This window comes from Phalacrocorax carbo, chromosome 7 (genome assembly GCF_963921805.1).
Source record: "Phalacrocorax carbo chromosome 7, bPhaCar2.1, whole genome shotgun sequence".
NCBI classification, from domain to species: domain Eukaryota; kingdom Metazoa; phylum Chordata; class Aves; order Suliformes; family Phalacrocoracidae; genus Phalacrocorax; species Phalacrocorax carbo.
Genome location: NC_087519.1, coordinates 16,069,384 through 16,191,279, shown reverse-complemented (window position 1 = coordinate 16,191,279; position 121,896 = coordinate 16,069,384). Strand labels below are relative to the sequence as shown.

At 38.1% G+C, this 121,896-nt stretch overlaps 2 protein-coding genes across 19 annotated transcripts in view; both read right to left on the bottom strand.

The window, feature by feature from the left end:
• Positions 1 to 203: 203 nt before the first annotated feature.
• Positions 204 to 65,553, bottom strand: CGNL1 (cingulin like 1). Of its 8 annotated transcripts, none has more exons than XM_064456473.1 (19): positions 65,422 to 65,553; positions 47,274 to 48,876; positions 46,652 to 46,746; positions 45,638 to 45,731; positions 44,531 to 44,632; positions 43,654 to 43,802; positions 43,053 to 43,188; positions 40,849 to 41,061; positions 25,876 to 26,082; positions 22,425 to 22,529; positions 15,830 to 15,982; positions 14,986 to 15,156; positions 12,376 to 12,537; positions 11,463 to 11,552; positions 5,878 to 5,961; positions 3,968 to 4,092; positions 3,280 to 3,388; positions 2,198 to 2,361; positions 204 to 1,559 (listed from the first exon to the last, which is right to left on the bottom strand). In XM_064456473.1, the coding sequence occupies exons 2-19, from the start codon at positions 48,855 to 48,857 to the stop codon at positions 1,421 to 1,423; spliced, it is 3,882 nt and encodes a 1,293-aa protein (XP_064312543.1). In that variant the 5' UTR covers positions 48,858 to 48,876; positions 65,422 to 65,553; the 3' UTR covers positions 204 to 1,420. The 8 variants fall into 8 exon arrangements, with proteins under 8 accessions (XP_064312543.1, XP_064312547.1, XP_064312548.1 ...); XM_064456477.1 differs by having other exon boundaries at positions 204 to 1,556; XM_064456478.1 differs by having other exon boundaries at positions 45,638 to 45,728.
• A 42,807-nt stretch (positions 65,554 to 108,360) lies between these two features.
• The window catches only part of TCF12 (transcription factor 12), a 218,303-nt gene continuing 204,767 nt past the window's right edge, over positions 108,361 to 121,896 (bottom strand). For 8 of the 11 annotated variants that reach the window (XM_064456502.1, XM_064456495.1, XM_064456494.1 and 5 more), the window contains 5 exons: positions 118,093 to 118,207; positions 117,102 to 117,273; positions 115,648 to 115,880; positions 112,275 to 112,428; positions 108,361 to 110,628 (listed from right to left, as the gene is read on the bottom strand). In XM_064456502.1, coding sequence (XP_064312572.1) covers positions 112,286 to 112,428; positions 115,648 to 115,880; positions 117,102 to 117,273; positions 118,093 to 118,207 — 663 coding nt within the window. In that variant the 3' untranslated portion in view covers positions 108,361 to 110,628; positions 112,275 to 112,285. The remainder of the gene's footprint in view (positions 110,629 to 112,274; positions 112,429 to 115,647; positions 115,881 to 117,101; positions 117,274 to 118,092; positions 118,208 to 121,896) is intronic. The other 3 variants (XM_064456499.1, XM_064456501.1, XM_064456505.1) reach the window with 1 other exon arrangement.

The following is a 121,896-nucleotide window of genomic DNA, read 5'->3' as shown; positions in this document are numbered from 1 at the left end:
CACTATTATTTGGTCCATTCAGTGAAGAAGTGCTTACTAACCTGAAGCTGGGGATGAATACTAATAATCAGACAGGACTTAGTTGTGCTTAATAAAAAAATTAGGTAATAGTGCCCTTTCTTTAGAATTCTAGATTTGCAAGGGAACAAAAATGGTCTGGTGTAATATAAATGGAAAAAAAATTTTAGCAACAAAATGGAAAATGCTTTCAGAACAAAATCTGTGAATTTTTATTTAAATTTCACACAAAGTTTGTTGAACAGAAGGATCACCCAAAACACAAATACTTCTGTAAGCTGAAATACTAATATATATCTGCATATACGAGCACAATGCAATATACCACAAATAGATGTTCTAAAACAGCTTAGAAAAAAAAAATTAGATCACATGTTTTGTGTTTCCTTGATGTAATTTCCTGTCAGGTGCATAAAATTTTGGGATCAATTAACAAACAGATTTAAGCAGGTACTTAAAGGCCACAAGTAATTTTACTGAACAAGTGGGACTCATTAGAGACTTTAAGATAAGCCTGTCCCAATGCCCTCAAGTCAGCAGGCCTAGAATGTTCTGCCTCTGGCAGTAGAGAGTCCATTTCAGGAAATGAAAGATGCCAAATAATAACTGACCTCATTCTCACCTTTTACTAAGAACAGAAAGCTCCCAAACAAAGTTTATAAGAAAGCTGTAGGCAAGCCTCACTCATCATGCAGATGTGATCCTTTTGAAGTCAACAGGCAGGATTAACATTTGATCTCTAATATACAGAATACATACAATAAAACTTGCACTGGTTTTACGATGGGAATGTAATTCCTGGCTCAGGAACTGCAAATCTGCTCTGTAAGCACAAAATGTATTTATTTTAATTCTTCTTCTTCTTCAATAAAACCCAAATATAGCATTCAGTATAAATTTAAGTACTTTATATATGAAACTGATTTATATAATATTTGAAACTTTACAGAACAGTACTAAAGTAGTCAATAAAAAGACTAGGTTTAAAATATTTACATTTTATACATAATTTCCCCCTAATTACAATTATTAAATGATCTTCTATGGTTTCCTTATTTTTAGGGAAAAGCTTTTAATAACTAAAACCTAATTTTGTATTACTTTCAAATGGCTTTGTATTTAAAGAGAATTTTATCAAAATCACATTTCCAATGCAAAACATTATCCCTGTGTTTAGTAGCAGTTTTTAATATATATATATGTTTTATAGCTGTTTTATAATGCAATCCTGTTTTCTATAATAAACAGTGGAGACCTAAATAAGAAAATGGCACAGTATGAATGGAAACATTATATTCCCAACTCTTAAATCCCTTTATGTCGTTTGGCTTCTACAGTATCCAGTTTCTTCATAATTTATGTTATTCTTCCAGTATTTTCAAGGAATCACAGACTCAATGCTTTAGATTTTTGTGTCATCATCTTTTGAGAAGTTATTTCCTGAAGGTAATTCACAGAGACTATCACCATCTGTGCTGAAATCATCATCGTCATCATCATCAGAATCAGCCAACACTTTACTTGGTGACTTCTTCAGTCTACTAAAACAAAAATACAAGTCTTTGCTATTAAAACTGCACATCTACTTGTCAGTGTTTTAAGCTTTGCATAAGTGTTCTGCATGTAGGATTTACATTTTTAAAGTATGTCAGAGAAACTTGTGCTCCAATAGGGGTAATTTAGCATGGACTACATCTTACATGAAAAAAACATGTAAGAGAATGAAGATCAATCAATCTTATTTTCAAGCATCTCTAACTAAAGTCACAGAGAGGGGAAACTGTAAACTTTGCACACGAAGATGGCTGAGGAAAATTAACACAGGATAGCTGTACCTCAGTCATCAGCAGGAAATTTTTATCGCTACAAATTATAAGAGTGCCAACTCCCACTACCTTTTCCCATGTTTTTTTTATTCCCTGCCTCAATGACTTTATTCAGTGGGCAGATCTTGGAAAGAAGGTTTGGTCACCTAGAGCACCTTGGAAAGAGTGGGAGAACATCTGTAGAGAAAAGAAATGCAGAAGAGTTTCACAGGTCTGTCTCTTGAACTCTGTCTGCTTATGACAAACTTGAAGTTTGTTAGAGGAAGCTCTCAGTTTATGGACTAAAGGGGCAGGAGATCAATCTTGTGAGTGGTGGTGTGATACATAATTGTAAATCTGACAAATCACCCTACCTTAATTCCTTCTTTAGACCATTAAGCTGTCCTTGCAATTGTTCATTCACATCTAGTTGCTCTTCCAGTTCTCTCTGGAGTTTCTTTTTAGCACTTTCCAGTCTGTCTACTTCTTCTTCAGCTTCTTCAACCTGACGTTTCATTGCTTTTAAACGCAAACTCAACTGAAATATTTACATGTCAGCTGATTAGAAGACTATTTTAATAAAGGAATTTTATTCTTCCAGCATCTATGAGAGGGAGAATAAAGACACAACTTTGCCAGTGTAGTGACACTGTAATCCTATGCTTCAGAAATATTTGAAATTCAGTATTAGACTTCAAGAAAAGTGATGGGATACAATTTTTTAAGAAGAAAAAACAGCAGCAAGCAAACACAGTTTTGGTAGAGTAAGACAGTATTATGTGATAGCAAGAGCTGGTTTTCAATAAGGAAAGACTGGAGCTATAGTGTGTCTAAGGTAAGCAACCTTTCCAGACAGTTACTATATAAAACATTTTAAAAACTCAAGAGGATTTTACAAGATTGTTCCCTTAACAGATGTCTGCCATTTGAGACATGCTGTTCATTCTCTAGGCAGAATATTAACTATTTGACTCACATACTGAAACAAACCATATTTTAAGCAAGGAATCAACAAAGACCACAGGAATGGTAGAGCACATTGCTATTAGAATATCAACATATGCTTAATACTTACAGCCTATGTTTAACAATAAATAACTTTTCTTTAAACAAAATTTTATAGTGGCAAAACAGAATATATTATTTGTTGGTGTATGTATTTATAGGACCATATGTTGGTGGATATATTTATAGGATCATATACTGTCTGTTATTGGCTTTATTTCTTAAAATAATTATTGCATTGTTTCTGCAAGTGCTTTCTTTTCATAATTTTAGAAATTAGTAACAGTAATAGACAAAAGAACATTATGACAATGGGAACTGCAAATCTCACTAAATGAGAGATGATAAACAGAGTAATCAGTATCTACCTATATTTTTCTCATATTTTTTATATATGATTTATGTTAGTAGGATTAATATCAGACATTTGTGTGTTAGTCTTTCCCTCTACCTGGTCCTTCTGATCAGTCAATGAGAGGTGTTCATCATCTACTTGCAACATTAACTCCTTCACTTTTCTCTCAAGTCTGCGGTTACTTAGTTGGAAATTTGCTCTATCCCTAGGAAAAAACCAAAACAAACATAAGATTGGCTTGTAAAAAAAGGAACTCAAATAATTCCAATCCTGCTGACATAATTCCTTAGCAATTGTCTAAGAATCAAATAAACACTAATGGCCCCTGCTTTGATTTACTGATTTTCCATGCTACATATTAAGAAATTTTTTCAAAAGCATGAACCACTAGGGGGAATTTCTTCTTTCTCCAGAGGAACATTTAGGAAAACAAAAACAAAAAACCAACATTCTACCAAGATTAAACAATGAAGTGAACATGAAAATGGAAGTGTTAAACTATAGTTAATATTTCTAAGCCTGTTACTGATATTAGACACTGACAAAATAATCAGGTACGGAACCATGTTAGCACGGTGCCTGGTTTTAAATTTGTAAGGCAGCTTCTAGTGTGCTTTCTGTCAAAAAGAAAAGTCACAATACTTGTATGAAACAGTAACTATTTTAACTTTGTGCTTGTGAGAGAGAAAAGAAATCCAGTTAATTGTATTAGAGCCAATATTAGTAAGAGGCCATATTAACAACCATAAACATGCATGTTTTGGTCTTAAACAACTAGTTTCACCTCTCTTCATTTTCAAGTCGTTCTTCCAGCTCTGTGATCCTTGCTTCCATTTGAGCAACAAGTCCCTCTTTACTGTATCGGTAAGAACCCTCCAGGTGAAGGATTCGGCTCTTCAGGTCTTTGTTCTATAGTTGGAACATAGTTGATTACTATAAACATGCTCAAATTAACAAATATCACCTTAACACAAAATAAATTCTCCAGGCAAATATAAGGTGATCACTGTATTTTAAATTTAGTAAATACTGAAAGAGAGAGTCAGTGAGATTTTACTGTTTACTACAAACAAATCTTCTATTACTGTGCTTTATTAAAAAGAATTTAGTGTTAAGCTCGAGTCAAGTTTTAGGCTTAAATGGACCCTAGAAGTTCACATGGTTGCAAGTCCCTTCCAACAGCATTTTTTAATATGCCAAAGTTTTTCAAATAGCATTAGATCTGTCTCATTCTCCACACAATTCTTTCGTCAAATTCTGTATTCTTCCCCTGTAACTCACTGGTGTACAGCTACAACAAGCAGACAAAGAAATTACTTGCATCCAGTATCTCTTTGCTCTATTACAGCTGTTACTGTGGTTTTTTTTTCCTTTCTTCACTATCCAATGCTACTCCTACTACATAAATAGTTTGAAAAACTTTGCAAGCTTCATGATTTGTAAAAGCAGACTTTTTTGCTCAGATTTACACTTTAATTTTTATGAGGCTAGGTAATTTAGTTTTTCAATGGGGACCCAATGATAAAGTTGCCAGAAAAATAACCAGAAGAGGTACATGAGGAACAGAAAACAAAGCTCTGTTACAGAACTTCAAACCATGATCTCAGATCTCAAACAGTAAAAAATCTACGATAGGAAAGTCAGAACTAAGGTATAAGGATGTACATGGGATTCTTTTTTCTCAAACATTTAAATGGGATCAGTGTCACATAATTTAAGGCACCAAATCAGGTGTTTGGTATAAACGTTCTAAATTCCCATTACAATATGTTTTATGTTCTTTAGACTGTCAATAACACAAAGATTGCTAAAATAGCTTTCCTCTGGATCTCAACTAGGGGATTTGATAGTAACCTTACTTTCAAAGACCACTGAGCTGCAGAATAAACTGTTGCAAAAAGCTAGAAAGTATTTTTAATGCCCTTTCTATCACAGATATTGAAACTGAAACATGAGTCATATTCCTTCCTAGACAACAGGCAGTGGCAGTTTTCTACCAAATCAGTATCGTTTTTTCAGAGGCATGCCATTTTTTCACTTGTTTGCACCTACAGAAGAAAATACTCCACTGAAGTCACAATTGCTTGAAATTATCTTCAACAGTGTTCCTGAAGTGCTTAACTTTGAAGAACAGCTCCTCCAAAAGTAGTCAAAGGCTTTACAGCTAAACTGGATAACAGTGTCTTTGATATTCTACAATCTTTTCTGTATAAGTTCTTTCTAAAAGTTTCTATATTGATATCTCAGTTTTATTCTAAAACAAGTATAGCATATCAACTGTCACATTTCTTATTTTCAATGTCTTTGATCCTCAAATGTATAGACAGAATCCTGCACTCACTACAACAAAAGTGTCATATTATATAAAACACATGTATGCGCAGTATGAGTGTTTAACATATGAAATATATAAACTGTGACAAACCTCAAGCTAAACGGGGTACAGAAAGAAACAAATACTGAGAGAAGACCAAATTCAGGATCATAATATTTTCTTTTGAGTATCAGTATTAAGATACTCATAGTTTTTTATCTGTTCTTACTAACACATACTTCCAGCAGCACACTATGGTGGGATACCATAGTGCCAGCTACTAAATACTATATTCCTTAAATACTTATTTGAATTTCCTAATGAAGGCAGATACCCAGCCCGTTATCTTGCTAGTGTGATGATATGCAAGCCATAATTACCTGTCTTTCCAATGAAATTTTGTCACACTCCAAATCTTGCTTTATAGCTCTTTCCTGAAGTAGCTCTGTCCTCATTTGCTCAATCTATTTTAGAAAGACAGAAATTTTAATGAAAGATTTAATTTATATTTATCTATATCATGAAGTACATATACCTATGCAGTGAGAAAAAATTTGCTCTTAGAATTCAAGACATATGCATGATTTCAGATGAAGTTTACAATTACAATCTTGAACAGAATTTTCTGCTTCAGGAAGCCTATGGTACTCACAGTGCTTATTATATGCGTTTCCCAGCCACAATGTGTATTGTTGATGTTCGGTATATATATTTTGTAGCAGGGAACGGAACTCAAAAATGCTGCATGAGAGACATTTCCTGTGGCAGGGAACTGAGTTCTGGAACATCACATCAGTCTTCAAACACCTTCTACAGTTTTCTTCATACTTAGGTCTGAAGCTCTGAAATGGTGCCTTACCTTTAAACTATTGACTAGTCTACTTTAAAGTTCCACTTTATTAAACACAAACTGGTAACTGCAGAGAAGTGCCTAGAACTCAGTGAGATACTCTACAGGCAATTACAGTTTTCTAGGTCCGTAAGAATAGTAAAAGCTCTTTTTCAGCAGACTCTAATGCATACTGGATATGAATATGGCTCCTCACATCCAGTCAATTTTATGTCTGTCATACTAGCAGAGCACTGACTTCTGGATTTGGGGATGGGGTGGGTTTTGTTTGTTTTGTTAAAATACAACTTTTGCTACAGTTTCTGTAAATATTTCCGTTGCATATTCAGTAACCAAAAGGAAAGTATATTTTCCATATGTACAATGTTAAAAAGTACCTGAACAATACAGAATCAAGATAAGAATACAGAACTAGTTTGTTTTGTTTTATCACACTATTGGACTTGACTGAAAAAAAAACAACCCACTTCTGAGTATCAAAGAGAAACTCTAAACTGCCTAACAGCTGTTGCTGAAACTTCAGGGCTCAGGGACAAGGTCTGTAGTGCCCCAATGCTCTTCTAGCATTCTAGCCTCTCTTTCCTGCTGAGACTGCCCCCAAGTCTTTACAAATGCCTTTGCAGGCACAGTTAATGTTATCACAGCATTTGTGCTATTCCCTGCACAATGTTTACTATGATATCACCTGAAGAACACAGTGAACATCTATGTCAATCACTGTACCTGCAAAAAGACTGACAAAATTTTCAGCGGCCACAGCCTTCTTCCCTGCTTTACAACAGTTACTTATGAACTTGCATAAACACTCCATCACAGTTAAGCAGCTCTAAGTTACAGATTTATCTACCAAAGGTCTTTCAAAAGCCATTGCGAATTCTTGCATAAAAAATCCAAAAGCAATGCTAGGAATGTGAAGGTTAAACAAGTACAGCACATGAAATTTTACCTTAGGCCTTTTTTCTTTACATTATAACATTAAATGACATAGCTTTAGTTAATCATATGTTTAAAAGAAATCATTGACACTGTTTCTGTAGCTTTGAAACTAATATATAAATACAAACATGGTAGCAATGCATGCAGCTGCTCATGTTATGTAACAGTATGGTTTCAGAAAAGTAGAAGGCATTCCTGAAAACTTAGGTCATAACAGTTACTGGACTACAAATGTTAGCACATTCCCAGTGTTCTCAACAGCTGGGTAATTTCCTTAAAAGCTCTCACTGTCACATAGAAGTCTAATGATAATATTTTATACTTATATATAGAAATATTTTATATATTACTACATATAAAAAATTTATAACCACTCGTGAACAATAGCTGTATTTATTAATGAAGTACATAAAAAAAGTTAAAATGTGAGGTATTACAGAGAGTTTATTCTGCTGTAATTGCTTTAGCCATGAAGACAGACAGAAAAAATAAAGCAAAATTTGTAATAAAATGAATGACTAATGAAGCATGCAACTGTTAACTGAAGAAAGGGTTTTTGTTTTATGTAGGAACCTGTTTAATGGACCGCTCTTAAGTTCTACTGTCCTCTTACTGTGCTCAAAGGCTGTGACAAATTTGTGCAACCTTCCCAAGATCTCAAATTAAGGAATTATTTAGAGGGAAATATAATACTTGTCAAGATGACTACTACTGTTGTTGGACACAGAATCCCAAGGTTGGAAGAAACCTCAGGGATCATCTACTCCAACCTTTCTAGAAAGAGCACAGGCTAGACAAGATGGCCCAGCACCCTCTCCAGACGACTCTTGAAGGTGTCCAACGTGGCCGAGTCAACCACTTCCCTGGGGAGATTATTCCAATGGTTGACTGTCCTCACTGTGAAAAATTTCCCTCTGGTGTCCAATTGGAATCTCCCCAAGAGCAACTTGTGTCCATTCCCCCTTGTCCTCTCCATGGGACTCCATGTAAAAAGGGAGTCTCTATCTTCTTTGTAGCTACCCCTTAAGTACTGGTACATGGTGATGAGATCCCCTCTAAGCCTCCTTTTCTCAAGGCTGAACAAACCCAGTTCTCCCAGCCTATCCTCATATGGCAGGCTGCCCAGTCCTCTGATCATCTTGGTGGCCCTTCTCTGGACCTCTTCCAGCCTGTCCACATCCTTTTTGTATAGCAGGGACCAGAACTGTACACAGTACTCCAGGTGTGGCCTGACAAGCGCTGAGTAGAGTGGGATAATGACTTCTTTATCTCTGCTGGCGATGCCCTTTTTGATGCAACCCAGCATCCTGTTGGCCTTCTTGGCCGCAGCAGCACACTCTTTGCTCATGTTGAGCTTCCTGTCCACCAGGACCCCCAGGTCCCTTTCCACAGAGCTGCTCTCCAGCCAGGTGGATCCCAGTCTGTGCTGCACTCCCAGATTATGTTTTCCCAGGTGCAAGACCTTATACTTGTCCTTGTTGAACTTCATAAGGTTCTTGTTAGCCCACTCCTCCAGCCTATCCAGATCTTCCTGCAGAGCAGCTCTCCCTTCTGGAGTGTCTACTTCGCCACTCAACTTGGTGCCATCAGCAAACTTCATCAGGCTAAACTTGATTCTGTTATCCAGATCACTTATGAAGATATTGAATAACATTGGGCCCAGTACTGATCCCTGGGGGACTCCACTTGTGACACCTCATGGTAAAAGGAACCTCACAGAAATAATGGGGAGAAAGAAAAAGTACTATGGCTGATTAGGATCAGAAAGCTACATGCAAATATATACAAGAGCTGTAAAAATGAGAAGGGCAGCAGGACACAATTCTTGCTGGGGGTGGGTGGGGTGGGTGTGAAAACTCTTTTCACTTATCTCCTTGCACTTTTCATTAGTAAACACGTTATTAACATGCACAAAGGAAAAAAGCAGTTGTCTGCCAAAATTTGCTCAAACTTCTCACTTATTTCACAGGAGTTAAGATAGGCTCTAGGTATGTACCATGCAGAGTTTTGTGCTTCATATTCTGTCTTTCCTATATCTGATATATTCTAATTATGTTAAGAGAATAGACTATTTCTGCAGCTTAAGGCAAAGTTATCACAACTGGATTTGAAGAATGCTAAGAACAAAGAATTGAGAAAAGCAATAGTATCAGACTTTACAAAGCTTTATTAGACGTAACAGCATTTTGTGCCAGTTTTAGGATTAGAAGCAGCTGTCGAGTTCATTATTAGTGAAAGCAATATTTTAGATGTCATTGTTTACCATCTTGCACTAGGTTCACAGCCTATGGTACTTCTTAATACCTAGGTAGGAGAAAGTATATCTATATGTGCCTCTATATATATACACACACACACCCATACACATAATTCTTAAGTATGTGACTAAAAAAATGATGTTTAACAAACAAGCTGAAGCTAAACAAATTCCTTTGATCCTTCATAACTGAGAAATGACCTCCATGTCCACATTTTCATTTGTTTGCTTCCAACACCTGGTGCCAGCTAAAGAGCAGGTATGGTACTATCCATTGGGAACGCTTTACCAAAAGGAAGTGGATGATGCAGTAAACACAATTTTATCCTTCTGTATTTATTCTAAAATTGTCATGGAAACTAACTAGTCGATTCTTCACACTTACTGGAAACAACTCTGAAGTCAATAGATTCATGTTTGCATTTTCACAGAATACAAGAATTGATGGGGGTATCTTAAGCATTTTTCAACTATGTTTGCAAAAACAAAATGGCATTTCACTTGTTTGTAGGAAAAAAACCATCATGTACTAAAATGCCCTGTCCCTACTCGCTTTAGACTCAAAGGGCAGCCGAGTGCTCTAGCTTTCTACATGTGTGTTTATTGACCATTTTGCTCTTTCCAGAGTTGCTAGTAGCTTATAATTTAAAAACTAATAGAATATGATCCACTTTTCCCAAAAAATTTTTTACTGTTTCCACTTTCTTGTGGTACTTCTCGAAATCAAGGTAGGGAAGATGAGAACAGTGTCTCATGCAGCCATTCCCAGATTCAAAAGGGTGTTTAAATTAAAAAAGGGTATAATTTCATGGTAAATGAAATGTGAACTATCAGCCTTGCCAATGTTTATTCAAACATTTAACTTCATGTAAAAAAGAACCAGTTGTTTCAATTTGTTTTTACTAGAAATTTGAGTATTATAGTTCATTATCAGTATATTGAAATAACACATTTATAATAAAAAATTTATAGAAATACAGATATTACCAAAACAAATCCATTATAATTTCTTATGTCATTATAAATGCTCAGCAGACCCTGAAATACTCTTTAGTAATTTCACTACTTAAGTCATTCTGGCATAAAATCAAAACAAAGCAACCTTTGTAACTCATGTGTGAAATAAGAAACCCCAGACCTCAAAATAAACATATCTTTTACCCATTATGTAATATTTTGGTCACCCATCTGCATTTTAGGTTTCCATTCAGTTAGCAAATTAACTTACTATAGTACCCACTAGTGCAGCTATGACTATGGTTCTTTTATCCCAGGCTTATAACACAGGCATGAACTCTAGTATTAAAGGCTTCCTAGTTCAACAATAGCATGACCCACATTATTATGGATCCTTTACATTCTATTTCACCCACTGACTCAGAGTCTGTACAATAACAGCAAAAAGACTATATTGCGATTGCATAGCATCTGAGTAACCTGAGTCCCAGCAGGTAGTAATGGTGCCTTGGTGTTGCATGCACATAAGATTTACTTTCTGTAATCTTACTATCAGTAAGATTAAAAAATTGTGATTTTTCAATCTGAGATACTTTCTACAACGAGGCTTTCTCTGAGAGCCTCACCACCTAAAACTAAGCCTACGATAGCATCATCTATGCATGCATCAATGATTACCTGGTGAAATATCAGAGGGTGATACTGGTCTTCGGTCACTACATGCAATCTGTGTCAGTCTTCCAGTTAGGAAAACAGGAAAAAATTGGTCTGTGATGACGTGGAGAGGCATATTTAACTATGTTTGTGAACCTTGGTTTAGTTTTTTTTTTTTTGATTTACATAGTCTGCTTAAGTATAGTGTATTAACCGTATTGCTAATCATTATCTAGTTAATAAATATTGTTTGTGATTCTAATAACACTTTTTTCTCATCATTATACAAGTTAGAAAACTTGTTCAAGTACCTGTTCTCTGCATCTACTGATCCTCTCAGACAACAAATCTGAATTAGTCTTTTCTTCATCAAGCTCAAGTCCCAGTTGAGATAACTTGTCCTAAGAGGAACAAAGAAAATTAATTTCAATATACTGCTTTCCCATTCTCTTCAGGTTGCTACCAGGCCATTCTTCCTTAAACTTCAAGGGCTCAAATTGCCTGAAAGACTAGGCTTGAAAAGTGAAATGCCTCTGTAAACACATAAAGAATCTGGAAAAACAGATGGCAGGTAGATAAGCCTTTAAAGTGAATTTTTTTATCTGACAGAAGTAAAATAGATGTTTAATTTCCTTTTCAAATCACTCCCAACAATTTCAAGAAAATAAGAGAAATTCTGTAATTTTTCTAGAGTCTGTTTTTAGTCTAAGTCACATTATAGATTTGGAAGACAAATTTCTTCTCATAGGAGTACAATAATTTAACAGTGTTTGTTCATAAAAGTCAAATGACAGCTTAGTTGAACTGAACAGTTATAAAGCTAACCATGTAAGAACATAGAATAACAATGTTACTTAGGCTCCTGAAATGAACTGATACTAGATGCTAAATAGAACTTAGAAATAGAAGTACTTTTGAAGTTCTGAGTGATGGGCCTACAAACAAAAATACAATTTTGCCTGATACTCCAGAAAAAAATAATTAAAAAGAAAGTAAATTAAAATAATGAAAGAACAATTGCAATTTAGAACATATCATGCTACAGTAGATACGCTAACAGACCACCTTTAGAATATACCAGAATAATTCCTGCAGTAGTACTACATGGAGATTTTCAACAACATCAAGTTATTTTGTCTCTTCCCAGGCAGAATTAATGTGAAATACCAAAATTATTTTCATCAGTTCTCATAAAAAAAACCAACCCTTAAAAATGTCTTTTACCTCCATTAGTTTGATTTGTCTTGCCCGATCGTCTTTTAAGTGGTTTTTAGCTTCCAGTTCATACTCCAAGACTTTCACAGTCTGTTCTAGCAGCTGAGTTTTTGTTATTGCCTCATCCTGAGCTCTTTGGTGGTCCCGCAAGTTTTCTTCCATAAGACGCATCTGAAAAAATAAAATTAAGGTAATACACTTTATACTGTACTTTCTATAAATAAGTGATGTCACTGAAGGGGGCTGACTACAAACGTAACAGATATGGAAATGTGACAGGAATTGCATCGAGTTATATGTTTTTCAGAGTAATTTTTGTTTTATCCACAAGATGGCACTAAGAAAATAAACTTGGATTAAACATCAGATCTAAAGAGATGCTTCACACTACAGGTTTTACAGTGACAATTATACATAGTTGGGTTTTAAAATTTATTTCTTTTTACCCAGTTATAGCAAGCCAAAATTTTTACAATTTTCTAAATGGTTATATCTTTGCAACTTTCGCAATATTCCTTTCCTTTTCAGACTACTGATAGTTTAGCTTTTAAATAATTCTGTAGTTTATGTCTGCGGCACTTTGATGACTGCATTTTACCAACGACATCATTGCTAACATATATATACATATTAGTATAACTTCTAGAAATAGTAGGGCTATCTGCTGACGACAAAAGTTTCTGATTCTAATGACAGCAGGTAATCAAAATTACCTGAAAACATTCACGGTACTTAAAAATGTAAGTAGTGAGAGGTGTTTTAGGTGAGACTGATCATTCCTTATTTTTGTAACTTAACTTGTGACATGTATATAATATATGAGTGTTTGTTTTCTTCAGCATATGGTGTTCCATAGTCTTCCTCTTTTTAGCCAAGTGCTTATTTTAGAGATGAAGCTAAAAATAATGTATTAGTGACTGTTTCCAGAGTTTGCTACCTATTGCTAAGTCCTGACAACAAAACGTTGGACATCTGCATGGCTTGGTGAACAGCTGTTGAGAGATCTGTATATTAATAGCATTTCATATGCATTTAATGTTTTAGAATGACACTGGATTGACAGCTTTCAAGACTGGTATCTTTTATGTATCCACAGAGAACTTACAAGAGACACAGCACAGAACTCTCATACTGCCTTGCAAGACTGTTTCATAATTTTTCTGCTAGAACAAGATGATACTCATGTTGCCATGATCATTACGATCCTTTGCTTTTGTTGAGGCTCTCAAAGAGAATATTTTGTGCACTATGACACCTACCCAAGAGGATTTTCACAGACAGACTCTTTCATTTCACATTGAATGGAAGGACTATCTATTTGTACTTCTTGTTAAACACAAAGGAGAGAGAGATAATGAAGACTTTAAATTGTCCTGAATTTTTAGTCTCTCTAGGAAGTCTGCTGTTTTACCTGCCTATCCTATATTTTCAGATTTTGTTTCCTCTTTTGCAGCTAGTTGCCATACCACATTTTTAATGCCCTAGGGTTTTAAATATTGCCTCATGGAAACTGAGAATTCCACAACCAGTAATATTGTGTCCTTTATATAGAGTTTGGATTATCTTTTTTGTCAAATAATGAAGGTTTCTTTTGTTCTGAAATTTTTTATTTTTATTTGCTTTGTAGTTGTAATAACTAACACTAGAAGTATTTTTCATAACTGTAATCACAGTGTGCATACATATTTATACACATACATCTCTTTTATTTAAGCTTTCTATTCTCATTTATTCAACTGAAGGGTCACTTTCTCAATATCCCAGTTTTATCTTTCACATTAAATTATGTGTCTTCACCCCTTTATAAAGGCTCTCCATCTCTGAATGGGATAAATATAGAAGGAAGACAGAATAATATATAGGAAATATACTTCCTTCTATTGCTGTTCCTTTAAACTGAATTTAAAATAAGTTTGTTAAGGGGAATGGCATCATAAGAGAAGTTCTGAACTGGAAAAATCAAAATATTCTACATACAGAAAACACCTGTGACCAGTGTACTCTCATAGCTTTACCAACTGCAGAACAAGTATATGCCGATCTTTAAAAGACTGGATTGCCTTTATGGCAAAATTTACATGCTAAGAGGCAGACACTTCAAGACTGTGGTTGATTCTTGGTTGCATAGACACCATCATTTAAATCTGCCACTTGGCTCATACAAAGGAAGAGGAGAATGTATGTCAGCTTCTTTGGAGACAGAATTTGGATTTGTGGTTGGTTTCTCTGCCCTTACCCACCCCCACCCCCACCCCCCACCAATAACTGCTGGGGTTTTTTTTCCCTAATTCAAGAATATTTCCACATTCTCAATTTCTTCAGTATCAGGGATTAAAATAGCAGCAGATCATCAGTGGAATCCTTGTCATATCACTTAAGATACATTCATTTGTCAAACAATGCATTAATCTGTCACAAGCAGGAACTACATTTCCCTGGCAGACGTAACACGCTGATCATCATCATGAAGAAAGAAACTCAAAAGCATGCTGATTGAGGTCAGCCTCTCATGATGAAGTACACAAAAGTGTGATAGCAAGTATTCATTATCATGAAAAATATCTGAGCTGATTTCTAGGTCAAAGGTTCGAATTTGTCACTGAACTTATGAGTCATTACCTCATCCTGCATTCTCATGGTTGTCAGGCGTGATTTTTCTACCTCAAGATTTTTTTCTTTTAATTGTCTCTGCACATTTGCAAGTTCCTGGTGATTTTTCTCCTTATATTCATCAAGCTGATTCTGAAGCTCCAGAGTTGATGTTCTTGAGAACTCTACCATTTCAGACATCTGGGAAAAAAGTACGTATCATTTTTTTTCCTAAAATAATGCTACAAAAGGTTCTATCATGCTTAATACACCAAAATGATTTTTTTTCTCTAGCTTCGATATTCAGCTCAGTATTTTCAAATGGAAAATTTATCAAACATGTTCCCAAACAAATGAATTTCTATGCAGAAGTATGAAAACAGAAAACAGTAAGGCTATTTTCTAGTAGTATGTGTGGCAAGACTATTTTCTCTTTTTGTCTGTCAGCAGTTCTTCCAGCTGACTGACGTAATGAACTGTGAAGTCACACTTCAGTATATCAATACTAAGTTGTACGGTTTACACGCAGAAGGCAAAATAATTCTAATGCAGTAGCATTTAGAGAATCAGCTGTAAAACTCTGAAATATTGCTGTAGCATACATTAGAACTGAACTCAAATCTGGAATCTTGCTTAAACAAAACAGAACTGTTTCACAACAGTATTTTGAGATAGCAGTGTTCCAACTACTGTTCCAGCCCCAAAAGCTTTTCTTGATAATCTCTAGGTCAAAGAGACTAATAGTAAAATTTGCATTTTGCTTTCTTTTACACATTTAAAAAAAAATATACACAATTGGGCAGCTCGGTTGCTTCTTTCTGTTAGATATCTGTTAGATATTCAGATTTCTGCAGCCTCTTTGGAGTGAACTCACCTCCTCCTGTAACTTTTTAACAGTCTTGTTCAGTTGCCATCGTTCATTCTCCATTTCATTCTTTATCTGTTTTAACTGTTCCTTCTGTCGAGTTTCATCTTTTAACTGCTGAGTTAACTGTTGCCGTTCCTGTGAAATACAACGGATGTTCTCCTGCAGTAGATTTTAAAAAAATATATATATAATGAAATGTAGTCCCTCTTTTCTAACACCTTAATACCGCCAGCTGTTTTAACATTAAGACAAACTTTAATAATAATAATAAAAAAAAAACGTTATGGAGATAGTTTGCTAGCCAGTAAAGGAAAAACATTATTTTAGTGATGCAGTGCTTTATCCTTCCTATAAATTCCTAGAACACTGTTACAACGTTTGTAGGACCAAACATAGGCCCTTTTCATGATTCTGTTACATGCAAAGGATACACTCCTCTGCAGTTGCACACGTCAGGAAATCCTACCTCCTGCAAAAGATTCAATATCCATTTCAGAATTCACATTTTCCTATATGCTCTTTTTAACAATCTGTTAAAAGTTTTCTCAACAACCATCTTTTTTCCTAGGCAAAAAAATAAAACAAAATACAAATCTCTTCCAACAATGAGTGAGAAATAACTAGTGGTGATTTTTTTTCCCCACTGCTGTGCTTCTATAGTACCCAGAAGCCCTAATCAAGATGATGCCTCATTTTGACAGATGCTGTGCAAACAGAACTTTGCAGCACTTAGCACAGAAATCCCCTTCCTGAAAGAACTTTTGCCATTAATGTTCAAACCAGACCATCATTATCTAGGTTAAATTTTGAATGAACTGCAGAGCTATGTTGTATGCTCATCTACCACCTACATCTATCCAAATGTGTCTACTATTACATTCAGGATGTTTAAGAACGTACCACCTTCCAACTTCTAAATACTGTTCAGCAGCAGAATAACTGACTTTCTCTACTTCATTCCAATACAATAAAAGCATGTTTTCTTCCATCTGCATGTTGGGACTCTCACCTCTTCCTTCTCCCCCCATAATGTAATACCGCAATGACCCTACCCTAAATAGACACTACAAGACTAGAAAAAGGGGTTGTGTTTATTAAGTCTGAGAGACACCATTAAATTCACTAAAATTAGATCATGGACAGTTTAAATTGTTCCCACAGAAAAATGTAATTAATTAAAATCACCATAAATTGTAAAAAACATTCCAAAATATTGTTTTACCTGTTAATACTAGAAATACAAAGTTCTGCTGAATATCTAATATGAATATCTATGATGCTAGCTTTATTACTTTTCAAAAAACTTTAAATGTGAAAACACAGTAGTATTTCTTTAGGCAATATAGATCGGAATCTCAAAAAGTAATTGTTCTAAGAGAAAAGAAAAAGCATTGTCAGATGTTAGAAGTTAGAGGTTTCTTTAGATTCATTGTCTCTTTTACGTTCCTGTATAACCTGTCAACAAAAGACATCTCTGATACAAACAGGAAGCATGGTGGATGCCTAAGTCTATACATAACCCAAAAACATGCTGGGCAGATGTTGTTCTGCAAAGCCTAAATCTACACCAGACTTGGTTTAGCTGACAAAGGATTTTAAGAACCCTGAAAAGGTACAACTTTAGCACTTCAGTTTAAAAGCTGCTGAAGCCTTGGGACTCTGCTAATGTACCATATTTGAACAGGTTATAAAAACCTCATGTGCCTCCATCAGCCTTTCACAGATCATTTAACTTCACCACTTGTTTACACATCCTTGAGAAACAAACTGCACAGACACAGGTCAGTGAAATACATGGTGGCAGAATAATAGTGCCAGCAGGATGCTGTTCTGCATTTTTCAGTGTGCTGAAAAGGGAAATAAACATCAGAGCAAATCTATTCACTCTCTTTACTTCAGAGTTATCATCAACAACAAAAAAAAACAATCAACCAAACAGAACAATCACTAATATGAGAAGACATTTCCTCTACCAACTAGGGCAATTGCCAAAGTAATAATAGGTATGAATAGTTACAATATTAAAGGAAAATAATAAATAGGGGGCTTGATGCAAGCAGTGCAACACCTCAATTTTCATCAGATCATACTAACGTTTGTCTGATTTTCAGTTATGTGGCAGACAGATGCCTGAGACTGAAATCTAGCTTTTTCTCCTTTTGAGTTATATTCTGGCATCCTGAAAAGAAAAAAAATCTGTACTTTTCACGTACTGCATCTCCCCATTTTCACCAACATATTTTCACTGCTTGTTACTAAGAAGGGAGATAACACAAATACTAAGTACATTACTAAAAATTAGGAAGTGTTGCAAACTTTTAATAGAAAATGCAATTCCTAGATAACTGACCTGTTCCAAGGAGAAATTTCAGTTTTGCTGAGTTTGTTTTTAGTTAGATCAGTAATAAACTAACAGTGGCAATGCTACTTCAGAGTATCATGAGAACTGAAGTTCAGGTGCTTCATGCCTTCATTTTCCCATATCTGTTAAAATCTCTCATGCCCATGTCCCTCTTGTGATGCATCAGTATCTGTGTTGAGTGATCTGATGTGCCATAAGAATCACAGGAGTAAGCATTTCCTGGACCCAGTAAAGATTCTATCACTTTCCAGCCTCCCCTTCTGGTAGATCACATTTATTAGTGACAGGAGAAAGCAAAGGCTTCTCTGGGCCCGTATAAAGTATATGACTCAAAAAACAAAAATTTACACCAGTGTTGTTTCTTACCAAATCAACAAGTTTTTAATGCATGATCAAATGGTTCACATACACAACCATTCTCTTTGGAAAAGTGTATAATAGCTGATTGCCCTTTGGGCTTGATGAATTCTGCTTGGCTGGAAATGGTGGTTTTCCTACTGCACTATTCTGCATAATTTTCTTTCAAAAATCTATTTAGTAGGTGCCCATATTATGATCTGTATTATTTAGCTAGTAACTATGCCATAGAATAATTTATTCTTCAAATAGTGAAATTACCACTAAAGCATGAGAAGGTCCTTATTGTTTTGCTAAAATGTAGCCAGCTGAAAACTTGATAAAGTTGATAATAGGTATACGTTAAAAATATTCCTCATGAAAACTGAGCACAGCAACAGGAATGATCTGTGTTTTACTGAAAATCCTGCATTACATTACAAGAATGAAGTAGTATCTGTTGTTATTCAGGGGAAATAACATGTCATATATAGTTTCCCATCAACAGTCATTTTCCTTGGGCAACATAAATAAGAATACGGTATTTCGCTTTTCTAGATTAGCTGACAAGAAAAAAATGCTGATAAAAATTAGCATGCCCAGCTTAACATCAATATTTGAGATAGACTAACATGTCATGCTAGAAACAATTGAACTTCCATTTATATCACTTTGCTTAACTCAAGTATTAAAAAACATGATGCAGTGGAAATGTTACTACCAACTACCCAAATGCTGCAGTTTCCTCAACATCTAGCCTTTCAACACCATATACTGAATTTCAGTATGTGATATCTGGGATGTCCAATAGGACAGCTTCAATAGTGAACTCAAATGCAACCTCTAATTTGAGTCCCCTTCACATACAAAAATCCTTGAGTACTCTTCACTGGAATTGGCTGACCTGTCAGTTATGGTATAACCACAAGTCAACTAAATGGTCGGTTACTTCCCAATTTAAAGTCTATCTGTAGTGGCAATTAATTACTTTGTGAAGAAGCTTAAGTGTTATTTCAGCGCAAGTGATGCTAACTATACAGCAGCATTTCTATGTTTCAGGCTGGTGGAAAGACAGTGCTCCAGAAGATAGGGAGCCATAAAACAACAGAACACACTCACATTTCCACATACCCAGAGAAGGAAAAAAAAGGCGGGAAACAAAAATAGTAATCTGTTTTCATAGTAAACTATAAACTTATAACCTTCCTTATTTTTCAGAAAAATATTAGCTGAACCACCTCTTTACAAAATCAACCAGTTCTTTCAACTGATAACTGAAACCTATGAACATATTTCAACTTACAGTGCTCTATCATTACTTAGCACAATGAAAAGCTGCATATTCTTCCACCCATGGAAAGGATCCTATGTCCTGGTTGTTTAATTTAACAAGCACAGAATACTTGGCACTGCCATTCATAATGTAGGTATAATTGCTATTTTTTAACATATTGCAGTACCATGTATGCTATGGTTAAGGTGTATAATAATTATATTATTTCCTTTCTCAAGAGAGTTCTAAAGAAACTCCTCAAAGTCTTATCAATGTTGCAAAAATGTTAAGCAGTATTTAATTTCTCAATACAGTAGACTAAATAGAGGAGGCTACCCTGAAACAGAGGTTATAACACAGCATGAGACACTACAAAAAATACTACTTGCCTGACCATCCATAAAGAAAATTTCAATATATACTGGGGTTGATTTTAGACAAAAGCATTAAAACAGATTGTCTCTAATAATTAAGTGTATTCCAGCTTTACCTTTTCTGAGTAGAAATTCAGGATGGAGGAGGAATAGATTTGGCTGTGTTTACAGTAACTGTTACAATTCTATTAAGCTTGTCGTTGTCTTTCTTATGCTAGTCCCCCATTAAAAGTCATTTGTATTATGTAAAAAGCAAGATGGGCCAGTCAGGAATTAAGTTCCCACTGTGATAAGCATTATTACCATGCCAAAGTTTGTCATCTAAATTACCAAAGGTAGTGCAAGGCCAAATCAGCCTACTGTACAACATTGTTCATTAAAACAAGCAAAAATCTAAAGAGCGAAAGGCGGAATTTTTCTAAACAAAAAGGACCACTGATTTCATCTTGATGTCAGTTAGTGCTCGTATCTGGTGGAGGAGTGTAGAATCAGAAGGAGGTTTAACTTGGTGTGCCAGAAATTAGAAGTTGTGAATAAAATCACAAGACAGACTCTTCTATCTGTCACCTTTCCTAGATTAATTAGGAGACCCAGCCTGGAGGCAGCATTCCTTGGTATGATGCCCTGAAGGATGTCTAAACAGAAAAGAAAGAACACACATCTGAAGCATCTTGACCCAAAGCTAATCAAGATGCAGGAGATGCTAATCAAGATGCAGGAGGTGCACTGATTCATGTTGTGCAGGAAGGTCAAGCCAGACTGCGATAGGAGTTCTTAGAGAACAGTGCTAAATGCAAGCCAGTGATGAACAATGGGCCATGTCTTGTGACTGTGCAGACTATCAGCAATACATAATTGCAAATTTAGAAAATCATTGAGGTAGAACAGATAAAGTGATTTAAAATGGAAAAAAAAAATCAACTGACCAAAAGCCTCAGATGAAACACTTTTTGATGTAGTTACAAGGAACATCAGCTTAAAAACATAATTTTGTAGAAACAAAAATTCCTTGCCCATACTGTTAAAACCTTAAAGAATAATGTGCTTCAAGAATATAAAGACATAGTAGTATTTCCTTCTTGTTGTTATTGTCTTCTTTTTATTATAATTAACTGAACCATGAGACCATGCTGATTAATACAATCTTCCCTTCGTTTATAATCCACTTATAGACAAATTTATTTTTCAGATTTTCAGAACAGTAATGTAAAATTTCTGTTGAAGACAACAAGGGAAACATCTGTTCAATTAAAAAAGGGTCACTAGCCACACAGATGTACCTCACTTTTGAGCCTGATTTGTTTGACAGAATCACTGAAGAACTTTGCTCTAGAAGCAAAACTAGAGAATTCTAAACTATCTGACACTGTAGAAACAGATGCTTCTTCGGTACATGTACAAGGTGAATTACAAAGATGAAAGATTAGGTTTACAACTTTTTCAGACACAGAATACTATGTCAGTAAGAGTTTTAAGATTTATACACATTCATCTCCTTACTAAACAGATCTGAATTTTCATTTCATCTGAATCATTCTTTCTTTACTCATACACAATATTGCCAACATCTCTCTCCACTGCTCTGAAGTAGATACATTCTCCACATGATTTATTTCTCGGCTAATCTGGGAGAAAGTATGTTCTTTCCTGGATACTGAGTAGAGTAAGGAGCAAAGTGGAAAGAGGACTTCATACAGTTTGAGAGGCTGCAAGTCCTAGTGATATGGGTTAAATTTCTCTGGTGATGAAATATACCACTTCCATGCAACATTTGCAAGTAAGACAGGTTTGGAAAAAATAAAAAAGAAGTTAATTTACTCATACTTGACTACTACCAGTATTTGTATTTGTATCCAAGTACAGCTTTTCATTCTTTTACATGTAAATACCTACACACAGAGTAGATTGCTCATTCAAAATAATAAAACAGGTTTATAAAACCTTAGGTAATTTATTTTGTGATTCATCTCCCTGAAATTTTGCTAGATCCATGGAAGTAAAAAAACCACCACCAACAACAACAAAACCCAAACAAACCCCAAAACAAAACAAAAAACTTCAAGTGGTAAGACTTTAGCAAGAAAACAATTTTAATGAAATGCTGAAATGCTTTCAGGAAACTTCTGAAATTGCAGAGAGGTCTGGACTTTAAAACAAAGAGTACTTCAAAAACAATGAGATGTTACTCTGCAGAAAGCAATGGTGACTCAAGAAAGAAACAGGAAATTTAAATATCCCAAATTGCTCTTATTCTACCTGGATATCTTCCAGTTGGCTTTCCAAAGAGCTGTTTAGCACTACCAATTCTTTTGCCTCCTTTTCAGCGTGTTTCAAAGCTTCTTCTAATTGTTGCTTCTCCTCCTGCAATGATACAGAATCACAGAATGGTAGGGGTTGGAAGGAACCTCTAGAGATCATCCTGTTCAACCCCCCGCTTAAGCAGGGACACAGAGCATGGCGCACAGGAACACATCCAGGCAGATTGAAGGAGACTCCACACCCTCTCTGGTCAGCCTGTTCCACTGCTCTGTCACCCTCACAGTAAAGAAGTTTTTTCTCATATTGAGGTAGAACTTCCTGTGTTCCAACATGTGCCCATTGCCCCTTGTCCTGTCACTGGGCACTATTGAAAAGATCCTAGTCCTGTCATCCTGACACCCACCCTCCAGATATTTATAGGTATCAGTGAAATCCCCCCTCAGTCTTCTCTTGTCCAGACTGAACAAACCCAAGTCTCTCAACCTTTCCTCAAAAGGGAGATGCTCCAGTAGCTCTCCGCTGGACTTGCTCAAGCAGTTCCATGTCCTTCTTAAACTGGGGGGCCCAAAACTGGACAGAGTACTCCAAATGTGGTCTCACTAGGGTAGGGTAGAGTAGAGGGGGAGAATAACCTCCCTCAACCTGCTGGCCCCACTCCTTTTAATGCAGCCCAGGATACCGTTGGCCTTCTTGGCCACAAGGGCACATTGCTGGCTCATGGTCAGCTTGCTGTCCACCAGCACTCCCAGGTCCTTTTTAACACAGCCTCTTTCCAGTAGTTCAGCCCCCAACCTGTACTGGTGCATGGGGTTGTTCCTCCCCAGGTGCAGGACCTTGCACTTGCTCTTGTTGAATTTTATCAGGTTTCCCTCAGTCCAGCTCTCCAGCCTGTCAAGGTCTTGCTGGATGGCAGCACAGTCTTCCTGTGTATCAGCCACTCCTCCCAGCTTGGTACCATCAACAAACTTGCTGAGGTTACACTCCATCCCATCATCCAGGTCATTGATGAATATGTTGAACAGTAGTGGACCCAGCGCAGACCCCTGGGGAACACCACTAGTTATGGGCCTCCATCCAGACTCTGCTCCATTGATCATGACCCTCTGAGTTCTGTTGTTGAGCCAGTTCTCTATCCACGTCACTGTCTACTCATCCAACCCACACCTTCTTAGCTTGCCTGTGAGGATGCTATGCAAGACAGTGTTGAATGCCTTACTGAAGTCAAGACAGACAACATCCACTGCTCTCCCTTCATCGACCCAGTCAGTCACGCCTTCATAGAAGGCTATCAGGTTGGTCAAGCATGATCTTCCCTTGGTGAATCCATGTTGACTGTTTCTGATAACCGTCTTGTCCTCTACATGCCTGGAGATGACCTCCAGGATGAATGGCTCCATCACCTTTCCAGGGACAGAGGTGAGGCTGACTCGCCTACAGCTTCCAGGTCCTCCTTCTTGCCCTTTCTGAAGATTGGAGTGACATTTCCTTTCCTCCAGTCCTCTCCTGTCCTCCGTGACCTTTCAAAGATGATGGAGAGTGGCTCACCAAGAACATCCACCATCTCCCTCAGCTCTCACAGGTGCATCCCATCGGGGCCCATGGATTTGCGAGGATCCAATTTGCATAGGTGATCTCTGACCCAATCCTTCTCAACTGATGGTAAGTCTTCCTTTCTCCAGATTTTTCCTCTCTTCTCTGGGGGCTGAGACGCCCGAGAGCCAGCCTTAGCAGTGAAGACTGAGGCAAAGATGGCATTCAGTAACTCCACCTTCTCTGCAACCTGTGTCACCAGGGCCCCTTCCTTGTTCAGCAGTGGGCCCAACTGTATCCTCAGTCTTCCTTTTCCTGCTGATGTATTTAAAGAAGCCCTTCCTGTTACCTTTGACATGCCTTGCCAGATGTAATTCCAAATGGGCCTTGGCCTTCCTCATCGCACCTCTGCTTACCCTGACAACATTCCCGTATTCATCCCAAGTGGCCAGTCTCTTTTTCCACATACTGTGAACCTCCCTCTTCCATTTGAGTTTCTCTAGAAGCTCTTTGCTTATCTTTGCTTATCTTTGCGGGTCTCCTGGCTCCTCTGCCTGACTTCTTCCTCCTGGGGATGCACCAATCCTGAGCTCAGAGGAAGTGGTCCTTGACTACTGTCCAGCTCTCTCGTACCCCTGTGCCTTCCAGAGCCCTAGCCCATGGGATTCCTCCTAGCAGGTCTTTGAAGAGGCCAAAGTTGGCCCTCTTCAAGTCCAGGGTTGTAATCTAACTCGTGGCCCTGCTTCTACCTCACAGTATCCTAAACTCAACCATCTCATGGTCACTGCAGCCAAGGCCACCCCCAACTCTCACACCCTCAACCAGCCCCTCCTTGGAGTTTGTTAGGATAAGGTTGAGCAGCACATCTCTCCTCATTGGCTCCTCCACCACCTGCATCCAAAAGTTGTCACTGATGCTCTGCAGAAACCTTCTGGATCGTGCATGGCTTGCCCTATTGCTTTTCCAGCAAATATCAGGGTGGTTAAAGACCCCCATGAGGACCAGGGCTTGCAACTGCGAGGCTACTTTCAGCTGTCTGTAGAAGGCTTCATTAACTTCCTCTTCTTAATCAGGTGGCCTGTAGCAAACACCCACAACAGTGTCACCCATATTTGGCTATCCCTTAATTTTTAGCCACAAGCTCTCAACTTGTTCTCCTTCCACTCCAAGGCAGAGCTCGATGCATTCCAGTTGCTCCCTCACATAAAGAGCAACTCCCCCACCTCACCTTGCTGGTCTGTCTTTCCTGAAAAGCCTGCAGCCATCCATGACCACATTCCAGTCATGCGAGCTATCCCACCATGTCTCTGTGACTGCAGTGAGATCATGGCCCTGCAACTGCACACAAACCTCTAGTTCCTCCTGTTTATTCCCCATGCTGTGTGCATTTGTGTACAGGCATTTCAGAAAGGTGCCTGAGCACACAGGTTTCCCCGGAGGAGTGTACAAGGACCCACTATAGCCGTGCAAACCCTTGAGGTGGTTAGTCTCCTGGTTGCCATCGCATGAGGCTGCTACGGCACATTTATCACTGCTCAGGTTGCCCTGTCTTATTCCCCCATTGGGTGTGATGGCATTAGCATTGCCAGTTTGTCCCCCTCCCCCCGAGTTCCTCCGTTTAAAGCCCATACAATTTGATACATTTAGAATTAGCAGCAAGGCCTTCAATCTGACAAGTAAACTGAGCTATAAAGTATGTTCACTCTCCCCAGTTCCAAGCTTTAACTTGCTCTCACACCGGTTGTCACTGGGAAATCTTTCCTATACATGTCGGCAAACAGCATCCTGCTTCTTGGAAACCTGCTGGGTTTGCTTAGCCTTCCTAATGACATTGCCCATGCTCCTTGTCAGTTTTTGTTCTATAACATATCATTTGCAAACAGGAAGGAGACTAAAGGGGCTTGTTTTCTTAACTTACCTCATATCTCTTTATTTTTTCCTTTACTGAATTTTCTTCTCCTTTCATATTATCAATTTGTTTGTGCAACTCTTCAGTTTTCCTCTCTAGCTCATCAACTGTTCTCTTCAACTGTTCATTTTCCTCAGTCAGCTCTTTGACTTGATTTTCTAAACTATTTCGCACCTCTTGTGCAGTGTTTCTTTCACTGGCAAGGACAGCAGCACTCTACGAAAAACAAATTAAGTCATGTTTAGAAAAAAAAACATTTGATGCTGTTTTCAAAGAGAAGTTTCATATGTCACAACAGAAAATATAGCTAGTATATAAAACCAAAATGTTAACAAAGAATTTAACTTAAAGTCTGTATGCTTTACAAACATGTATTTTTATTATTCATACTGCTGTGGGAGAACACACAAGGAGCTTTTTTTTTTTTCCTCGCAGGCATATCTACATACTAAAGTAACATAAAACACCTGGAACAGTCTCATCCTGCCTTCACATATTTTCACCTTAACATCTTCCTCTTCACTGCCCTGAAAATATTTTCATTACCAAATCCCATTGTTAGGTAGGTAATTCCAAGTAATCTAAAAAACTTAACAGACATGAAAAGCCAATGGATGTTTAAGGAAGAACATACTGATGAGGAGTACCTTCCACAGCAACACAAAATTTAGGCAATCTTGCCCCACTGCTTATTCCAAGCACTAACATACAACACTACATCCATGCAACTATCTGTGGTGCTGCGGTAAATCAACTTAGGGAACAGGATCAACTGTAATATATAGACACACAGATTAACATAAAGAGATCTTGACACTAAAAAAATGGGGGCGGATGGGGGCAGACAGTGTTACTGAAAAAAAACCCAATCCATTTCAAAACACAGTCAGACAAAGCACTGTATCAGCACACAAGAGCAAATGGTGAGCAGGCACGAACAAGCCATATGGACTGGAAGTACCTTGCAGTGGTATTGGTGCAGCTCTACCTGCATGCCATACAGCCCTTACGTGGGGCTGTACTTATTCGGTACAAGTTCTGCTTGGTTTTCAGTTACTGCCTGAGGATAGGAGTTTAGCTACTGAGTTTAGCTTGTATTTAAAAGGACACACTTCATATTTTTTCAGAAACTCACATCAATATACAGTACAAAGACAAGTGATAATAAACTAGTCATCATAATTTATCACATGTGGTGACAGATTTTATTATTTCTTTTTGGCAGGGTAACTAGCTGCAGCTTGTAACTTTTCAGAGCTCAGCATTACCTTAGTCTCACCACTTACCCTCTCTTAAACACCCTACCATTTACTGTGGAAACCATGAGTGGAAGTATGTATCTATATCATTGTACTATCTATAGTGTTACACTGTAACACAGACCAGGTACATACTTGTAAACATTTAATTCTGTGGAGTAAAGAGCTGGAAGGATTTTCTTTGCTCTTCACTGAGATGTCAGTCAGCATCCCCTCCAAAGAACATAATCTGAGACATAATTTGTGGTTCTTGCTCTTGGGCATTCAGGGTCTGATACAAAGAAATAATACTCTGTACAAAGACCTGGTTCTCATGTATAGGCTCACTGCCTTTTACATTAAGACCTCAAACAATAGTAAGAACACCAGAACAGATATTTGAGCCAATCTAGGCCAGTATTCTCTCCAGCAGCCATAGCCAATTTTTATGGACAAAAAGAGGAAGAACTACAGGGTGAGCCTTTCCCCATTACACACTCCCAGCTCTCACTGTTTTTCCTCCATGAATGTATCATCCATTAATTTCTCTAATCCTTCTTGAATCCATTGATACCTTTTGCCTCTACATTATCTGGTGACAATAGGTAATTATTCATTAATTATTGAAGCATAACATTTTTGCATATGAAATTGTGTTTATCTGGCTGAAAACAAAAGAAATTCTACAGAGTAGTTTGTTAAGAAACTATTTTGTGAAATATTTAATGAAAGCATGAAAATCACTTTTCAGTTATGCTATTCTTGATTGTAGCTCCTGATTTTCCCCATCCCACCCCCAAAAAGGAATAAGCAAAGTTATATAAAAGTTTGTTTACAAAGTGCACCCTCACTAGATCATCTTCTAGCAAGCAACAGCTCTAAAATCATGCAAATTAGTTTGATAAAGCAGTAACTCAGAAAACACTCAAACTGCCTACAGGGTCAATGAACTTATACAAAAACTAGCAGCATAAGTAGGCTGACAAGTTCTGGTCTTTTGAAAATACTGAAAAAACTTTTCTTCTTAGTACATGACTAGTTAAAAGCTCTGAAATAAATCTCTGTTGATGCTTTAAGTTCTCACATACTGAAATTTCAATAGCATTTATGTATGCTCTATGCTAAAAGCAAAAATAAAAGGAAAAATTTTACTAATTAGCAAGCACTCCACCAGTGGCTCCTTTTTGTCTCATTTTCCCTTTCTGGAGCTGAGTGAAAGCAGCTGAGGTATTCTGGGGAGTTCAGGGAAAGGAATGTTGATTTGTCTGTTCTTTTTCATCCAACCGCCTACACAGGGCTGCACAGTAAGGGAGGACTGCAGCAGACCCACACTGTACCTAAAGATTCCACTACCTCATCTACCACAGTTTGCTCTACTTTCCCCATACAGGAAGCATTATTTACTTAAAAGTACATGCACGCACGCGCGCACACACACACACACAAAAAAGCAAACAACCAAACAAACCCCCCAGATCTACATACATAAATATACACATAAATACACACATATACCTATTTAACCTAACAGGTTCCAAATTAAGTTCAGGCTACACTGATACAGCCATATCCAGAGAACTGCTGCAGCCTGCCTTTTACTCTATGTACCTTAGGATACTGTTCCAGCCACTAAAATTAAACTAAACTGGTATTCTCTCTCCTTTTTCACTAAATATTTCAGCAAGTTAGCGAGATGCTAGGTGAATATATATATAAAAGGTGGAGAAGTATAAAGAGCAAGTTGCAAGTATTACCTTTATTAACTTAATTTAAAATCTTGGAAATAAATTGGGTATATAAGTAAAACCTGCTTACAGTTCTAGCTGCCTGAGTGATCAGCACTTAACCAGCTGATCTCCACAGGTCTCTAATGACTTTGGCATCATTGCAAGGGTTACACCTTCATGTGAACAAACTGTTCCCAAACAAATTCTCTAACGTGTTAAGTAAAAAATTCCTTTATTTCAACTAGAAGGGGTATGTCTTGAAAAATACCAACAATAAATACACTCACACTCACGCGCATACTTTTTCAAGATGGTAGGAAAACTCTCATAGTACATATGGGGAGCGGTACTATATTGCAGTTGGGTAAGCAGGTATTTTTCTTACATATCTTCTGGGGAGAGTAAGAGAAATTTTCTTCACAATGCATATTTCACTGTACGCTACTGTTTCAACATCTTTTCAACTTGTTTCAGATAAGACTGAAAAGAAACACAGGAGTGTCTACCCTATCAGTTTACCTTACACAGCTGTACTATACACAAGTCATGGAAGATCACCTTCAGGGTACCATTCTGGATGATATTAGAAAAAACAGTACATGAGTATCTCCAATTTGATAGTGAAATTTAAACAAAGTCAAACCACACAAATAAAATTTACATTTTCTTTGAGTAGAAAATGCCTATGTAGCATCACTTCTCCCAAAGAGTAAAAATACACAGCTGGGTCTAGATAGGAAAAAAGCCATTTATCCCCAGTGTAATGAGAATTGTATGCACAGTTCTTCACCAGCATATATGAAGCTTCTGGATTATAATAGCTTTTTGCAATACATGCCCTATCCTGTAGCATGTTGCCACAGAAAGTTAGGGTATCAAAACACTCAGTACCTCTTCCCCTCTCCTATTTTCCACTGTTAGTCATATCTGGCACCCCACATCACCTTCTACGTCCCCTCCAGGTCCTCTCTTGCAGAAACAGCTGAACATGATACATGTTACAAACATGAACATGATACAAAAGACCCTAGGTATAATTACAAAGGATATGCAAGGGAATCAAGCACTGACAAACCTTGTAGTGACACCATTAGGGGGAAGTTGGTGGACAGAGATCCCCATCTATACATCGAACAGTTACATAAGGTTCAAGCTAGCAGCTGTCATATCATACATGGACACTGCTGAAGCAGAAATAGATTGTTGCATCCTTTGACTATGGAACTCCACAACACAGGCAGTGTACTCAACCAGCCCCAAGCAACTAGAAGGCAATATTACTCACGTAGAGATCATATGTTAAATTTACCACTTTGTCGTTAGAGATGGCTCACTATATTCTGCATAAAATTCCCCTAATAAAACATGACAGTAAAAGATCTGAAAACCACTGCACTGAAATTACAGATAAATTACTATGCACACTGATAAATTCTGAATGCCAATTATTGCACTTCAAAGGCTAAAACTGAAAGTGGCAACAGCATAGGTAGTTTAAACTGTATTTGCTAACAGCCAGCGGCAATCCTGTCTACATGAGTAAGAAGGTATAGCCTTCATTTAAAATTCAGTGACTGGCTCACATGTTCAAAAAAGGAGTTGAAAGCTGTTTGCAAAAGCATTGAATTAGAGTGGGTTCAAGTGAAGAGGATGAAAGCAGAAGGATAACTGACACTATAGGGCTAGTAAGTATAAATGAGGAGAACAGCCAGACAGGTTCACATGTACAGATTGTCCTGTGGATCCATATCCTTCATCCACACAACTTATCTGTAATGGTGCCGTACATAAACAGTGTGAGTTAAGAAAAGGTCCTTAAGGCTTAATGACACTACATCAGTTAATTACTCCTGTTGGTACCCATTCATAGATCCTTTACATTGCTACGTTTAGTATTTAGGGATGTTGGTAAAGTTTCAGCAATCATTTTAAGTAAGTTTATATAAATTTAACCCATGGTAACGTAACTGGGTGAAGATCAGAGTAATGATTTAAGCTGAATATGAAACATTAACAGACATGTTAACATAACATGATCTTTAGTTCACAGAATTGTGGATCAGCCTCTTCAGAGAGCTGAAATGAGGTTACGTACATAAACACATACAGGGCACATAACAGATAAAACTGGTTAAACAAGATTCTTGAAGACAAAAGATGGAATGAAATACTGTATATTCAGACATATTTGCCATACAAAAACCCCACCAAACCACCCAAACAACAAAAAGCACCAAACCCCACAAAAAACAGGGGGACAAAAAAAAATTTTATGAAGCATTGAAGTGGGCTCTTTGAATCTTAAAGTTAACAGATCTCAATTCCAAGACTGTAGTTTCTTTCCTATGATGTATAAAACACGCTTATGTCTTTCTACTCCCACTTGCTAGTAGTGGCAGCATGCTTTAGTAAACCTACTTTTTACTATATTATATTATGAAACTATCTTTATGTAAGGTAAAAAGCCCTGTAGCATTTTCCTTGTTACATTTGTTTGCCTGCATTTGCTTTGTCTCTCCTTCCAATCTGCCTGTCTTCACTGTCTCCCAGGGCATTCACTGTCTTCTATTCCCTACGTTTAGCCTGTTTCACATTCAGATTTCCATCACTTCAATCTCTGAAGGAATAATAGCTTCCTCTTGATACTCACATCCTTGCAGACTTCTTAAACACACTCATGCCTTCTTCTCATTTATTATTTTTGAATATATGAAATATTTTATTATGCTTTCTCAAGCTTCCTCATGTTTAAACTGAGCAAGCCTTATCAGCAGAATTAAGCTACAGAGATTAGGTAAAAGAAGCTGGAAATGGGCTGCAAATTCCTGGAAAAATGAAAAAAAGCCTATCTAGAAGAAAGAAAACACAGCTGCAATGATGAGGTTCCACAATACAAGGTCCTCTGTGACTGCCTGGAGATAAGCTTCTGCATTCTGATGATGTCAATGTGCTATACTGCTCATGCAGTAGCTTTACTTTAGCCCAGCAGTGGACTCAAACTACCATGAATAAAACAGGTTATCAAATCGTAAAGGAAAGGAACACTACAAAAAGATCAGTTTCTGACCAGAAAGATAGATCATACATAGAGGAAAATAATCTATGGTGATGAATACCACTGATTTTTGTAAATAGTTCTCATAGATTAATTCTGAAGCTTAAAGGATTAGTCAATCAGCCTCAGATCAAGTCAACGGTTTACAGTGAAAGAGGCTGTTGCTGCAGAAATAAAGGAGTGCTGCAGAAATGAGCGAGGCAGTAAGAGAAAGGATAGTTTCACAGCTAAGGTACCCAAATACCCTAGAAAATCTGGACTCTATTCTTGTCTCTGAGAAAGAGCTCCTGAGGCAAGTCATTCAACCAAAACTTTCCAGAGGGGATCAAAAATTGCATGCTCCTTAACTTCCGTGGTGCTTGAGATTTGAGACACTACGAATGGTTTCCAAAGTCTTGAGTGCACAGTTGCAACTGAAGTCAGCAAAAATTGTACCCTGAATATATGAAGGACTATATAATGGTTAACATTATGTTAACTTAGGCACCTCAATTTAAACATGCACAACTAATGGTTCCTTTTGACAGTAATCTCGCTGTCTCTGACTCTCCTATACTTCATATAGGGGAATAACATTACTCATGAGCTTGCAGCTATGCTGAGAAAAGGAATTAAAGTCTGTGAAATAATCAATATAATTCTTCCTTCAGAAGAAGTTTTAATAGTATGTACTGAGTGCAGGAACAGGCTAAAGTCTGAAAAACATTGATAAATGAAATAGTCTAACATTGTGTTTAAGTGAGCACAAAGCTTCTTTTAAATCAGATAGATGAGAAGAAAGTGAGGGAATGCATGCACATATGTATGCGTACTATTTGATTTGGCATCTACACCTGTTATTAAGTTTTTACCTAGCACAGGTCTGCTTACATGAGCCCACATAGTCATAACTGCTGGAGTTCATATGCATGTGGCACTTAGTTTTCAGCTTTGGGCCCAAGGAAGATATTCTCCATAAGGGAACTTCAGCAGTAAAATTCAATTCCCTCACTTCTCATCCTGCTCCTTTCAGGTGTTTTGCCTAAGAAATGAATCTAATAACATTTGGGTTTGTGTCCTTGTATATAGTTGTATACGTGTCCAGAAATATTTTAAAATATATTAAAATTAATCAAGACCAAGTTTAAATACAACAATAAATACTGTTCCAACTCCTTTGTTGCAGAAATCTTGGTAAAGTAAATATATTTATATACTATCCTACTCTCAACTTTGGTGCAAGCAGTGAACAGATTTAACAAATCAGAGATGAAGCTCAGTTGGTACAAAATGCATCAAAATCCTTCCCACCACCCATTACTGTGTAAACCCAAAGAAACCAGACAGAACATACAAACAAGGTCCTTGAGATGCAAATTAAATATTCTATTTCAACCTGAACAGAGCGAAAAATCTCTTGGATAAGAAAGCAGAAAATGTTCTGTGGCTCCACACCTTTTTTTTACCACACCCTCAACACTGGCAAAGACATGAGAGTGGTTGTGTAACTGATCATTAAAAAGTGGTTTTGGCTGACTTCAGTGTTTCAGCTGGTGAAACTCCCCTTTGGCAGTGACCACAGACTACTGGACCTTTAGAGTCCTCTTACAAAACACAGGAAGAGCTAAAGTGAGGGCCAGCTAAGTATCTCACTCACAGCTTATTAGGATTGTTAAATTTTGGCTAGATTCAATGCTTATCAGGCACGACAGCCAATTTTTCTAAAAACTTTTACATTTCCTTTCAGAATCAAGGTCAACTGAGAAAAACCTAATTCAACCAATTAACTGCTTATTCTTTAATTGCTGTACTTGAAGTGCAAATCTAAGAACAAATCTCCATTCAAAGTCAGCTGGAGCACAAACAGAAGGTTTCTTTAATGGAAGTAACAGACTTTCAAATATTCTTCCCATATTCAAACTTGTGGAATCCAAGTAAATTATACTATAATATTCCAAAACCTTCTGAAAAAAGGAATGGCGTGGCTGCTAACTTCATTCTGTTCCTGGTGTAGAAGAACACTTAAGATATGCCTTAAGTAAGACACTGCCTGCTGAAACCAACTCTAAAGTCTCAGGGGCCACCTTTTCAGGTTGATGTTGGACTAGCTGTTTAACTTCTTGAACTACATGTAAAAAGTTTCACGTGACTTCAGAGATTCAGATCTACCCAGCTCCCTCAGATGATCCTGAGGGAGTAGCAGTGATGGAAATATCAAATCCCTTCCTATTGTCTTTTCCTCTCTTTTTGTATATAAACAAATCAAGTTTAAATAAAATAACTAGACAATGATTTCCCTAGGTAACATGCAGGTGATTTCCAAAGAAAGAAAAAAACCAAAACCAAACTATACCCAAAGACTGACACCCAAGGAAAAAAGACAGACATGTTACAGCTCTAACTGTAATCCTTATTAGCTCTTCAGTAAAGAGAGCTTCTGGAAATTGTACTATTCAGGTGTAGTAAGCTAGTTTTTAAGTCTCATGAATGCAAATATCAGGTCTTTATTTCTGTTTGTAGTTCCAGTATTTTCCCCCACTGTGTACCTCTAGGGACTTCTAACCTCAGAACTATTTCTTAAAGCAGCTGGAAGCTCTAGATGAATGACACAGTAACATTGGATAGCATGGATAATAAAATCTCATAAGTCTAAAATAAAAATGCAAAAACTCCTTAAAAGAAAAATGAAGCCTTAGGCCCTGCCGCGCCCCCCGCCCCCAAACCAAAAACAACCCCAAACAAAAAAAACCCAAGCTTCTGGAAAAGAGACTAAATGGCCTAAATGGGTTTACTTACTTACTGCTTTTCTACCTTACACTGATTATATTAATTCTTCCCATCATCTCAAAATGAGGCCTAACCTACTTTAACACATGGCTATGCCTTTGGAGGTTAACTATCATTAGTTACCTATTAAAAGGGTCAGTGTGTTTTTATCTCTTAGTGAGGTACGCTCCAACCAACCCGAATCCTCAGCTGTACTTCCAGAGATTATTCAGTAAGCAAGTCCACAAATTTACAGACTGTCATTCCTTCCATTTCAGCTAAAGCCATACTATTAACTGGTTAAAAATTGTTCACTTATGACAGTTTAGAAACAAGACTTGTTTTCTTGCAATGCCATTTTCACAGATCTAAATGGTATCATGTCCTTAATATTACTTCCAAAAACTATTTAGGTTTTCATTTATGAGATGTAATGAAAGATCTGAGAATGCACACACACAGAGTTTATTAAACAAGATTTCCCAATATAGGCATGACCTAACATTTACACAGTTATAAAATCCAGAGCCAGGAAAGTATTAACCTCTCAACCAGTAACTGTATCAATGTCATATCCTCCTAGCTATGTATCATGACAGACTCAGACTGGCTTATACTAACAGTTTTTTCTGGGTCAGAAGTTGTTGCAAAGACTAGCATAAAATACTAACTAGTTCTATGTTCACATTGTACACTACTGAATGGACTTACAGATAAACAAAACAAAATAAAAACACATAAACAGACAAAACCACACTTTCACAGGACAAACAACCTGAACATACATATACTGTCTTCTGCTGATAAGGATTAGGGATCCTTCCGATGGTATTAACGATGTATCTGACTGCACAGGCTCTTGCCAACTTTCAGAAACAAAAACACCCACAAACAATGCCCCTTCCCAACCCACACTCACTGAAGTAATTGTGGCTGAATAAGGTTCACAATCGTGAAGTGACTATTACAGATAAAACAGGTTGGTTTTTTTTTGTCTTGTTTAGGTGTGGTCCAATTCAACTCAAACAGAACTCTGCAGGACAGTTTTGCTCAGAGACTTTCTTGATTCTACATACAGCATAAAACCACTCAGTTGTAGTTTCATGGTACTGTCTGCATCCAAACAAACACAAGTCCTCACTAAATAAACGGAGGAGTAAATTGCATGGAAATGAAAGACCAAAGAGGCTGGAACTTAAAAAGCTTATTTTAGCACCAAAGCAAAGTCACCAAATTACGTCTTCAGTGTACTTTAGAGGCACGTTTATTATTAATGTTGACAACACCACTAATATTCTATAATTGTTTGGCACTTCATTCAATGTATGCCTAAAAACATGCATGATGCTATTGCCAAACAACCTCCTTCCTGTGCACAGAACAGACATTTACAATAACACAAATCAAATCTGTCTCCTAGGTTTTCTACATACAGTTCTAAAATATGGGTTTCCAATAGTGATTCCTATTTAAGGAGTGCCTGCAGCCTTCCTTCCACCATTGCACTTGTGTCTGTGCATCCTCTCTCTCTTTCCCCAACTCCATCTGTGTTTGCAGGACCACAACGGAAATCAATCAAAAACATACCAGGCTTTTAGAGGACTGATAAAGCAGGGCAGAAAATAAAGGCGGGCGGTGGTGGGGGAAGATGGGGGCAGGTCATGAAAGAGGAAGCATTGACTTAGACCAGTCACTCCAGTATTCTTTCACTCTGTACACAGTTTAGATCAGTTATCAACCAGCTTCTACCACTGAAACAAAAAAGTTTTATTTGAACATGGCAAAGGCTGCCTCAGGACAAGAGGAGGAAAGAAAAAATCCGCTGGTGGCATCTGGAATCCTGGTTCATCTTCTCTAAATCTTTTCCAATTGCTATATATCTTGTTTGGAGGTGAGCTGACTAGACTCAGACACAGCGTTCAGGATGCAGATTTGGATGAATGATGGATGTATGTATACGAGGGCATAATATCTTACGCCCAAGTAATTCCTATCATATAGTTCGTTTCTTTTACTGCTATCAAGATGCTGTTTTTATAAAGCTATTTATTATAACCCCAAGATTTCACTTTAGAGTGGCACAGGTTAGTTGGAATCCTATTTTTTTTTCCATATATATAATTTTACAGTTATATAAATTAACTTTGTCTATCACTTTATGTACCAAAGTGTCTCTGTGATGCTCCACAATCAGTTATGTCTTCACTTCACCCTCAGTCACTTGGCTAACCACTGTTTGGTGTTTGTACAGCATTATTCCAAAATAGGTCCTCAGAGTACACTAAATTTAGTTATGTTTCATTTTATATTTAAATTATATGTGGCAAGCCATTTCTACAAGAAAGGCATGTACAGTATGTATCAGTATCATTTACCATGCTTCAGCTAGTTTTTATTAAGCCTCTGCTCTATGTGGGAGATTTTTATTAACTTTGAAGAAGAAATGTTGTATTAGGTTAGGTAGAAAAAGATCCAATATTCACTGCCATTTCAAAGTTCTTTACAGCTCTGTGCTAGATTCACCTAAATTCACAATCACTTCATACAGATAGAGAAAAATCAAAAACAAAACTAAAGCTTCTTCTCATCTACACTGCTCAAACTTGTGTATTATTTTCTTATTTTAAAGGCGCACACTTTTAGTTTGTAACATGTGCAGAAGGTAACCACTGTCTTCTGCTGTTTTTACCACTTGCTCTAGTAAAATTGCTTCTTCTCTTTAATCATATCACGTCTTAATACATACATGGCAGTTAAAGCTGAAATGACCACACGCTTCATTGCATTATTAAATGTGTTGATAAATGAATCAGCTTCTAAACTCTGAGTGTCTGTTTTATCATTTTGAGGACAAAGTCAGAAGTATGATGAACCCTGAATAAGTCAGTCAAGGTCACGCTTAGATAAGCCTTTTCATAATGTGATGATTACAGCTTTTTCTGAACATAGTTTGTGCAGACTGCTTCTCAAAACAGACATAAATTTGACAGTGTTGGGCAGTTTGCAACTGCACTCCTGAGCTGATACGATTTCAGTGGAATTTGAACAGCAATAGTTGCTATTTGCTTCAACCTTTTACCTACAGTATTGTATTCCAAAAGCTATTTCCAAATTTTACTGAAACAGTGGCACTTCATCTACAGTGACAGAGCACACCACCATTCTGGCCTGTTGTGTTGTAGGGTCAGATTAGATACTACATTAAAACCAGGAAAGGATTCATATTCATTTCTCCTCTAGCACTTGCAGCAATGGAGAAATAAATTTTTAATTAGAAATACATTATTTTTTAATTTATTATTAAATTAAAGATAATTATTACCCCACAGAGGTATGTTATGGACGACTGCAACTTTTGCTGTTGTTATAAGGAAATAGTCTGGTCTCAGTCTTAATAGACAAGCAATGAAGTCAAGAACAATCACAGCTGTCTCAATAGCACTACAAGCAAAAGACATAACACAAAAATGAGTTAAAAAGGTGAACTGTAACAAAGAAAATATCCTATGTTGCGACTTTATATAACAATCTCTATTAAGAAAAATAAACCACAAAAAAAACCAAAACCAAAAGAAAACCTAACCAAAAAACCCCAACCTACCACATCAGTGAGCATGAGAACAAAATCACACATGACAAATAACCCTGCACTGTTCTCCTATGAGATAACCTTGAGTATGTTTCTAACATGATTTCAAAACAGATCTATGTGGCATTCAAATCACACAGACTAAATGCACTGTATGTTACTTGCCAACCTCCTATCTGACCTTTCCAGCAGTTGATTTAACACTGGCACAAAAATTACTTCCTTTTTCCCTCCAAAAACTTCCTTTTTGGCCTAATGCATATCACAAAACACCTTTATTCAGTGTACCAATATGGATTATATAGAAGCAACATAAGAACTAAGAACCTTCTACATACAAGCTCTGATATACACTGATCAAACATTAGTGTCTATATTTTCTGTATGATAAACCACTATTACAGCATTTACACACCTGTTTTCCTCATTAAATACCACAGAATAGCCCTTTCCACTAACCTTTGTTGTAAATGTCTTGTATCCCACCATCCAATATAAATGTTTCCAGCTTGCAATAATATATAAAAAAAAATTTAACAGGTCAAGCAGCTTCTATTGTATAAAATACAATTTTCACACACACAGTTGGGTATTCCATATTAATTATAAGACCAATAATTAGCATCATATGTAAGATCACAGCAGATTACTCATCTAACTCCCTGCAGAGTCTGGTTATACTTTCCTGATAGATGATGTATCAAACTCAGCAACTTAATCTCAGCCAGCAGGCACAGAGATAATGCTGGGCTTCAAAAAAAAAAAAAAATAATTAAGGGTACTAATGCTAGTGAGATTAAAAAAAAAACAACCCCAAACCCAAACAAACAAAAAAAAACCCCTTCCAATTAAGCATGATACATTGTACTTAAAAACAACAAAAATCACTTGGAGTAAAATTGGAAGAGCAGAACTGGTGCTTAGAGCAACATTAATTAATTAAATTTCACTGTTGAACATCTTAGTAAATTTACTATTAGACTATGTCATGCAAGTAAATCAATGCTATTTATAACTATCTCTAAGCTACAGCAACCCAGTCATAGCGCCACTTCCCAGACTGTGTTATTGTTATGCCAAACAGGCTACTCTTTCATTTCTTGTCAGTCGTAATTACAGTTCCATACTTGAAATACAGTAAATTACCATGCAGTAACTCTGAAAGATGGTTCACGGAGGTTAAGCTGTCACTACAATTACTGTATAATAAAAAGATGATAATTTAAATGTTCTACTTCTCTCAAAGAAAAAAAATCAATTCAGTTGAAGCAGCTCAGACTAGTCAAATATCTTCATGATGACAAACAAAGTGAAACACACTTTTAAGCAAAGCCAAACAATCTCAAGTACAAGTCCTAGCTGCATAAACAAACCAGTGTACATAAACTTTTCTAAACACTGAAGAAAATTATACATTTAAAAACAATCCTGTAAAAGAATACTCTCTATCAGAATTCAGTCATACAGTATCTATCCAGTATCTTCCATATGTGCTCCTATTTTGCTCATAAAGCATATAAAGCTTCTGAAACTTCTTTCAAGTTTCAAGCTTAATTTCAATTCAGTTCTACATTGTTTTTGACCACAACTAGCAGGATAACTGCAACTCACCTAACACCAATGATGTGTGAGTAAAAGATATAAACTAGCATGGACATTTCTAAGTATAAAACTGGGCCTACAATTTTGACTCAAGAACAGTTTGCCTTTAGAAGTCTTCTCAAATATTTGACAGAAATAAAATGAGAGAAGGGCATATGGGAAAGACACAAATAAATGTCATTGTAACAATATTCATTAAAATTTTATGAGAACTGTTCCCTCACAAAAAAAATCTTTCAGTAAAATCCTAGCTGCTGTCTCTGCAAAGATAACTTCACAAAGGGTATCTTTTTGGAAAACAGTAACAGATATGCACATCTGAACACTGTTCCTGTTCTCCCCCTCACAAAGACTTCCTGCTGATGCTGAAAGAGGCAATTCCTTCAGTTCTGTTTTCCTCCTGCCTCTTTCCAGACAACCACTCCCTGCTGTTTCCCTTGTACTGGCACTCATTTGACCATTCAGTTAACAAGATAAGCTCAATAAATGAAAAAGACACAAAATAAAATAAAAAAAACCCTAGTAGTTAGTAGTTCAAGGTACAAGGTAGGACAATGTAACCAGGGAATAGGATGTGACACAAGGAGCTGAAGGTAGGACAGTGGGCTGCAGAGAACTGTAGAAAACTGCTAGAAGCTCCAAAACTGTAATTTCAACATCACTGGCAAAGCACAATGGTACTCTTCAGGGCATCCTCAAGGTTTCAAGTGATTCATTTAAGCAAAGACAAGCAAATGGTCCTCTGTACTATACTCCCATCTATTCTCTCTCAAAGCCTAAAATGAAGCAAATGTAGTAACTAACTGCTTGAAGAAAAGGCCACAATTTCAGCTGTGACAAACAATCAAAACGTTATATAAAGTGTATGGAATAAAACTTACTATTAGCAGCTAAGAATCTCCCAGCCCAAATCTTTACCTATTTATTTTACTAAGAAAATATTATTATCTGGAATCATCTAGTATAGAACATCTGTGAGAGGTATGATTTTTCCTTACGGAGATGAATTGTAATCACTTATTTCACCTCTGTTGCTTTTTCCAGGCTCTGCTGTAGATTGAGCAATTCTTTGTCGTGTTGCTCTTTAAGTTGATCCATCTCCAAGTCATGGCTAGAAACTTCTTCTTTCAGTGCTCCTTTTAAAGCTGTAAGCTCTCTCTCTCTTTTTCTCAAAATCTCTTCTTGTTGATCTTTTGCTAGTAATACTTCTTGCAGATCCTGCTTCATTTGCATCAGCTCCTAAAGAATAAAATTAAACACACTTGCATGACAAATAGCTCCAATGGATGTTGCGTGTTTTAGAGAAGGAAAGATTCTAAATATTAGCTCCTCAAGGCCAACTTCATTTTGTATGACTTACATATTTTTTGTGGCTTTTATAGTAAACTAAAAATTTACTAAACCCTGAGATTATTAGAAGTATAACACATAGCAGATATTTTATACAATGAGGCAACATATCTGATGCTGCAAAACTATTAAAATATTTTGGTGTTATTCATTATTGCTGTCTAAATATAGCAGAAGGCAAACTAAGGTGCAATTTAACAAATTCCGTAGTCCTACCTTCTGTAGCAAAGAGGTAGATAAGAACAAAGAAAAACTTTTGTTTCCCACACTGCAAGAGAAGTGAACCCAATGCTAATTCCTTGATGGTTTTTCTGCTGGAAAGAATAAATAAAGTTGCTTCTGCCAGCGCTGAAGACATAACAAGCACTTCCCAACTGAGTCCATGCCTTTACACCCTTCCTCCTCCCACCACGTTCACCCTAGAAGTCATTTCCCCTCTCGAAATTGCTGGAAAGGAAGTAGATAGTCAGTGAATCTGAAGAACACACACACATTCATTCATGTGTACAAACGCAGAATAAAATAACAGCAACAATCAAACTGTACAGCTTCAAGAATTATCTAATTCAGTATTTCTCAAGCTGTGAATAATTGCACTTTCAAAAAGAATGTAATCTTGGCCTGCACTGAAGCAGGATCAGTACATCTAAACCATTCCTGACACACATCATCTATTCTGTCCTTAAAAGCCTAGAAAGGGATTTTACTACCATCCCTGATAGCCATGTGCCACTGTTAATTATTCATATTGATAGAAAATGTTTTTCAAAACTTAGCTGCAGAGTTTTAAAGTAAGTCCCTTATTTCTTACTCTATCCCCACACAACGCAGAAAAAAAATGGATCACTATCTCCTTTATAGCAATATAAGATGCGCTTTTGACTCTTCCCTCACTCTTCCATTCAGACTGAAGTCCTTCTTCATAGGAAATGTTTTTCAGCACTATCACCATCATTCCAGATATTCCCCTACTTACGTACAACTTTGAAGTGCAACACCTGAGATTTAAGACAGTAATTTAAGGGAGTAATCAAATCTCACCTACAGAAAACAAGGTAGTTATTCTACTCAGCATGTCTTGCATACAGATATCTTTAATATGACTGAGATCTATTGTCTATGCTTTTGCTCCCTATTTTGCATTTTAAAATTTAACTTCCATTTCTTAAACCAGTTCTTTGGACTAGTATTAAGAGAAGTTAATTGTTTTGATACTACAAAGTATTAAGATAATTCTGAATTCTAATCTTCCTCTTGAACCATTATGCACTGACACTCTTACACAGCCTTATCAACAAATTTAATAAGCAGTGTTCTCTATTTCATCATCAGCATATTACTATAACCAGGCCTACAGCCAATTCCTCTTTCATCCCCAGGTAACAGAAAACCTATAACTCTTGTTCCTCTTCAGACTCTATCCCTCCTCTTCTCTCCCTGGTCCCATCAACAGAGAGTCAACAATTTAGAGGCTGCTTTGGTAAGTTCTTTTAATTTTCTTAGCTGAATTTCATCTGGCCTTGCTAATATGTACACTCTATTTAAACCGACCTTCCCTGTTCTGACCTAAAATCCAATCTAATTGCTAAAACTGACTGAGATGATTATATGGTAATAGTGGATAACTCAGCTGTCCCTCAACCACTTTCTTATTTGCACTCCTATTCTATAAAACAATGGTACTTATATTTTGTAGTCCTTTTGGTGTTAATGTAGTAGTTTTATAACATGCTCTTTTAGGTCACCTAATAACGGTATTTTATTTTGATTGATAGAATGGGAAAGCTCAGGCATGTTTCTTCTATCTGTATCTTGGTTCCCACTTTTTATGCAATTCTTTTGATATTTTTTCATCCTTCTTCCGGTACTTTATAACTAACCTCAATCAGAACCTCTTTCTCCCCTTCATCGGTGTGTTTTGCATTATCCAGTTCATCATGCATCTCAGAGAGCTGATCTTGAAGATCTCTGATCTCAGTCTGGTGTTTCTCCTGCTCCATCTTCACTTGAAAAAGCCTCATCAGAAAAAAATCAGACAGGATTTTTTAATCTGCAGAAATAGAAATTTGTTCTTTCAACTACTAAAAAGACACAAGTAGCTATTCCCATGTTCCCCACAAGGGAACGGGATATAATGAGGCAGAAAAATGAAGTGTCAAAGGGGTAAAAATGAGAACTCTTTTAAGTAGGTATTTGAGTGGAAAGTTGTATTTTATTTTAAACCTGTACTATATTCTTGACTAAAGTGCTTCCATATTTTAAAGATTTGAACTATATATTATGACCATGATATATTAAATGCAATTCACACTAAGAGGAAGACTGTAAATTCAGCAATCTTTCTTTTCCTTCCAGATATTCTAAAAACATACAGTTTTTAAATGGTAGAAACACTTCCTACAACAACAAATGGCACTCTGTCTGATTCCATTAACATATTCTCAAGATGCCAGTATTTAAACAGTTTAAGAATTAACTCACTCCTCTAAGTTTTGCCTAAGTTCCTTCTCGCTTTCCTCCAGCTGCTTTTTTAAGGCTTCTTTTTCACATACACTTTCATCAAGTTGCAACTGAAGATCTTTCAGGCTTGCTCGTGTAGCATCTCTCTCTTCTTTGGAATTTTGCTGATTCTGAATTTTGTACACCACAAGTTAAGCAAGACAACAGAATAAGCATAAATAAATTAAAGGCTCTTTATTATATTAAAGAAGGCATTTTAAGACATCGATATTTTTCACTTGTGGAAGTGCTTATAATTTATGAATATTAAAAGTTTGGAATGCTTATCAAAAAACCACACAAAGCACTGCTTTTTGATTTTTCTTAGAAAAGTGAGACATGAAGTCTCCTCAGTACGATCTAATCAGTTTCAAGTATACTGATTCTTATGACAGACTCAAAATGCAAACCAAAAGCAGACAAACTGTCCTTCTCACATCTTCAGAGCATGACTGTACTAAATTACTTTGAATGCACGGCAAAAATAATGCTGTAATTAATAAACAGCAGCTAATGAGTAATACAGTTTGTCTTTCTCACTCCATGTCTGTCTCACTGCAGTCAACAGATTAACATTTACCTCTGCAGATACTTACAAAATTGTATGTGCACGTGCCTAACATTTTTATTCACTGCTCCAAGCTCCTTCTCAAATTCAAAGAAAACAGGTACCTCTTAAAAAGAGTAACTATGCTATAACCAATTACAATTAAAATAAAAAGTCTTCTGTAAAATCACAGGCATATCTTGAGTAAAAACAATATGAAGCAAAAAAGATTCATCTGGTTAATCAGTTGTCACTTACTTAGAAAAGTATATTTGAAAGAGTCAGATGCTTTATAACAACAAAGTGCCGTACCCTAATTTCTAGATCCAGGTTTTTTTCTAGTTCTTCCACTTTCCTCTCAAGTTCTGCTTTTTGTTCCTCCAATGCTTTTACTTCAGCTGAAGAATCCAAATTCTACAATTAGAGAGAGATGTTTATTCCCACAAAGTCAAGATATTCTTTGCTAATTGTTTTTTAAAATCTAAAGTAAAGCTACAATCAAGGCTAATAAAGTGTGGCATCAACTGCCTGAGCTCACCAGGGACTTCTCATATGGGTCAAGCCAAGCTAATATTTTCAAAGGAACTATGATTTGATTTTCATAATACTTGCTGGTAATAGCTCAAGGCATGTTGCCAACAATACAGAAAATACACAAACCTAAAGAAAAATTCAAATTAGGCAACATATTAATTAAATCACAAGTACTTGGGGGAAAATTTGACTGAGATATCACAAATTACACAAAATGGACATCAAAAGGATTCATGTTCATATGTAAAGACAAACTTTTGAACACTGTTTTTTGGTAATTTCTTAAGATGTGTTTTATATTTTCTTTTTGACTAATTATAGCCAAGAATAAAATAATCATCATAAGTAAGCATTTAATCCTTCTTATGCCATCACTGCAACAACTGGATATTTCTTCACTTTGTTTTAGAAATGAAAAAGAGTGCACTGCATAGCAGAAAACAAAAACTTTTCTGTAGGCTGACTGAAAACTGCTATTGTAATATGGCTTTTAAACAATATCCTAGGTTACTTCTTTTCTAAGTTACAAATTAAAATACTCTCTCCACTTATATATCTGTTTACATCACTGTAATGACAAGATGCTCCACCATTATTTTTTAAAGCTAAGTATGTTAGATTTTTCCTCCGATCCAACAATCTTTTAATGTTCATGTTAAGTTTGCATCTCTCTCCATCTTAAATGTAGAAGTAAAATGTAGAAGCTCTCACAGTAGACTCCTTTACATAAGTGACCCCAGTGTATGACTAAAATTAAGCTACATTACTGAGGGACTAGAAGAATAATAGTTTATTGAAGTCAGTGAGGGGATTCAAATTTTTAAAGCCCTGTTTGAATACTGTATCACTATGAAACAAGCCAAAGCAATATCAAAAATTGTTTACCTGTGTCTTTCCAGCAGCTCTTGACTTTAAAGTCTGAATTTTCTCAAAAACTAAGTTGACTTTCCTCTTCGTTGCATCATCATTATCAGCACTTCTAGAAGACAGACAGTACAAGTAAGCAATGATATGATCAAAGGTGCTATTATGTTAATAACAAAACAAATTCAGAGTTCCCAAACTATTGAAAATCACCACCATAAAAAAAACCTAATATGAACCATTTAGAAATTATCTTAACTATGATTTCATTAAATCCTTTAAAGAAAAGCTGTTAAAAATTAGATTCCAAATATTTACTATAAATAAATACATAAATAAATCACTGAACTCTTAAACTGCAGCTCTTTTCCACAAGACTATAGCTGTGGAAAGACAGGTATTCAGCATGTGTATTATTTAAACATACTAAAATTGGAAAACCTATTACTAATTACTTCTAAGTTCTGACTACTGCACCATAAAATAACACTTCAACAGCTCCCAGAACCCACTACATCAGGAATGCAATGACATTTAAGTGCATCATGTGTATTGAATTAATTTCTCCTTCATTCATCTTTCAGTAAGTTACCATTATAAAATACCAAGTAAGAGTTACAGGTGGACAAAGGATTAAACGCACAGCAACAAGAGAGCTTCTCTCAAACCTTCAGAAATAACACTTTTTTGTTGTTTAAAAAAAATCCACAAGCCTGAAGTCCCATGAGGTATGATATAAATTCTTCATGAACTTGCATATCACATGAAGTTTAACTCCAGAAGTATTTTCAAGACAAAAGATATTCTGATTCACAAATGACAAGGACATTTAACCAAATCCTATACAATACCTTATGTAAGTCCTCATTGCCTGGCTATTTTGAGATCCTATAATGCCTTAAAGGACACAGCTGAGATACAAAATTATGAAACAGTTATAGATTTGCTTTTACAGTTTTCACATTTTAAAACAAAAAGAAAATAAACACTGAGAAAATACAATCTCCTCTCCAGAAATTAACTATGTTTACTAACCCTTCCTTAAGGTAATTGTAAAGTATCTGTTTAGCAGTCTCTTCATTCGTTTGCTGTGCAATATCTTGCTGCCCTTTTAAGAGATCAGGAGTCACCTAAACGGACAAGATAAAGTGTCAAAAAATATAATCCTATGCAGGTTGTAAATACTACCTGTACAACTGAAGTTTTCCATTCTATTCTAAAAAGATTTATGTATTATGGACCCAAAGTTCACAAAGATCCATGGGAGTTTCAGCTTAGTGCAAGACGAAAGTGTACTCCACAACAAAAAAGAAAACATAATTTTGCATGGAGTTACATATATTTCAGCATTCTACTTTTGTGCATTTATGCTTAAAAATCACCATAACGTCATTTACAGTAATAATCATCTTTGGCCCACCATCTTCCTTCACCCAGACAAGAATAAGCTGTTTTACGAACCATGTTTTCTATACCTGCAACTACAGGAACAATTTTTGTATCTACATTTCTCTAGAACAACTCTGCTATCCCTTTTGGAAGTATCATGTGATGAGAGTTTGTTCTGATGAAGGGCGGAAAAACATGCATGTAACAATATGACAGTTTTAGTATGCTAGAGTGCAAAACACAACATAAAGAGTAAATTCAAAATTACCTGTATATTAGGGATGGATGAAAACATTTTTACAGAAATCTTCTTGGCTCCTGAATCAGGAGGAATTCTGATTCGGCTTGGCAACAACAAAGTAGAAGTTACTGTTCTAACTTCCTCTTTCTTATTCTGTCCTGGGAGTGTAGATGACCTAAACATCAATCTCTCTGTATCAGCTCCATTTTGTTTATGGTATTGCAAAGAATTGAAGTTGCTGTTTTGAATGTTTTTATCAGGCATCTGCAGTTTTCCAATACTTTGAGCAGAAATCTTCATCTCTTTGGAAGCTGAGTTTTGATCTCTGGACGACGGCTTGTGAAGGCAAACTTTAGATGGTCTCAGCAAGTGCTCAGTTGACTTACCCAAGCTACTACTGAATTCACCTAAATAATCTGAATTTACATCAAGCACTAATGACAAAGCACTATCAACACTTCTTGATCTTTTACGATCATCTGGATGAATTCTATTCCTTTTTCCTGACCTACCTCTTTTTTGAGGATCAACTTTCTTATCAAACTTTTCAATTATCTGATCTACTCCTGGAAGTGAACCAGTGTCAATATCACGGCCAGTTCCAGGCAAAAATGGGATATATCTTCTGTTTTCATGCCGATTAACGTTGTCTGCATAGATGGCATACTCTTGGTCATCAAGTAAAAATCTGTATAAGAAATTTGCAGAAGTGGGAGTAGCTGATGAGGACGATGATCTTCGTGAGTTATCCAATACTGGCCCAGATGTATCTTGTCTGCGGAAGGGAAGAACATCTGGTCTAGGTTTTCTCGTCTCCGGATAAGCAGTGGGACTAACACATGGGGATCCTCCTGCAGATGAAAACGATTCTGAAACACACACTTCATTGGGGCTGATCTTGCTACTGGGACAATCCAACAGTTCCTTATTTTGGTCTTCTATTGATCTATTCAAATGTATCTTTTTTGCATTTGTGTTGGTTGGCTGTGCAAGATATATATTTGTTTTCTGTAGGGACACTACTTTAGGTGAGGAAATCCAAGGCTTTGCTTCAGTTTTATCTTCACCTGCAAAAGACTTAGATTTACTGCACAGAGAAGACTGGTAATTATCCAAGGTCAAATTATTTTTTTTAGGATCATAAGGCTGTAAAAGTTCAGGATGTCTTTGAAAGTTCAACAAATTGGAGGATTTCATTGCTCCATCTTTAAAATCTAATATTCCATTATCCTTTTCACCCAGATCGGTTATCTCTAGGCTTTTAAGCATATAGGGTTGCATGTGCTGTGTTCCAGGAAACTTCGTGTGTTCATTGTTTTTGTCCTCCAACTTAAAGGCAGTATTGGTGTCTGTGGCTGTCTTGCTTACAGTCTGAGAAATGACCTGCTGTTCTTTTCCAGTAGCAGGGGCATTTTCTGACAAATATCCTTCAGTATTGTTTAGTACTATGTAAGGATGTCCATCAATTCCTTGGACTCGAATACTGACACCATAAGACCCTGTCCTAGAATATTGTGCATTTCTATTTTTTTGAGTCTCCTCACTTGCAAGTTCAAGAGTGACTTCATAGTCCTGTTGCACATGCTTAAAACCAGCAAAATATGGCTCCATGATTATCAGAGGATTATAGCTGAATAGAAGAAAAATTACAAAAAAAGTCATTATTTTTAATACTTCAGATTATTTCATTAACTACTTTATTCCACCATTTAGTTTGACTATGAAGACTGACAGTACTATGCAGAGAAACCAATATACAAGCTGTAGAAAGCCCGAAGTGAATGCATTGTGTTACAAAGACAAAGTCTGACTGACTGATTCTGGATCAATGTAACATTAACAGTCAAAAAATAACATTAAGAAATAACAGTGGTTAAGAATACCTACACAGGGTTGGTGCAAGTTGCTCTGGAATCAAATTACTTCAAATATAAGCTTTTATTTTGGGTATCTCCACTCTATTTACTGAAGGACTGTACCCTTCACAAATCAATGATCCTTCTATAGTCAGCAGTCAGTACCAGCCATATTAACATTTAAACATCAGCTCAGGAGAGCAAAGCACAACCAGACAGTTATAGGTTATGATTTTTACGTAACTAAAGCACTGCAAGGAAGATCAATATCCTCATGCCTTTGAGTTGTGCTTTTATGTACCTGATTTTCAACACCTGTTTTTAAAGATATCTGAAAATAAACTTTTTCATTTATTATCACATTGTCATCCATAAGAATAAACTTTCCTACAGATTAATTTAACAATCCCCCAGCTGTGGGCTTGTTCCAGAAAATTCCAGTTGCTACTTTAAAATAGATACTTTGCTGAGCAAAAGAAATGGAAAAACACTACTAGTATTTCCAGGGCTAATACCTTTTTCAGAAGCAATAGGAGCGCTAACTCTAACCTATACGTGCCAAAAATGTTTCAGTTCTAGAAAACAATAAATTAAACCCTCCCTGCACTTTTAATGTTAAATGCCATTCTCTCTTTCTGTAAGGGCTGGTCTAGTGACAGAGGCAATGCAGTGACAGTAAGAGGTGTGTCTATGAAAAGAATGGAACACAAGGCTTTGTCAGACTGATGCAAAACCTGGAGGGAATAAACTTTTGAACTGAGCTGGAGAGTTGAGTAATCACTGAAGCCTGACAAAAGCAAGATCACTAAACAGTGGTGAATAATCATCAAGAGGAAATAGAAACAACAAGATGTCTCATGGAAAAACAAACCTCTGCAGACAGTTTCACTCTCCTCAGATATTCTAATCAAAAGCAGAATTATCATTTTCTCCTGACAGTGAATTAAGAAGTTTGGCTCAATCTTCATAGTATGCTAGTTTCCATCCGATTCTTCCTTCTAGCGGGACAGCTCCCCTCAAACACCTCTTTCTCTCCCTAAAAATCAACTCCAGCTCCTCCTCAACAGTAGACTTGCTTCATCTGAAGGAATCAGCATATCTTTCTCTAAATACAATGCTAGATATCAAGCGATTATTTTAGTGACGAAAAAAGCAGCCTCACTGTCAAAGTATTTCTTAAATATTAAAATATTTGGGAACTAGTTAAATTCACCAAAATTAATTCAGGGGTTAAATTCATTTAGCAAAGGGAAGTAAAGAGACACTATGAAATTTATCTCCATTTAAGACTTCCTGGAGTAGGAAGAGAAATGGAACAAGGGAAAAGCAAAGGTGAGCCAGAGAAGGCTAAGGGAAGTAGAAAAATGAAGGAGCAAGAACACTGGAAGGAAACAGCAAGGACCAATACATTTCATTATCTCGGGCCTCCATTCCATTCTGTGTGTTTCTCCATGATTTTTTACATTTTTTTCCTGAATACTCATAACGTCTCACATTAGAATCAGCTTCTGCTACTTTTACTTTGTCATTTTGTCTCAGCTTATACACTGAAAGGGTGAAATTAATCACCCAGAGTCAATTATGAGATCTCCATTGATTTAGTGGGGTTTTCACCAGGGCACTGAAATCAACTCCTGAGCTGCACTGAGAAAGCAAGGGATGAAAGAGAGAGTACTGCACAGAATTGTAACTTAGAATATACACTCTAAAGGAACCACACCACACTAATCTAATGGATGGTTGCTGGAGGTGGGAAAGAAACCAGGCTCTCCACTTTGTTCTTTAAACTGTTGAGAGCTACATTCATCACTGTCTCAAAATTGTTCTTTGTTTGCTCAGGGCAACAAAAAGGTAGTATTTTTCACAGTTCAAAAGTTGTTTTCAAATAAAGTAAGCATTTTGAAGTTTTTATGCTTTTCATTTTTATATTACTGTTATATCATAGAATGCTGATCTGAAGTTAGTACTGCAGGTATAAATGAAATAAGAATTTAAATCATTTCAAGTTTCAGCAAAATAAAAATTATTAAAGTTTCTCAGACTTAAATCTGCGTGATTGTCCAGGGAAATAGTGTTAACAAGGCATGATTTTGTAACTGAAAATTACTAACAAAAAGACTTCAAACAGCCTGTGAAAAAAGCAACATAATTCTATATCTTCTAAAAAGCAAGAGTTTAAAGTATCTCAGCTAATGTTTTCAGAAAATACAAATGATTCAGAACTCTAACTTTTTATAAAGAGAGATCTAGTTTGCAGAATACAGTGTGCTGATACTACTCTGAGTAACTTAAAATCACTCATGGCATATTTGCATGTGCCATGTAAGTGAAAAAAAACCCACTTATACGTAGTTGGTAGCATACATCTGCAGTAGATTAATACATGAATGTCTTTAAAAAGGGCCCTCCACTTCGTAATTCTAGCAAGATTAAAAATGCCACCAATAAGTTTAGACAAATTACTTAGTCTGTGAAAGCCTACACTCCACTTAAAAGCTGCATGTATTAGCAGAACTATAAAAAGAGTAAAGTTCATCTGAATTTGCCAATAGTGGTAGCAACAAACACACAAAAAGGGGTCAATAAAAATAAACCTAAAACTTTAAAAAAAGGATACAAACCAACAAACATAAAGAATAGATAAGTAATAAATTAGAATGTGTCAAATGCAGGGTGACTGCAAAAGCTGCGTTTCCAAATATGTTGCAAGTTGCAAAAAATAATAAATAACCAGAAAAAAAACCCCAAACAACCCACCAACAAACAAAAACACACCTCAAAACACCAAAACCCCTAGTGTATAGTAGAAACAGTATTTAGGATAATAATCTACCTTAAATTAACCACTAATATATTTAATTTGTCTCTAAAACTATAAGTGTATAATGTAATACTATGAATAAGAATAAGAGTATTTTTCTTCTTCATGTGCGTTACACTAATAAAACACTTGATTTTACTATGCAAAAGGATAAAACCTTGTAGAAATCAAAGTGCTAAACCAACAATTTCTTTCAATACAACATTTTATCTTTCTGAAACTGAAAAAAATTAGATATATATAAATCCCCATTACATCCACAAGAAAACAAGACAGCTGGCCCTACTGTTCAAATAAAGTCTTCACTTAGAGTTCCTATTTTATAGGATGTCAAGCCATAATGGATAATACATGAACTACATAACATCAAAAAGTTATTTTACAATACATGAAAATTCTGGTTTTGTAATCGTGTAAACCTTTTTAAAATAAAAAAAAAAACAATGCACATTACTGGTTTTCCTTACACACAGCCTTTCTAATGAAAAACCTAAAACCTCTAATGATGTTAATTGTTTAATTACAGTTACAGACATATTTCTACACACACATTGTACAGTCAGCATCTCAGGCTTTGGCAGGCTTACAGCAACAGATTAAGATGAAAGGACTGAAGCTGTTCCTCCCCCATCTTTCCGCCCCACTCCTCTGACGGACATCACCATGTCAAAAATGAAAACATCTGAACACTCTCATGGCTCAGCATACACCTCAGCCACAAATATTTGCAGACTGGCATACTCAGGTGAATGCAATTAACCTCCTGTTCTATACTACTGACAGTTGAAATTCTGACATCCAATATAGTGGAGGAGCTGACAGCTGCTGGCAGTGACAGCTAGAACTGCCCAGTTTTAATCTTATCTAAGTCTGCTGAAGCCCTCAAATGTTATGCCAGAACAGTTTGTTTACTCTTAAGCTTATGAAAAGAGGTTAGATATTTTAACAGTAGTTAGGAAGAGATTCTCCCTGTTTGTGGGGCTGCTTGTTGTTTTCTTGTAGTTACTTATTAAAAAATTAGAAGGCTGTTTTTTTTTTTTAACAGAAGGTGATATAAATTCTAATTCTAGGTTTTCTGCCAAACTAATTCTTTCAGTTTTAAATAATATAGTCTTGCTAGCAATTTTATTTGCTGTGTCAGGAGTTTAAAAATACAGTTTTCAGAAAACAGAAGCAAGGATTCTGCATAAATTCTTAATTAGGTAGACTAATTCTATTATTTTATAAAATCAGTTAATCTATTTGTAAAGTAAATATTACAACAGCATATACAAATTAATCAGGACATAAGAAATAACTATTTCCAATTATTTTATTTTGAAAAGATTCTACTTGCTAAAACAACAGATAATACAGTCAAGGACATACAACCATCAATATCTCTTAGAGATTAAAAATTCAGCTGCAGTTTAGAACAATGAAAATATATTGACATCATCTGATTGGTAACTTCATCTGCTGTTCATACTAAGCCAAATTTTACTGAGCAAAGTTTCACCTGCACACCTGTGAACCATCCAGAAAAGAAATAGCCTGATTTGCTACAGTTATACCACAAACTTAAACAGATGGATTTACTGATCAATAAGTTCAGCAATTCTAGTCATCATCTAGGGCAAGTCCAAAAGAACACAGAATTAAAGATCCAAGAAACAAAGTCAAGCACAAAGCAAATTCAATCCACTAAGTAACACATTACATCTTAGAGATATCACTGAAGTGTATTAACTGTATGTCCCAGATAAGTTATTTTATTTGAAGTTTCAGCGAAAGTGTAATTTTCAGTCAAATATCTCCTTGAAAACTGTCAAGAACTGAAAGAAACTGACTTAACGAGTTTACCATAGACTTAGCCCAAGCTTGCAGGCCTAAGCCTCACATAGGCCCTTCCTCACTCTGAAACCCCATGAAAACCATACGTACTCCCTGTGTGGTCACATCCAGTTTTGCCAGGCTACAGGATCAAATTCTGTAAAAAGTTCCAAATATGTTGGTTTGAAAGATGCTTCCTTCACTTCAATGTTGTATGTTACTGACTTAAAACACATAGGCCATAACACGCTATCCACAAAAGCAACAGTCCTAGCACCCTGTTACCTCAGCTTGTACAATTCTCCTTGCTCCTTTTGTGAGCCAGCAAGCATATAGCCACTCAGCTTTACTGATCCAGCAAAAAGATGAGCAGTTTCCTATCAGATCAGCAAGCAAGGCACCAGGGAATGATAGGATCACCTATTTTGGCAGCAACATAGCATCGGACTGCTTGAGGCAATCACAATATTCCAAACTGAATTTGTGCTTTAACTCCATTTTCAGGGACAGAAACCTTTAAAAACTTCTGCGAACAAAATTGGCACTCAAAGCTGTTCATACCTTTCAGTTTGGGGACTTCTTTTTAAAATAAGCCTTCATAAAGGTGTTTAAACACTCATTTTAAATACTGACCTCCAGTGGGTATGAGGGTCCCATGTTTTATAATTACTTAAAAGCGGTTTCATTTTTCTGAACAACTTATTTTTGCAAAAAATAAAAACTATGACGTTTTTGTTTATAAAGAGAACTTGTCGGCAGAGGTTCTCATGTCTGAAAATCCAATACTCTGCATGTTCTCCTGTAGCAGTTTGTGCTTCAGTGGTGACATGATACTTTACAATGAACCACAGGAGAGAAGTACTGAAGGTTTAACAGGTCAAAAACATTTTTTTAAAAATGCCTCCAAAACATTTCCTTTCACAGCTATTTTAAAGCTAGCTACCAGGAGCTACTTGAGACCTGCCTCACAAAAAAAAAAAAAAAAAAAAAAAGATAGAGAGAGAAAACCCTGGAACCCTGACTGCTCTCCCTGCCAACATGAGCAGAAAAGAGTGCCTTGAATGCCTTTGAGAAACACAGTCCCTTCAGCATCTCTGCAGCCTTCCTAACATTACAGCATCACAAAGGCATGGAATTGTGTCCACTCATCCATTTCAGTTCTTTACCCAAATCTACTAGCCAAATTTATTTAAAAAAAAAAAAAAAGCTGCCTTCCCAATCCTGTTAAATGCCACACTCTGCATATGAAGCTTGCTCTTCTTTATCCAGCCCATACACCCTCATTACTAAGCATCCCTCTAACACATCTGCAGTAAAGCACGTCATGCTTTCTGCTTCCAGCATGTGAGCCAACTAGCTGCACTGGACAGACAGGGCTCCTGGGATATATAATACAGGCAGAGATGTTGACTGGCATGTGGGGGGGACACTATTCCACCAGCAAGTATGTTCCCTGGCCTCCTTAAAGACCCACAGATCCTTCACAGGTATTGCCTCACATTATGTGTATGCTCCTTTTGCATACATCTAGTGAAGGAATATGGAAGAATAAGAAGAATCTGACTTTTCCTATGGCACTAAGACTCCTCCCTGGCTCTCTTGGTGATAGCAAAACAGGAACTCCCTCATATCCAATATCATAATCCTGAGACTCCTAAGATCAAATCAGCTGAATATTTTTCATTAAAGGAAGATTAGGATATACCACACTATCTTCTCTTTGGGGGAGTCAACTTTTAGAATTCTGAAAATTTCAAGCTATTAAAGGCTAACCTGTAAAATTACATTTGGTTCCATGGAAGTTATTTCCAAATTTTCTTACCAGAAAAAAAATAAGTCACTGCCCATATTATTTAATCAGTGCCTTTTTTTCAAAAAGACGGATGTAACAGTTTATGGAGGTTTACTCCAGATTTTTCACCCACACACACAGAGCAAAATGCCAGGAAGGAACTATGAAATTTGTCCTCCAGCTTTACATAACATTGATCTTGCCCTCCAAGCTAAATAATGGATTCACTGTGCAGCTTACTATTCAGAAAGTACCAGCAATATCACACAAAGACGAAGTGCGCGTTAGGTCAATAATAAGTGCCAGTGCTATGGGAAAAGGACACAAAATAACTTTAGGAGAGAAGGGGAAGGAAAATTTACACACTGGGAGGGTAAAGAAAACGAAGCAGACAGGATAATTCATGGAAAGACCAAAAGTGTGATGTTTTTACACTTGGTAGAATACAATCTCACAAACATGTTTTGCAAGCATGAGGGGAAACTTCATCACTGTCAATCCTACCTACAATGTGAGGCTTCTGCAAAAGGAAAATGGGCCTGAGTTGATGTCCCTTTTAGTCTATCTGGAAGATAGCCCTGGGGTAGCTGAGTTTACTTGATCTACTGCGCTTACTGGATAGCAGAAAGGAAAAAAGTGAAATGTTAAAGTTCTAGATATGGGACTGTAAAAAGGGACAATGAAACTAATTTAAGAGCAAATTGACAATATCCAGAAACAGAAAAGCATCTGAAATAACAAGTCTGCCATCTTTCCGGTAGATTCCTTGACCCTATTTAAGATTTTTTCCCTACTTAAGGTATATTTTTGGTATGTATAAAATCATATCTGGCAGTTACTCCTCACAATTATTAGAAAGAAAATTATGATAGTTACAGAACACAGTAAAACTTCCACATTAATTTCTTCTTGTCCCTGTACTGTCTGTAAACTGCCACTCCCTGTCAAGTGGTCAAAAATCAAACTTTTCAAGAGGCCTATATAGAGGATTTTCTACAATATATCATGTCATAATTCAGTATATCCAGGCTCTCGCAGATGCAGGGGGGGAATTACCCTGAGAGAGATTTATTTTATTATTGGTCAGCTTTTTAGATGCCAACATCAAAGACCTACTTAAAATTTCTATAAATGAAGAACTGGAAAACAGAACACTGAGTTTTAAAATATTTATTCCCTTTAAAAGCAGCCCAAAAGCTTCATGTCCCACCTCTTTTTCTCAGCTGGTGGAATGCAAGAGACTGAAAAATGTTATGCTTGAAAAAACTCATAAGTTGCTGGGAACCTAAGCAACATGGCATATATTATTCAGAACTCCATATATGAGTGTTATACCACAAAGACTTATGCTTGGCATGACACAGACATGAGACCAAATCAAGATATATCTTCAGCCTCCAAGACAGGCTGACCTATTAATATAAGAAGAATTAATCTTACATATTTCATGAAAAGTAAGCTAGCAATTTATATTCTTCCAAAAACACTATACATAAATGAACTGCGTAAGCTATTTCTAAACTTCACACTAGATCCCACCCACCACCTTAGACACAGTCCCTCCTCACACAGTCCCTGCATGCATCTATATTAATAACTGGTTCTGTGCAAAGATAAAAGGATCAGGTTTTGACCTGCTCTGTTCCATTTCACTCCCAGAATTGCATACCCAAAATTGCATTGTTACCTGCCATGAAATTCATGCCCATTGCTAGTCCAAGGTATGTGTGGTGCTCATGTAGAAAAGTGAATGCTTGAGGACCACACACCCACACTGCAAGCGGGTCACTCAAGCCTCCCTTTGAAAGCAATAATTCCAGCCTCCACACCAGGGGCTCTGTAGGTCTGTGCCTTCCATAAATGCAACATGGCTTTTCTTCCTTTGACCAAGTTGTGATTAAATATGGTTGTCATATGGCTTTGGGTGCATAATGAAAAATGAAGTCCAGCCAGGAATCCTGACCCACAGAGAAGTCTGAAGACAGAGGGAAGCATGCCATCACAATAGTACATTTTAGTAGTGAGTATTTAAACATTTCTGAATTGATTACTTTCATTTTTCTTCTGTGAAAAACACCATTCTCTCTTCTGATTTCAGATGGCAGCCTATGGATCACAAGTTAGAATTTCCTCCAGAATGAAAATTCCAAATAACACTTTTCCATAGCTGTCAGTGGAAGCAAACAGCCGTGTTTAGGTTAGCATGGATTACACATATTATTTTATCAATTTCTCCTGAAATGCAGTATGGCAAAGTGGATAAGTCTTGGGTTTGCTGCCTTAGTGATGAAGATTTCAGTTTCAGTTCTGCCCAAATATTAAACAACCTTATTCAGATGCTCAGCCAATAACACAGAATTTTAATAGCCACCCTTTCAAGGACAGGAAGAGAAGTGTATGTAATAAAGACTGTCAGTAGAAAGAACTATTAACAGCAGTTAGAGCAAAAGATACCGTTTGCTTGCTTACAGCTTGGTTCTTACTACCTCTGGCTGAAAAACGTTGTGTGTGAGAAAGTCACAATGTCTCAAATGTAAAACATCTTGTTAGTCCTATGAAAATATGTGACAGATCAGCCAAATTCTTGAGCTGTCTGACAACTAGCAGGTTTTCTTCATTTATTTTTTGTGGTTTGTTTTTTTTTTTTCAAAAGGAAAATCTGTTTCAATGGCTGTAAATCAACAACAAGACATTTTGGCAGATCGTCAAGTCTCATAAATTGTCAAAGTTTGACGGAAGATAAGGACATAATATATATCCCATTTTCTTAACCTGCTATGTATGAATTCATATAGTGATAGTTTTACAGGATTTGTCCCCAGAGGAAATATGCCATGACCTACTAACCTTGCTTACTGAGTGGAAATTAAAGCCTTAATTTTTGTTAATGATAAAAATATTAAGACAACCCCAGATTTCTCATGTAATACTCAAAACTATTAAATAGTATCCCTATTAAAAAGCTTTCTTTATTGAAGCAATTGGTTTCCAGATTCTCCCAAATCATAAACAAAAGGGAATCAGAGAAAAGAAGCATGTTAAAAGTATCCTAAAGCAGAAGTCCATCTGTATCTGAAATACAACTCCAAGAAACTGTCCTCTGCCTCAGCTAGTCCCAGGTCCTCTATTGTGGTACTAGTTAAGTCACTGGGGGAAGACAGTTATGTTTGTTTATCAATATTTACGCTGGTACAAGCTTTATGGGGACATGAATACCTGCACACGTGTACTTATACCACTGTACTGTTTTGTCTCCCACATAGGCTCATACACACTTGTACAAGCTCTTTTTTGCCACTGAACAGAATCCAGTCTACTGGGGTCATCTACCTGCACTTTAAGTATCCTGCCACCACTGCAGTACAGTTAACATTTATAAACTTCAAATAAAAAAAGCAAGCAAACAACAAAACCTTATAAATACTTATCTCAGAGTTAATTCTATACACGTGATATGATCACACTCAATTTTTTCTCATTTTTATGACAAAATTGCAATGAAGGTTAAAAAAAGGTAATAAATTCACCAAAAGGAAATTTTATTTTATATACTTTGCCCTAGTTCACCAAATTCTAAATTTTCATATCCGTTGAAGTATTGACAGAAACAACAGCTGAGTGATACAAGGATAGTTACAGATTCTAAAAGCAGTTTCTGATTTCAAATACAATGACTGGTTTGTATCCAAACATCTGACATGATTACACTCACTCCACAGAGATTGTATGTTGTTCCACTACATTTTCCTCCAATTGTCAGTGTTAGAAACTTTGTATTTTGTTCCAAAGGAAATTATCTTAATATATCCCAATGATATCATTATTGTCTAAATAGAAGAGGGTATCCTGCTCACATTTTTAGAGGCTCAGGCAAAAATCTCAAGTTTGTTAAAATAAAGAGCATCTTAGAAAGCCCTTCTCAAAGAAATGGAAACAGAGTTAGGGCAACCTTTGTTGAAAAGTTTTGCCAGTGATTCAAGAACACAAAATTATTTATAATATTATCTAAAATAAATAAGTAAATAAAAAGCTTCCCCTATTCAAAAAGTATTCCTTGGCTTCAGATGTGACATATCACTGGATCTTCTTCTCAGTATTCCCACCCAAAATAATATCATCTTGTCTACAGAAATTACAGCAACACAACCTTGATCATATACATACATCGTAATGTACATATGTAAAATAGTCTTTAGAGTCATATTTACATAGCCAACATAAGGCCACAGCTGCATGTGTATTCAAGCTGTTTATGGCTCCCATTTTTCTATTGTTAAACTTTGTCTTAATTATATTGTGTTCTTTCAACACTTGGCTTCACACCCATCTAGTTTCTTTCAACTAACTTAACCATGCATTTTAAAATTTAAATATGCAGTCAGAACTGCGGGCCCTGAGCCCAGCTACCACCAGTCAACAAGATGATATCATCCCACACAGTCTGAGAGACACAAGCTGAGCAGAGAGGAGAGAGACTAGATAACTCCACAGAGGAAAGGAGCTTCAGTGTACTGGACTGCTCCACCAGCAGATGCATCACTTAGAAGGGCTTACGAAGCCTGTGCAGCCAAAGCTGCCTGGTGCAGACCCTGCTTGTATACCGAGTACAGGTTTAACAACCCACCACTCTTCTCACCTTCACGCTGGAATAGCATTATTACTGGGCAGGGGGAGGAGAGGGTGGGGAAGGGAATGAGAGAGGTAGGGGTGGTTCTTTATGAGGCTTGAAGTGTTTGTGGAATTATAATTTAACATTACATGCCAATTGTTCTTATAAATAAAGGGCACTACTGCTGAACATTTGCGCCCTACATATAACAGCTAATGGTGTGCAAATGAAGGCGTACCCCAACCAACTACCAGTTTCAACAAGGCCTAACAAAATATTCTGAGACTGATTCGCATCACTGAAAACATTCCCCCATCCCTACATAAAAGGTCAAATTTTACCCACCACTTCTGCGTTACACTTTATGTTGAAATAGATCACAAATCATTACCTACTTTTGAGTGTTTTTATGTACATAAAATACATCTTCCATTCTAATAAACTTCAACAGCTCTTAGAGATATCTTTCAATAGAATTTAAAAGGAGGGTTGAAACATTCCTAATAGTTGGCAATTACTTATAAGGCTTCTCTAAGTGTCTGTGAGAGTTTATGTATACACACACAGAGAAATACATAAGCACATATGCATATGAATGTGTACACATGGGCAGCCTAGCCATTAAGTCTCCTTTTCATAATGTATTTATATAGTTTCCACATCGACATTGTAGCTACATTAAAATGATGTGTGTAATGTACATGTAACTCAAGAATTACGAACTTCTGCAAATGCCTGGAGTCAAACTCTTGTCATGCTCAGACTACTAAGAGTCATGCAGCTATCTGAATGGTAATGACTCCTAGCATGCCTGGGGACCCTCAGAGAAAGGAGCAGTTGTTGTAATAATTGAGGAATCTTCCAGTTTTACCAATCTCCCTGATGTTTGTTTGTTTTTTAAGTCAAAGGCTTTCTGAGACACTTCTCCAGTCACCTGTATTCCTCATTGCTCTCTGTCTTTACCAAAATGAGGCAGAATGTGAAACCATTATTACAGAATATTAATTTTGAAACTGATAATGTCAATCTGGTTAATGCATCTCAGAAATACAAAAGATGGATCAACGTAATTTAAAATAGAGTTCATTTGGCTAAAAATTTAGAGGCATTGATGGAAAAACTATACTATGTACTTAAAATGTTAGGCTATGGATTTTGTCATCTACTCTTTCATGTAAAACAGAAGGTTGTAAGCCTACATTTGGATAAACTCCTTCAAGGAGGCTGCCAGCTCTGTTGGCAGAGATGGTACAAGGTCACAGCAAATACACTGAGCTCTAATCCCAAACAGTGGTGACTCCATGACTACCACTTCACTAGATCTTTAGCAGATGCATTCCAAACATGTTGATTTTTCAGGTTTAAACATTAAATTTTCATACTTGGCAATACTGAAAAATATTACCATTTTGATTTAACTCTACTCAGAAAGTCAAAGCCAAAGCTGTTTCCTAAATATGTTAATGCTTCCAGATAAACATGCCTGGAATAAACGCTCCATGAAATACCTTCCCTCACACAATAACCTAGTAATGCAGCATTCTCAGTGGGAGGATTCTCTATTCCTTTGTCAAGTAAGGACAGAAACGACAAAATCAACCTTTTTGGGGTTTTTGCACAACCTACCAACACAGCATTCAAAACGTGTCAAAAAACCCTGTAAAACCACCAAACCTAAGTTGGGAATGCATCAAGTCAGTATCATCTTCCTCAGTATGCAGTTTGTTGAGACCTAGCAACAAAACTGGAGAAATTCTAACATGTGCACCTCATCTTGGCCATTCATGACACAGTTGTTAAACTCTATATCATAAAGATGTAGATCTTTGTAAAGCCTGGCACTGAATCATATCACTGAACTGATCAGGTAGATAACCTCTTCCTACCCCTAAAAACGAACAAGAAGTGGGGCAGACAGAAAAAAGATGAAACACAAATTTCTTAAGCCTGCTTTATCTGAATACCTGGGCAGCAGGTAGCTCCATCATTTCTGCTGCCATTCAGAGTTGCATTGAGAGCGTGCAAAGGTAGGAAAAATGGTCCATTATTTTAGTGTTCATTTTAATTTCTCAAAAACCCATTAGTATCAGTGATCTTGACGAGATTCTTGCTAGTACCCCTCTATCAACACAGGTAGATGCTGTCGTAGGCTGAACATTGTTTTGCATAATCAGGCTCACACACCTGATATTAATACACACGTTTTCAAGTTATCAACATAGTAAAAAGGCCATATAATAATTACACCATCATCACCACTATGACTGTGGCTCCAAAAAGCAGAAATGGTAAAACAGAAGGCTGCAGAATGAAACTGTGCTGGTCTAGTTTTGTTTAATTTCTGGTATCAGCAGAATTATTTGACCTCAAAATATGAAGTAGCTATTTTTAAATAATAACCTGCCTACTATGGTCCAGGCTGAAAAACTCCTTGCACATATGTTTATCTTGCATTGCTCCACGACAAAAGACTTAAAAATTCAAGTCTGAGGTCATGCCGTTTTACCTACATGTCAGATGCCATTGCAGAGCCTAGACAAACCAGTTTCACCCATACTCCCAGAAAGATCAACTTCCTATTACAAAAGGTAAACCAGAGGAACAGAATACTGTCACCAATTCTTTTTTTTCAACTTTTTCATCCTTATATTGACATAAAATTCCTTACATGGGATACATCACAGGCCTTTTTTGCAGTGAATTAAATTCCACATCCCCCATATATACCCTGTCAGGGGAACCTAAGTGCATTCTCAGACATTTTACTAGTGACAGTGGGATCTAATAATTCAATTAACAAATTAAAATAAGCTGGTTTGCTTAGAGGCAATTCAGGCAGCCTAAGCAGTCATCCAATTTGTTAGATTTAAAAGCAAAATACAACTAAATCAGATACCGAGAATAAAAACAGCTGTGTGATACACCCAAGGAGAAGACAGGCTCTTTGGAATATCACCACAAACTGTGTAATCAAAGAGATTCACAATGAAAAGCCCTTTTCATTACTGTCGTAACATTACTGACATTGGCTAAAATACTCCTTTCCAGTGTGTATTTGCACTGAAGTGAGATTTAGAAACAGTTAATGTCAGTTGCTATTCAAGGGATATGTAAATCAACTAGGAATTCTCTTCCAATGATTAATTAATATATCTCAAAAACACTTCTAAATTGTAAATACAGACATGTAAAAATATCAGCCCCTTAAGATACTTCATTTGAAACACTGCATTTTTTTTTGCTCATATTTTTTTACATATATCTGAACATCACACTGAAAAGATCTACCACTAACAATTATCTCTTACATAAAATATTATCTTAATACCATAAGATAGTTTTAGTAAAAATTAAAAATCTTGCTTTCTGATTTTATAGTTTTCTCTTTAAAAGTATAGCTATGTTTCAAAAAGAATAACACAGTAAAAAGGAGTATAATTGCCTTTCATAACATGACAAACTTCATCTCCTTTGTAAAACATGCTGCTTGCTACACTACTTACTAATGGTACATTCCAATACTGTATGAAAGTTTTCATTTCCATTTATAATATTCTTCCAAAAGAAAAGACCTGAGTTCAAACTAACACTCTTAATTATTTAAAAAAAAATAAACCAAACAAGAAATAAATAAACAAAAAAACCTTACAGCAACTTGGTATACTTTATATTAACAAGCAGTAACCACATCTGGCTTATCGCACACTGTGAGCATAAGCAAATTTATTCTGGGTCTAACAAGAGAAAAAAAAAAAAGAGACAATTCAATGACAATTACGTTTCTAGAAAATATAATTGCTAGTCAAACAACTTCTTACAAAGCACCTTAAGAAGTAATCAGTAGTTTGTTTTTGCCATTTTAATCATATTTTTATAAAAGTTTTAAAGGTCTGTTAAGACCAGCTCTATAAAGAGATCCATAACATGTGACAGTTGTCAGAATAAGCATCAGAAACTGAATCTATCAAATTCATATGTGTATACCACAAATCATTATATCCTAGGGGGTTTCTGATTCATCTACAGGATTCATTTTATATTAACGTACCCAGGTTAAACACAGTGTAGATGTTCAGATAAATAAAACAACCTTCAAGGACAGGTTTCCACTATTTCTACTTCGATAATTATTCAAACTACATTGCGATGCTTTTCTAAAAATATTCAAGTGCTAAAGAGAAAAACAAGAGAAAGACAAAAGCTGTAACAACTATTCCTCTGTCAACTGCAGATGCTAATCCAAACTCACCACAAAAGTTTTATCGCAGCACTGATGTCCCCGTAAAGTTGTCATCATATTGGAGGGATATAAATTACATTAGATGCAAAGCTAATTGGGAAGAAGGATAAATGGCTGAACTGCCATTCTAAGCTTTTCCCATGAAAAAGAACACACACAATGCAGACACACCCTTTCGCAAAAATACGCCAATACGTGGAACAAAAAGGAGAAGAAGTCGGAGTGCCCTCAGCTCAGGAATGCCAGGAATCCCCGGAGGAATGCGTGCGGGCAGGCGGCCGCGGCGTCCCCAACGCACCGCGGTCTCGGCGACCCGCGGGGACTCCCCGCCGGTCCTCAGCGCCCCACGGCCCCGGCCGGAGCGCGTTCACCCGAACCGAAAGGCCGCCGCTGGCACTGCAGCGACCGCTCCGGGACAGCCGCCGCCGGTGCACGCGCTCGGGGAAAAGAGGCCCCTCCTTTTACAGCCGCGAGAGAAAACTAAGCAATACTCGGCTCTTACGGTAGTCTGTTTGCCCGGCAACTCCCTCTCCCCTCCGCGGCCGGGCGGCAGCGCTCCCCTCTCCGCCGCCCAGCGCGCCCGTCGCGGGGGCGGCAGAGCCGCCGCTAGCCAGGGCAGCCCCGGGGAGCGCTCGGGGGGGTAGGCCTGTCCCGCCGCGGCCGGTACTTCGCCAGCCTCCCCGCGAGTTCACAACTGGTTGTGCAGAGAGCTTGTTGTTCTCTCCGCACGCCGGGGAGGACTCGGCGTCCTTGGCCTTCGGGAACGAGCGTGTTTAACGGAGCGAGGTGGAAGAGGAAAGCCAGCGACCCGGGGCACCTCAGCGCCGGAAGCCACCGCTGCAGCCGCGGCGTTCTGCTGCCGGCGGCAGCCCATGCGGCACCAGGTGGCGACGTTCCCTGTGCCCACCGCGCTCCGGTCAGCTCGCGCCACAGCCCTCTGCCCGCCCGGCCCGGCCACCTCGGCTCGGAGAAGTGGGCGGCGCGGTGCCTGCCCTCGACTTCCAGAGCCCACGTCGCAACCAGCCGCCGCCGCCGCTCTCCTCACCCGTCCCGAGCCGCCTCGCCCTCTGAGGTGGATCCCCGCCAACTTCGTGCCGCCGACCCGCCAGCCGCGCTCGCCGCCGGAGCAGAGGGCGGACTTCCCGCCCCTTCCAGCGGGGGAGAGGGCGCCTGGGTCGCCAGGGCCGGGAGCTGCCGGGGAGAGGCCAGGCGGGGCCGCTCCCTCAGGTGAGCGAGGGGGTCTTTCGCACGCGCGCGCGCGGCTGTTTCCCGTCCGTCTCCGCCCCGCCCGCTGGGCTCCCTGAGTGGGAGCGGGGCGCGGGCTCTCCACAGGCTGGAGCTCCCCACAGGGACCTCTGAACCGCAGAGGGGACGAACACCCGACTTCTCCTTTGTTCAGGCTGCGGCAAACGGTGCCGGGAGGAAAGGGGGTGACTAGAACAACCCTCTGAAGAAGAAACCCGGCCCCGGGCCCAGATCCTGTCAGCTCGACGCAACTTGACAGTCGGGATTTTTTTCCCTCGCCAGCGCCGCCCGTCGGCGTGCGGAGGCGGCTGGCGAGGCTGCCGCCGCGGCGCGGGAAGAGCTGAGGCAGCACAAGGACGGGACAGGGCGGGCGGGGCTCTGTGCGTGTGGTAGAGGTAAGATGGAAGGAGGGAGGAGCCAGGCCGTGGCGCGCAGCCTGGAGCAAACAGGGCAGCGTCCCCGTGATGCTCAGAGAACAGCGTCACGAGCACCTCGGAGCCCACCTAGGCTGTCTTCAGCGTTTTGGATGGTTTTCATAATGTCTTCAGCTAGACTGGAGGTATCACAACAAGGTGTTTGCAGATTTCCAGAATATTCTACATATATCGTAAGAACTGAAGTGCTGCCGTCCTGCAGCATGTCTCTCTCCCCTGACCCACATGTGAAGGAAAGCTAGGTGCTAAGGACTTGTGGTTTACAAGTGTCATACAGAAAGATACAGTGACTATAAACATCTCACAAGAATTGGGCCTCAGTTAATTTCTTCCAGCCTCAGAAATTTGTTTTCAAGATTTGAACCACTTAAAACAAGCATCATTGTCAGAAAAAGGGTATAGTGAATATACAGGGAAAAGAACACAACAAAATGTGATAGGTCCATGTCTAGAACAGAGGAATGCAGGGCAGTGAACATGAGAAGAAAAAATTCAGTATATAAGCCATGAAAGACACTTACAGAGTTGTTCTACAGGTATGGATAGCAAGTGACAGCAATAGCTTGTGACAAAATACCATACTGATGGTTAATCAGTAGAAAGAACTGTAAACTGTGGGAACTGGACAAATTATAAACAGTTCTAAAGAGCCAGCTGGTGACATCTAACAAGGTTTTCCTTTGCTGAGAGGATGGAAGTATTAGGTATGGCAGGGGCTGTAAAGCCTTTTGTTGTAGAAAAATGCACCTCTACATAATGTACTAAATTCATTCTCCCTCAAATTGGTTGTTGAGAGGAAAGTCAGATGTATGGATTTTTCTGTCCTTGGTATTCAGTTGACTTGTCAGGTAAATGCTCATGGGGCAGAACAGCCTGAACTTGTGTTGCCATCTTGATCTCTCACATATTTTGCCATTTAATATTTGTTTTCCATATACATTTTTTTATATAACCAGAGTCTGTGACTCATCTTGGAGCTGTTTAAGTAAAAGATTTATATAGCTTCCTTAGCTTCTTTCACTGTAGTTTTCAGAAAGCACATCAAGTTCACCCCCCACCCCCTCAAACTGCTAAAACTGAGAAACAAGGAATGGAAAAGAAACAAAGTAATTGAAGTTTTTTTTCTCATAGTTCCATCAGCTATGTGGCAAAGTTTTCAGCTGAACTTACACACGTATATATGGCGGTATTTTATTACAATTAAAGTGTGAAGAAATGCTGAAAGATTGTTCAGCCTTGTATTGTAGTTTTATAATGTGTGAAGGAAATAAACTTAATAGAAAACAAAATGCTTAATTGAAGAGGTGTATAAACCTATAATTTTCGGGTTATTTTTAGAGATTAATTAAAACAGGTGTTAATCAGTGTCATTTCCATTGCATTTAGAAGCAAATGAGAAAAAAAAAAACATAAAAGATTCATTTCTTGCTAAAACAGCCAGGCTATGATGACTACTAGACATCATTGTATAGTCTAGAATTACTTTTTTTCATGATGTATTACTTAACAGCTGAGGAGACTATTCAATTGCTATCTGGCATGCTCAGCATTACACTGCTTAGAAAACTGTTCTCTTGTTCTGTATTGAGTTTCAGAAATATTATTTCATATGATAATTAGGCCAAAACATTTTTCCTTTTTTTTCTTTATTTTTGTATTAAAGAAAAAAAAAAGCCTAGAGAGGGAAAAAGGTGGGATCAGCACAATTGCTAAAACTCTTATATTGTCTGTGAGCATCCCAGACTGTAAAGGAGAGCTTTGACTGGATTTTGATTCAAAGTTCTATCCTATACTTATGAACCTTTGAGAAAAATTTACTTCGAACCCTTAAATTTTCATGAAAACTATAGTTTAAATCAAACATTTTGTCAGATAGTTTCATACAGATCTTTGGCATATTCTGAACATGAGTTTTAGATGTACTTCCTATAATAATGCTACAAACATTAAGACTTTGCTCACTAGGAGCCATAGTCCAGCTGGAACACTGCAAAAATACAAGGTTGTCCAGTGAGGTAAGAATTTTTTGAAAGGATGTATACAAACACAGCAATAAGCTAAAATTGCACTGAAGACAGAGTTAGGTCATAAACAAAATAGCATCGCAGTGCAGGCTACCATTTCCTTTCTCACCCCTCATCCACCTACTTTTCTCTTCCTCTCCTTTAAATGAAGGCTTTGGTCCTTGTTTACAAAACTGGCTCAACACTGTGATTAGTGTCTCTCTGTCCAGGCGGGGTATTATCAGGCAGTTGTGAAATGCAGCTAAAGCAAAAACACACAGTAATGCCCTAGCGGGTTGTGCTGTAGATTAATTCCAGCTGCTAGCTACTCCAGTACACCTCAGGTACTGAATAGCGCTCCCTAAATTGAGCTCTCCTTTTGCATTGAGTCAGTCTATATTGAAAGTTTGGTTTATTAGTGCTATTCTTGGCTCCTAGCAAGTTGCATCTCTCTCTCTTTCTATTCAAATACACATTGAACTGAATTTTGAGACTTTATTATAGTTCCCCAATTTCCTTGCAGGAAGGGATCTGATCCAATAATCACAGTGGAAAGGGAAAAAAAAGTGTTTCTCACTGCTTCTGACTCATCTTTTACAATATATATTGCAAATTTTCTCAAATTATTATAAAAGACTAGATGTCTGTTGCTTAAGAAGTAACTTTATCCCTGTTATTACTGTATTCGTTAAGGTATTGAGTAGACATTTTAATCTATTTCTTATTTCAAGAAACAATCTTCAAAATTCAGGTCTTATTTCTAGCCTCTACCGTTATTTTCATTGACTTCTTGTTTTCTCAAAACATTTTGTCTTAAAGAGAATGTTTACCGAGTTGGTTCTAAAACTGTATCTGTAAATTGATCTGTATCTCAACCATTTTAACAAACTTAACAAAGCACTTCTGAGTTATATGGGCACGAGAAAGTCCCTTTCATAAAAATCAGACCACTTTGGCTGTCACAGAACACCAGGGAACAGTTCTACTTTAAGTATTAAATTTACTGTGGTGTAAATTTACTTTCAGAGGACAATTTGGTTATTTGAAGAATTTAATTTTACACTCTTATCAGATAGCTGCTTTTTAATGTACGACCTCTGTTTTTTCCTCAGAAGACAACTAACCAGAAAGAGAGGCCCTTCATTTTCCACCTGTCTTTTTTTTCCCCATCTCTTTTCACAGTGGCCTTTCTTTATCTTCTTTCTCTTTTTGGGGGTAGCCCCATCTTTTTCATCTGCCCTCTCTTGTTCTCCCATTTCTCTGTTCTGCCATATACAGCTGTCAAATGCACAGGGTATGGCTGATACAACCCAGACCACTGGGTTCGTTGAGTTTCTAACCCAAACATGCAATGTGGAGAGACGTGTAACAATATTCTAAAAAAGCCTGAATAATCCCAGCCTTTAGGGTAGCTATTCAAGAATGTATTTACATTGCAGGACAATAAAATGTGGAGAATAAGATGTATAAAATGACAGATGAAATTGTAGAACAAGAGATTAATATTTTCAGATGTCTTCAACGGGGGAAAATACCTGTTTTTCCTTTATGTTAGCTAGTGCACGGTAAGGAAAAAGTTAGGAGGTGAAGATTAAACTGCAACTTGTCTCCTATAGAATTTAATTTCATTTTAGTTAGCTCCAGTTTACAAATACTCTTCCTACTGAATTATTGATTGTACAGTTACTAATCTTATGTACATAGAAATCAAGAGTGAGATGCAATATTCAAAGGTGCAAGGTGAGAGGAAGCAAAGAATCCATTGACTTTAAAAGCTGTTGAGGGGAAAATACACACCACACAGTTTGGTCACACATAATATGATAGTTTCAGTATTCATTTAACAAATAATATGTAGCCTCGTAATTAAGTGAATAATTAGTACTGGTATAAACTTTAGTTGAAGATTTTGGACACTTCTATATCTAGCCACCACAAGACCTCCTGACCTCCCATTCATCTCCTTGGACAACTTTTGGCTATATCTACATTTCTTCCTTCACCTTAACGACATGGTCTTTCTCCCACTAGCCTTTTTCAAGTAATCCTAGCAATGACAAAAGAAGTTTTTCCAAGAAGAACCTGCAGAAGTCCTAGGTCCTACCAAGTGCATCCACATTAAAGTTCTAGAAACAGTCATAACTTATCTGCTCTGCTGTGGTTTATGTAGCTCCTCTTGGTCAAGTCCAGCCTGCTAGGACTTGACTGTGCCCACGCAGCAGGAACAAACTGGTTGTATGGGAGGAGCATTGAGCATTGGCTCAGTCTCTATCTTGCACGAATATGTAAAGTTAGTAATTTGCTGGCATTGTAAATGTTTTTATTTGAAAAAAGCTTAAAGTGCATGTTGATTCAGTCATTGCAAACATAAACATTGATTAACATCACAGAAATAGTGATGTAGGAAATTAAATGGCTCCTATGCTCTTCATGCATGTAGCTCTTAAGAACTATTGCTTTTATCTATTTTATAACAATACCCTTAGTATGAGGACACTGGACAGGGCATTGTAGAGCTCCATGCAGATATAGATCAGTACCAAAAAATGCTTTACAATCTAAGTAGACAACAGATGTAATCACAAAAAAAGAATACAGAATGTGCTATGCTGAAACCAAACACATATATCATGGCAAGATAATGCAGAGACTTTCTAATTTAACAATTCTGTCTGTCATCCTGAAATAACATGTATATGTGTAACGTTAAGCAAATGTAAACATTTTTGATGTATTTAAAGTTTAACCTAACACATAAGTATTTGCAAAATTAAGGTCTAAATTCTTAAGATTGGCATCCAGAGATTACATCCCGGAGACAGAATGTATTCTGTCTCTCTTAGAAATATTAATTTCAAATCTTGTTTTACCTTTATTTAGGTAGCTTTTGTCTACAATGTGTATCAAATATTATCTTGCTTTAGGGTATGCAGGCAATTTAACACATCTAGTGTAGTAAGGAAGACAGCTCATAAGAACAAAATTAGTATTTTCATATTCTAAAATGTACTGTTGATTAAAAATACAGCAGGATGAAGTTTTATTTAGTTTAATATATCTGTTAATTAATCCTTTTAATCACATAAGGATTTGCAGACATTGCATGTTATATTCAGTAGTCTTAAAAATGCATGTGTGTCTTTGATGAGAACTAAGGCCAACATCCAGTAAAGAATTTAGGCTTCTAATTCCCACTGAAATAAAATTATTTCAATAGAGAGGTGAAATGTTAAACATATCCTTGGTTTTAGACCCAGATAACTTTTGGAACAGAGATAAAACCATCACTATTCCATGTAAAAAAATAACTTTATTTTCTTATAGGCATGCATGGATCTCTTAAGTATACTTGCGCCCCCCCCAACTTTTGGACAAAGATAAGGAAAGATTTCCAAGCCTGTAGAAGTGTAAACCTGTAGCTGATCCAAAACCTTTCTCCTAACTGAATTTTGGCATGTTGTGCAATAGCACCACCTGGTGGCTACAATAATTTAAACCGTTCTGATCCTTTCACAAACACGCATCTGAGCAGCTTGAAAATAAACACCAGGAAAAGGATTATCTTTAATATTCTTAAGATTGTTTTTATCTCTAGTCACTTTTCTTAATCAAGTATGGTAACGTAATTTAAATGGGTTTGTGAAGCAATATTTTAGAAGAGATATAAATGTTTCAGTAATATCCCATATAGGAAACTTGAAGAATCAACTTACAAAGATATTGATCCTTCTGCTTTAAGAGTAAAGCATCACTCCTGATTCACCTGCAGTATCTTAACTTCTGATGCACTGAAGACTTAGGCAGGGTAGAAGAGGTGGAGGAGTCACACTCTACATTAAGGAAAACCTCAAATGTATCTAAGTCAACTATGATGATTGCCACTGCTCTATCAAATGCCTCTGGGTTAAAGTCAAAGGGGTCGTCTCCAAGCAGGACCTTACAGTGGGCATCTGCTACCGACCTCCTAACCATGATGACAATGACTATGAAGCAATACTTGGGGCTCTAAAGCAAGCTCCTGGCCAACAGAATGTGATCCTTATGGATGATTTCAACTACCCAGACGTCTGCTGGAAGAACAATCCAGCAGCTCGCATGTCATTCACCAAGTTCCTGGAATGCATAGAGGACTGCTTCCTCATACAAATGCTAGATGTGCCAACCAGGAATGAGGCACTGCTGGACTTGATATTCACAAACTGAGAAAACCTGTTTTGTACTATCTTGGTTAGTGATAGCCTTAGCTGCAGTGACCATAATATTGCGGAGTTTGGGATCCTTCTGAGCATGCTGAAGGTCAGTTCTAAGACAAGGTTCTGGATTCTAGAAGAGCAAATGTCAGTTCACTCAGGGGTCAGTTGGGAGGGATTCCATGGGATGCTTCCATGGAAGATAAAGGAGCTAGTGAGTGCTGGGAGTTCTTCAATAACTCTCTCTTGGAAGCACAAAACCAGTTTATGCCCTATAAAGGAAAGGGAACTAAGCAGAGCAAGAGGTCCCCTTGGCTCAACCATGACCTCCTGGGTCTACTCAAATCCAAAGGGGACACATACCAGAGACGGAGAAGTGGAGGATTATCTGTCAAGACCTACAAGGGCATTGCCAGAGCATGCAGAGATGCAGTTAGAAATGCAAAAGGCCAGCTTGAATTGAAACTGGCCGTGGATGTCAAAAATAACAAGAAAGGTTTCTTCAGACATGTCAACCATAAGGAGAAAAAGAAGGAAAACATAGGCCCACTGTTAAACAGAAAAGGAGAGTCAATCACTAACAATGGTGAAAAGGCAGTGGTCCTCAACACTGCCTTCACCTCTGTCTTTACCAACATTGTCAAGTCCCAGGCTTTGGGAACGAAATTGCCAGTTGATCCAAACACCGACCCACCATCAGTGAAGGAAGAGTTAGTACATTAATTATTACAGGAGCCTGACCCCCACAAATCAATGCGCCCTGATGCCATCCACCCAAGGGTGTTGAGAGACCTGGCTGACATCATTGCGAGGCCACCCCCCATAATCTTTGAGACGTCATGGAGAACAAGAGATGTCCCAGAGGACTGGAGGAAGGCAAATGTTACCCCTATCTACAAGAAAGGCTCAGGGGAGGATCCAGGTAACTATAGGCCCATCAGCCTTACCTCAGTCCCTGGGAAAGTTATGGAACAAATCCTTTTGAGGGCCATCACAAGTCAAATGAAGCACGTGATTGGGAAAAGCCAACATGGCTTCACTAAGGGCAGATCGTGCTTCACAAACCTGGTGGTCTTCTATGACAAAGTGACTTGCCTGGTTGACATGGGGTGGGCAGTGGACATTGTCTACCTGGACTTGTCTGAGGCCTTTGATACGGTCTCCCACAGCCTCATCCTGGAGAAATTAATGCGTTATGGCCTAGACAAGTGATCTGTGCAGTGGGTGGGGAATTGGCTGACAGGCTGCATCCAAAGGGTGGTGGTAAATAGCTATTTTTCAAAGTGGCACCCTATCACCAGTGGGGTCCCCCAGGGATCAATACTGGGCCCAATGTTATTCAACATCTTCATAAGTGATCTGGATAACAGAATCAAGTTTAGCCTGATGAAGTTTGCAGGTAACACCAAATTGAGTGGGGAAGTAGACACTCCAGAAGGGAGAGCTGCTCTGCAGGAAGATCTGGATAGGCTAGAAGAGTGGGCTAACAAGAACCTTATGAAGTTCAACAAGGACAAGTATAAGGTCTTGCACCTGGGAAAACATAATCTGGGAGTGCAGCACAGACTGGGATCCACCTGGCTGGAGAGCAGCTCTGTGGTAAAGGACCTGGGGGTCCTGGTGGACAGGAAGCTCAACATGAGCAAAGAGTGTACTGCTGCGGCCAAGAAGGCCAACAGGATGCTGGGTTGCATCAAAAAGGGCATTGCCAGCAGAGATAAAGAAGTCATTATCCCACTCTACTCAGCGCTTGTCAGGCCACACCTGGAGTACTATGTACAGTTCTGGTCCCTGCTATACAAAAAGGATGTGGACAGGCTGGAAGAGGTCCAGAGAAGGGCCACCAAGATGATCAGAGGACTGGGCAGCCTGCCATATGAGGATAGGCTGGGAGAACTGGGTTTGTTCAGCCTTGAGAAAAGGAGGCTTAGAGGGGATCTCATCACCATGTACCAGTACTTAAGGGGTAGCTACAAAGAAGATAGAGACTCCCTTTTTGCAAGGAGTCCCATGGAGAGGACAAGGGGGAATGGACACAAGTTGCTCTTGGGGAGATTCCGATTGGACACCAGAGGAAAATTTTTCACAGTGAGGACAGTCAACCATTGGAATAATCTCCCCAGGGAAGTGGTTGACTCGGCCACGTGGGACACCTTCAAGAGTCGTCTGGAGAGGGTGCTGGGCCATCTTGTCTAGCCTTGTGCTCTTTCTAGAAAGGTTGGGCTAGATGATCGCAGAGGTCCCTTCCAACCTGAGATTCTGTGATTCTGTGATTCGGTGAAAATATCTGTATATTTGTAAATCTAGGCAAGACCCAGAAAGATAGGTTTTTAAAGGACTGGAATTTCTAGCCTTTAGAGATTTGTTTTGTCAGGACTGATGTAGAGAAGTGCTTAGACATGCGCTTAACTAAAAATGCCTTCATCAGTCCTACTCCCTTCAATATGACATAAACAGTTTTTCAAAATTAAGCATGGAAAAATATTTAGGGCTGAACATACCACTTGGAAACTAAAGCAGGGAAAAGAGAGGAAAAATGAATGAGCGATCTGGAAATCCTTTGCTTTTTCAAGGTGAGGGAAAAAAGGTAACAAACAAACATGCAACTTTTTTTACTCATTTGGAAGTGTGGAAACCATACCAGAATAATGTCAGCTCTCTCCTAACTGAAAAATTATATCAGTATATATTTTAAAAAATATGTTTCTGAAGTTTTAATTTCCACTTGTGAAATAAGTACTTGTTTTGCACAACTCTTAGAAAAAGTATTCTGAGAACTAAAACCAAGAACAAACAAACAAATGAACTCAGGGAAGCTAGTTCATCCTGGTCTTTAGCATGGTTTATTCCTTGACTGCTTTTGAAAATAACAAACATCGGCTTGTCTTAGGTTTCCACTTCAGATCCCACAATCATCCATTGTCTTAAGAGAATTTTACAGCCTAATTACGAGTCAGCCCAGAACATTTAAGACATTTTAAATTCTCAAATATGGAGGCTTCAGTGATTAAATAGGTTCTATCTTTGACATTCATGCAAAGTCTGCTCATTTTTACTAGTGCTTAAAGCACTCTCAAAGATATGTTAATCTAGATTTGACACTATACTGGTAAACTAAACTAATGCTCCAGTTTTCAGTTAATACTGTTTTCTTTAGGAGAAGAGCTTTTCCTGGTTAAATAGTCTTTTGTGACTGTAGAGGGTGCTCTTAAAATACTGGTGATGGTAGTAATATATGGCAATCAGTTTCTCTTTCTGTAAAGCTTATTGTTAGGATGTTTATATTTAGCAAAGAAAGTTGTTGTACAGCTAGCGTGTTTTTTGGATATGGGCAAGAGTCACTATCCAAAATTGTAACCAAATACATCCCTGGAAGCTTTTCTCAATTTAGTTTATGTTTGCAGGTATGTTTCTGCCAAACAGTGATAGTATCTTCTGAGAAAACTATTGGTGCTCTATAAAACAAGTTGAAAGAAATATTAAAAGAGTGTATTTTTAGTTGCAAGGCCATTCAGAGTTGGATAAGAGCTTATTGTTCTAAAGAAGTAATTTAAATATTCACAAAAATTCTTCAGTTACATGAAGCCGATGCTCCCACATTGTGCTATCTGGAATTCTGTTGGGAAGGATTTAACTTTATTTTAGTTTGGTTTGTCTGTGGTTTGGTTGATTGCTCCACAATATGGTGGAGCTATCTGGTTTTTATACTTCTCTAACTGAATTAGCAGGGGAAAAAACTCCTAGATACAATGGACTAAATCAAACTTTGTCCTGCTATTTTTTTCCCTCAACCATACAATGTATCTATATTTTTTAACATAGAATTATGCATTCCCCTCAGTACAGCCAAGAAATGGTTGCATTTATTCTGTATGCTTGAGAAATATTACCTCCTTCCAGAGAGGATAGTCTATAAACCTTGGAAAGATAAGAATTTTGTTTTAATAATCAGAACTGCAATAAGTCTGTTTTAGAGCAGTGTGAAGATAATTAACATTTCTGAGGTCAGGACCTTTCCTGTGAGAACACAACTAGGCTATGGGCTTCTGCCAGCACTGATCTGTCAGTCCTAGATGTGATGAGGTGTGACCTTTGACTGACATGACTATGTTAAAAAAAGCCTATACCGGAACATACACTCACAACAGGAAAACTATGCTTTCTCTTGAATAGGTTATTATGCTGGTAGGAGTTGAAACAAATGCTGCAGAAGCAGAGTTTTCCCAATCTAAACTTTTCCTAACAATGATTAGTCTGCTTCTTATGCTGGATTTGTATATTTACCCTGAGAAGGTATTGTTAGACATGAACTCAGATAAGAATTTCACCAGTGGTCAGTCATTTGGGATCCAGACATCATATGAGATTAACCCTATTTCAGACCAGGTCTACAGAAGATATTTATTATATATTAAAGTGTCACGAAGGCTGTGACTTTGCTGCACTTTTGTAAGAGCTCTACTGTAGGCCCAGTTTAGAGCATAGAAGTCAGTGCCGCTTGTTTTGTATGGGGAAGCCCTCTGAGATTTTTTAGCTAACTTCAGCAGCATCTATTCTAGGGAGACTTTGCCAAGATCACTTCGTTAGGAAACCTTTTAAGCGTAGACCAAGTTTAACAGATGTTTGCTGGCTTCTAATGAGATTAACTTGGCCTGTTCCAATCTCCAGTTTCTGCATCAAATTCATCACTCTATGAACTTGCAGGTTAGGGCATGTCCCTTAACATGTTTGTATACTGTTCAGGACAAAGGGGACTCCATTTTACCTAGTAGTGTGACTGCAGGCTTGCCATGTGAATAGTCAAATGAAATTCTGTCTTTGTGAGAGACAGCAAAATTAACCATCCCCACGCATGAGGCAAACATCTTCGATAGAAGAAATGGTACTGCCTGAGGTCCAATGGTGGGAAATATTTCTGATGCGAGTCATATAACAGGGGAACACAATGATAGGCCAAAGACAAGGAGTTTTTCTCATTGGGCTTTCCTTCCTCAGGATTAAGTAGCAATTTGAACAAACAAGACCTTCCCCAACTTTCATGAGTACACTAACTATTAAGATAAATAGCCATACTTAATTCTCTTTCTATCACAGTATTTCTGGGGGGGATTGTTTTTTCACTTCCATAGGAGAAACTAGAAGTGTTTCCCCTAAACATCTCCTATACTGAGGTTCTTTAAGTGGGAAGGTAGAAATGCAAATTAATACCCTCAGTAAGAGTCAAGACTTGGACACAGAATTCATCTGATCACTAATCCTTTGCTCACTGAGCTATTAGATAAAACAGGTAATACTTTCCCTCCCCTGTTTTGTAAGAAAAGGTTGGTATAAATTTCTAACACCAGGAGAGAGTTCAGAGACATATTTTAGAGATTTTCACATCTCTACAGTTCATATTAAAGGACTAGAATGTCAGAAACAGATGGAACTCAAGACCCGTCACCCTTTCTTCAGTCTTTAATAATGACCAATATGGGTATAACCTATCAACTTTGGTTGTTTCTGTGGTGGACCCTCTTTCCCTCAAGTGTGGAAAGAGGCAATGCACATCATTCTGGGTTGGAGATTCCACTATGCAGCAAAGCATCCCAGTACTAAAGTCTCTAACCTGTAGCCACTTATAAGAATTACCCAACATATTGTAAATTGAATCCACCTTTACTGGTTCACTTTTTAAAACACACTCTACAATTCTAGAAAATCTTAAAGGCCCAGGAAAAAAAATCTTGCATTGTACAGTACTCGCATATTTCAACCAGTGAAAGCTGTAAATAATGCACATGTTGGAATGACAATAAGACAAATGGAAGCTTTCATTGGCAAAATGCAAACCAGAAGACAGACAGCTTGTTTTGCTTTAGGCAAAGCATGAATACAAACATTTAAACTGGAGAAACTCCCCTTTTCTTCTGTGGTCCCTCTGAGCCATTACATTAATTACTTGGAACTGTTTACCTATTTCCCTTCATTTAGGCCCCAGGTGCAGACACTTTGGATACTGAAAATTATTTTCATTCTTTTCTTTAGAGTGAAAAAACAATATATGGAAACACTAATCTTTTCTGAAATCCAGGAATGTGAGGAGACATGGCATCCTAATATATATATTCTGTGCTTGCCTGTTTTTTAACACCCCATAACAAAACATGGGGGGGCGGGGGGCAGCGATGTTTCTTTTTCAGAGTACAATGAAAATATTTGTTTAGTTTTGTTGCAATAGCAGGGGCAGCTGGCAGTGACTGCATGTATATGTCTTCCTACACATCACTGAAGAGATACCTCTAATCTTTGAAGAAAGACGAATATCTCATTTTGCAAATGTGCCAACCTGTGCTTATGCAGTAGTTCTGACAGCCTTCTTTTGTGATCAGAATGTTAGCCTGTCTTTGAAATGTGTCCTTAAAGTATGATCAACTAGATCCAGGCACGCACTTTTCCATATGTGAAGCTAGAGAATTAATGGAGGGCTTAAATATTTAGAAAATAAACAATCAATCACATTAGAAATTTTAAAAAATCACAGCAGAGGCGCAAAACCTAAATTTCTAAATTGGCAGCAAAGATGATCAGTCTCAATATCTACAACTCTTTTTGGCAAGATAACCATGTCTCAGAGCTCTTGCTTAGAGTTTCATTTCCAACTTCCCTCTGGGGGAAAATTAATTAAACCATTTCTTGTGTTCTTACTGAGAGGTTCTTCTGCTCTTGCTTATTTTGGAATACAGACAACAGACTGTGGGACACTGACTGTATAGATAATTTTAAATAATGATTAACAAACTCTATAACTATTTGCACAAAGTGTATTCAACTTCTCCCTTCCCATTAAAGAATATCAGTCAATCCCAGGGTAGCCCAGGTCATGAAGGGGTGGCTACTGAGTCTGGCTCCCCCTGTCACAGCTGCCTGGCAGCAGGCCCACCCTCAGGAACAGCCAGCTGGCTCTGCTGTGTATTTCAGCTTCCTCCAAGTTTGCATGTGGACCTGTGAAGCAGCTGAGTTTGTTTTTCCCAATCGACTTATTTGTTGTCAATCCAGAGACTTTTCCCATTGCCATGACTGCTGATGATGCAGTCAGTTTGCACCTGGAGTTTTCAGCATGGCCTCTCTGCTCTGTCATGTCTGCTGGTCTGCACTGGCTCTTCAAAAGATCAGATCTGTTTCACAGATCTTGTTAGTTTCCAAGTCAGTTTAGCACTTCTGTGTTCTGATCCTATTGCTTGTCCAGATGCAAAGTTTCTTTTCTCAACCTGCTAGCTTCTGGCCCCTAGCAGACTCACTAAGAGAAAGACAAATCCTTCCTCTACTTTCTCTTATATTCCAACTGCATGCCTGTGAAACTATAAAAGCAACCAGGGTGACCTGTCATTTAGATCTTTTTAGAGCATAGACACCTATTTTCATCATTAACAATATATATCAAACTTTAGTCAGAAATATAACTCCCTTGTAGAACTGTGAGCAATAACAATGCAAACAAAACCAACCCATTCTATGTTCATCTTCTGATGTCATAAGAAGGGTATACATAGCATCTGCTGTACAAACAAAACTTTTAATTGTAGGGTGTAAATCCATGCATTCAAGGATTTTCAGAGGCGCTCTTAGGAGTAATTCACTGTTAAAAGTAGGAAAGTACCCTCAGAATAAAAAGGTGATTTCCCAGAACATTTGTCTTTCTTTAAATTAAAAGTATGATGTATGCTCGAAGTATGCAGAAACTTTCTTTCTATTCCCAATTAATAATCAAATATTTTTCTGGAAAATGAAGTTATTTGGCCTAGTGAATATAATAAGAAGATATTGTAATTATTTTAACTATTTAGCCGTATTTTTAATCTCATTAGATTTATTAATATCCTGTTGCATTTAGTTACCGAGATGAGGGAAAGATGTTTTGTAAAACCCTAATTTATTATCTGATCTTTTTTATTGTATGCTGTCTCCATATTCAATCGGACAGCACTAAAAACATTTGTAGTGATATTCATTGCTTTATGTAACCTCATGATCTTAGTTACGTACAGTCTCAGCTCAATAGCATGAGTTTTCACAAATCTGTCACATGAAAGTCTCACCAAATTGTTTTAAACCACTCTCAACTTCTGGACTTTTTTTGTGTGTGTGATTGCAGTATCCTTACTGGGATATGAATTTGAATGAGGAAAAATGGTCCATTCCCAGAATTCCATATCCAAGAGAGATGAATTTAAGACCTTGTCATGAGTCAGCAGTGGCCTTTCTAAGCTGGGTTACTGGTAAGTGCATGAGCAATCATTGCTCCAGCTTCAACCACTCCTCTCAGAGTTAAACAATGGTATTCACAGGCATAGGAAGAGCCATTCAGCTGTTTGAACAACTATTTCTGTTCACTTCTGAGGAAAGAGTGTCAAATCAGGTGCAGTCATGCATACTGGCTAGGTAGTATAACAACCACTTAGTCACGAAGCCAAGGCCATCATCGCATCTTCAAGATGCACACTTCCTTGTAAAGGCTCTAACAAATCTAATTGCAATGCTCTTCCAAACCATACTAGTTAAGAGAATCATCTCATTCAGTATGAATTATTTTGTATTCAGCTGGACTCAAATTCATCTGCTTTAATAGGTTCTTTTTGATCTTCCCAAATCTTGCTGCAGCTTGTCAGGAACTTCTTCCATGGGCATGGTCCATATCAGCAGATAACCCACTAAAATTTGCTGGCAGGTAAATTTATGACTGAAGCCTTGTCAGAATGACATCTGAGCTCGTGTCCAACTTAGGTGGACAGAATTGCTCAGATACTTGAAGCTACTGATACTATTCCTGCATAGGCACCTTCCTGAAACAGGGCCTCTATCACCTGTAAAGATGAGCAGCTGCCGAGTGGAAAAAAATGTAAACAAATCCTCTGCTATGGAAATCTGTTTTGCGTTCACTACTCAATGTCTAATAGTCAACTAATTCTACCTATACTGCATTCACACATTCTGATTCTAATTCCTGTTAAATATGGTGTCTAAAAACTCAGTCAGGATTAGTATGGAAGCACATGAAGTAAGTCTGTCTGGGAATTAATTTTAGATTGTAATGTTGTATTGGAGAGTTAGTGATTACAGTAAGCATGAAATCTGTGTGTGATTCATGATTATTCCTGATAGTTCTGTTTTTTGCTTCAAATGGAATTGGGCTGATTATGGAGAATGTTACTGAATTCTTCTGTTTGTTTAAAAAGGAAGTTGGAATTTTTGAGGGATGTGGAGTGTTATCACTGTCATAGTATTTGAGAGCAGGAAGCTAAAGAGCCTGAGAGATGCATTCCCATAGAGTGTTCTTCAGGCACAAAGACTTGGGAAGGAAACAATTGCTTCTAATTAGGAAAGTAGTTTTAAGCAGAAAAAGATGTAAAAGCTTAAGGACTGTTCTTGTCAGAGAGAGATGTTTCTGAGAAGAATTAGGGCAATAGAGGATTATTGTTTTGTTAAGCCTTTGATTGAGATCTCAGACTTTCATCAGTTCTGTAGCAATGCAAGCAAGAGATCTAAGGCTCAAACACATCTCCAGAAAAGAGATTTTGGAGAAATGAAATAAAATAAAAATAAATTAAAATAATAATATAAATAAAATAAAAAAAAACAGACTAGGATTTAGCTTTTGGGTATTTATAACTCCCAGTTGACAGCCAAGGGGAAGTTTTTCTGTCATCACCCTGTTACTATTAAAAACAAAGGAAAAAAATTTTTCTTTTGATTTCTCAAAAAATAGTGTTAGTTATTTGAAAAATTCCAGACCAGAGCATGAAAGATCCTTTAGAGAAAAACTTCAGTTGTTGTTTAGAGGCTGCCCTGGGTATAATCAAGATTAAATCCTTTAATGAAGGCAAAGCTTACTTATATGATCAGATTCTAGCATAATAGACTAGCATGTGATATTATGCTGTATAAGTTACATAACTTTTTAAGATCATACTTATCTTCAGCAGCACAAACATTTTTAACCTGTTCAGAACCTTGAGAAATACAAACAGATTTGAAAAAAAAAAATTGAATATTAACAAAAGAAAATAAAACCTTTCTGTGACTCGGTTCAGATGAAAGCAAGACAGGAAACTAATAAAGAGGATCAGAGAACCTGGAAATAAATGTTGACAGGCTTGTGCACTGGCAGTTTAAAATCACATACTATTAAGCATTAGCTTTCTGCTTCAGTGTTTGACCACAAGATTGCCTTTCCCTAGTAAAGGCTAAAGATTACCCACAACTCATTTATGTTTGCAGGTTTTCTGTGAGTATGTGTGAGTACATCCTACCATTTATCAGCCACAATGCACTGAGGTCACAAGTCCCCTGCCTCATTAAAAGACAGTGAGCCAATTGGAAAACAACTCCCTTCTCCCTTGGCTCATCTGAACATATGGTGCAGGAGTAGTATGCTTAATTTTTAAACAGTTAGATCTGGGAAGAAGCTAAGCAGTTAGGCAAAAAATAGGTAATAAAATTTTGGATGTACAGAGTCATATAATTTTCCTGTTTTGACAATAGAATTGGTGGACTCCAGCTTTTTAGTGTTTCTCACACACTGAGAAATTAAGATTAAATGTTACAATATTAAAAGCTTTAGTGGAACAATAACAACAGAAGCATGACACTACTCGAATGTGGAAATGTCACAGAGCTTCACAAAATCATCAACTGAATGTAGAGTGCTGGTGTACTCAGCATACCATGATGGAGGAACATTGTATCATCAGGGTGTTTGTTACCATCAGAAAACAACGACAGAAGAGAGGGTGGTTGCTTGACTTGTTATATATCTAATATAATATGATCTAATACGTCACATTAAACAACTTTTATAAGGTCCACAACACAGGCTTATAACATTTGCCATTCCACAGCTTGCAGGCGTAATCTGAATATGGGTGGTGCTGGTTGGTGTCATGCTATCAGTCTCACCTTTTCCATTGACATGAAAATATGGTGCCAATTCTTGCAGTTCAGACTGGTTTTTGCTAAAACGGATTTTTAAATTTTTTTTTGTAAACATTTACATGTAAGTGTTAAACTCCTCACTAATCTGTTCATCCTTTTGCACAGGGAAGCTGCTACTGTATCTTGAGAAAATTATCATTCTGTACAACCTTTTCTGGGTTAAGAAACTGCTATGCTTCCATTCAGCTTTATAAAGAAAATAATCACTAAAACTTTTATACTTGAATGCAGACCTTAAGAGTTTTCTTCAAAATGATACTTCAGAGAACACAGTGAAAACAGTATGTCTTGGGACAGCAATGGAGAAGCTTTCACCAGCAATGAGAATGCAAATATATTCATTGCTTCTGCAGCCAAGTAAATGCTTGCTATTTTCACCGAATCACAGAATCACAGAATCTCAGGTTGGAAGGGACCTCTGCGATCATCTAGCCCAACCTTTCTAGAAAGAGCACAAGGCTAGACAAGATGGCCCAGCACCCTCTCCAGACGACTCTTGAAGGTGTCCCACGTGGCCGAGTCAACCACTTCCCTGGGGAGATTATTCCAATGGTTGACTGTCCTCACTGTGAAAAATTTTCCTCTGGTGTCCAATCGGAATCTCCCCAAGAGCAACTTGTGTCCATTCCCCCTTGTCCTCTCCATGGGACTCCTTGCAAAAAGGGAGTCTCTATCTTCTTTGTAGCTACCCCTTAAGTACTGGTACATGGTGATGAGATTCCCCTCTAGTCTCCTTTTCTCAAGGCTGAACAAACCCAGTTCTCCCAGCCTATCCTCATATGGCAGGCTGCCCAGTCCTCTGATCATCTTGGTGGCCCTTCTCTGGACCTCTTCCAGCCTGTCCACATCCTTTTTGTATAGCAGGGACCAGAACTGTACACAGTACTCCAGGTGTGGCCTGACAAGCGCTGAGTAGAGTGGGATAATGACTTCTTTATCTCTGCTGGCAATGCCCTTTTTGATGCAACCCAGCATCCTGTTGGCCTTCTTGGCCGCAGCAGTACACTCTTTCTCATGTTGAGCTTCCTGTCCACCAGGACCCCCAGGTCCTTTACCACAGAGCTGCTCTCCAGCCAGGTGGATCCCAGTCTGTGCTGCACTCCCAGATTATGTTTTCCCAGGTGCAAGACCTTATACTTGTCCTTGTTGAACTTCATAAGGTTCTTGTTAGCCCACTCTTCTAGCCTATCCAGACCTTCCTGCAGAGCAGCTCTCCCTTCTGGAGTATCTACTTCCCCACTCAACTTGGTGTCATCAGCATATTTTGTGGCATGATATATTCAATCAAAATAAAATTACTTTTTGTTTTATTACTTTTTTCACCTAAAAATGTCATATACCCTGCTGAATATTAAATTGATTCTGGTTAGCCAGAAAACAGTAAAGTTAACCAACATGGAATGTGACTTCATTGGCAAATAAAAGGACAGCCTTCTACTACTGCTACTACTGCATCATGACATGGTCTCATAGTGATGTAAATAATGTAGTAGAATGGACAGCAGCACTTTTCTGTCTGCTTAATGCTACGAGTTCAATCTTTTGCATGATGAAAAGGCCAAAAGAGAATTTTTAAACAGTACTCCTTAAAACTAGCTTTCTGTGTCAAATATATAAGCTATTTACTTTTTGTTATAGTCTTAAGTAACAAGCTGGAATAAGGCTTTGGGAAGCTCTTCCTACTGTATTTGCACAAGAGACTGTTTCTGCACTGGAAGAAGGGAGCCAAAAAAAAAAAAAAAGACAACACTGAGGTAGGATAAATGGAACAGATCTTTTTCTCTACAGAGTGCTGGGATGGAGAGTGCAACGTTCAGTAACTTCCTTCCTCAACATGCCAAGAAGCAGATAACCAATTTTGTTGCCCAGCTCCAAAACATATGTGTTTTGAATTTCTATGCTTATGGGCATGAGTGCATATGCAGACAGAGGCATATGTATATGTACTCTGCTTATTTCCACACGCTCATACTTGATTGAGAAGGCCTACCTGTAACTTTTTCAATCACCCAAAGCCTGTAAGCAGTTCAAGCACAGCTCCAGAGCCACAGTTATGCTACGTCACCAGGAATAGGGCTGTGATAATGCATGATTAGTCCAAATCCCTAAGAAGAAAGACAGCTGGGACTACTAAGCCTGGCATCACTTGACTGTAGTGATTGAGTTGTGCACTGGAGTAGGGAGACACCTGGAAGCCATTTCCTGCTGGTGAACTGATCTCCCTCCCCCTTCCTCTCAGAGATAAGTATATGCAACGTGGCTTTTGGCCACAGTGAGATTTTTGGATTTGTAATGTCAGGAAGGTTTGCTTTAAAGGCACAAATCCAGGTCTCTCCTTACATATAAAACTTCAAAAGATGATTTTTTCCCTCTGATGTATTTTTTTTCCCCCCCTAATCTCTTTCAGAGTTTGAAAAATTTGAAGTCAGAAAAGTCTTTGCAATTTCATCTTGCAACTGGCAAATGAACTTTAACAGACTAGAGACTGCTTAGGTACTACTGAGTACCTACCAGCGCCAAAGCCACTGATTGTTGCTTTCTAGCCATACCTCACTAACATACAAGAGGTCAAGATTTCCACACACCCCTCTCTTAAATACTTGAAGTTTTCTTGTCTGTGCGAAGTAAGCACATATTTTGCCCACGAGAGTGCCTTTGAACAGTATCTCTTTTGTCAGTTATGTTTTTTCTTGTGCATTGTAATTCTTGCCAGGAGACATCTCATGACTGTTTTTTCTGTCTCTGGAAACATTTCATTTGGCAGAATGGTCTCTCTGTTTTAGTTATTGGGTGAGGTCTTGGTCCCCCTGAAATCAACAGGAGCCACCAAATTCTAAGATGCTAGAACTTTTCACCTCCTTTCTTTAAAACCACTTAAGACTAGAAGCATGCAATGCTTTGTCAGTCTGAAAATGTTCCAGCCTTTTCTTGGTATTTCCTATGGAACTGTTGGTCTTTTAGAAAAACTAATAGCAGCGGTGGAACACTCTTGTATTTCTGACACAAGTTTATAAACAACCTCCAAATAATTAATTTTCTTTTTGCTAAGAGAAATCTCAGTTTTCATAACTGAAGTCTAGAAATTTTTGACAACATATTAAAAAAAAGAGACAGCCAAATATTAGAAGACCAATAAAAATGGTTTTTTTAAGTCTTGCACAAAATGTCACTTATAAATATTCCTCAAGGTTTTGAGAAAATTACTTTTTACCTAAAGACATTTGTTTTAATATACAATTAATTAGTATTACATTATCTACTGTTTCAGTAGTTGTAAGATTTTAATAATTGGTTTTCACATCTTAACCAGTGATCTGTAACTGCAAAGTCTGAATACAGGCTTAGACTCCAAGTCTTCCTGGGGAAGGTAGGACTTTATAGGAAGGTCACGCTCTCATTCTTCAGAAATATAAATGGTAACATAAAGTGTAAGTGGTCAGCAAGGGCTGACACCTGCCAAAGGAGCTAAACGTGATACTACAGCCAGCATGGCAGAGGCCTCACCAGCCAGCACCCTGTCCCACAATACCAGAGCAGGAGACCAGGGAAGGCTCAACGGAGGCAGCAGGGGTTAAGCAAAAATGCAAATACCAGGCAAGTTTGCGGTGGCAAGGCAGGTCCAACATAAAGGCAGGCAGTCTGCAGGTCAGGGTCAGCCCAGGAACCATCAGACAGAACGATAGCAACAGGCTGAGATGAAGCTGGGAACTCAGACCAGCTCATGATCTGATCAGCAGGGGCTACAGGCAAGCGCAGACACACCTGAAACATATCTCAGACAGGGGCTGAAGGCCTGGGGCTGAGCTGAAATGAAACCCCTGGGCCCATGGGCAGGGGTGTGGGTGGAGGCCCCAGGTGAGACTGGTCAGGGCCATTGAATCCTACTGATGCACTCAGGGCCCCTGACGTAAGCCAGTAGAACACATTTTCACGCATAAGCAAGAAAAGGCAAGAATTATGAATGTGGTTTGACCTGTGCTGCACTTTCTGACACCGAGTGCCTGATTTCTCAACCATGATATTACAGTAATGCTATGTCTACCCATAGTTTATATAAACACAGAGTATATTAAACAACTGACTTATGATGTGATACTTTTGTTTCCACTGAATTCTAGACCATCTGTGTACTAAAAAATTTCTAGACTTGGAAAGAAGATCTGATCTATTCAGTTCCTTCACTATGTAGTTACAGATAATCCTGGAGTATTCTTTTGTATGTACTTTGACATTTATATTTCATTCCTTTTTTCATTGCAATTAAGCATCTGTTGGATCCCAAGGCTTGGTTGATACTTCTGCACTTTTGAAATGTCTTGTTTTCTCATCTTAAACCTTTAAAACTCTATATGTTGCTTAAACTATGAAAATTATTGCAAGCTTTTTTTCTAAGGCTTAGAGTTGCTATAGCAGAGTTTCAGGTCAGATGTTTGAGAAACAATTTAGCCCGTGTCTATTGACAAGCAATGTTTTCTCTTTCATCTTTCCGAGCTGAGGTAATACATACTGCTATCTCACGTTCTGGGACACAGAGCAGGATATCAGCAGCATTGCAAGATACAATTATAACAGGCAGTCTGTACTTCTTGGAATAACTCCTGATCAGTGTGTGAGGTCTCCAGTTGGCTAACTGTATCCCCCAATCTATAATTAACAAAATACATGATTCTACTGTTGGCAGAGAGAAGATTCAAAGCATATCAACTTCTAGCAAGTTCTCACTGGGGAAATTTGGGCAAAAAGGATCCTTTTCAATGCCTCACATAAAGGGATTTGATCCCAGCAGACAGTTTCAGTAGTTACTGCAGCACAGTCATTTGCTTCCCTAGTTATGGCTGGCTGGGACTAGAAGCAAAAGAGAAACAGCACATTTTGTTCCAGGTGAAAAGACTGAATACGTAAAAAGTTAAGAGCACCTGTGCTGGGTCAACCCAAAAGCCCATCTAGTTTGGTATCCTATTTTGAACAGTGGTCAAGGGTGGGTGCCTTAAAAAAGGGAAATGCTTTTCAACTCTTCCTTGCAAAAATTAGTTCGTCCATACCTCTTCTTCAGAGAATCACAGTGGGCAGAACAACTACATAAAAAATAGTAATTCATGTTTTATGCAAGATAAAAGGGATCCAGATCTTGCTAATGAAAACAAACAGCATTGTTGGCTTCAGTGCCAGTTCTCTGCTGAGGATATTACCTAAAAATTTTACACAGAAAGAATAGTCTACATCTAGACATTGCTCCAGTAGCTATATCAGACTTCATAATCTGTCTACTTTTGATGTCTTCTATCAGGTCATACCACTGCTCTGTTTCTAGTCCAACACTTTGTTTTGATTTTAATAACCTAATCTGAACTAAAATAGCAGGTGCATAGCAACACCTTTTTAGAATGAGGAGTGTTTGATGCTAATAAGCATGTTTAGCCAAGACTTTGCTGAGCCATGGCTTTCATCTCAGCCTGTACAATACATGTATGATAAAAAACAATTAACCCCTTAACTTCTGGCTAAAGAATTGTGAAAAGCATGTGTAAAATATCAACATAAAAATTGTAAGTGAAGTTATGGGAGATCATTAGGAAAAGAGGAAAGATTCAGTGTGGTTACTTGAATAATATCACTGTACTCTGTATTTTTAATAATAATGCTATCAACATCAGAAAAGCTGGACATGGTCTGATAATAGACTGATGCATCTAAAAGGAACCAAACACTGCAGAGAAGGATTCCTTGCCCAACATGAAAATGAAAGAAAAATGTAGGCACAGACACAAGCAAACTGCACCTTGCATCTAGTGGAAAATTGAGGGCTTGTTGAATGAAAGGGTTAATGAAGGGATTATAAGAATGAACTCCAGGCAGCCAGTGGATTCAATTCCCTTAGACTGTTGGGACAACACAAAAGCTGCATATCTTTGTCTCTTGTAACTGCTTTGTTCATTACCCTCCTAAATCCCCAAAACAAACAACAAACAAGCCAAGCCCTTCTGTCACACATAGTCTTGCTATTACAAAGGTTCCACTTATAAAAAACACTCTTGTCTATTTCTGTGCTTTTTAAAAATTTTATCCTCTTACCAGGTTGAAGGTCAACAGAACTCACAAAGAAAATATCGTCATTTGCTTCACTGGCAAACTAGTACTTTACTGGAGACACATATGGTACCAGACTGTGATAGTGCAGGCTTCATATTTAACCTAAGTCCAATTTGGAATTCTGAAAAGACAGCTCGGTTGGACTCGATGATCTTAAGGGTTTTTTCCAATCTAAATGATTCTATGATTCTGTTATGGATTTCTGCTACAACAGATTCAGTGTATTTAGTTTCTCTTCCAGCTTCTGGGGCAAACCCTATACCCTCCATATTTCTCTCACATGTTATCAAATAGCACAACTCTTTTTGCATTCCTCTCCAGAAGTTCAGCAGTGCTTTTGCTTCCCCTAGGTCTGCTGTGTAAACCTTTTTCCCTACTCCAAAGCCAGTCATTCATCAGCCTGCATCCTCATCAAGCTGCAGCCTCAGGTGAAAGAAAGACAATATCATTTGAGGTCTGGTCAGCTGCCTGTCACTCCACCTTTTTGACATAGAATGTCCTGAGTTGGAAGGGATCCACAAGGATCATCAAGTCCAACTCCTGTCCCTGCACAGGACAACCCCAAAATTCACACCATGTGTCTGAGGGTGTTGTCCAAATGCTTCCTAAATATTGTCAGGCTTGGCGCTGTGACTGCCTCCCTTGGGTGCCTGTCCCAGTGCTTCATCGTTCTACTCTTATTTTGTATGGTGCCTGAAATGCAGGCAGCCACCAGTAGCAGCTACCAGCCGTTTCAGGGATTAGGAGTCAAGTTCCTAATTTGTTCTTCACTTTGATCCCTTCTGCAGCCCTAAGGATCCTCCCACAGAAGCATTACAGTTAGACAAGCAAAGCAGACGGACGATTAGGACATGAAGTGGAGCACAAGGAAAAAATGCTCTGTGAGAGTGAGTCCAGTGTCGGAAGTTGTGGTGTATAGATTGGGTCCAGCAGTGCAGACATCTTGCATATAGTGACAGGACTGCAGATGGCAAGCTGTTGAACTGCTGCCTCAGGAGAAGTGTCCCAGGTCCTTTATGATGGAGAAATTTGCTGGAGATTAGTCAAATGTCTGTTAATTTTCATACCTCTCAGAAAACCAGCTCAGTAAAGGAAGGAGTGATTTAATATCTAGGACTGGAGCAGGAAAGAGGGTTAATTATACTTGATAAAGTATAATTCTACCACAGGAAAAATATCTACAAGTATTTTTGTTATTATCTTAAATTAACCAACACATAATATAAATTAATCACTGAAGTTTCCAATCTCTCCATGGCCTCAGTACTTGAACAACATTTCATGTCTCTCATTCTGAATCATCAGACTCTGCACCTTCTCACAGGAAAAGCCAGCAAAATGGCAGAGCTTGAAGAGGCGTCCAACCCACATGACAGAATGAGAGGGATTTCTAGAAGCTGCTTTTTAAATTCTGTTTTTTAAAAATATTCTTGATCTCAGATATGGCTTAGTGTTAGAAGTATAATTGCATTCATTCTCAGCAAGGAAACAAAATTGCTTAAGTGAACGCTTCCCCCAGAGTTTTCTTTTTTGGCAATAAGATGTCTTGATTTAGTTTCAGTTTGGATGAAGCTGTTAATAGGCTGCAGAAGTGTCTATTAATCTAGTAAATTCAGGTGCACTGCATGCATAGTTTACATGGGTATGCATATTTTACATGGGTAGACCTATGTATTTGAAGTCAGTGAGCTTAAACTGTGCAGCATAATCAGAGGAATGAGCCTCAGGTTGCTTTGTCAAAACATTCTTTAATTGCTGGATTTTAGGATTATTGGATTAGAAGATCAGATGGGATGCCTGGAAATCTTAATTTGGAGCATCTTGTAAAGTAAGGCTTCTCATGAATCAGAGTTACAATGTATCTATAAACCTCACAGTTTGTATAAATTGCTGTAATAATTGTTCAAAGATATTTTCATGCTAGGACAATAGGATGCTAACTATGATTTCTCTGACCTCCCTTCTTTTCTAACACATTTTTTAACTTTAAGGAACTTATTAACTTTTCTTCATGAGAATCAATTGCCGACTTTCATGTAGCCATAGTCACTCTGAGCATGGTCTGTGAATCACTGAGCTTCCTTGCCCCTATGTTGCTAAAGGAATCCTGATAACAACCAGACATGGCATGGCATTCACCTAGCAGTCTATGTTTATTACTTAATTACATTATGATTGGTAAGCACAGCTACATTTTTTATGGCATTCTTGTATATACAAGACATCCTCTATTGTCAAAGCATTCTGATTTGGTTAAACAGCATCTCTGAGTACTGAAGAACAAGGTGGACTTACAGGCTCTCCTCCTTTTTTCTCTGTGCAATAGCAGGTTCTCTAGCAAGTGCAGAGTCTTCACACATGGCACACAGAAAGTTGTTCTGTCATTCTAGTTTATTTCACTTCCAGGGGAGACTTGGTACTTCACTCCTAAAAGTTTCTGTGATAAAGATTTCTCCAGCTACTGATGCTCTCCCTACTTGGTTCAACATGTCGCATACCACACATATAGCTATGAAAACCACAAGAGAGACTGTCTATATGCTGTATATATGCATGTGTATGAGTAGAGAAGTAATGACACAATGATAAATAGATTACTGAATAGGGAGAGAAACTTTGGGCCCTGGTTCAAATCCCTCTTAAGAAAAATGCCATGAAGTTGGTCATGTCAATATTGAGCAGAAATGTCTGCTAAATTCTGCTGGGGGTTCTGAACCTACAGGTTTAAAGACCAGATGTTTCAAATGGGAAAGTTAATGTAATAGTACTATGTTGCTCTTTCCTGAGATGGTTTCATAAGTATTAGGAAGATGACTTTTAACTAGTATATTAAAGATTTTCAAAAGTTATTACTAATATTCTGTCATCAAGTTTTGTGAAGCAAACAGAAGAGGAATTCTGTTCACAAGCAATATGGAGACAGCTGTGCTAGCTGTATTCCCAAGCCATTAACAGAATAGTCAGCACTCCAAAGCACCATATTCCCATATCACTAAGTATTTGCACTGCTAAAATGACAGCTCCAAAATAATAGCCAAAACACTGAACTGTCCCAGTATGACAAAGATAATGACTGTCTGAACAGAAGGATCAATATGGGAAAGTATAAATCATACCCTTATTTTCTGGGGTAAAAAAAAAACCAACCAACTTTGGTACAGTTTTGGCATCTTTTAAAATCAACTGGTATTTTTGTCACTGATTTCCACAAGGCCAGAACTGTGCTTTTTGGGTCTGGCAGTCTTGTCAGAATTTAACAAACCTGAATTAGCAGAATTATATGTAGTGATAGCTTTCATATTTTCAAATTGAAACTGTAGGAATAAAAAAAGATAACAGTTTATCACCTCCTTCTTTGGTGACAGAATTTTGTCAAAAATAAATGTTTTCACTAAATTCCCACTATTTCAAAAATTTCTATCTGAGGTATCACAGAACTCTCCAACTACCTTGAAAATAGTGATCTGTGTTTCTGTTTAACACAGGGGCTGATACAAAATGGTTATGCTAGCAGATAGCCTAAAATAAGGAAATAAATAGCTTAACAGATGTTCAGTGGGATACATTTTTTTCTCTGTTGTGGGTCCCTGCTCACTACTGTTGAACTGAAAATAAAGTACCTGCAATAGCCCCTTGCATGCCTAAACTGAAAAGACTAAGTCTTGTCTAAAAGTCAGAAGCAGGGGAGTCTCAATCTTTATTCTCAACATGAAAAGGAGCTCTAATGTAGGGCAGGCCTTTTGCCAACATGGCCTCTCAGCCTGCTAGCAGGAATTGCAATCTCCAGGTTCTATTTCCCCACATTTTATACCAGTGTAACTGTACTGTCTTCAAAGAATATTGCCCACGTGCACCAATTTAAGTCTGATCAGATACAGCCTTTCATTAACTACACATTCTCCGGAAGCACTTATTTCTGGTGAGACATTGCAGCAAAACTCATATACAAAAAGCTAGAACACATAGCCTGCAAATAGGGTGAGAAGTGGATATGACTCACTTCCCATCCTCATGGCCACCGTGTGCCCCTGAGTGTTACTATGATCTGTGGAGGCCTTGAAATCAGGAGAAATCTCTGGCCCATTCTGAATTGTTCATGATCCCCAAAGAGCATGACACCAACTGCACATGATTTGGGCGTCAGTAGAACCACTGCTAACTTAATGTCAATCAATCCTTTTTGTGTGCCATGGGCTCTAAAAAGCCAGTTGACTCTTAAAAGATATGCAAGATATAGGTTTTTCTATTCTCAGAGATTTACAGAAAGAGAGGAAAGTGTAGAAAGTTATGGTAAGTGTGTGAATCCTGCCATTTAGATTATAGAAAGATTTTTGTAATCAAGAATATCCTTGCCAGAAACAGTTCCAGGTTTCCTTGGTATTTAGAAGTCCTTTGCTAAACAAAGTAAAAATGAATGGTAAACAAAATCAAGTTTCCTTTGAGCCTGATGTTCTTGCAGCTGCAGTCCACTTTTAAGAGTAACCCATTAGCAATTAATTTAGAATGACAATGGCAAGCAGTCCCCAGACTTTTAATTAATATCTTTTTGACAAGCTCATAATCTTTCTAGTCAATAAAGTCTCCCTTAAATTACTTTAACTGTGATTTCACTTACCGTCATCAAATCTAGGGTACTTTAGTACTTTCTCATTTAAAATGCTTTTTAAAAGAGAATTTACAGTTACATTTTGCAGAATAGAAACAACATTTGATGAAGATCACCCTCAATCCAATGGCAGGGCTGGAAAGAAAATCTAGGTTCCTGAATGCCCTTCTATTGTTCAGTTGATTAAGCAATGGTGCTGTCTCCTGTCTCAGTATCTTGCAAGGAAAGAATTAAATTCTGATTCCAAGTTACATAATTGATTCTTTTCCTTTATGCCAATATCAAGATCTTAGAAAGTTATAGTACAATATTGTAACTATAATAGTGAGTTATTGTCTGCAAAAGTTACTTAAATAAATAAGTATCAGTATAGGACAACTAAGGGGTCAACTTGTCATTTAAATTTGTGCTCTTAATATATGTCTACTTTTGAAAACTTTGCCCTTAAAATTCTGTGTCAGTTTACCCATATGTCTCAAATACAGAACCAATGTACATGGGGACGTTATGCAGCCACATAGGAATAGGAGATAATACTGTGAATTGGAAAAGATGCTGAGATAAAATGTCCTTTGACGTCTTGGTAAGTCAACAACTTCATATAAAATGTTCTGAAACATGCTATATGTGTGCCTGTTCATGTGTGTATTACAAGGAAAAAAATATTATTTACTCACCTGAACCCATTTTCTTATGTAGATGCTGTAATGAGGTAATTTTTGACACATAAGATCACCTCAACTTCTCTTCTGCTTTGCCTACAAAATAAATTGAGAGGTGCACAAGTTACTGTCAGGCTTTGAGTCTGATAGGTTTTTTTCAGAATTTAGAAAACTCCAACTACCAGAGTAGTTGGATTACACTGATTATTAAACTGATTACACGTACAAAAAAAGGACATCTTTTCATTTTAAAGCTAATCAAAGTTTTGTATCTAACAGACAACTGTAAGAACTATCTATCTAAGCACTGGGTGACTCTACTGTAACTTACTGCCAGGAGAGACTGAAGTAGGATCATTTTTGAAGGCAGTTTTTGCCAAGTGAGAATATAACAGTTTTAATTTGGTGATTCACAGGAATGGCTTATTTCAATTTTTAGTTTTCACATAAGGTAAAGAATGAGGTGAAAATGGGGTATGAGAAAAACAAGATTTACTTATTGGTCTTATCCATCTTAAATAAATGTAAAAGCCTAATTTAAAAATCTGCCTCATTAACAAGAGCTAAGATAATCAAGATGGCTGAGAAAGGTCAGTGATATCACGCAACTTAATTGGGATTTTGAGACCAGAAGACATCGCTCCACCTCTAGAAGTCGTGAGCAGTCTGTGCACTCCAAAAGTATTTGTCTAGGACATGTACAACTGAAAATAACATGTCCCAAACTCCATCTAGAACAGCTTTACTAGCAGTAGGCATCAGCTTGTACTGTGACCTTAGAATACTAACTTTGCGCAAAGAGGTTATTTTAGGTTGCTTCTTTTTTCTTGGGTTTTCCTCTTATTAAGTCAACACTGGGCCAAAAAAAAAAAAAAAAAAAGACATGAGACAGATATTAGCTAGTGAGAAAAAGTGAAAAAAATGTTTTCAATCAGTAGGATATTCCTCAGCTGAATTTCTGCAATTTTTCCTTAAGCGCTTGTTGCCTATGTCAGTATCGGCATGCTGAACTAGAGGCCTTATTGCTATGACAATGCCTATGTTTCCGTGGCAATGATAATTCCATTCCAGGAGCCACAAATTAAAAAATGGTTTCTTGCAATGAAACACCAAATGAAACACAACATCATCTTCCTCCTTTTACATGCGTGTTAACTGTAAAAAGTTTCTTTGTCCGGAATGTGGCTCTGATTACATTTCTCTATCCAAAAATAAACATGGTGCGAAAGAAAAGGATATAGGGAGGGGGGAAAGTCTGTCAATGGGCCACCCTCAGGAAAACCTCACAAGATCTACTGTCTGTCTGTGCAAGCCATGGAAGAGCTAAGGAAGTGATCCCAGCTTGGTGGTCTTATTTTTAATTAAAACAAATTAGGCTCTTTCAGCTGCTGCAGATAAATATTTGATGAAAAGAGACAGGGACAGATGTCAAAAACTGTAGTAAATAGAGAATAAGACCAGAAGAGCAAATGTTACAACAGTATTTTATATTTTAAAAAAATCACTTTACAGACCTCTGTCAAATGTCTAATTTTACTAAGATCATTCCAAAAGAGGGGAGACTAATTCTTCATATTCATTTTGACAAAGTAGAATGAAAATACAAATGCACATAGATAAAGAAAAGTTTTTAAGTTGACTTGCTGCACATTGCATGCTTAAAAGTGTTAGTTCTGGGGCCATTGATGAGACAGAAGTCATTTCAAAAGTCATTTGTATACTTCCATGAGAGTTTATGTTGATTTTAGATTGACTAATAGAGTTTTGCTCCAAAATATATGTTAAGGATGCACAGTGAGAAGGTGCCTAGCAAAATATAATAGCAACATCCCTAAAGCGATAATCTGTCATAACATTCGTAAGTCATGTCCTTTATGAATGGTTAATTTTAAAAGGTGAATGTGGCACCATTCAACCTTTTCTTGTAGTCATGGTTGTATTTAACAGTACACTTGGATCTAACTTGAAACTTCACCTTGCTCTTAGTGAGGGTTTTTACAAGAGGACCTCCAAAGGTCCCTTCCCACTTCAATTACTCTACGGCTTGATAGCGTTGGGTCCAGATGTAATTTACCTTTTAGCAAATACATTTATACCATTCTATGAAAAAACTGAACTAATGGATTTAACTTAAAAATACGACATACAAGAAAGCCGAGTCATGAAATAGAGAAAAAATCTCAGCAGTTGGCTCTTCAGTGTCTCATTGTTAGTGTTATATCGGCATTGCCTGCTAGTTTAAGGTATGATCTTGCCATTCCTGGATAAAACAAATATTTCCATTGAGTCCAATGCGAATTAAATATCTGAGTGTGAAAGAATTGATTTTATAAGTAGGCCTTACAAAACTGTATAGTGAGTGTGAACCACAGAAGTTTCAATGGAAATGTTTAATGCGATACCAACATTTAAAAATAGCACAGTGATTCAGGTCACAAGAAGCTGGATAAATTGGTATAATCCAAATTCTGAAAATAGAAATACTAGAGTTATTAATTAATGGAGTTCTGAAATATATACCTGACGCTGAAGACGGTTAAGAAGAAAAAGTAAAAAGTTGATTGACTGCAGTGCATAAGGGCCTATATGGGGATACTGTAGAGCTATAGAGTCCAACAATAGGCACAGGTGGAGGCAGAGCAACATCCAGTGCCATAAAACAAAAGTTAAACAAGTTCAGATGAGAGATGAGGAACAAATTGTAAACACTGAGGAAAAGTAAACTTAGTGAACTGCAGTGAACTTTCTATAACTGGAGTTAATTAAATCAACCCAGAATTCTAATGACTATGTATTTGTTAAATTGACCTCTATAAAAACTACAGGAGATACTTCATAGCTTGCAGAAGGTCAAAATAAATTATCATAATTGTCTCTTCTGGCTACAGAACCTTCAAATTGGTAGTGTTCAGCGTAACATTGTATCCCAAGCCTTTTGAGGTTTTCTGAAGCTGACACAAAACCCTTAATCCATGGATCATGCAAAATACCTGCCCTTTCCACTGTTGCAAATTTCAGACAAAAACAGTGACAGTCTCAAGTGCAAAACAATCAGAGAGGTAAATACTAATTTGAGGATCAAACATAAAGAACTCAATAGCAACCTTGCTTGGCACAAATTTACTTGTGATCTGACGGAATCGATCTGAACCCAACAAGCTCCCAGAGATAAAAGTTTGTCAATTTCCCATTTCAAAGGCAGTGTGATAATTGAAAGTTTCCAGATATATCACATAGAAATCAAACTTGCAGCAAACATCAAACTTTCTGATAAAGGCCTAAGCCTAATTCTATTGAAGTCAGTGACAAACCCCAGCAGCTTTCAGTAGAAGTTGAGTGAGGCTCGAGGTGGAAAAACAACTCTGAGAGCAGTTATAATCAGCTCAATCTCCAGTTAGGACAGAAAAAATGTGAGAGGATTCTTTTTGAATGGTGCCTGGGTTGACAATTCACAGAGTGAGTTGCAAGGATCTCTGACACTGAGCACTTTAAGGAACCCATGCAGAAGTGGATAGCATTTGGCAAGGTCAGCATGTCCCCAGTTAGCAGGGCATTACCATGCCCAGCTGAGAACTTACATGGAACCTGACAACAGTTACCCCCTTTATTTAGCCTCAAGCTATCTACAGGCTGTCAACACAAGCTGCAGCCAGGCTGTTGTACTGGAGTGTAAACACACAAAACATGGCTAATAAAGCAATAAATAAAATTAGCAGGCGGGGAGGGGGGAGGGGGGCAACAACTTTGCCTCTGTTTTCTAAACAAGTGTAAGGACTACAAAATGTACAGTGCCAAATCTATGGCATGTCCAGTGCAAGACATGAGAGAGGCAGAGAATTAATATATATGCTGCCTCTGTATGTCTCTGAAGCTGGCTGCAGCTAGAATGTGATTCAATCCTCAGATCAACAAAGAGTGACTACACTGGCTTCACATGCACCAGTTACAGATAAACACTCAAAAATACCCATACACCGGTTCTATGCTACTGAAGCTATGCCCAAGCAGTACTGCCATTTACACCAGCAGAAACTGAGCACAAGTGGGGTCCCCCAGGGATCAGTACTGGGCCCAATGTTATTCAACATCTTCATAAGTGATCTGGATAACAGAATCAAGTTTAGCCTGATGAAGTTTGCAGGTGACACCAAATTGAGTGGGGAAGTAGACACTCCAGAAGGGAGAGCTGCTCTGCAGGAAGGTCTGGATAGGCTAGAAGAGTGGGGCTAACAAGAACCTTATGAAGTTCAACAAGGACAAGTATAAGATCTTGCACCTGGGAAAACGTAATCTGGGAGTGCAGCACAGACTGGGATCCACCTGGCTGGAGAGCAGCTCTGTGGAAAGGGACCTGGGGGTCCTGGTGGACAGGAAGCTCAACATGAGCAAAGAGTGTGCTGCTGCGGCCAAGAAGGCCAACAGGATGCTGGGTTGCATCAAAAAGGGCATCGCCAGCAGAGATAAAGAAGTCATTATCCCACTCTACTCAGCGCTTGTCAGGCCACACCTGGAGTACTGTGTACAGTTCTGGTCCCTGCTATACAAAAAGGATGTGGACAGGCTGGAAGAGGTCCAGAGAAGGGCCACCAAGATGATCAGAGGACTGGGCAGCCTGCCATATGAGGATAGGCTGGGAGAACTGGGTTTGTTCAGCCTTGAGAAAAGGAGACTAGAGGGGAATCTCATCACCATGTACCAGTACTTAAGGGGTAGCTACAAAGAAGATAGAGACTCCCTTTTTACAAGGAGTCCCATGGAGAGGACAAGGGGGAATGGACACAAGTTGCTCTTGGGGAGATTCCGATTGGACACCAGAGGAAGATTTTTCACAGTGAGGACAGTCAACCATTGGAATAATCTCCCCAGGGAAGTGGTTGACTCGGCCACGTTGGACACCTTCAGGAGTTGTCTGGAGAGGGTGCTGGGCCATCTTGTCTAGCCTGTGCTCTTTCTAGAAAGGTTGGGCTAGATGATCGCAGAGGTCCCTTCCAGCCTGGGATTCTGTGATTCTGTGAAGTTTTCTAAGGAATTTCCCTTCTATTTTTCAGAGTACAAAGGAAATGGATGGGAGACATGTTTGGTATTCCTAATCATCAGTGATCTGTTTTACAGAGACCCACTTCTGTGAAGACTTCTGCACTGGGTGAAATACAGACAAAGAAAGAAAACCAAATTTTCTCCAATTCCTTCTCAAAAAAGGTAAGGGGAAGGCCCCAGAATAATAATCACTCCTTCCTCTCCTTTACAGATGAGGTTAAGGCAGACAGAAGTGAAAGGACTCACCAAGGTTATTCCACACAGTCAGGTTTTATACTCAGAACTTCTGATTCCAACCCCAGTGCCCAAACCACGCATTAATTTTCTTCTCTGTAGTCCTCCACAGTCTCAGGCCATGTGGCCACTCTTGGTAAAATTAAAAACAGGTGCAGATCCATGAACAGATGGGAGACCAGTCCTGGCTGATCTCTAGAGGATAATACAGGGTTGTTTTCCAGCAAAGAGGATTCCAAAGAACCACAGAGGCAGCACCACTGCCCTAAAACTGAAGCTGCTCTGCCTCACACTAAATGTTATCTCCACCAGCCCAGCAAGTGGGAGTTTTGAGGCATAGTCTGTTTGTCAGCAAAAGACACTGCCTTACTGACCTCTCAGACTTGCAGTATTGACATCTCTGTTTTTCAGGCATGCCCGTAAAGATTGTAGAAGACTAATTGCAATTCCATTCTTTGCAGTAACTTCAGCCAGTATTTCTAAGTTGCTGAAACATGAAACTTCTTCCCTTGAGTACACAACTTTGGAATTTCTAACCCTCAAAAAATGCCATTAGTCATATGCAGAATCTTTCTCTGGGAAAATCGCTAGTGATACGGGACAAATCAGCCAGGTAAGATGAATAATATATTTGTTCTGGATCCGTAAGGACAGATCTACTTTTGATTTCCAGTTCCTGGGGAGCTGAAGGCTTACAGCACAATATGTAGTTAAACAAAGAACTTGGACTGCTTACTCAGTGGGAGAATGATAGTAGATAACTCACAGGGCAATTGCCTGGTCCTAAGCACAGGACAGAGTGCTAGGTTACAAAGTGCTTCCCTGCCTTGTCTGGCCCACAGATATAGTCCCTGCATGATAGAAGACACATTTGCCCTGCATGTGTCAACTGACACATCAGCTAAAGTACTAGAGAAGGCACAGCAATCCTCAGTTTCCACAGATCCACAAAGCACATACCAAACCCAAGAGGATAGCCCATGCAAGAGGAGAGGGTATGTTTCTTCTTAGATGCTACAGGTTCCAGCTTTCTAACAGGTTTCTTTTGCTTCTTCCAAAAACACTCTTTCAGTGCTGTGTCAGAGAGATTAGTTGTCCTTGCTAAAGCTGCTTTTACAGCAAAAATGCATGCCCACTTGTGCCAAGAAACTTCAGTAAGACCTGACTGTTCCCTTAGACTCTATTTAAATTGGGTGCACAAAACCTGATTTGCAACAGTAGGCTAAAAACACACTGCTAACATACATGTATTCTGCTCATGCTAAACTGGAAATCAAGTTGGTTGGGAAAATCTATCTTATCCCAATTTTAGTCAGGTTTTGAAGGAAAACATTCTCCACAGATGACACTAATAGAACCTAATAGCAAAGACCACCCAGGACATTGGGAATCTCAAACTGCTTGGCCTGAGGTTCTCTGATTTGTTCTCAGCTTCATGCATGGTGTTTGAGAGGCAAAAAAAGAGCATTTCCTTCATTTTGAACTTGGATTGCTCTTCCAGACAAACATTCGTGAAAGCCGCTGGCCCCAGAGGTGAAATGTTCCAAAACCCTATTTGGAGTCAAGTACGTATGTTATGGAGTCAGTTATGACACCACTTTATAGAGAACAGACAATGAGTTTTGGATCTTGTTTGTACCTTTCCTCCCTGCAAGTAAGTTCCCTTCCCCCATTCTTTTGGAACCATCTCAGTCTGTATTGGAAACAGAGGATGTAATTTATTTTTATCGCCTTCCTTGTCAAACTGGCCAACTGCCACAGGGTTTCAGACGTAGGAAGAGGCAAGAGAATCACAATGAAGAACCATTCATTTCAGAAGCTCCTCCTCTGTTTCCTTATCTTATCCTGAGACTACCTACTGTGCTATTTTATCACTCTTTCTAATCCTGCAAAACTTCTCTGCAACTTGACCCCCCTCACAGAAAGAGCTGACCTGCTTAGACCTCCCTGTTCTCGGCTGGCTCCCTTCCTCACAGACCAAGTCGCTCCTTCCTTTGTTACTTTAGGACTCCTTTTTCACTGCCTATCTAACCCCCTCACTCCTCCTTTTCCTAGCTCATTATATTGCATTACATTTCCTAGCTGAATGTACATTCAGCTGTGTGGCCTCCTTGGGGTATGCTTAATTTCTCACTGTCCAGCCTGCCCTTTGATGTCTACTGAGGAAGGATGCATCTTTTCCATCTCTTCACATGTGCCTATTAATTACTCTCTTCAGAGAGCCTGTTTACTGACTATCACTGTTTACAGTTGAATACAGCTAAACATTTGGTCTTCACAGTTCCCCCCTTCTACGCCACCCACCCAGTTTCTTCCCAATTGTTGCAAAATAGATGTCTCCAAACCAGTTTATAAAGTCACAGATGCAATGTACTTACATTTCCACACCCAGCCTCCTGCTTGCAAACACTGTTTTCGCTTCACTTACAGAAAAGTAAAGACTTCATATTGGTATTTTTTGTCTCCAGTTCTCTAATAAAAAGAAGCAGTGAGGCTGAACAATTTGACCTTTCTGCTGCACATATTCCTACCTTGGGTATTGCAGAAAACCTGGAAAGATCTGTAAGCATCAGGCTTCTGACCTGTGAAGAAATAATACAAACCCATTATGAAGTACAGAAGTATGCCCACTGAAGTAAAAAGGGCTATCCTATGCTTAACTGTGCATATGTCTTCGTGGGATTAAGGGCCCTTGGACAGAGCGAATTTTAGCAGTCTGGGGGAATAAATACTACCTAAGAAATGCATAGAAGAATTATATGGTTATAATGCAGCAATTCAGATCTAAGATGAAAATTCCTTCAGATGTCTTTCTCATTCCATATGGAGCTTAAAATATTAAAAAATAATATGAAATAAATTTAAAACAAATGTGGGCTAAATTATGGGTTTTTTTTCCCAATGAACAGATTATTGTCAATCTTTTGCCTTAAAACAGTATTTGGGAAAAGGAAGGAAGCAGATACCTCAAAGAGTTTAGGAATTGATTTATGACAAGGTGTATGAAGCCCACTGAGTGTGAGCAGGAGCAGGAAAGAGTGAGAGGAAGGCTGTCAGTGAGAGGGTCATGCACTTGCATAGTTTAACAGTGGAACAACCCAAATTCTCCAAACCATTTCATTTGCATTCTGGCATGGCATCTGTGTCTGTACCATTAGAGGTGGTTAACATTTCCCATGGGTAAGGTTGCCTGCTACTTTCCAATTTCAGCTCCTGTTTTTAGTGCCTATTACTTTACAGATTTTAACCATGGGAACAAGTTTTCCATCCTGAGAATTTGGGCTGAAATCTGTTAAGATTTTCAGCAAAAATAATGCTGCCTTTCCAATAATTTGATTAAGAAGAACTGCTGGTTTGTCCATATTCCTTTTTTGTTACTGTTACTGAGGAATTTTACTGCTCGCAAGTTAGAACAACAGTGTCTGATATGTTCCTTTTAATTGAAAATTGCCTTAAAAAGCTGCTGGTTTAATAAGTATATGTTCAGCATAGGCTTATTACATTTGCGTTGAATCAGATTTCCCATGTAATTACTCCTTCCAGCCCTCAAGGTGAGTGTAGTGCTGCATGTGGGATCTGAAAGAAAGGACTTACTCTCTGCTCTCCTGTCCCCACTGCTGTCTTCCACATGCTGAGAAGGAAGAGTCAGCTGCTGCTGCTTTACCTAAAGGAGGCAGCCCCAGCACTAGGCCTGGAGGGAACAGAAGCCAGTATGCAGTGTGGCCAGAAGGGAAGAGAAGGACCAGAACTCAAGCTGTAATCCTGAAGGGATGAATCCTTAAGGATGGGGAAGGGGCCAGGGACGAAGTGGCTTTTAAGCTTGTCTATGACTGATACAATTTGGAGACCATATCTCACGCAACAGGGGTAGAGTGGGTCAGGGAAGGAGGTCCAGAAAGACCTGTGGAAGCATGTACAGACAGTTCAGTTTATACAGCCTTCCAGTTGAAAAGTCAACAGTTACAGAAACAGTAGAATTAACCAGTGTGTGGTTGTGGTTATTTTTCACCAGTTATCCTGGATATGCAAAATAGCCACACCAGAAAAACAGGCAGCAAAGCTTAAGAGGCACATGTCATTTTTGGTTTCATTCGCACTCTTTTCCCTGATACTCCTGTTAATGCAGAAACTGGTTTTATATCAAAAAAACTATAAGGAGAGCTTTATTGACACATTTGTTATACTTCTGTATAACAGAATAATGATGACCGGCTGGCTACAGATAATGACAGGCACTAATTTGTATTGGGTTACTCTCTTCCTAGTCTATAGGCTATCACTTTTTGGTTTGTTTTGTTTCTAGCATTCTTGCTCTCTTCTTGTACTTGGATTTTATGATGTTCACATCTACTTTTCTTGTATGCTAGGAAAGGAATAAGCATTTAAAAAGCTATATGTTTAATTACACTTTCAGCTCATGTAAACAAATTAAATGGACATTTAATTAAATGCTACCCTTTTAAAAGCATAAATGAAGCAGAGCCCATTGACTTAAAACCAATTTTGCATGCGTTTATCTTAGTCAGGTAGTGTTAGGGATTGATGTACTTTAGCTGTTATATTCATAATCAGATACATTAGCATTTATGTCTTTGTAGCGTACGGAAGATCAGTTAAAATGTGAGCGCTTTTCTGCTAGGTCCTGTACAAATAGAACTTGGAGTGTATCTGCAAGACTTCCTTCCTTTGTTACCTCTAAAAGACAATATTGTGATGCTCTCATGAGATTCTGCAGGTGTGAACTGACCATTCTGATGACAAGTCAAAACACAATCCAAAAATTTCCCCTACCTCGTCATTTTACATTTGTATATAGGAGATTGCTCTCCTATGGAGTAAGTATACTCCATACTGAAATACTGAAAGTATTTTGAGATGGGGACTTTTTATTCTAGCACATCAAGGTTCTAGTCTGCGTGAATGAGGCTGATACAGTAATGCACAAATGCCCCAAATAACTCATCTGATTTTGAAAGCAGTTATTTCAGTGGTCAGAGAAAATTATTTGGGAGCAGTCTGGAGCACCTAATTTGGTTGTGCAGCAAACAATTGGCTATTTGGTGTCTTTCCAACAAACACACAAACTAGGGCTAGTGATTTATTCTGCTTCTGTGATAAGCTAATGTTTCTGATACTGTTCATCTCTGCTCATTTATGGGAGCTGGAGAGTAAAATGCAGACCAATACTTCTCAGACATCTCATTCTACAGATGACTTTATAACCTCATGATTGGAGAACTTATTTTTATAATGATTACCACAGACTCATTCATGTTCATAAAATTTCTTCAATTGTATTTGAATATAAAAGACTAACCTACAATTCCACAAGTATTTCCTTTTCCTCTTTGCATCCTGGATAGAGATGATGTGCATCAGGACTTCCATGAGCATAAGGAACCACTTAATTTACTTGTATATAAATAAGTAATCTAGCAAACTAGTAAATCACTCTGTTCTGGTATTTCCAAGAATCTTCCATAGCCATTAAAATACAGTGAAGGGGGACAGAAAAAGCCTTAGCACAAAAATAGGAAGGTAGGGCCAAAAATCCACATTACTAAGTTAGCAAGATACTGTTGTGTTCATTTTGCACAAGAGTTTAGTGTCATGTCCATTTACTTAGAATAATTTCCTCCTGGATTTTTTTAAAGAGCTGAATTGTTGAGTTTTCCGAAACAAATGTAACTCAGTATGTTATTCAGAGCTTTGATGGAAAGTGATAGCTCCAGCTATAGGATCTGCAGAGGTTCCTCATGGTTTTCTGAAGTCCAGGACTAGCAAGGGTCTATCAAACATAGGCCGAATGTGGAGTTATATTGTAAATTATTTTCTCATCTCTTCAATCATACTTGGCAGCAGTTACTGTTCTGACTTATATAGTTTATATTTAATTCCTTTTGTCTCGATGTATTTACATGGTACTGTTAAAAATAGGGGATCTCTCCTGAAAATGACACAGCCTTGGTATTCTAGTTTACCTGCAATAACCAGAATTCCAAATATTTAGCTCAGCCACTGACCTTCTAACGGATCTGCCCTCCTGGACCAGTTATGAACATTCTGAGAGAGATTTTTGTCTCATTTGATATTTTGTATAAGACTTTTTAAAATCAGTTTTTATTTAACAGATTATGTTGATTGCATCAAGACATTTGAAAAGTCAGGGTTAGGAAGGAATTGAAATGGATTCTGTTCACAACCCAGATGATTTGCAGTTTCAGAGCATAAGGCCTGCCTAGTCTGTGCAGTTTATGATCAATACAAGCAATCCCAGGTGACTGCAACCAAACAGCTAAACAAGCTGAAGTCATACTGATCATGCACATGCAGTTGCTTGCAATAACAGTTGAACATTATATTCGTGTCTCAACCAGGGAATAAACTCCCAGTATTTTGCAATGGCATCCAAGTTGACAGTGGGATTAACTTCAGTACAACAACCAAAGTTTAAACAGTACAAAATACCCCATGCAAATGGCACCTGACTTATCTTCTCTTTGACAGCAGAGACCTAAAGAGAGAAGAAAGGATTGTTGCAGCTTCCTATTAGCACCTTTCTCCCCGCTTTCTGGGAAACCTTTCCCTTACTGCACTGGGCAGGTGAGCTGCAGGAAGGCAGGGGCTGGGGCTGTGCATCTTTCTGGGGATGCAATGGGCTGCAACCCTCCATCCCAGGGTTAGTGACATCCTGCGACTAAGGCAGCCGCATTGTGGCTCTCAGCTCTTGCCACATCTTGTCTGCACGGAGACAGGAAGGTATCAGTTTGCTTATTCCTGTTGGGCCTTCTTGAACCCCACTCTTGAAATACTGCCAGGCTTTACAGTTGGGACAAATTATTTCTTCCTTTTACAGGACATTTAGGATCCACATTAGGTGTATTAGAAAGCATAAGATACTAGTGTTACAAGCAAAAAGCAAAGTGTGCCACCCAATATCTAGGTTGTCTTTTAGATTGTTGCATTTTATTTTTGTTCTGCCATGATTTCCAGATACTAACAGGGAAAACATTGATGTTGATTAATTCTTGGCCAAATGTTAACTCTTACATAAAGAATCCAGAATCTTCTTTTTAACAGCATCTACTCTGTGCTGGAGGAAAGAAGATGGAAGTCCATTTTAAGCCTTTCCAGATGCTTTAGACTTACAGGAAAGCTTTCCTACAGTATTTGAAATGCTCATTCTAGCAGATTGTATGTAACAAAGGTATCCAAACATGCATCTCTTCCACACAAAAACAAAAAAGGGCAATGGAGGAAAAAAAAAGAAGCAAATGTGGGGAAAAAAAGAGGATGATGGACTTGCGATCAGAAAGTGTATGCAAATAGCACAGCAGAAGTGTGGTAAAGAAAAGATGAAGAGGAAAATATTATTTTTACTCTCTTTGAGCAGCCATCATTACTCCTTTCTCCATCTCTGAATGAGACCTCCTACAACTTTTTCCACTTCTTTCAAAGGCTTGATTTAGTATTATTGGAGTTAAGTACGTTAGAATTGAGAATGTGTGCACTGGGGCACCTCTTCCACAGCTACTAGAGACGTACTAAAAGGCACACTTACATGGCTGAGTCTTGCCTCCCATATTTGGCCAGAGCACATTAGAGATTTGCCTGTGGTAAAAGTGCTAGCACATTAGAGAAATTTGCCTGTATACTCATGCTGACAAGTCTTTTACAGTGTAAACTAGATCTCCACACAATCATTAGGTTGTCTAAGGTTGCAAAGGACAGTATCAAGAGTTGAAAACAATGCAGTACACAGCAGCCATACTGACACACACCACACTCAGTTGAACATCAGATCTTTCTATATACAGCATCTCTATTTGCTTTTGTCTTTGACTTGCTTTTCCCAGGGATATTTATTTAAAGAGTTGAAAAAACCCTCAAGCTTCTATGAAGTCTGCTTGTTACTTGAGGTTTTGGTTGTGGACTAGGAGTCACATGAAGATTTCACCATTGTCTGTGCATGCCTTGGACATTGGACACTTCCATTTTCTTTTGTTTGCATTCACAGAAGGAAAAATTGTAGAAAATGTGATGATTTTAATCTCAAGCTTAAGCTACAGATCACCCCCCCCCTTCTCATAAAACCTATGTATATGCATCAATCAATTCAGAAGTAACTCAGCACTGAACTTCAGTGCACAAAAGGGGCTTAGATCTTAGCAACCTCTTTTAGGGACAAAGTAAAGGAACAAGATGTAGCAGGAAGCACATGCCTACGGGATCAGGTTCTGCTCCCCATTTGCTATTTGCCTGTGCAATCCCCTTTCTGCGCAGCAGCAAACTCAGGTTAGGAACTGCTCCTCCTCTGCTTGCTGGGAATTTCTGTATCAGCTTCACAGGGAGTAGCCACAACACTCGTCGTGCCTGCAACTTAGGCTGTGTACCTTGAGAACATCTGTTAGGTTTTACTCAGATAAAGGCAGAGGCTGCTTTTGCTGGTGTTTTTCAAGCAACACATTACCTATGAGGAGAGAGAAATTAAAAAATTCGCTGATTTACCATGTTAAAAAAAGATGGCACATTTATTGCTACATAAATGTTATATACATAGTGTTTTCTGTTACATTGACAGAAATTTTTTTTAACTTCTTGCTGCTGGTTGCAAAGGTTTATCAGCAATACCTTGAAATTTGACACAGGGTACAAATCTGCAATAAACCAACAATGGAAACTGGAGAACAAGATGAGAAGCAATTCATCTCGGACAATTAGCTCTTACAATACTCCATAGGTACTACACGGTATGCTAGAACCCTACTATGGTCTTACAATGCTATTGTAAATTTCTGATATTAATGAACAGGTTATGGTAAATAACCCTACATTTTTACTACCTAATATAGTAAAATAAAGTAAGAAACTTTTTACTGAAAACTTTTTCGATTTCAAAAATCTAGAAAGAGTAATATTTAGAATTCAAGAAATTTTCTTACAAGATTATTGTATAAAAGACTAGCTACAGTGAAAAATAAGCCAAATGTTTTTTTCTTTCTATTTTATGAAGGAAAGCTTCTGGGCATACTGCAAAGTCTAATATAGCCAAAAAGACAACAAGCTTAGAAGGAAGAAGGCCAGGCAGTGGCATGTGATCACTTTAACACGTCATAAGCAACAAATTTGTTTAGCTGATAAACACTGAAATGAAGAACAAGGCCACAGATATAATCAGGTGTTATTTCATGATATATGCAAATTAAAGTAAGAGAAATGAGTCCACTAATTCCACAAGCTGTTTTGTTAGGAACCATCTAAACATGAGTTTAAATTCATTAGTTTATATTCACAATTCATTTTTTGTTCTTTCAGATTAAATGACTCCATAAAAATGTTTGTTCCTGTTTTGTGTGTGAACCAATTGCTGGTGGTGAAAGATGCTCTGCATCAACAGCTCAGACAACCTTGGCTTAGGAAATCTCCTCCCATGGCCATTGCAGTGGAAGACAGTTTCAATGGAAGTTCACTGGGGTTTTAACCATTTCAGCACATCTGTGATGAAGAAATACTTATGGACACTCTTCTCGGGGAGAAGCATTTAAAGGTTTAATGCTAATATGGCTTGGGAGGGAGTAATTTGTTTGCATTTGGTTCACACTAATTGGTTTTCTCCACTGACAAGCCATACAAAAATGACAAGATAATTAATGTATACAGTAAGGAAAAACTGGTGACCATTGCGCTTATACTCCATTACACTAAGTAAGCCCACCGTACTGGGGGTTATGTCATCACACTACCTGCCATGGTGAATTTAGGATTTTACTATTCACCAAAATTACAGCCTGAAAACAATCTCCTTTGTATTTTAATGCATTTTGTGCTTACATACAGCTAACACTTTACATGTACTATATGTAGTACTGCTCGGAAAACAAAGCAACTCTAACAAAGTAGATTCTCCCCACCCAATTTACACTTCACGTTACAAGCTTTACTATGAAGCCTAGAAGCCTAAAAAGGTTTTGTTTATAATTAGAAAAAAAAATATGTTTGAGGAAAGTCTGAGGGAAAATAAAAGTCACTTTTTAAATCCAAGAAATGTTATGGTCACAGCATGGCTCCTGCCTGCAGCCTCTTGCCAGCTTGAAGCATGGAGCCCAGTGTGAAAGGGTAACTATGACCATAACTGTTCAGATTACCAGAGACCAAAAATAACATAAAAAAGCTATACCAAGGAATAGTTTCCTATTGCATGGAAAACACTAGTCATATGGCAAAAGGAGAGGAAAGGACGACAAAAGACTTTTCCCTTCCTTTTTTAAGACACTAATAGGTATGCTGGGAATGCTACGGGTCGATGGTTGTCACTGCTTTGTTCTCTGAATGTGAACAGCTTTAGTAAATGCTGGCATCCAGCTGAAATTTTATCAGCTTTTAACATGTTAACTTTTCCCTTTATATGTAGACCTTTACAGTTCCATAACAATAAATAAAATTTGTAGTTACAATGCATTTGTCAATTCAGTTTAGGCACAAGGCAACTTCCACAATGAGTGGAGAGATCACAACAGTCTCTGATTGTGCAGAAGCGACACACTGCTTGCAACAGAATGATATGTTCAGAGTATTTCATGGGCTGAAATTCTATCTGAAGATCTGGTATCTTCAATCCTGATGCAGGTGTTGACCAGTAGCTTTGATCATAAGATTGCATTTGGGTTTCTTGCTTCAAGTGTTTTCTCCTGTCAGGTTTGTGTCTTCATATAACGTTAGTTGTCTGTGTCCTTGTGAAGAAAGGTCACCTTCTGTGTATCCCACCAATATTTCTGGAATTCTAGAAAAAAGTTTGGGAGGACAAAAGGGTATTAGGAAAAGAATCAGTAAGAACCACAACACCAACACCAGAGAACTAACTGAAACTGTAGCTTATCACATTTTCAGTGAGTTAAGTGCAAAAGAAAAATCACACCAAGAGGCCTTGAAATCCTTCTTCCCAGATACCCCCACTGACTGTGAGATATTTAACAGTTTACTTCTAGGAACATTCTCTTTGGGCTCTGTGGATAGGGGAGGAAAAAGAATCTGCAAATCTCAGACCTTTGATTTACGTTTTACTTTGTTCCCCACAACATGCAGGAGACTGTACCTAATTTAATTGCTACTGTTGAAGGTATGCATTGCCGTATAGCTAAGGAGCCTGTGCAGCCTTTTCATGTCAACATCACACTAGTCATCTTACAAACTTGTTGCTATTTAAAAAGCAAAGACACAGTAAACTTGAAAGCAGTTCATTGTATTAATAAGGCAAGAACAGACTAGCAATTCTGCTGTAAATCACGAACTGACAATTTAGAAGTAAAGTAGCTTGTTGCTCTCTATGAGGTAAAAACAACAAACAAAAATTCCAAACGTCTTGTTTTCCTAAAATGAAAAACCATTTCATTTATGAAAAAAGAGGCTCCCTATAAGGGATGGGGTAAAAGTACTGACTCTAATAAGGCTTGATTTAAATGCCATTTTGCTGCTTTCTGAGAACACCAGGGAATAATAAACTTCCAGGGGATACATTCTGGCAAGATGCATGCCTTTACCTTAAGCTAGAATATACACAAAACAGTCTATACACACACCAACAAAAAACCTCCCAAAACAGGAAATTTAGCGAAGTTACAGATTAAAATGAGGGGATTGAACCTGACTCTTACTCTTTTTGAAAGGGGAAACAGTTTTACTCTTTCAAGAGACCTGAAATGCCCAGAACTTTTTCTTCTCAAAATCAAGCTTTTCCCAATTATTTAAAAAACCCAACCAACAACACGTAATAAAACCAAAAAACTAATATTCCTGCAGGGCCTCCCCACCAGCATCTGTTACATGAACTACTGTGTACTGGACTACATGGGGCCTTTGGAAACACTGATTTATCTTGCAAAGCTGAAAACTTCACTTTTTAAATCATAACTATCTTCACTAATACAGACTGTGAATTAAGATAGTTAGCAACCTCTGTTGGGGAGGTGAAATGACTTAGAATGACTGGCCTTAAGCCAGAGCACTAGTCTCTCTGAGACGAGAAGTCTCTCTAACTGTTCGTATCGGCACTAGGAGACAATACATGGATTTTTAAATGAACTGATGTGACATTTTGACTATTTAAAGATGTATAATTAATCTCTATGATGCTTAGCTTATCTAGCAAGCTGTTAAATACTCTTCTGATGTCATGCCAAGAAGGCCACCTGAGCCATTGGCAACAACGCATGGAAAAGAAGAGACTTAAACGACAATTTCTTGTTTTATTATAAAACTAGACAAATCTGCCCACTTTTGCTTATGCTCAGCAATATGGAAGTACCCAGCAGCACAAAGAAGCCTGGTACTCGTGACAGCTCAGTAACAGAGAGTTAACACATCTAGATCTCCCAGATCATAGCCAATAAAAGGCAACAAGAGCTGTTCCCCGCTAGCCAAGAGACATACCTGGCTGGTGTTCACATATGACCCATAGGGTTGGTAGTTTCACTCAGGCCAGGGTGGCTTCCTGGGTGTGGTGTTGGCGGCTCTGCCGATACGGCAGAAACTTTTTCTTCTTCCCTTCTCTTAAGGCAGGCTGCTTTAGGGTTTAGGTTTCGTTCTGTAACAGAAAAAATGATTCCTAACATCCTATATGCTCATACCAAGGGGAATATCGATACATTAACCAGTGCAGTAAAAACAGCTGTGCAGCTTCCCTATTCTAAATGCTTACATCCCTGTGTGAAAATGCAGGTGTTTAAATCTGCAGGCAAGCACTACTGAAAATCCTACCAGGCGTCTCCTAAACTGCTGGTTTCTTAAAAAAAAAAAAACAAACAAGCTTTACTAGCTGCCTACAAATGCCTTCAAAAAACTTTTATTAAAAGTGCCTTCCTTGTCACCAGAAGTAGCTGAAGTGCAAAATGAGAACCCTCTCTAATTTACTACGTGATAAGACAAGTTTCTGTGTTTTGTTGGTATGTTGAAGTCATACCAGCCCTACTGAGATCACACTAGTTTTAGTAATGTTACTGATTCTCTCTTCACCTTAAGTATTAGCCTGCTGTTAGAACAGGGGAGCTACAATGTCCTAAGTCAATAGTTTTCTTCATACCCTCAAGTCTGAAATCATCTTGAGCCCATCTTGCTTAAACCAAAAGAATATGATAATAGTCACACGGAGCAGAACAATTTTAAAAAAAACCAACAACCCCAAAACAAACCGTATTTCCTCTCACATTAAAGCAAGTACTTTATAGCAGCCAGCTGTGGACTAGCTATCAAGATATTTCCATCAGTGTGTTTCCACTTCCCCAATTAGCTTCAAGAGATTTAGATTTGGATCTGGCTTTCAAATAATGAGTTTCTAAAAGTCAACTGTTTCTGTTCTTCAAAGTGACTTTTTGTCAATCAAAATCCAAAAGATTTAAATTGCACACATTGATTTTAATCAACATTTTGAGGTATTTTTCTAGCTGTCAGTGAATTCTGGTTTGCAGTTTCAGATTGCAGATCTAATTTTAGCTGTAAGGAGGCTGCCAAAACTGAACAGGCAGCACAAGCTCTTCTTTTGTACTGCAGAGGCAGCCCTCCAATAACTGCAGTTTGCTGACCCCCTGCATTTTACAAGGGGTAGAGTCTGGGTAATCTGACAGAGGCAACTGTGGACAGCGTGGCTAATTCTGCTTTCACCCAAGTGTTTATCAACAGCCTCCTACTGCATTTCCTAAGGATGAGCACTCTCTCAAGGAGTCTACTGGAAAAAAAAACCTGCCAACTTTCCCTAATCACAATTTTTTGTTTAAATATGGCTCGTCTTGAAGTTTTAAAGAATATTTGATTATGTGGAAACTTTGAAAGGAAGTTAATTTGCAGTGATTTAGGAAACGGAGCTAAAAATGCTAGCCTACAGTTAGAGTTTAAAATCTGGAATATTTAATTTTGAATAGCACCAATCACAAAATGAGAAGCTTCATTACCAGAGAGAGGAAATTGTTAATGCAATTATAGAATGCACTGGTGAAAGCTCCTCTGGGCACCACACAAAGCTCCGGTCACTCACTTTCAGGAACAGGTGCAAATAATGATGGGCAAGAGAAAACAGGGAACACAGGCTCTCTCTCACAAAAGGCACAGAGTACTTGTGACAGGCTTCCTCAAATGCACAGGGGGTAGATGGTGAGATGTAAATGCAAGGAAGGAAAAGCTCTTAATTTACACTGCCTGTAGACTAGGTCTGATTGAACTGGACATACAGTTAGGCAAAGATTTCTACCAGACATAAGGGTCAGGGGTTGCTTCCAAACAAGGCAAAAAGGACAATATTCATTTCCACCCAAAGGTTTCTGCGGATTATTTTCTCTGAGAGCAGGGAGGAGGACTTGAAGCTTTTTTAATATTAAAAAACATGCTTGATTACTGTTACTCTGACTTCGTAATATTCAACCTTATCTTCCAGACTATGGCAAATATTTTCAGACCAAAAAAATTCCAAAGATTAAAGCCTCAGACACACTAAAACAGGGCTTTACCACAGCACTAGGTGGTGCCTCATCTGCAGAGTAACTAGTTGCCCTACATGCCTTGGAAGAACTCTGCAGACAGCATGGGTCTTTATTAAAAGCTGGGTCAGTAAAACTCTGCCTGACAACACAGCATCTCACCCTTGCTATAGAGTACATAAGCTTGCATTAAGTTATTCGCTTTGTCACTTTATTGTTTAAGCTTTGAACTTTTAAACAATTGCTTTGATCTCCTGTGCAAAATGCAAGCAACAAATAGGAAAAGGCAAGTAAAACCAAGGCACACAGAAGTAAGACACTGACAACATTCAGTGACCTCAGTGATTCAAAAATTTAGCGCACTAAGCAAATATGACCACTGACATCATCCACTTCTGAAAGACTTCCAGTCACTCAATGCACTTCCATCTGTGAGACACCACAGATGATGGCTGTTCACTAGTTCAGAACAGCAGAGCATGAGGACACTCACCCATTTAAGCACCAGCTATGTAGAACAGACTAGGCTAGGCTATTTCAGTTGGAAGGGACCTATGACAATCACCTCACCCAACTGCCTGACCCATGCAGGGCTGACCAAAAGTTAAAGGTGCCGCCGAACTTTAACATGTCCTTGACAAAAGTTTAGAGGAAGACTCAAAGTCAACTCTAGCTTCACCAACACATGAGAATGGAACATTTGAAGAACCAGACATGATTCCTGGAACTATCTTTCCTGAAGAGAAAGTGAACTGCACAAAGAATTTTTCCTTCTGCACCTACCAACAGGCCTATTATTTCTTTCCTGGAAAAATGTAAAGGAATCAGGAAAAGAAAATACATGTAAAACCAGCCCTGATTCAATCAAAGTAGAAGTAGGTTTCCTCCCTCCTCCCCAGTATATGTTTAATGCAGAAATCTAAGTAAATGCAGTTAAATTCACTGCATTTTAGTATCTCAGTTATGTGGGGTTCATCTTAAAATAGGTCTCTTCCTTTTGCTAAAGCATCTGTACTACTAAATAAGTGCTTGTTAAAATTTAAAGCAAGATGTGTCAATACTTCAATCAATTTACCTTGGAAACACAGGTGAAGAGATGGCTAATTGCACAGGAAAAAAACAGAAAAATTTAAGTATAAACCTAATACCTCCCTTCTCCCCCCCTTTTTTTTTTAATTAATTCTTTGCGTTTCCCAAAGAACTTAAACATCGTCACAGAACAGCAAACATACTTTCAGTAACTTGTGTGTCTAGCCGTGCAGATTTCAAGATACCAACACTGTTCCATGAACAAAGCTACCATGCAAACTGCCATGGCACGATGATGGGCTACTGACCTCTCACTTGCTGCTCTAGACTGAGGATGACTGCCACAGCCTGGTGAAGAATAAGCAGTTTTGTCTGGGGTTTTTCACTCTTCAGGTGAAGCTGACACATACGGCCAAGTTCCTTAAATGCCTCATTAATATCTCGTACACGCAAACGTTCTCTAGCGTTATTTGCCATTCTCCTCTCCTTTTCTCTTTCTATTTTCTGCTCTGGGTTTAAATCCTCATCTTCATTAGTACTGCTGCAAGGAAGTATAAATAAAAAGATATCAAAATATCACTGGCATTCCAAACAAGTGATCCTGCCCCTGGTTCAAACTTCTCAGTTGATGAAGTTAAACTTCTTCCCACTTAAAATGCTTCATACTGAAGTATATTTACATAACTAAGAAAGTGTTCAATATCAAGGTAATTCTTGCTGTTCCTACCTTTCCCTGAAAATAAATGTTAAAGTTTCTGCCTGAAGAATATCCACAGAATATTGTCTGCAGATGGTAAACACCTCTAGGAAGACTAGTGGCAACACGCTACCCCTCGAAGCAAAAGATGTACACAAATTATCACATCACTCAATTACTGACAAATGTTCTAATAGTTAAGAGACAACTCAGCCATCTCGTCATGTGAAGACTTTCAACAAATAGTTTTTGCTATTTTCCAATACATCAGCTTACATAAAAAAGCATTCGAGTAATTTTCAATTTAATATGCTTATTAAAAAGTTTTAGTTTTGTAAAAGTCCTTCCTGGCCCATTTTAGAACTATTTTTTCTTCTAGTACCCAGTGTAGAGCTAAACAGTTATATTTAGAACTCGTGTATCACTTCAAATTAAGTTGCATAGCCTGTTTTTTTAATATAGGACTGTCCAACCAAGTCCCAAGCTGTGCAAAACCTCTGCTCTACAAGCATTATTTATATTAAAATGCCATTAGACATGTTGGTATAGACTCAGCTGCCTGTGGTTGCAGATTTCTGATTGTGTGCTGTTATTCTGAATATTAACACTTTTGTCAGGCCTATCAGGCAGATCCAGAAGCATTTTACCCAGCATCAACTCCAGGTTTTTTCTCCATGGCTTGGGAAGGGAGGAAGTGTTTCACTACTGGCTCACACTGAGAAGTGCAGCCCCAGCCCAGGCACAAATTATGACCAATTTCTAATGCTCTCCCATCCTCTATGTGGAGCAGGGCCCTCTGAATCTTTTACTACTTATCTATAAAGGCAGATATTAGGCAATGCACTAACAAAGGAATGCATACTTTTCAGGTGATTTTCCCAGAAAATCTTCTATCTTGTATTTAAATAGATACAAATACTGTAAACTAGTTATATATTTCAGCTGCTTATTGATATATGCACTGAGGTAATGCAAGCACCTTGAAACAAATTTATCAAACTTAAGGACAACCTGCTACAGAGCATTAATAGAACACAAATTCTCTAGGTCATGCCAGCAACCCACCTTGTTCTGCCTCTAGATGAGACCTTGACATCCTTCTGGGAGGACTCATCATCTGATTTCATGTCATCCGATGAGGGGGGTTCATGTATATTTTCATCCTTCTCCTTATGTTCAGACTTTATTTCTGTTGGACCTATAGCCACAGACTGGCTCTGTAAGCCACCTGACAACGCTGCAAGCAACCAGAGATCAGTATGAATATCACAGGAGTGAAAATTAAAAAGAATCTCAAGCAGATCTTGACAATGGGAGGCCAGAGCCAAGGAGAAGTCTGGGAAGACAACAGGAGGAACTACGCTCTGGCAACAGAAACAAGAGAAATCCTGGTAATGCTGCCATACTTGGACAGTGTCATGGGCTGTAAAGAGATCATAATTCATAGAGCAGCTTGATCAGTAACAGCTTAATCTAAGAAAGACACTGTTGTAAGACAAAGGACATTTAGCGAAGTAAGAAAATCTGCACTTCATGTCTGGGCTGCAAATCTAAGGGCTGAGCTGCACTCACATCAGGGCTTGGGCTTAGGCCAAATGTGCAACACACACATCCCTAAATGGTGCAAGCATGCTAATGAACAGGCTGATGTCTGTTTTCTATAGCTTACTTCTCTAGGCTAAAAATTGAGGCAACTGTAAACAGTTGTGTGGAACGACTTCCTTTTATTGGCTTGACCCACACTGCAACCCTCCTGGTCAATTCCGAAATGGCTGCAGTACTGCAAATGGCATTATGGCTTAAGCCGGAAGAAAGCACTTGTAATGCAGTCTTCTGCTGAAGCTATACTGGGACAAGTCTGACACTGGGATCCCCTCAAAATTGTTCCAGGAATCCCTAACAGTGGTGGTTTATAGGATTTATAGTGCATTTTTATTTCTCAACATTATCTACGTCCCTATCTCATGTGTTGATGCAAGTTTACCATGACCTACAGTCTCACTGGCTCTGGATTACTGCAGACCCTGTTCAGCATTTAATATTGCTGGAAAGTTACCTCTGTAGCTTTCTTGTGTTTTATGATTTAGTTCTGTGCTCTGAGTAGAAACTGTACTGGGAAGAACTGAATGGTTGCTGTTGAGGCTGACATTTTCTTCCCGATGAGTCCCAACCTAAAGCAAAGCAAAGCAAATACTTCTATTAAAGACGCGATGCAAAGAAATAGTCCAAACACAGAAGCCTAAAAGAGTTACAGTATTTGCTGGATTAGAGACCTGAGTTGAAGTTCTAGCTCAGTAAAGGAAAGATTTAGTTGAAAGATGCTGTTACACTAAACCACTTGATTACACCATTCCAGATTAAGCTTTGTTTCAAGCAGTGACCAGCACCTGTTTGGAATAACCTAGCAAGACTTTTTTTTCTGTATTTTCCCACAGAACACTACAGAATTTTCTCCTTAAATTCCAGAATTTATACCTGAGGGGTGTGAGATCTGATTAACCTACAATGGCTTTAAACTAATACTACTATCAACTCTAGTACTTACAACATTTTGACCCTTAAAAGAAAATCATGGGGAATAATAGTCTTTACCACATGTGAAAAGTGTGCATACTGCCCTACACTTGTATGTATACAGATACACAAACACACATATATTTATAAAATATAGAAATAACATCTCCTTGTTTGCTGAAACTGAACCTAATATAATAATATAATTTTATTCACTTAAATAATTCTCTCTAATTTTCCTCCTTTCTCAGCTAAATACATTTAGTTTAGTCCCATTACAGAATCTTATATGAAAATAATCCAGGTATCTATCTATTCTTACCACCTCTCTCAGTATTTTCTAATCTGCTCCTTCATAATATATCATGATGAAATTTCTAAGCAGCAAGCACTGAGATGAAGTGTCTTTTAAAAAAAGTGCTAATTTTGCATAAACTTGAATTAACGATACTTACGTAAGATAGCTGTGAGGGAACATACCTAGCTTGAAGAGGCAAATTTCTTAAAAAACTGCTGCTCAGTACAGAATATTGTTATTAACGCAAACCTCTATTAAAAAGAGTATTCTTTTGTCTGAAAAAGGAAGAGGTGAAGACACACTGCCTGTATTTAAATAACTTGGAAAGTGGACCATTTCAAGCTTTTGATTCCTAAAGACACAAAAGCCCTTTAAATATTTATAATATAACCAACATAATACAATTAAACCGTTAAAAAAACCTGAACAAAGATGAAGGATTCTACTATTATTTGTATAGTTACAAAAATTGGCTACAGATGAAGCTTTTTATTGGCACAGTAGCAAACATGTCAACTAGAAGATTAAGCCTTTAATTAAATAGGTTTATTGCCTGGAGTTACACATGAGAACCACTGTTTTTCAATAAATCCTTCAATCCTAGTAAACTGCTGAGCTTTGAATCCCTCTTGAGTAATTAATGCAGCTTTTACCTTTCATGTCTTAGTATGGGTTTTACCCAGAGACAGATAAATACCCTTATGCAAGTTTATCCTTTGTTTAATATATACTTGTTCTTGTAAGCTAATGCACAGAACAAGAAAGGAAAGGGGGAACCACCCCCCCAACCCCCAACTAACACCAGGTCATTCCAGGCTACTATTTGTATCTATTGTTCTGCAGAAAATCCCTTGTGTAGCACAGAATATCTGTCGCTATTTAAAGTATATTTTGTCTTCCTTTGTGTGTAATAGGCTTTATTTGTGAGAAGTTCTACTAGAGATACTTTCATCTCAGCTCTTGCGAGTGTCACAAATACAGCGGAAGTAAGGAGAAGGAGCAGAGCCCGGCTCTTTCAGCCTACGAGACAATGCTCTTCACAACAGGAACATGAAACTCCTCCACACTGAACTTCCAAAAATGAGCCTTTTCCTAATTCTGCCCCGCAGGTTGCGTATTTTATTTTATTCTTCTGGTCACACTTAGTCCTAACACATGAGAGTGCTTTTACTCAAGCTACAACTAATCACTTTGGGGCCAGGTTTGTTCTAAAATCTACTTCTTAAAAAAGGCAAAAATCTCTTAAAGCTAGGTACAAACACAGCAGCTGCCAGAACCCTTTCAAATTTCGAGCTAATCTAGAAGTGGCAGATTAGCAAATCAATTCTGATAATGGCAGAAAATAAATTAGAAATAAAAACTGAACTCAAGTCCACATGTCAGTCCTTTGAAACAGGCTTACAAATTCAAAGCATTCAATTTAGATCAACAAGGTTTATACAAAAACCTTAAGAGCTAGAGTATTACAACACTGACCACAACATAATTTTATCTCTGATCTGTGATGCACTAGAAAATCCAAACAGGCAAACAAAAAAACCCCGAAACACTTGCTGAAAGTCACTGTATCCCACCCGAAGGCCAAGAGCTCTGTTGCCCATAAGGACGGCTTAGCAGCGACTACTTCAAGATACCAAATTGGATCTTAAACATCGAGTTCAGAAAATTTAGTTTGCTTTTCTCTTGACTACCACTGCACAGGAAAGGAGGCTCTACCCATCTGCATTTCAATGGAGCACGGCCTCGGGATTCCTTTAAGTCTTCTGAGAGGCGCTCCGAGCTTGCGACATGTTTTATTACTATTATTTGTAAGTCATTCTCAGCCAAACGATTCGCCCGCACTGGGGGCGGCGGGGGCCGTGCGTGTTCAGCTCCTCCTCGGGGGCCAGGACACTGCCCGCGCCCCCGCCCCTACGCACCGACACATCTGCGAGGGCCGCAGGACGCCGCGCAGCGCCACCTCCCCCCCGGCCCGCACTATTTCAGCCTAATGACGTTAGCAGAACTCCCTTTGTAACCTGATTCCTCCCACAAATGTTTCTCTCGCATTTCCGGGCGAACTCTGCTTCCCCACGCCACCGGCCGGGGCGCGCCAGCTGGGCAGGGCGGGGCCGGGCGGCGCGTGCGTCCCGCATTAGCATACAGCTGGCCGCGCCCCGCCCCGCCACCCCAAACCCCGGCCCCATCTCGTCCCCGTTCACACCTCGGCGTGTAAGCCGGTGCCCTTCGGCGATTCTTTTAGCCTGTTTTTTTAAGAACCGCACCATCCGCTCCAATTCCAGCGGTCCGCGAACAATGGCTTGCAGGATTTAATTTTATAAGCAAAGAAACTTGGGAGTTAATTCATTCTTTCAGGAGTTCATTTAGCCTTATTTTCGTGATTCCTCTTAAGTAAACCCTAAACACCACTCAGACACAAAATGGAAGACAAATGGAAGGGCTGGATTCATACAGACAGTGTAAAACTGAAGTTTTCAGTTGCAAAAGCAACATATTCCAGAAAAATCTGAGAAGGGATCAGCACTGACACCACATCTGTTAAACAATCAAATCACTCACCTTTGTGTATTTTCCCCGTACAAAAACAGTTTAATGCATATTTAGTATTCTCAGCAAACGAAAGAAGTTACAGCTCAGTAAAATCACAGTCTGAGAAAAACAGTAGTCCCGCATGGAAGACCATAAGTTCTTGGACTTTACCAGGTGAACTCTATTGTTATGCATTTCATGAACGACTTGCACATAGGACAATCTGCAGCCACACTCAGGCTCCTAAGTTTTTAAAAAATAAGTGCAGAATGTGTTTCAGTTTATTTAAGTGATAACATTTGGGATCTGAAACCAGACAACCAGTTAAGTATTTTTGGCAACTAAATAAAAACTAGACAAAAGATGGCAATTGATGACACACAACTGCACATAGGAGAACTGAGAGTGACACGTGTGGAAGGGACAACCTTTGTCCTGTGAACACTGGTTCTGTGTCTCACTCTTCATCTTGATTATTAATTTTGAACTCTCAGCAATAAAAGCTTTTCAGAACTAGAA

Excerpts from the sequence above, each read along its gene's own strand:
- CGNL1 (XM_064456473.1), bottom strand. The coding sequence starts at position 48,857 with ATGGAGCCATATTTTGCTGGTTTTAAGCATGTGCAACAGGACTATGAA. Across the intron at positions 11,553-12,375 it reads GACAAATCAAACTAATGGAG|GACAAGTTATCTCAACTGGG; the intron begins GTAAAAGACATT and ends TGTTCCTCTTAG. Across the intron at positions 5,962-11,462 it reads TCAGTAGATGCAGAGAACAG|ATTGAGCAAATGAGGACAGA; the intron begins GTACTTGAACAA and ends TTTCTAAAATAG.